Source organism: Lepisosteus oculatus, chromosome 3, assembly GCF_040954835.1.
Source record: "Lepisosteus oculatus isolate fLepOcu1 chromosome 3, fLepOcu1.hap2, whole genome shotgun sequence".
NCBI lineage: Eukaryota > Metazoa > Chordata > Actinopteri > Semionotiformes > Lepisosteidae > Lepisosteus > Lepisosteus oculatus.
In genome coordinates this window covers 23,568,121-23,712,299 of record NC_090698.1, presented here as the reverse complement: position 1 = coordinate 23,712,299, position 144,179 = coordinate 23,568,121, and the positions used below count along the sequence as shown (strand labels likewise).

The 144,179-nt window shown below is 37.5% G+C and overlaps 4 protein-coding genes and 1 non-coding gene across 6 annotated transcripts; 3 read left to right on the top strand and 2 right to left on the bottom strand.

The window, feature by feature from the left end:
- The first annotated feature begins 34,668 nt into the window (after window positions 1-34,668).
- ak3 (adenylate kinase 3) lies at window positions 34,669-49,783 on the top strand. The gene is made up of 5 exons (XM_006627171.3): window positions 34,669-35,033; window positions 39,736-39,855; window positions 42,383-42,555; window positions 45,766-45,884; window positions 48,720-49,783. Exons 1-5 carry the CDS (start codon window positions 34,886-34,888, stop codon window positions 48,844-48,846), a joined length of 687 nt encoding a protein of 228 aa, XP_006627234.1. The 5' UTR covers window positions 34,669-34,885; the 3' UTR covers window positions 48,847-49,783.
- Window positions 49,784-51,981: 2,198 nt separating this feature from the next.
- On the bottom strand, window positions 51,982-64,595 carry cdc37l1 (cell division cycle 37-like 1). The gene is made up of 8 exons (XM_006627172.3): window positions 64,322-64,595; window positions 61,277-61,558; window positions 59,619-59,712; window positions 59,371-59,486; window positions 58,410-58,532; window positions 57,392-57,565; window positions 55,305-55,376; window positions 51,982-54,223 (listed from the first exon to the last, which is right to left on the bottom strand). The coding sequence occupies exons 1-8, from the start codon at window positions 64,418-64,420 to the stop codon at window positions 54,113-54,115; spliced, it is 1,071 nt and encodes a 356-aa protein (XP_006627235.1). The 5' UTR covers window positions 64,421-64,595; the 3' UTR covers window positions 51,982-54,112.
- Window positions 64,596-66,646: 2,051 nt separating this feature from the next.
- Window positions 66,647-116,655, top strand: gak (cyclin G associated kinase). Of its 2 annotated transcripts, XM_069187049.1 has the most exons (28): window positions 66,647-66,788; window positions 76,966-77,027; window positions 78,727-78,786; window positions 80,784-80,898; window positions 81,458-81,600; window positions 85,202-85,327; window positions 86,026-86,115; window positions 86,568-86,703; window positions 88,001-88,113; window positions 90,723-90,834; window positions 93,679-93,805; window positions 97,325-97,374; window positions 97,750-97,898; window positions 98,937-99,059; window positions 100,125-100,258; window positions 101,751-101,945; window positions 102,498-102,615; window positions 102,821-102,900; window positions 103,281-103,474; window positions 104,907-105,065; window positions 105,530-106,021; window positions 107,440-107,616; window positions 107,954-108,091; window positions 108,531-108,632; window positions 109,492-109,725; window positions 110,476-110,624; window positions 111,547-111,723; window positions 112,970-116,655. In XM_069187049.1, exons 1-28 carry the CDS (start codon window positions 66,647-66,649, stop codon window positions 113,069-113,071), a joined length of 3,999 nt encoding a protein of 1,332 aa, XP_069043150.1. In that variant the 3' UTR covers window positions 113,072-116,655. The 2 variants fall into 2 exon arrangements, with proteins under 2 accessions (XP_069043150.1, XP_069043152.1); XM_069187051.1 differs by lacking the exons at window positions 66,647-66,788; window positions 76,966-77,027 and having other exon boundaries at window positions 78,746-78,818; window positions 80,756-80,898.
- A 1,091-nt stretch (window positions 116,656-117,746) lies between these two features.
- Window positions 117,747-117,820, bottom strand: LOC138237907 (small Cajal body-specific RNA 18). Its single transcript, XR_011189227.1, has one exon. It is a non-coding gene; the product is annotated as a small Cajal body-specific RNA 18 (non-coding RNA).
- Window positions 117,821-118,522: 702 nt separating this feature from the next.
- On the top strand, window positions 118,523-135,128 carry acaa2 (acetyl-CoA acyltransferase 2). The gene is made up of 10 exons (XM_006627174.3): window positions 118,523-118,649; window positions 121,559-121,725; window positions 124,110-124,238; window positions 125,005-125,121; window positions 125,882-126,029; window positions 126,965-127,140; window positions 127,499-127,628; window positions 128,735-128,805; window positions 129,761-129,915; window positions 134,555-135,128. The coding sequence occupies exons 1-10, from the start codon at window positions 118,634-118,636 to the stop codon at window positions 134,637-134,639; spliced, it is 1,194 nt and encodes a 397-aa protein (XP_006627237.1). The 5' UTR covers window positions 118,523-118,633; the 3' UTR covers window positions 134,640-135,128.
- The last annotated feature ends 9,051 nt before the right edge of the window (window positions 135,129-144,179 follow it).

The window sequence follows — 144,179 nt, the reverse complement described above, 5'->3', positions numbered from 1 at the left end:
CGCCCCCCTGTCTCCTGACCCACTCCTGCATGATATTTTTCCCTATTGTTTCTTCACCTTCCGGATCGTGTCGTCCGCATAGGGCCCAGAAAGAACTATTCCTAACACTCGAGAGGACAAAATACAGTTACTTGATGCAGTGCTCTTTTATCCACCCTCAAGACCTTTGCTCCTTTAAAAACTTGAACCATCTCCTTCTCTCGCCATGCCCCCTGATACAATGACCAGCTGCCATCCATGAAGGCAGCCTCTCGCAAACTTGAGCTTAGGTGGCGTCTTTCTGGCCTAAATGTAGATTATCAGGCTTAGAGAGATTACTTATCTGAATATAAGGTTACTATAGAGACTGCTAGATCCACCTACTTCTCTAACATCATTGGAAATCACTAAAACAACCCCAGACATCTTTTTTCCACCATCAAGAGACTGCTCAAGCCAAACTGCCCCACCACATTACCTGCCTCATCACAACTTTGCAACACATTCTTAGATTTCTTTAGTTCTAAGATTGACAACATCCGGCATCACATACTCTCCACTACGCATATCATTTCCATACCTCCTCCCTCCTCATCCAACTTCTCTGGTTCCTTTCTCTCCAGCTTCTCTCTTCTTGACTCAGCATCCCTCAATAAACTAGTTACATGCATGAAACCCACCACATCTATTTTAGATCCCATTCCTACCGCTTTATTTCAGTTCTGTTTCTCTTCTCTCTGTCCCATTGTCCTCAATATTATACATGAATCTATGAGCACTGGCATTGTACCAAAGGTCCTCAAAACTGCTGCCATTATCCCCGTGCCAAAAAAGCCTAACATGGCTCTCGACAATCTTAACAATTTTCACCCCATTTCCAACTTACCCTTTCTTGCTAAAATTCTAGAACATGCTGTCACACTTCAGTTACATAACCACCTCATGACAAACAACCTTTTCGAACCCCTCCAATCTGGCTTCCGTCAACTTCACAGCACAGAAACTGCCCTGGTCAAAGTCACCAACGATCTTCTAATAGCTTCTGATTTTGCTCTTCAGCATTTACATGTTTCCACTTGGTCAGCTTTTAAGATCACATGACCTCAGCTTTCATTTTTATACTCAAATATACATCCATACCAAACCTGACACTGATGTGGCTGTCTCTGTTCTATCTAATTGCATCTCTGATGTTAAAATTTGGATGACTCAAAACTTCCTTCATTTTAACTGCGACAAGACTGAAGTCATGCTTATTGGCACCCCCCATCAACTTCGTTAAGCCAGTCCTGTAACCCTATCTGTAGATGGCTCTGTACTTGAGCTTCAATCAAAATTGAAAAACCTTGGGGTTATATTCGATTCTGGCTTAACATTCAACCCACATGTGCAGCATACTGTCAAAACATACTTTTTTCACCTTATAAATATCGCTAGATTATGCCCTATGCTATCATTAACTGTGGCTGAAAAGCTGATCAACACATTTGTATTCTCTCGAATTGACTACTGTAATGGTCTACTCGCCGGGGTATCTAAATCTACTCTGAACAAACTGCAGTATGTCCAAAATTCAGCAGCCAGAATCCTGACAAGGTCTAGTGCAAGTGTTCACATTACTCCTTTCCTGGAGTCCTTGCTCTGGCTTCCGGTCAAATTCCTTGTAGACTTTAAAATCCTCATGCTCACCTCTAAGGCTCTGCATGGCTTAGCACCTCAGTACCTGTCTGAACTTTTACCGCCCTTGTTACGTCCCAGTGTGTGTTCTGTGTGTGTTTTTTCTATGTTCCACACTGCTGACCCTTGATTGTTCTCCCTTGCCCATTGGCCCACCATCACTCCACTGTTTCAATTTGACGTCATCATCAATTAACTCTCAGCCAATCAGAACACATCTTATTCACTATATAACATGGAGGCTTTCAGAAAGAAAATAAAATATATTTATATAAATAATTTAATATAAATATATTAAAATAATTCCCGTTCGGTTTTGGTTTTCGCTTCGCTTCGCTTCTTGTTATTGCTTCGGCTTCGGCTTCGGCTTCGGCTTCGGCTTCGTTTGTTGGTTTGTTTTGCTTTGTGTGTGTTTATTTTCGTATAGCTTCGGCTTTGTTGTTTTGTTGGTTTTTTTGTTTGTTTCTTTGTACTTTTGTTTGTTTGTGTGTTCATCCTTGTTTTGTCATTACCTTGCCCCAGTGTTACAGTACATGTTCAACTTTTGTGTTCTTTTGTACCCTGCTCCTGTTTATTACTCTTGTTTTCCCTTATTTGTCTTCCTGGTTCACTTGTGTTTTTGTGTGAACTTTTGTATATAAAGTTAGTTTATGTTGTTGGGAACACTTTACACACTTAGTTGACTTTGTATTAGTACACTAGTTTAGTCAAGTGAGTGCCGTTTGTCTTGTATGGTTTTGGGTAGTCAGTGCAGGTTAGCTAGGGTGTTGAAGACGCCGAAGACCGTGTGTTTCGGGTTTTCTTTTGTAGTCAGATTTGCTTTCTCTCACTGTCCTAGCCAGCTCCATTTTGTTTGTTATTTTCCTTCCTTTGGCACCACTCTAGTTCCTTACCCTTATCACGCTTCCTAGTCCCTCACCAACCCCCCCCCCCCCCCCCCCCCACTTCCAAAAGAATGATCCTAAATGTTACACCCCTTTTCCCCTAGACACTTGGGGTCGTAACAGCCCTACTCCCCACCTTGCAACCTTCGCTCTTCTAATTCTGCTCTCCTTATTGTCCCCCAAGCCTGTCTACATTGTATGGGCGACAGGACCTTCTCCTGTTATGCCCCTAAGCCCTGGAACTCTCTCCCCGAGGATATCAGAGAGTCACCTTCTCTAAACTCCTTCAAATCCAGACTCAAAACCCTCTTCTTCAGAAAAGCCTTTTACTTAACTGGTTCCATTCTTCACCCCTCTGCTTTTCTTAGTACCACCGTCCATGTCTTCTCTGTATATTGTAATTGTGTTTTATCTTGTGTATTGTTTTTATTTATTGTTGTTGTCATCTTGTACAGCGCTTTGAGAAGCCACCTTTAAAGGTGCTATATAAAAGTGTATTATTATTTACAAATGTATAGATTTATAGATAGGTTGTGTATAGAATTACAAATTAGTCTTAAAGAAATTGATTGGATACACTTAGTATGATCCTTAATGTAAACCTGTAGAAATGTTCATCTCTGGTCTATTTTACTTGTGGAAAAGATCATTGCAAAATTATCAAGTTAAGGAGGGGGAAGTCTAAGGCCCTGTCTGAATTCCCAGGGAGCTCTGGGTTATAAACTGTGCCAATTGCAGTGGGAACTGAGAAAGATCCGCAATGTGCTTTCAGAAACCTTTATTTTTATTGGCTCCAAATGCATCCAGAACGTTTTCCCCCACTTAGATCAGCATTTGAGGGAACATACGAATTATGCAGGTCATGTGATTCTAAATATTTCAGTAAGGTCCAGTTTAGGCTAATTTGGAGTGATGAGAGAGCAACAGGGAGAACAACATTTAGAAAACTGGCAACAATATCTTGAGAAATCTTCAAAGTAAACCTAACCCCAGTCACATGACCTTTACCCACGACAAAGGTCAATAGTAGCAGTGAAGCTGTGGTATGTATGACAAGTTTTTTTTTAAGGGGAGCTGTGGGACATTAAAGAGTTCAATGTTGTATTTAGATGAACCCAAGTTTTAGAATTAATACTCTGATCCTCAAGAAACAAGTAGAGATTAGAGTTAAAAAAGAAGTATTTTGTGGATTTTAGTTCATTTTAAGTTGAGAGAAACCATCAAAATCACATTTAATTCATTACTTGTTAAAGTCTCTGATATTTGATATTTTGTGATGCTTTTTACTTACTGAAGTCAGCCTCTGGAAGTTAGATTCTTTAGATTGAAAATGTAGAATGATTGTTTTTTTTTACTGGTTTATTTTGAAAATGTGTCATTGTTTTTAAAAACAAGTAGAAAATTCTAGATTCTTTCTAGATCAAATAGTATTTATTTGGGTATGCATTTTTGGTTAATAGATTTAGGAAAGTGAGTGTACTTGGATTGGGAATTAGCTAATAAGTAGAAAACAGAGAATATTGGGCAAGGAGAGAAAGTTCATCTTGGGCGGTAATTAATATACTATAATGTAAATGTAGATAATGTACCACAAGGATCTGTACTAGGACCATGGCTTTTCCTTAGTTATGTCAATGATAATAGATAATAATAATCTTAGTAATCATAATAATGATATAGTAAGTTAATAAACTAGTCTAATGGGCAACTGATACAAATTAGGAGGATTAGCAAACACTGAGGAAGCTGCCAAAAATAATTCAAGCATGGACAAACACCTGTTAGACAACAGTTGCTTTGGAATCAGTCCCAAGAAGTGCAACAAGTGCATTTCATGACTTATGGGAATGTCATACAATGACAGGCTGAAGTAACTGACTACAAAGAAATGTCACAAAAGTAATCAGAATCCTCTAGGGCATAAAGCCAACTCTTCCTCAGACTTCCTCAGCATAAAAAGTAAAACAAGAACTAGAGGACACCCTGGCTTCTTTCAAAAAAAGGCTGTGATTCTAGAATCAATTAATTTCTAACTAGCAAATGGGCTACATGGGCCAAAAGCCCTCTTCCTATTTGTAACTGTTCTGTTGTCATACTCTTTTAAATATTTAATACACTCTGCCCTGGGGCATGAAATAGAAGACAAGAAAAAAGGACATCAGTCAATTTAGCTCTGACCAGGGCTAGCCCTAGCGTTTTATGCAAGACCTAGAAAAGGGGCCCATCCAGATCCCAATTTGTGCATACACTACTATTATCAGCTTCCACTTCAATCTTAATTTACTATTTAGAAAAAAGTAATATATGTAAATATAAAAGTAAATAAATGAATAATATAATAAGTAAATATTTATTACCCAGCTTTGAAGGGCACATAATAAATGAGTCTAGCCAGAAAATGTGGCTTGTCTACCATTCTCTAGTTACATGGATCTGATGGACCCAAAACCAAATTTAAGCAATGCATTATTACAGTGACTTGATTTGGTTTAGCTCTGTTTTGAGATCACTTATCCTGCTCTTCTTTTCTGCACTTCCTTCTCTTAGCACCCAATAGGTACATCCTTTTGGAGGACAATGTGTATTTACCAGTTGCACCTAAGTGATTTTGATTTAAGACCATTACAAGCTTCCTTTGCCATGCAAGTAAGAGGTCACTAAATGTAATGTAAGATCAATAAAATTGATCATCAAAACATCTACCATTTTCCAAAATTAAATGGAAAGCATTTGGGGTAACAGCATGATGAAACCACACTGATATTATCCTCTTACAGCAAACACAATTGATTGACTACATCGACATAAAATAAACTCTTACACTGTCAATCACAGCCAGTAATACTGTATTAGAATTTACAGCTATCAAACTTTAACAGCCTAGAGCAGCACAGCAGCAACGGAAACAGCCACTGGAGGGATTTTTTGTTTTGCATTTGTGAAAGTGCTAATTAAAACAAATACGTTGTGGTGCATGTTGAAGGGGCCCCCTGGTGGCCTTGGGGCCCTAGGCAATCCCTAGGTCTCCTAAACCAAGGGCCAGCCCTGGTTCTGACTAATCTCAAAATTTTTTTGGAGCTTTTGTTCCAGGCATAGCCCAATTGTCTCTTCACAAATCCAAACTCTTTCACAAATGAAAAATATTTGACATTTGACGCAACCTGGTTTTACATTCATGAAACTAACATATAAAATTGAATCATTAACCGGCATTGTGTGGGTTATTAATAATAATAATATTACACCTTACACCTATATAGCACTTTTCTGGACACTCCACTCAAAGCACTTTACAGGTAATGGGGACTGTAAAGTCCACCACCACCACCAATGTGCAGCATTGGATGATGCGACGGCAGCCATAGTGCGCCAGAACGCTCACCACACATCAGATATCAGGGGGGAGGAGAGCAGAGTAATGTAGCCAGTTCATAGAGGGGGATTATTAGGAGGCCATGATTGATAAAGGCCGATGGGAAATTTAGCCAGGACGCCGGGGTACAACCCTATTCTTTTCGAGAAACGCCCTGGGATTTTTAACGACCACAGAGAGTCAGGACCTCAGTTTTACGTCTCATCCGAAGGACGGCACCTATTTACAGTATAGTGTCCCTGTCACTATACTGGGGCATTAGGACCCACATGGACTGCAGGGTGAGCACCCCCTGCTGGCCCCACTTACACCTCTTCCAGCAGCAACCTTAGTTTTTCCCAGGAGGTCTCCCATCCAGGTACTGACCAGGCTCACATCTGCTTAGCTTCAGTGGGTTGCCAGTTGTGAGTTGCAGGGTGATATTAGTTTTGCTATAAAGTTCTGATGGTCATACAAAAATGACGGGTGATGGTTCCCAGGCTTATCTGTAACAGAATAATTTGATTTAGCTATTTTCATGTATTATTCCAGCTCTCTAAATTGGCTGGGTGTATTTAATTAATGGCATCTGGCATCCTGGATTGAAAACCCACAGGGGCTAGAGCTATACTCAAGAGTTCTGAACCAGGATCACTGCCATTTGATAAATGTTCTTCTAAAATAAGATAGTAGCTTCAGCTTTATGCTTATTAGTTTATACTGGCATTTTTAGTAATCTATACAGTACATGACCCTTCAGTTATCCTTTAAAACATTACACAAATTATATTTTTACATGGTTACAAACAGGCTATAATTCATCCTTCTCAGAGCATTACAGTAAGTGTTACTATGTGACAGAGGCAAAAACAATAGTTTATACATTCTTAAAACACAGTTATTAACATTATGCACACAAAACAATTTTTATATGCACTATTTTATGCAAGCAGAACAAGTGACACTCAGATTTCAATATCTGGGTATATCTGAAGTGAGATTTAGTGCAGAGATTATCTTCTCCCAAAGCAAATCCATCTTCTGAAGTGTAGCTGATACTGTTTCAGACATACCTCCCTTATTGTCCCACAAGAACTCTGAATATCATTATCCCCCATATAAAAAAAGTCAGTCAGTAGTGCTGATGCTCTTATCACAAGCAATACCATTAAAATTTCCTTTACAAACAGCTATTCCTATGAGTTACCCACTATATCCTCTATCCTCTGTGCTCTTTCCTTTTTGGACAATTGTGAAACTACATTTATTTTCTTACCAGGCATGTTCTATCAACATGATTTATGAAATTTGCTTCAGAGAAGTTCAATAATGTGTTCTGTCATATCTCACTCTCCTGAGTTTTGTTAACTCCAAAAAATAAACATGACTATGCAGAAAACACTGCCAAGAACTTTGTGTCTTTTGTATCCTTTATGTACTTTTACATTCTTTGTGATTTGTTTAATAGTCTTTTAGTATTGAGTTCTATCATTACTATCTTCTTGCCATAATTCTTGAAAAATACAAACACATTTCTGTCCAATATTCACAGAACCACCCTTCTCCTCTATTTTGTAAGAGATAGCCACTTTTAATAATGAATCAGAATTGCTCTGTGGATCTGATAAAGACTGTAGGCCATGTTTGGACAGCCCTGGCAATTAAAGTAAAAAACAAAACGATTTGCTCTCTCATTTTAACTATGCAAAATGAGGAATGTCAATTTAAAAAAGGCTATTGATACTGTAAATGTTCAGACCCTGAATTTTGAACCTGTAGTATTGTTGCACTCTTAAACTCCTATCCTGGAGTCCTTGCACTGGCTTCCGGTCACATTCCGCGTAGACTTTAAAATCCTCATGCTCACCTATAAGGCTTTACATGGTTTGGCACCTCAATACCTGTCTGAACTTTTATCGCCCTACTCCCCACCTTGCAACCTCCGCTCTTCAAACTCTGCCCTCCTTACTGTCCCCCAAGCCCGCCTACATTGTATGGGTGACAGGGCCTTCTCCTGCTATGCCCCCAAGCTCTGGAACTCTTTGCCCAAGGATATTAGAGAGTCACCTTCTCTAAACTCCTTCAAATCCAGACTCAAAACCTTCTTCTTCAGAAAAGCCTTTACTTAACTGGTTCCATTCTTCCCCCCTCTGCTCTTCTTAATACCACCTTCCACAGTCTCCTCTATTGTTATTGTTGTATTGTTGTAATTATAATTGTGTCCTATCTTGTGAAATCTTCTTATTTATTGTTATTGTCATCCTGTAAAGCGCTTTGAGAAGCCACCTTTAAAGTCGCTATATAAAATAAAGTTTATTATTATTATTATTATTAAACACAAACGACATGTAAGAAATTGAAAAGACTGAAGAAAATATGAAACACCTTGGTCTGTGTAATCTTCTGACATTGAAATTTTGATTCATCAAAAGCAGCCGCATAGTTATGACCCCCCCACCCGAAAACATGGAGTAACAAGGAAAGAAAATAAAGTTGTCATGCTTCATTAACATCTTCATTATGTACTGTATTATGAGACCGACGTTTCGTGACTCAGTTTCAGTTCCAATCAAATTGTTATGGTAGTTCAGGCATTGAAACAATTAGCATTATCGTGTTAATTAATCACATTTCTAAAGGGTACTATCCAGTGCTTAGATTGAAGGGTGGCCTATGCACATGGAACAGATGAAAACCATTTCGAAATGGGTTTCATCAATCCTGAAGTTTTTTTTAAACTCAAGAAGGCTTATTTAAAATAAGCATGTTTGAAAGGCTGCACTAATATTCTGTGGTGAAGCTGGATCTGCTTTGTTGTCATTGTTGCTATGGTAGTCTGTCTTCCTAAATTCTAATCCTGTTAGCTAGGCCTCATCTTGCTGGTTGTCTCTCAGCTTGCTTCCAGACCTTAAGAATAACACATTTTCTGTGTGAAACAGAAAGGTTTGCTGAAATCAACTCCTGAGATGTTTATGTCGAGCTTTACAAAATATCCTTGTGCCCATGGTATTATAAATATTCCATTACCAAAAATATAAAAACTTTCTACCCTGCTGAATAAACAAAAGTAAAATAAAAACTAAGCATTTCTCTTGCACTGACCATGGAATTTATTTTTAATGCATTACTACTACAAAAATAAAGTTTTGTATTTCCTTTGAGAAAAAGCACCATACCTACAAGAGAAAATGTCAAAAATGTCTTCCTTCAATGTTCTTTGCACTGCACAGTTTTAGCACAATTACAAAAAAATCAAAACATCCCTTTTAGCAAGATTTATCTCAAGTTTGAGAGATGGAAGTCCATGATACCAGGTTAAAGAAGGGAACAGGAACCTCTGGTCAATGTCTACAGAGTAAAGACAAATTTGTTGTTAGGCATTACCATAGCTGTACAAATGTCTTCCTCAAATTAATCTGACTACTAAGACTTTCTTTGTGTGCAACACAACCTTGTGACTTCAATTTTACTGAACACGGATCCAACAAATTCTATAACATAATGCACAATTTATTTTACTACATACTGTTTGGTGCTTTTATGTTGTTAATATAGCACATGCAATATTAGTTTTAAATTGGCTTTGGAATTAAATTTAATTTAATTTAATTTAACAAATAATGCATTGACTTTACCACTTATTCAATATAATGATCTGATCTTAACAGGTTTGTGTGCACAGCAGTGTAAAAGTTAATTTATATAAATTGATAAGAAATAAAAAAAATAAAGAGCAAAGGCACGGGATTGGAAAACATATTGTGATATGACCCAGTAAAATTGTAAATCAAAACTTGACTCATATACAGCATTTAATGTACAAAGAAATTAAGTAGATGTTGAGGTTTTGAAACAATCTATTGGCTTAATACTGTAGCTGCATCAAAGGCACAGTTCCAAGAAGAAGTCTGTGTTGAAGTTCCGCTCTCACATACTGTAATTTTACCAGCATCCATTATTTTGAACAAAAACTTCTGAACTACATTCCACTGAAGTCACTTCAGACCAATGTTGGCAATACATACATTCTTTCTTATCTTTTTTATTGTAACATTTAATTAGCAACAGATGATCTGTTTGAAAGAATTAGTTTATATTTTCTGCAATTTGCTGTTATTTCACGTAGTGTATATTGCAATGTTTTCCGCATAATTATCTTTTAATGTCTGCTTAAAGTGTACTGTACTGTTCAAAATAATGACTCCATTAAAAAAGCATCCAAATGCTAGCCAAAATTTTCTAGAGTTAATGCACCAGATTTTATTCGCCACAGGTAAGAACTGCTTACATAATTTGCTCTTTTTCAGTCATGGGTTTCTGTTCATAAAGAGTAAATAAAAGATCAAATTACAAGGGAAAAAACAAAGATAATTGCCCAAGATATACTCACAACATGAAATCGTAACTGCAAGGGCAAAAACATATTTGAAAACCTGACTGGAAAACATGTTGGTTTGCCTTTACAGTTCTATGGAAATATGCTGAGACAGGAGCCAGTCTAGCCAGTTCACTCACTGATGATGGTTTTTCTTTGGAAAGAAACACATGAGAAACAGTAGTGGGACAAAATATCTAAATTATCTTGCTGCCTAAATCATCAAGAGGCATTATAACATAGAACCAGCCAATTTTGTTTGGCAAAGGCATAGCATTTTGTTGCTGCTATCACATGCTGAATTAAATGCATCTACTGTAAATACACTTGGAGATGTATGGCAGGGGGCTGTCACTCAGCTCTGGAACTGGCCTTAAATGTTATATCTTAATGATATATGATATATGATATACAGTAACACCGTTAAGTGTTATATCTATCAGACACAACGAGCATCAATGAAATAAATGAACCGTGTTTTTTTCACAATGGCATTTTCATAAGTAATTGACTGTTAAAAGCACTTACTAGTTCTGTATATATTAAAATGTCTTAGGACTTATTTAGTGGTTTAGTGGTTGTAATGTGTGTTTTGCATTACATCTTATAGGGAAGGATGTCTCTCAGTGAATAATATGAAAGACGTTCATTTGTATGGTACGTGCAATCAGAACTCCTGTATTACAGTTTGTTTTTTAATCCTTGTTGTGAATCTGTCTGAAATGTCTAGAGTTTCCTATCCATTATAAAATTAAAAGAGCAGTGAACTACTCAGCTGTCAAACTTGGATAATTTATAGTTTCCTCATTTCAGAAGTCAATATAATCTAGATCTTGGGAATATTATTCAACAGTTTTCAAAATACTAACAATAAAAGTAATAACAACAGTAATAATAAAAGCATTTTTGATGATGATGGTGATGTTGATGATGGTGAACCTGCAGTAAGTATTTTAGTGTATATTGCATCACAAGAAAAAAGTAACAGTCCTTATAGAGACATTTCTGTCAACTATAAGTGTTTCACTTCCATTTTTTATTTAACAACTTCTACTGCCAGTAAAGAAAACAGAGCACCTTAACCTGATGGGTACTGTTTGATGTCTAGAGGCAAATTTATGTTGTTCATTTTAGTAAAATAATCAAACCTCAGGTTTCATCTAGAGAAGCAGTATTTCTATATAAATTTTAAAGGAGCAGTTTAAAGAAACAACATAAAGCCTTTTATTACTGTAATTTAAGGCAACATAGCAAAGAACATTATTTTCTAAGACATGTAATGATGTGCTCATAACAAACAAGTAATTAATTAATTATAATTGCTTACACTTATATAGCGCTTTTCTGGACACTCCACTCAAAGCGCTTTACAGGTAATGGGGACTCCCCTCCACCACCACCAATGTGTAGCATCCACCTGGATGATGAGATGGCAGCCATATTGTGCCAGAATGCTCCCCACACATCAACTATCAGTGGGGAGGAGAGCAGAGTAATGAAGCCAGTTCATAGATGGGGATTATTAGGAGGCCATGACGGGAAAGGGCCAATGGGAATTTGATCAGGACCCCGGGGATACACCCCTACTCTTTTCAAGAAACGCCCTGGGATTTTTAATGACCGCAGAGAGTCATGACCTCAGTTTTACATCTCATCCGAAAGGCCAGCACCTGTTTACAGTAAAGTGTCCCAGTCACAATACTGGGGCATTAGGACCCACATGGACCACAGGGTGAGTGCCCCCTGCTTGCCCCACTAATATATATATCCCATATAGCCATTCATCCATTTTCAAACAGCTTTATCTAATTCAGGGTCGCAGGAAAGCCAGTGCCAGTGCCTATCCTGGCAAGCAATACACGCAAGGCAGGGTACACCCTGGACGGGATGCCAGTCCATTGCAGAGCACGCACAACACAGACAAATACAGGTAGACACACACCTAGAGCCAATTTTCCCACAAGCCAATTAACCTACCAACGTGTCTTTGGACTGTAGGAGGAAACTGTAGCACTCAGAGGAAACTCATGTGAATACGTGGTGAACATACAAACTCCACACACATAGTACTCTAGGTCCAGAATTGAATCCAGGTCCCAAGAGGTGACAGGCAGCAATGCTAATCACTGTGTCACTGTGTCGCTGATTCCATATATACAAACAATATGTTTTGCAGGGTAACATTTATAACCTTTCAGTGCCATATATACAAAGAAATATATATTATGTGGGGTTAAATTTATTGCCCTGTGTCATATTTAAATTTAAATACTGTTGTACTGAGTGTGTGATACACTTACTGGAAACCTTATCAAAAAAGCCAATGACCACAGTACACAACCACTCGAAGAGGCTGAGATTTGTTTTACATATCACCCACCTAGCAGTTCTCCATTGTGGTAGTCCTGCTGCAATGTCATATTTTGGTTTTGACAACAGTGTGATATCTATCTTATGGCACTATGTCCAGACTGTGCTAAAGTGCAAAAATAATATAATGTAAAATTCTGCTGATCAGCTAATACAGCAAAATAAGTCTAGGGCGAGAAAAACTGTGTTTTTGATTTTCCCGATTTTATCATCATCTTCTTTTAAAATTCTGTAATGTAATTATACCTTTTTTAGAATGTGAATTATTAAATCCTTATCTCTTTCAGAAAAGGAGTGTTTATTGAAAACCTTAAGCATCTAGTACATCTTAGAGAAAACGTCAAGCAAACAGTTAAAATCTGACATGTAAACTCTTCAGTGTAATATAAGAAATAGTCATCCAGATGCTTAAAAAGCTGAATGAACATATAATAAAGAAGGAGATGCAGTACCACAGACAGTCACTCCATAACTGTGGCCAGAAAATGCTTCTTTACTACTACAGTTGCAGCTGTATTTCCCAGGCTTCAACAACCTACTGACTCACCCTGACTCATGGTCCTGGCTTGTTGTTCTGTTTTTCTATTCATTCTTTTTGGACCTTTGCCAGATTCTCAAGGATTTTACATAGAAACCAGACATCTTCAACAGAGTAAGTGTGAATATAATGTCAGTGCCACTGCTCTGTAACAGATGTATATATATAACACTTTACAGAAGTGTTTTTGTTATCCCAGACACTGAATGTTGTTTTACCCCATTTTGTAGGTTATTTTGGCATGTTTCCAAATTGAATCTGTCCTATCATTTATCCTTCATACTTTTATCACAGAAAAGGTTTCTAAACAAACTTGGATTATGGCACGAAAAAACAAGGAAATACTGATTTCAGGTACCCTGGATAGATGAATATGAAGGACCGCAATGAACAGTTTTCATGAATAAAGCAAAAGGTTAAAGATGTCTTTGAAACATGTCGTGTACATAGAACTATTATCCCCTGACTTTCTCTGCCTTCCCATCAAGGGTACTAGACTCCCACTTGCCCTTATGGATCACTGTTTTACCAGTTATTTTGTGGGCTCCAGGAACTTTCCTAGAATCCATCCTCAATCGGTTGCAGCAAACAAACAAGACAGAGCTTGTGATCAGTACTTCAAATTTGATCCTGCCATTACCATTATGAGACTCATTAATATTGACCCCTATGCCTACCTCAGTCTACCATTCCCTCCATACACTAACAAGCATCAGCAAGCGGTCACTCACTACCAGTTTCTACACTATTTCTGTGTTGGGTAAATGAAGCAGACCTCAGCAACAATAGCCTCGGGTAGGTTACTCTTTGTAGGTCTGCACAGCATCTTCCACACCCCATCACAAAATACTAGTCTCTGCCATCACACCTAAGGTGAGTGTTCCCCGAAACATTGCATATCCAAACCATCCCCGTCAAGCAAAAGCTCGTGCACCACAGGCTTTATCAGATAAAGAACTTTGCATCAGTGTTATGGATGTCCTAACGTTAAGACAGCCATTTGCTCTGCCACTTTGGCTACACCAAATTGTAATATGCTGTTCCTACAAAATTCCAAATACCCATCACATGACAACTGAAACATAATTTCTAAACACTAGGAAGATCCAAATTTGATCCCTCACACATCTGTGTTTATCTGTTCTGTATAAATATCTCACTTTCCAAGCCCTTTTTGTATATTTCTTTTCCCACACCCCTCCCTCCACCCCATCTTCACCCCTGTAGCAGCTCCCTGGCTCATTCTTCACAAAGCCTTGACCTTGTGGCCTTCACAGCAAGTTACTTCTTATGTGCCATCCCTTCAGTTAATTTTTACATTAGAGTTTAAATAACTGCTGACAAAATGTTATCAGCAGGATGCAATGACAAACTCCATTCCAAAAGGAAATATTTTTTTCTGAAACAACAATTAGAAACTTGGATTTTATTTTTGCAAATCCCAATGCAAAGAAAGGGATTCACATAATTTATAATTATAGTGTCAAAATATGCAAAGTACTGTAGATACAGCTTTGTAATAAAACACCAATTTTATTGTGACAGAATCACACTATCAAAGCTGTTTATATCAGCAACATAGTTCTTATTAAACCCAAATAAATGACAACTGTAATGATTGAAACTGTAGTACTCATAAAGTTTTAGTGAAACTTTGAAAAACTGAAAGACTGTAATCCAGAAAAGCAAAAAAGGGGTTCAGTTTATTTGAAAATGATGTTTTCACTAAACACAGAAAGAGGAACTATTAAAAAAATAACAGAATGACTTAATAAAAAGCACCATATGGGTTTAGTTTGTTTTCCAGCAGGAAAATGACTCTAAATATTCTATGAAGGAATTCCTGCCAAGAATGATTGTTTGGGTGGATTGGCTGTCAAACATGAATCGTGTGGATTGATTTGAAGGCTGCTTTGCATAGAGGAAACTAAAGTTGATTGCAGAAAGGAAAGTTGCAATCGTTTAAGAATGTGGAATCTCTGGAATAAGTACAAAAAAAAGTAAAAATAAGTAATGGCGTCTGAATACTTTTCTCATAGTATATAAAAAAAATATTTTTCATGTGTCTCATGTCAGGCAATATTTTGTTGTATTATAACTTAGCTTACTTGAACAATAGTCAATACCAGAATACACATCAAAAGCAGAAGTGTAAAGTATTACTTTTCTTCATATATTAACTATCCAAATACTCTAATCAGTGACTGTATTTTAACACTGATAAGTGTCTTTCAGATAGTAGTTATCTATGTTAAATGTCATTGAATTAACCGACACAACTCTATGCAGTAAAAATTCATGCTTTTTATCTTAAGAATACAGTTGATGATGAGAAGTCTGTGTAATTTTTTTTCATGTTTCAGTTTGTACAGTTCATGGAATTCTGCCAAAGAGAGTATTGAGAAAATGACAGCTATGGTTTGTTTTGAAGTAACTTACTGTAAATGCTTCAGCAGGAACAACTTTATGGTAATGAAAAACAGAAGTAGAGTATCATATTGTCCTGCCAATTTTTTTAAGAGGTTTTCGATGCTTAACCCATTTTAAATGAAAAGATCACAATAACAGCAACAACTATAATAAAATGAACTGAAGTTTACCTACTTTCCTGTCATCATTATTTTGAAAGGATTGTTACATGCCATACCTATAGCAGTTAGCAATGTTTTCTGAAACAATTTAAAGGAGTAACTACAGATATTACTATATTATGTATTATATATTTTTAAGCTAAATATCTAATTTGCAAATTTTAATATATCTATTTTAATTAACTGCAATTCTTATTTATTAAATTATTATAAATAACTAAAATAAACAGCAAATGTGTCTTTGAACCCACCAGATGTGGCCAACAAAGGGCCTCTATTAATGTAAATAGGGTTACTGAGTGTCAGTTAATTACTTATATTATAGGCAAGTGGTTAAATTCTGCAGTCTCACATGGTGTGAATTAATGGCATTAATATAAACAGGGATTCTACAGCTGTGGGAGTGCTTTCTATGATTTCCTCCATAAGTCTTCATGAGTTTTCATGGGCTCAGATCTCTTGAGCAACCTATGGGGCCACACAGGAATAGTTTGGTCTGTCCTAATCTTCATTCTGCCCTTTTCTGCCCTTTCAGTTCCATGTAAAAACATTGATTTCCCCCATGTACAGGTGTTTTTTGACATTATGAAGTTGTTTGCAATCATTGGAAAATAGTGTTATGGTTAGATTTTTCTATACCACCAATGGCCACTGCAATATAATGATTCCAATCAATAAAACTTTGACCTCCACCCCCAGACTGACAAATTAAGGCTTGCCTGACAGGTCCGTCCACTAACTGAGTTTCACTGAACATCTCACTGCAAACTAGGTAAATTTCACTGTAGTACAGGAATCACAATGCTGATCTTCTCCACGTTCCCTGCCTCCTGGTACAATATTTTAGCCTTCCATAAGCCTTTCATGTCTTTTTTTAGGTGAACCCCGCTTCCCAGTCATTCCTATACTTCCCTCTTAATCTTTACTAAAGCATTTCTTAGTCTTTGTCCTTCTGTATTCTTCCTCTGTTTAGCATTATATGGTATAATCAGCACTTTGCATTTGAGAATTTCCATCATACACATCTACCTAATAATGTTAGGTGTTCACCAGCCTAAGATATCAGCAAAGTCTCTTTACCTCATCTGTAATAATTGTTTTAAGTTTTATTCCTAACCATCCATGTACTGACCAAAAGCATGAGAATCCTTTCATGTATAGTATAAGAACATAAGGAAGGCTACAAATGAGACGACTATTCAGCTCAACTGATAGTTTGCAGAAACATCCTTTGAAATCAGATTTAAGTGTTTTTTCTGGTAGGGGGAGGGATAGTTCGAGCAAAATCAAGAAAATATCTCTGTAAAACAGACACAAAGCTTAGTCCTTTTCCCCATTTAGTATTTTTATATAGTCTATAAAGAGAATCTTCATACAAATAAGTGCAGTTTTACAAACTGACATTTTATTTGTAATATGTTCTTAGAAATCAATGTAATCTGCTTCAGAATTATGCCATCCTTCTGCTATGCAGAAATTAAAGTATAAGCATGTAATATCCAGATACTCTTTAATGTAATTTCAAGGAGGAAACATCCACAGGGCAAAGTAGAGTAATGATTTCCTGCAGTGAAAAGAACCTTTCATTTCATACAATTATTCACGTCTTTTGATAGTTGTTTTACATTACCAAACTGTAATGTTTGGTCATAATTCCGAGTCTGTTTAAAAAACAGAAGGCATCTGCTTTTATGGTATAAACAATAATATTTCAAGAAAACACAGGTGTTCAATTACAAAATAATTTTGTCTTTTTATTGAATGTTATTGTTTCCTATCCCTTCCTTAAATGGTATATTAGATTTATTTTTTCATGTTTAAAGGGTATTCAACTAAATTAGCTTAAAAGCTAATTGAAATACCTTTTTAATTTTATTTGTTTGAATAAATCCTTTACATTATTAAAAAACAATGTAAATAAAGGTACTTTGGATAGATTATAGAAATTATTATGAAATTCTTCCAACCATGGGAATATACTGTATGGACTGGAATGTGGGGATTTAGTTTGGGTTTAATAATACTGTAAGCATGTACAGTATAAGAGCATTCATAGTATAAAACAAGACTGTTGAAGCCATTCCCAGTTTCTCAAGTTTAAATCTTCTGTACCATTTAAATATAAATATATGTCTAGTGTAATTATTAATACAAAAATACAAGAACATTATGGATACCTAACGTGTGAATGAGGAAATGTCTCCAAAGAACTTAATGGGTTTGGCTGTTAGGTTAAATAGTTTATTATTTTAAAATAAACTCTAGAATTGTTTTTCTGAAACAAACAATTAAATAACGCAGGTTCTAAGGTTATTAACCTTACCTTTCATCCTATCCAATTTAGGATTGCATCGAACCAGAACCTGTCCCAGCGAACAACAGGCACAGGGCTGGATAAACCCTGAATGGGACACCAGACCATTGCAAGGAACAATGGCTTTGTGAGACAGCCACCTATTACAGAGAAAACAATGATAAAAATGGACTTGTGAGATTCACCATGAGAGAAAGGATATGCTTGAAGTCATAGATTTCATACAAAATCATGGGAAATACAGACAAAGAAAGTTTTTTGGGAGGATTTCCTGAAAGTTTTCATCATACAATATGACATACTGTTAAAATGAAACATTACAAAGTTTTGTACTGGAAATAACCTCCCTGAACATTAATACATTCCCGGCAGGCTTGTCAACTGGTTCTTATTAGCCTCTTCATGATGAGGCTGATGGGTGAGGTGAAGACTAACTGGTCACGTTGTCTCCTGTTGAGTTTGCAGATGTTCAGTTGATCTCAGGTCAGGGATAAAAGCCATGGCAGGACTTCAGCACTGCTTTCCTGAAGTGCTGTGCAATCCCATAAGCGTCTTACTTTGAAAAATCCACACTTCTAGATTGCAGGAATCAAAAAACTGTTGAAGTGTTGGATCAAGACCATTACAGGCTGATGTGCACCAGATGTTTTGTATTTAAACCAAAGGATCAGGAAATTTGTTAATTTTTCAATGTTACTGATGGTTTCATAGTGGCATCCCTAACCAATTTCCTGCTCCTCTGAATGCTCAGGTAGCAAAGGCAGCAATCTAGGTAGTGTCTTGGTGGTACTGTATAATTCATATTCCAGTTCTCAATGGTGGGATTCACTCGACTCAAACAGATAAGTAACCTTCTCCTGATCTGTGCTTCTCTAGCACTTTATCACAGATTTATTTTGAAAGCTCCTCCTTCAGGGTTGATTTGCCTAGATATTCAATATCTGAGGGAACTCACAGAAACGCATGCTTTTGCTCTGATGTTAAACCACTTTCATTGCCCACAGACCATAGACCATTACACTGATTTTGTAATTACTTGAATATTTGTGCAATTAAGAAATATCTGTTTTATTCTGTTCATCTTCATTAAAATATATTTTTTGCATTTACATACTATCAGCATTTTTAACTTTATCAGTTTGGAATAGATTGTGCAAGATTCTGTTATCAGTCCAATGTCCAACTGCTTTATCCAACTCAGGGTCACAGGAGAGCCTGTGCCTGTCCCAGGAAGCAATGGGAGCAAGGTAGGATACACCCTGGATGGAATGCTAATCCATCACAGAATGCACACTCTCACACAAGGGACAATTTTCCCAGAAGCTAATTAACCTGCCAGTATGTATTTGGACTGTGTGAAGAAAGTGGAGCAACAGAAGCAGATCCCATGTACAAGGAGAGAACATCCAAACTCCACACAGATAGCACCTAGGTATTGAACCCATGGACCCATTAGTGTGAAACAACAATGCTAACCACAGCATCACTATGCCACCCTAGATTTTATTATATATAGTCCAATTTGAAGGTGTGATGATTGTAAACTATTGTATCAACATAATGTGAATACTTTTGTAAGGCACTTCTTACTTGAATCATTTCGAAGCACCAGTTTTTATAACCTTACAGCTATAGCCCCTGAACAATAGGGGAGTAAAGAAAGACCTGCAGTTATGAAATTCGGTTTCTAAATATGTTGCGTTAGTCCTCAATATGGGCCTCTGCTTTCAAGAAAGACAGGTTTGAAACAACATATAAAAGAATGATTCCACTAAAATGTAAGCTTGTTGTCCGCCTTCATAACATTTCCAAGTAGCCAGTACCAACATGTAACCTCTCCCACTCTTCCTGCTGGCCCACACAGAACAGGTGTGGCCTGTGGGTGTAACAGCACCTCTGTACAAGGAATGTGGTTCTGCCACAAGGCATCTTAGATTCTCAGTTTCTCACAATGACAGCAGGTATTTTACAGAGAACATTGCCATCACATGGCAAATTTCTACGGTATTTATAGTTATTCCACTACTGCTCCAGTAACCCTTGTCATTTCTTTCGAAATAAAACACAAATCCAGCTTTTCCAGCCAATTATAGAAAATTATTGACTGCAGACCAAATGTTTCAAAACAAATAAAAGCGAAAACCTTTATAATATCTTGCTGTTCTATTACGAAATTATTGTATATTCATTTTTTTTTTTGCTTTAACCTAGATAATTACATCAAGGTACTTCTACGTTATCTGCTCCTTATACAGTAACTGTTAAGACTGCATATGTTTTTGTTAAAACATCCTATAATTAGCTAACAGTTTGTTTCAGATGACTAAATATAGACATTCAATTTGTTTTGTACTTATGTAAATGATTACTTTTGAAATGTAGCAACTAGAATAATTACAGTGCCCACTTCAGGGACAGTGAAGTCTAAACTGGTATTTTAACTATAAACTCTATCTTTTCTCCTGAAAACAATTGGTCAATGTCTTAGTATTTTATTGTTAACAGTCAATTCAGTGAATAATGTTTTTTAAAGTACCAAAATGATTAGGTCAGTTGGCTGACAGGTGTCTCTTATATGTAAGGTGATTGTTATTGGGTAATTAGGCACTCACAGTTGAGCTGTGAACATACTGGCACTATTTTTAGGTCTGACTTCAGACCTTGGAGTCTAATCAAAAGTCAGAATGAAAGCTAACTTTTGGTTAGAAAATTAGGCAATTTTGAAGCTGAAAAAAGGACAAGCTGAATCAGAACCACAGAACAAAAACTTGATATGCCAAAACCAACTATTTGGAATATATTGAAGGAGAAAGAAACCACACTAATAATTATTTATCAGAAAACATCATCAGATAGGCCAAGAAAATCGGCTGCAATTAATGATACAAAATTACCAGAGCTGTCAAGGAAAACCCTAAAACAACTGTCAGTGGAGTCTTCAACAACCTCCAGAGTGCAGTGGTGAACATACAACATTTGGCAGAAGACTGAGACAGCAGACTAACAAAGGCTACACCACATGATGTAAACCTTTCTTCAACACCAAGAACCGAGAAAAAAAACAGACTAGGATTTGCTCAGTCATAGAAAGATGAGCTAAAAATGTTTTGGAACAAAGTTTCATGGAAAAATGAGACCAAGAAAAAACTTTACCAATGTGGTGGAAAGGTTAAATGGCAGTGAAAGAAAGGAACTGTAGATGCTCTAAAGAACATTATTTCATCTAATGCATGAAGCAGGGTAGAGGTAATACCAAGGCTTGGCATGTTTGACTACCTTTGGAACTTCTTTACCTGTCTTGACTAAGGTGAATTTAGGGATCTGAGCACATAAAGCATGACTGCAACACTTCTCATTTATTTGAGAGGTTCTGTACCTCTTTGTGCATCACAAGAAATAATATATGAAATACTAATACAAGAAATTGTATATGGCCAATAAAGTGATCTTATCTTTAAATAAAGTACTCTGAAGAGAACACCCCCATTTCACTACTAAAACAAGTAACATGTAGCCCTCAGAAGCCCTGTAGATAGCAAACACACTCATCACCCTGAATGTGCATTTTTAACTCATCATTAATAATCGAATTATCACCCAGTGTGTCTATTTACAAATGAAAGAGGTTTTTGTGCAGCCTCTACAGGCAAGTCAGGTTTTATTCTAGTCTCCTTAAAAACCTCCCTGCAAAATGTACTAATATGGTAGCAGCAGAATGAATTTTTAAGTTTCCAGAAAGATTAGTTCCACCTAGTTTCATAAGGAGTTAATTGAGATGTCATATTTATCCACAAATGTATGCATGGAATTACCCAAAGTTAAAAAATGCAGATTTTATTGTACTTACCATATTCATCCAATTATCAGAAACAGAAATAATTTGACTGTAATGCCGACTACGGTTTGATTTGCTGTCCCAATACTTTTAAACCAAAACCGGACAAAAATGAAGGTCAATTGGAATCTCTACTAATAATGTTATGCTGCTGAGAGTTGGGGGATGTTTTGAAGAATATTGTTTTGAGCAAGGGTGATGAAGGGGTTACTGGAATTTATATTATGAATAAAGAGTCAGCATGAGAGCTAAATCTCTTTTTGAGCTAAGGCTCTGGTTTTGGCTTCACAAAATTTCCAAAAGCATCAATGCATATCTTCATATTCATGACTAGGAATCTGAGAGGGCAATTTGAGCTATTTCAGCATGGCCAGCAGCCATATCACCCTGCAACACACAACTAGCAACCCACTGAAGCTCAGCAGGTGTGAAGCCTGGTCAGTACCTGGATGGGAGACCTCCTGGGAAAAACTAAAGTAGCTGCTGGAAGAGGTGTTAGTGGGGCCAGCAGGGGGTGCTCACCCCCTGTGTCCTAATGCCCTAGAATAGAGACGGGGACACTATACTGTAAAAAGGCGCCATCCTTTGGATGAGACGTAAAACCGAGGTCCTGACTCTCTGTGGTCATTAAAAATCCCAGGGCGTTTCTCGAACCCTGGAGTCCTGGCCTAATTTTCCATTGACCCTTACCTTACCATGGCCTTCTAATAATCCCCATCTATGAATTGGTGTCACGATTATAGTCCCCCCTCCTTAAGGGTGCTCCAGCCCTTTCACTTTAGACTTAATTCTGAGCACCTGACCCCTTTTCCCAGCCCACCTTAAAAGCCAGGCGCTGACGTTCATCCTGGCTCTGCATCTGGTTTCCACACCGTGCGAGTCCGGGACCTGGAAGCGTCTGGTGCTGTTAAGGTTTTAATCCCTGTTCCCGTTCCCTGTCTGCCGGTTCAGACCCGGTTCATGGTTTTAATTCCTTGTTTGGATGGATCACCTGGCTATGGACTTATTCTTGTGTTTTTGGATTCCCTCTATGGATTACTTTTGGATTGTTTGCCTCGGCCACACCTCCCCGGTGTACCAGCGCACTTTGGACACGCCCCCCTGTTTTCAGCCCCGTATTCCTGCATGACGTTTTCCTAGTGTTTCCCCACTTCATCGGATTGTGTCGTCCGTATAGGGTCCGGAAAGAACTGTTCATTACAATTGGCTTCTGTTCTGTTCTACTCCCCACTGAGAGCTGATGTTTGGTGTGTGTTCTGGCACACTATGGCTACTGATGCATCATCCAGGTGGATGCTACACATTGGTGGTGGTGGAGGGGAGTCCCCATTACCTGTAAAGTGTTTTGAGTGGAGTTTCCAGAAAAGTGTAAGCATTTATTATTATTATTATTATTATTATTATTATTATTATTATTATTATTATTATTATTATTATTATTATTATTATAATTATTTCGTAAGGCCAAGGGACAGAAAACCATTTTTTCTTTGGAAAGTTATCTGGGAAACTGAGCAGGTAAGCCAGGGCCATGGGGGGAAATGATGAACCTGGACGCCAACACCATCCCAGGTAGGATGCCAAATAGGTACGGAGGGAGACCCATCTCACCCCTGACTGGAATGTGACCAGGACACCTGAAATAGTGTGGACTGTAGAACAAAGACAGGGTGAGTTGGAGAAATGATGGGCATTAAGGATGAGGTGGATGGATGACCCTGACAGTTGTGCTGTGAAGCCCCATAGAGAGGCAACATCATCAGGACAAGCTGAAGGAGATCGGAAGACATCATGGCAGCTCTGACAAGTGATTCGGTTTCCATGGCTTGTGGAAAGTTCGGTCTACAGAGGCAAGACCTGTGGATTTTGGCTGCTGGAAGAATTTTTAGCAGATTGGTGGGGCTGTGTTGGGGATGGAATGGGGTGGACACCTGGGGGATGTGTGAGAAAGGCTGTGGGCTTAGGGAGACAGGGGACAAGAGGCTGAGCCATTGTGGAGACCAGACAAAGGTTAAGGGTGCAGATGTCAGAGAAGTAGAAATTGGATGAGAAGTGCACAGTTACTGTAGGTCTTTCTATTGTGACCTTAAATATTATAATAATGTAGTAAAAACATCAGACTGGGAAAACTCAGGCTTTTCTGTTACCATGAAAGTTGCCCTTAAGTCACTCCCCCATACAATTGTCGGATGTGAAGCAAAACAAATGAGAACAACTTGGTTTTTTTTTTAACAAACCACAGTTATGAGACAAAGCCTGTTCTTTCAAGTGTTCAGTTGAGTCTACCTTTGTCGCCAACACTGATGTCATCTGGGACTTCTGGTGCCTTTTGTAGTGCAAGACTTGACATGTTTTCGAAATGGTGATTAAATGAAGATAGTGGTTTCTGTGGAAATTAATTTGCAAGAAATAGCCAGGAAATTGCTCATGTTCAACCTCTCAAACTACTGTTGAGTAACCTTCTACTGAAGAATTGGCCTTAGGATAAATATTTTAAAAATTAAATTTGGTATGCACTGCATACATTCTAAAAATATGTGTAAAATATAATTAAAAATATATGCTTTTTTAAAATTAGGTTTTATTATTGACTAGAAACAGTCTGATAACATGTCTTTTGTCAAGACATGAATTAATGAGGTCTTTGGATCAATTAGAAACTATTGATAATATACTGTGAAATATACACAGATGATGGATGTCAGATCAGATATGTCCACAGAGCTAAAAGGAATATATTAGATATTACTATGGTTAGGATTGGAGAACTATAAAAAGAACATCTTCATATCCAAATATGACTTTTTTTACTGCCTTCACGTAACTGATCTATTGAGTTATACCACACTTTTATTTGATGCTTTAACATACCAAAACTATTTCTGTATTTACTATGTTCAGATGGTCTGTCTTTACACAAGCTCTGTGTACAGAAACTGAGCCCATATTGGTTTCTACAGCAAATCAAGTATATGAGTCCTAAACAATGTGTTTGATTTCCTTTAAATACAAAAGTGCTTTTTGGGGTTCTGAAAGAGATTAAACAAACACTGCATCTCTGATATTGCTATGCCTCTAATATACTATATGTGAATGTATGTATTTGTCTCAACTTTAACAAGAGTCATTCATTGTTTATTCCAAGATTCAAAGATGTTCTATAATAATCACAGAAAAATCACTTTGCCATTACAATATACTGTACACCATTGCATAGAGACTATACTGTGGTTTCGTATAGAACATTTCTTGAAAGAACATTTCCTGTTCTTTCTACCCCACAATGTATTGTACCTTAAATAACTACTACTATTACTCATCCTGTTGAATGTGATTAATATCTTCAGGCAATTCGAAGGCTATGAATTTATCACACAAAAATGTTAGACAAACCCTATATAAGATAACATAAGGATTTATGATTGCCTACAATCAAAACAAGTGGTTTCTCACAGGCAGAAGCCTGATCTGTTAACCACACAATTTTAATGAATATAAAATATGGTATAACTGCAAAAAAATGATTAATTAAACTTTTGTTGTTCAAGTAAGGAATTCCACTATTTTTTTCTTTTTATTTATTAAGTAATTTAATGTTATATTAAAGGTGTGATAATATTATACTAATGTTTCAATTAAATTGTCTCATTACTTTGAGGGTGCGCTTGAATCTGTTCTGTTCTTGAAACTCCTTATTATTCAACACGGATTGGTTTGCATTAAGTGCTTTTTTTGTAAGCAGTGTAATGAAATTGAAATGCAAAATTAATAGGAAAACGAAAGAGTTGCTTCAGAGTAACTGTGATTTTCCTAATAATTCTCTTTTATTTGCTGTTGGTTACAACTGCATGTATACCTGTGTGTCTCAAACTAAAAAATACCTGTTATGAATCTTAATCTTTCAGATTAAGAGAACGCAGAGAACATCAAGAAGTCTCTGGATGCCTGATTGAGAAGCACAGATCCAGAGTAGCCCAGCAGAACAATTCCAGCTAACGTGATAGATTAGCTCATACCATACTATTGAGCAATCAGCTTTGAAAGACATTGCAATTTGGATCCACTCCCCTCTTAAAAAATAAACAGACATATCTTTTGTACATAAATCAAAATCAGAGTTCAGTAACAGAGAGAATATTAGTGATTAGAGGAAACGAAGCAATATTTTATCTTCATCCAGGAAAGTCTGACCTTGGATGACAAATATTGCAGTATGATACAAATTGACATGGAAGACTTGATTGGGCATAATCAACAAAATGTTGGTTGTTTTCTTTTGTTTTCTATCAAAGATAAAACTGCTAAAGGAATTGGATTGTTAAATCTTTACTGTTTCATGAAGATCACACCAATTCCTAACTGTATTAAAAAAGAACCCACACAAAATATGCTTGCCAAAAATGCATAACTTACTTCCCACATTAATTTGACCAAGTGTCTGGAAAGCTATGGTAATGCTTGAGTTTTTTATCTCTTTCTATTTTCAGGATAGCTTCCACAAGTACAACATGCTTCTCAAGTTTCTATTAATGCATGCATTCAAACTCTTACCTATTTTGGTCATCAATATTTATTTATTTTCTTCTTGTCGCTGTTAATTTTAATTCGAGTATATTAGAACGTCAACTGAAGTGTAACAGATTCAAGTGTTCTGTAATATTTTGACCTGATGGGCCGATTTTATCTTACAATTTACATTGTATGCAGCAAAAGGTACTTTAGCAGCATATAAAGTTTAATTGAGCAAAGCCGTTCAGAAAAAAAGTGCTATTGACTATTCCTTGTCTACCTGGATTTTCCAAATATAGCTGCATATTTGAATAGGCAAATGCATTATAAAGAACTCTGCAAAAATCTGGAAGGATTTAGAGAATTTCGGTCTCTCAGAATGTAGCATTTAATTCCTTTTTAAAGGGCGCCACCTAGTGGAACTGAATTAAATGAAAGAAAATTTATCAGCCGTTTACCAAGGAACGATGAAAAGTAGTCAAATAACACAGTAATTCCCAGCCTTGGTCCTGTAGGACAAGTGTCTATGCTGTTTTGTTATCAGTTTAACTGTCAACTACTTGGTTCACTGAACCCTTAACTGAAGTACTAAGTTCAGCTTAACTACTGTGAGATTCATACCCCCTATTGAAAGCTGCTTATTCTCGTGGATGGCTAGTCACTGCTCTGTTCTCACCAGGAAGACTGATGGATTTTTCCAAGATGTACGCATCAGGTTTTTGCGTAGAGCAAAAGTATATACTGATAACAAGAAAAAAGGCTTAAATTTGTGCAACAAGACAAATAATAACTTTTATTATTGGCGAACACATTTAACCATGCCCCTCGGACCACACCTATACCATCTACCTCATTATGATTTCTTATTTTTTGCACATCTCCAGTCATTGTTTACACATCTGCATTTTTTACATTTAAACTGTTTACTTGTACATTGTCTACTGTTTGTATATTGTCTTGATGAACTGTCTGCACTTTGTGTTTTTACACTTGTTTTAACAATTGAGAGACTTTCTGTAAGGAAGAATTGTATTGTACCATGACATGTACCGGTTACATATGGCAATAAAGTTCAAGTTCAAGTTCAAGGTGGTGCAGGAAGGGAATACATCTACACAATAATCTGTGTATTCCTTGCATTACAAGTAATACAGATTCCACAGTTAATTCTGTCTTCTGGTTACAAAATGTAAATGACGCCTTTTTATTCTAGTGTTTAATACAGTGTGTTGTGAATATTGAACAAGAATGTTATTGGTATTAGAGTTACAGTTACAAATGTAACACAATGCATATTCTGAAGAAGGGTCACACCTGAAGAAGGCTCCACGGCCGAAATGTTGTGTTCTCTTTCTTCTTTTTTTCAGCATGGAATAAACCTATTACTTGTTCCTTTTTAGCACTTTGTTTGTTTGTGTTCTGCAGAAGGCTTTGGCAAGGGAGCACCTTGCGTGATGGAAAGGGTGAGGTGATGAGGTATGTGGTGTTTGCCCCACCCCCACGTGATTAATGCCAGTGACTCCAGGAATTCTGTTTGCAGGATGTGGGACTGGACCTCAAGGCCCTCAGACCTGTATGTAAGAAACATGTTATGTGACTAATAGAACAAGATAGGCCACAAATGGCCCAGTTGCCCTGCTATCCCCCCAACAAACTGGTATGGCCACCAATGTTCCCTCTAACTTCTAATGGCTTGTGTGCGCCAAAATTTCAAGTTGTGCCAATTTTTTCCCCAGTGACAAAAACATGTGCGCACTAAATTGAGTGTATGTAAAATAGTAAACCTGCAATTATCTTTTGTTAATATAGTCATTCTCATAGAAGCATAGAGATCCAAAAGACTGGGACAGTGATTCAACGAACCCAGTCATAGAGACTGAGTGTCGAGCGAGCATGAGCAGCGAGGTACGAGACTACGAGAGCATAGATATCGATGATCGAGTAGCAATAATAATGCACACAGCCAAGTTGGGCCTCTCTCAGCCAGTCTCATGTGGTCAATTTAGCATTTTTCAATTGACAACCGTGTTTGTTTTACTATTATCATATTTTTGGGGAATTTAATTTTTTGTGCGCAGTTCGATTTCCTATGTGTGCTGATTTCATAACCTGTGTGCAAGCGCACAGGCACACAGCTTAGAGGGAACATTGATGGCCACTATGAGAGGTGGTGCATTACCCCTGCAGATCACGTTACCATTCACTGAGAGGTAATGGTCAGCGGTCTAACACTACCTGGGAAAGGAACTAGGATCTTCTCCCTACCCCAGAAATCTTTCATCTGCTCGGGTCTCGAAGCTCAGCTGTGTCAAGGGTTGCCATAAATACAATCCAGGTACAAAAGGATCAGTGTGCAAGCATCCCCAGATGTGAGGGAGAAGTCCCTGTCCCCAGAGTCGTCTAAGATAAGGTAGGCGCGGCCACTGACACCTTTGTCTGAATTTAAAGGAAATGAGGAGTTGCTAGTGTCATTGTAGTTTGAGCCAAAAAGTGAAGATCTTTCTTCGCCAATCGACTGGAGCATTATTCAGGTTTAAATGACCTTGGCAACTTTAAATCAGATCCTGCCCCTGTCACCTCTGAAGTCCCCCCACCCTTATCTTTTCAAATATTTACATGATGAGAAATAAAATACAAGGTCAACTTCCACTGTTATGATGATGGTACTCAGATCTACCTGCTTTATCTTTACCTGATCTACCTAAGCCTCACATTGCTCATTCAACACGAATGAAATGTTTTGAAGATATACTGTTGTGGATAACTCAAAATGATCTCCATTTAAACAAGAATAAGATTGAGATGATTTTAATTGACTCCCCCCATCACAGTTAAACTGTCTAAAACTCACTTTTCGTGACAGAAATTATTCTCTCAAATTCTGTTAAAAAATTAGGAGTGATTTTTTACTCTTCCCTATCTTTCAAATCACCTCTCCACAAAGTCTGCAGTGCATCATTCTGCCATTATAAAGCACAACCCATTAAAGATTCATTCTTTCTCTTTCTGATGTCCAGAAATTAGTTCTTCCTTTCATCTACTCAATACTAGACTACTGCAATACTTTGCTAGTGGGATCATCCATTTTATTTTAGAAAAAAGTGCTGACCAAGTCTCAAAAATCCAAACATATTTCCCCTGTATGGAAAAACCTGCACTGGCTACCAGTCTCTTTAGAGAATTGACTTTAAAATTCTCTTATTGGCCTACCATGGCACTACACAGTCTGTCTCCTGTGTACTGTCTATCTGTATCCTGTGTACCTTCAAGAGATACTATCTCCACATTTCCCAGTTCCCTCATTCAATTCTGTTTGCTCTAGGCTCCTCAACCTTCCAAAGACTACACACTATATGTTGGGGGACCAAGACTTTTCAGCAGACGCACCCCGTCTTTGGAATACACTTCTAAAACCACACCCTCTGTTGATGTTTGTAAATCTTGTCTCAAGACGTGTTCTCAGTGGCCTTCAGTTCCGAATAGAATTGTTTAATTTCATAATTGATACACTTTGTGTATTTTATTATTATTTTCTGTTTAATGTACATTTATATTTTTATGTAATTTACATGAAGTATCTTCACTGGTGCTTCTAGGCAAATGAATGTGCAATTAGCATACAAAGCAGACAGACAGAGCCACAGTCAAAATCAGCTCAAAGCACTGAAGCTCAATTAAAGGAATAATAATGCCTCAGAGCAGTTTCTTCTCTCCACATGTGTTTTATTTTTCCAGTAGGAACAACTCCTCTTTAGAAGGGACGTTTCATGGGACAATAATATTATCTGTGAATGCTGCATAATAACTGAAATATGTTATGGCTAAAATAAACATTTTTGGGGATTTGTTGACTTCCAGTCCAAACTCTGATAAGCAATTGTAAAAAACGTTTTTCAGTTACAGTGCAGGGCAAGTTGATCACCCTGTAACAGATCCAGTCTGGATATGACAGGCCCTGCCCTGATATATTCTAACTGCTGGCATGAGCTGTAATTAATCCCCTCACATTTTTTTCAGGTTTATGATGTACAGTAGTTGTGTAGAGGCCAAAGCTTCTGACTTAGCTTCTAGTTAATGCTACAGGGAATATACAGCACTTTGCACTAAATGTCACCAGTATACTGACAGTATAAAATACACCCTTTAGATAGTAAGGTTCCTTGCTTATGTTTGCACATTGCTTACCCTGATATACCTACCCACCTAATAGTTTTAAGCCAAGTCTCTCTGCCTTTGCAATTGGAGTATTATGCAAAAGCCATAGTAGTTAATTAGGAATTATACAATTTTTCATAAATAAACTTAAGGCTCTAAACATCAGTTCTCATTTTCAGATTTCTTGTGTCCTGAAAAAAAATGCTGATGTCTATAAAGACATGAGGCAATTACATTGAAGCTCTCACTGGACAGAGCACTGATACATATTTGCATACATTTGTTTTGAAAATAATACCACCCAGTAAATATTTTTAGTTTAAATTCAAAATATAAGGCTGACGTATCAGATTTTCACGTGGTTTAGGTGAAGCTGAATAAGAGTTTCTCAGTGTTAATGCTTCTGCAATTAATAGTACCAGTTATAAACTAACACAGTTTTAAACATTTGTCTTTCCTATCTCTGTCAATTGCAGCTACATGCCAAAATATTGTATTTTTGAATTTGGGGTTATGCTGTTATGTATGGCTGAATGCATATTAGTAAACTGTTTTTTTCTTGACATTTTTCATACTTGCTCCCATGTGATGTCTTTTATGAACAACGTGTGCTGTCTATTGTTTCCAATCTCTGCTTGCACACAGTTTTATACCAGTGCTGAAGATGCAGAGCAAGGCCTAGCTCATTGGCATTGCTAGCTCAAAGTGGCACCAACACGAGTAAACACAAATCCTTGCAGAATGACAACGAAAAAAGAGCTGGATTTTTTTGTTTTCACAGCAGTGGTAGCTGGAGATGTCTGTATTATAGGAGTTGCAGGTACAGATAGCTTGTTGAGAAATGGGAGATTTAAAGTTGCAATGAAAGACTGTCAGTGAATGATGTTTCAGCATTTAATTAAGAATGCAAAGGTTTTTAACAACTTCAAGCCATGGCTTTTAGCCAGGGATATAGAGGAGAAAATCACATGGGCCTACCTCTGTGTAAGGTGTGAAACACAGCTCACTGGGTGATGTTACATTGTTGAAACAGTTGCCTGGCATCTTCCTGCCTCTCTTTCACTGTATTCTGCAATGGTTTCTCCTGGTCATTCTCTGTGTAAAGCCCAGTCATCGTTTTGTCCTTCTGAAGGTCAACACTAATCTTATACAGTATTCAAATGATTAAAGAACATTAAAAATGTAAAAATTTAAATTAAAATAATGTATTAGTAGCATTTAAGTTTTGACATTTGAGAAATATATAAAAATACATTTTTTCTCTCTGATGTTGCTGGCATTTTCTCTCTTTAAAAAGATAAATTTTATTAAAAGAAACTTAAAATTAAAAGATGAATTTAATTTATTTGTAATGCCCTCCCTGTAAATTTTGTATTGTTTTCCCATGTCACCTAGCAAAGGGAGCTTGAGAAGCAAATCAATAACATTAAAAGCAGGGATTTATCCTGTAACCATCTGGGTTTGCCTCTCTGTGAAAAAATAGACCCAAGACTCCAATCCACTTCAATGTGTGGATTGCTGAAATCATCTGAAATGTCCCAATTACTGTTACAATAGGACTCTGACAATCAATATTAAATCTGGATCTAGGCTTTATGAGCCATTTAAAAATGATAAAATTTAATTGAACTTTTATTCACATTATAATATTGCAGCGGCCACACATTGCTCTCACAAATCCTGGTACAATGACACTGTTGAACTTTAAAGCCTGTTTGCATAAGAGCCAATGTGTATTGTATAATCTGTGCTAATTATTAGACCGTAAACACATTTGCAACTGTTCTGTTTCTGCCTATGGTTACGCAACTGTGGTTCAGAGGTTGGCTCTGTCTAGCAGTTAGCATAGACCAAGGAACCGGCCCACTCCAGACTCACTACCACATTACTACATTCCTACAGTCATTACCCCTGCTAGGTGCAACAGTTTTGAATCCATGGAAAAGAACCATCCCCACTGACTACAAGTGCCTCAGACACTTCAGAGTCACGTGAACAGTTGCACAATTCAATCATATTAATTGAAGAACTATGAATTGTAGTAGACATTCGAGCATTTGAATTGCTCAAATCTGAATGATGGAGACCCTGATTGTAGAGCCCTTCAAGATCCTCTGTACAAGTGCTTGTAAAGGCTTTAATAATATAATGTGAAAGTCAATAAAAATACTACATATTTTTCATTTAATTTGAGGGAGCCTCTGATTTTTACATGGATTTTATAGGAAGGGTGTTATCTTTTAGATTCAGTGAGCATTTTATGACTTGTTTGTTAGATGTTTTTAACTTTCTTTTATTGTAAGTATAAAACTAGGTTTGGTTGAAAAAAGCAAATTTCAACAAAATCTGCTCTTGCACTTTTGGATGAATAGCCAGCATAAATGACCTTCACTAGGCAGGAATTAAGAAGTGGGCTTCTATTCACATAAAGATCACTGTTCTAAATGAGAAGGTAACAGTGGGTTTTGAAAAATTTAGACTTTCTTTTGCAAAGTTCTGTATAGTCAATATCGAATGATTCTCATTTAATCACCATAATGAGTTACAGTACCTCCTATTTCATGTTAGAATCATACATATTGAAAGATCATTTGATTAAGTGTATACATCTGGAATATTATCAATATAAACATTGTAATATTGTAATATATTACAATATATGTGCAATGTTACAATAGAAATACTCACAACATTGGTAAGGTCTTTTTTGCTTTTACCATTTTTTTGAATACTTACTTCTAGGAATATAAAATGTGTATGTCATCACTGCACAACATTTTGTTCCTTTCTTCCTGTAGGCTTTATAACTTGGTTACTTAGCTGTGTCAGTCTTTGGTTTTGCCAATTATGAATGTAGACAGCTTATTTTCCACAGAATCTTCTTTGCATGCAAGATATATTGATCTAAATATATTGATCACACAGGAATGGTTATACAGTCAAATCAATTTTAAAGATTAATTTTCAAATTGCAGGTGATAGTCATTCGAGGTAATGATGCATTTGGAGCTGATAAATGGATTGAAAACTACAAATATAAATTGGTGAAGAACCACAAGGATCTTTATTAGGACTAATGCTCTTCCTTCTTTATATCAATGATCTCGATGATGGTAAACGTAGTGAACTAGTCAAGTTCACATATGACACCAAAAGACTGGGCAAACTGGGAATTGATATTTAATGCAGACAAGTGCAGAGTGTTAAATGCCAATAAAATAGGAAACACAGATCTTGAAGAAACGGCTTCTGAAGACTATGTTGAAACATTTACATACAAACATACCGAGAAGCAATGGAAATGAAAAGCAAATCCAATATAAGGAAATACAGTGATGTATTTAGAAATTAAATGAAAGGGTGCTGCGTTAAAATAGTACAATACACTAGTTCCTTATTTAGAATACTGTCACGTACTTTGATCACCACATTATAAAGAAATATTTGCACTCTGGAATCAATCCAGAGAAGAGTGGGCATCATACATCAGCATCAGCATCAGATTATAAATATCTCATCATGTACCATTACACTAAAGCAGTGAGGATTTTAAACAAATATCGACATCTGATTTAACTGGACAATCAAAATTAAATATATAATTATTTAAGAAAGGAGATTATGTATATTATCAGAATAGTTTAACGTTGAAAAACATATTTCTGCATTTGGAAATTTGCATTTGGTTTGTTTCAGGCGCTCGTAAGAATATCAGGCATATTCCTGAAAGATATTAATTTGTTTCCACCATTTTTTTTTTCAAATCCAGTATCTGCAGAATACATAGTATAGTAGTGTAGTTATAAGATGTACTGATAATATGCACTAGAAAATGCCGGCACAACCTTCAAACGTGTCATCTAAGTTTGCTACAAAACGGATGGGACGAACTGCCAGTCATGCGTTAAACTTTAATTTAATCCCGCATTTGGCTAAGGTTTTGTAACGCAAATCCCATGCACACACTCCACAAAAGGACAGAGATATCTGACGGATACAAATTAACCGATGTCGGTGTTGTATTCTGCTTGCCTGCAACTTCCTGGAATGCAAATATTTCTCCTCCTCCAACGACTACGACAGCGTCAAGGTTTAGAAAAAAAGCCGCCTTCATTCTGAGACCAGGCAAAGCACAAGCTGCAGGCAGAAGACGTAATCATTAAGCGCACTTATTTTTTAAGTTTTTTTTTTTGTGGGTGGGTAAAGATTCTATTTATGTATGTGATCTGCTTTACAAGTCGGATTCTGTTTTTTAATGAAAATATTTTATTCACTCATAATTCTTAAAATTTAACACCCCGAAAAAATGGTTCTACGCGTTTTGTTTCGTGCTGTCATCATGGGACCCCCAGGCTCCGGAAAAGGCACAATATCGGACCGTATAAGTAAAAGTTTTGGATTAAAACATCTTTCCAGCGGAGACGTTTTGAGAGCCAATATTAAAGCCAAAACCGGTAAGCAGTTACAAAGGTGAAAGATACACACCAAAAGCATTTGACGAGTTGTAACAGATATATGCTACTTATTTTCTGATCACACGCGGCAGACTTTGGTGCAGGGATACAGTTAACTTACAATAGACTTGCTACTGCTTTTGTTAGTTTAGTGCATTGTACGTTCTGTGCCTTTGGTTTCACTTTTTAAACTTTGCAGTCTGCACCAATGATATAGCATTCAAAGCCGAATATGTAAAAACGTCTTCTATCCACCTACATTTTTTTTACCTCGTACTGTAATCCAAACGTTTTTTTTCTCTACAGTTCGTGTGTACAGTGCAGTTCCTTTTTATCGTATGATCACTGAAGACATGTCTAGGTTCTAAAGCTGTTGGGTAGTTATTTAGGAGTTGAAGACTAAAGTCATCGGCTCTATGCAGGAACGCAAATGTAAGAAAATATAATACAATGTAGAGGTCAAAATAACATTTAAAGACCTAAGACAACTTCAAAAGTGTTCCTTTACATGTATATTTTCAAAGAAAGGCTATCATCACGTAAAGACATACTATTCACATGCATTTCATATGGGTTCATATCAGATATAGAGACCTAGTTCACCATTTTGATCTGTCGTTTAGATATTTTATTTTTGCGTTTAGATATATTATTTCTTTTGGCTAATTTCGTGCTTAACCGTGAAAGTAATTCAGACATAGATGTGAACTACACAGTGGCACTACAGTGAGTGGTATTGTACTGTATGTCTTGGTTCTTTGCTGAATTCAGCCACGCTGTCTCCACTATTTGGAGGCTGGCCCATAAAGTATTCACTGTCATAGCATATACATTCTTGTGATCGCAGGCTTCTGCCAGTTGTCTTATGAACTTTGATCCCTGTTTCGAAAGCAGATTAGGTTTTCTACTTATCAAATTATATATTTTAAGATAATGTCAAAAACCTCTTCTGCCAATTGTCTTCTTATGAACTTTGATCCCTGTTTCGAAAGTAGATTAGGTTTTCTACTTATCAAATTATATTTTAAGATAATGTCAAAAACCTATCGAGCTACTCAGTACACATTTGACATTTTCGTTTTTTTTCTTAAGACGTACAGTAGCGACAGTAGGTTCTGCCCCCACCTGTTACCCCCTCTGTTTTTCCAGGAATTTAGGTTTAACGTTCTGCAAATTCTGAAGTTCCTTGGGTGTGAACTGCGTTGGTAATGGTCTATATTGCACCAGTTATCCTCCATCTTTCATAGATATTTTACTTGGTCGTGATCTGGATGGGGTGGTGTTTTATGCTAAAATAACATTTCTGCCTTCTATGCTAGTCTTTTACCTTAGCATAGCCTTAGAAATAGATTTTAAGCCCTACAGTATATCCTAATGTATCATACTTAAACTCTTTCACTGTGGGTAAGGTTATACACCTGCTGTTCACAGAATGTTCTTGGCTTGAAATCAACCATTTAAATTAGTTTTTTATGATTATTTTTTCATTATCTCACAAATGTTTTCTATGAACCCCTCAACTTATATTTTGTGATCTTGAGATCTCTGCCGTAAGTTACCATAAAATTGCCATAATCATTAACCTCTAAATGACTTATGCGTTAGGGTAGTTTTGATTCTTTCCTATTGTTTCAAACGTAAATACACCCATGATCTGCGTTTACTGTATACTTCATTTTTCCTTTATTTCTTATTAACCGTGAGCCCGGCTCCACGAGCTATTGAGCTACTGATTGCTTCAAGCTGAGATCATTCCACAAATGCAGTCTTTGCCTTAACATGTGTCTGTCATTACCTGTGATTATAAAGACCTTAATGCTGGCCTTTTTACAGAACAGTCCCGTTTCACTTAAGGCCTTGGACTTGTAGAGAATTAATATAGTTTGGTTTGACCAAAACGTCCTTCTGGAAAGCCTTTTAAATTCGATACTGTGAGGTCGATTGTACAAAAAGAACTAACAACAGGTAGTGTTAGCCAAGCCAAAGTACTGTATGCAACGGAAAACTTTATCTTGTTTCTAGATATAAGTTTAGTAACGTAGGTAAGACTAAACACCCGTGTAGAACGAACGTGTTTTTTACAGTTCAAAGTTTTGTTAAATATCTGGCATTGGAATACCTGTAGTGCACTTTTATGCACGAACGCTGTATCAAACTAAACTTCAATGTGCCCTAACAATGCGCAACTGCCGATTCTCTGGACCCAGAACAAGGGTGCTATCGTGACACTAGTGTCAACCCCCTGAGTGCACTGACGAGGCCTAAGTGAGAAACAGGATTTTAGGCTGTGTAGACCATTGTTGATCTGTCACCAAAGTTATTTAAATTTTATATTATAAACAACAAGAATAAAACAATATAAATATAGAAAACACTCGTTTTTTAAATAAATGAAATAAGGACCGACGAAGTGGTAATTGGCTTTCTGTGCTGCTGCAGTTTCAGCTCGCACTCTCTTAGTTGCAATTGAATTTCTTCATCCTGCGCTGGTCCCTCCACATACTAATTACTGTTGTATCGATAGAGGAGTTTAAAGGGACGTGCCGTTGCTGCGCTGTCAGGAGCGAAGGAATGTCGCACAATAGCGCGCTGTGAGTGGACTGCTAATGGAGCGTGGTTGTAGCTTTTTTCAGAAACGCGTGGTAAATTTAGCTTGGAGAAAAGTGCAGATCTTTTATATGGTCAACTTTAGATGCATATGAATTTTGCTAAAACTTTGAAGTTTTCAGTCTTCGTATTGATTTTTTAAGTCGCACTTTGTACGACGGTTAGAAGCGCAGGTTATGTGGAAAGTGTACACTAAATCAATTCGGTGACACATATGGGCCTATAAAAGCAACGATGGATTGTAAACCTATTTAAAATATCTATTTAATTAATACCAAACACCTACAGAATCCACTTGCAGCAGTTTTAACAGATTTTGAACACACAGGTATTTGGTTAATTGGTTAATTAAAGTTTAAGTCGTATTTTTTTTTAATGGATGGCAGGACGAGTAGGGAACATCATTTACTTTTGAGAACTCTCTGTCTGGTAGGGCCAAAGCATTTTATTTCTTAAGGCCTTGGTTTGCATATTTAAAACTAAAGAGTCCGATAAGGAAATTAGAGTAATTATTGGAAATTCAGGCTTGTGGAATGGCTCAGTCATCAGTATTCTGTGTTAAGGCAGGAGAACTGTGAGAAACGATAACAAATAACAGATGAAACACTGTATTCAGAAATAAATAGAAATAATAATGCCAGGGTACTATGGCTATACATATACTATATGTGCTAAATATGGAGATTGGAGAGAGAAAATAATTTCACTAACTTTTTCTCCAAGAGCACCATCTTATATTTAGGTTTTGAATAATGTATGTCTGTTACAATGATAATTTGGCAAGGAGCCTACAGTACTTCTTTATACATCTGAGCATTTGCTGAACAATTTATGCGACATTCCTTGCTTCATGTTGGAAGCAAGGCTGGACTACAACCACAGCTAGAGTGAGTTCATCACACAGGGACAATGTAAAGATACCAGTTACCCCAGCCAGCACCCCAGCCAGGAAGAGGCAGAAAACTTAAGAGGACAGGGTAACAACTTGCACCAGCATGGAGGAAACATGCAAACACCAACTGGAGAAACTTCAGGACCAAATCTGAGAAAATGTCCTTCCAAAAATAATAGTTCTTCAGAAACAGGTGGTCAAGAGATCCTCACAAAGGACATCTCTTTTTTATAAGCTCTTTAAAACCTAATAGTTTCATTTCAGTGGGATATGGAAGAGTAAATTAAACTGGAACGAGAATGTAGGAGAACAGGTGTTGGGAAAGAGCTTTGTGAAGTTCAAATGTAAAACTGAAAACACTTCAATGGATTTCATTTTAAAATTCAAATTAAACTGATAATAACAGATGGGAAATTACCCAATACACACAGGTGCTTTCAATTTGAAGGTTATTGTACAGTATGTTTGTGTTTGACATAATTCTCAGAAAGACCTTGACTTCACCTATGTAGTAAAATCAAACTCCATATGCAGGGACTGAATCTATTTATACAAAAATATCTATTAATTTATTAAGTTCTAACCAACAGTATTTTTCAATATCTTTAATAAATTCTATTTTAAGCAATTAAGATATTTATGCTGTATTTTGCTAAACATGCAGTGGTGTGATTTAGACAAAAGTAAGAATTTAAAAGGAATTGGAAGTATTCTCACTGTCTGCTTTTATAGTGGCCTCCTTGAAGTCTGTGTAGAACGTGCATTTCCAAGGTCTCTGGTTTTCCTTCTGTAACTGTCTTTATTTTATGTTTTATTTATCATGTCCTGACCACTGCAAAGCAGAAAACACACTGGAAGTGTATTTACCAATGAAAGCACTGTGATCTGTCCTCAGCTATCCTTGCAATTTGGTCTGGATGACCATATTCACAATTTGCAGATTACAATCATTTTAATCATCAGTCTCAGAGAAGACTTTCAGAAAGTCCTAGATTCTAGAATGCATTCACTTTCTACATATATGCCAATGGAATTTGTGAGAAACAGATACAGGTTTTCCATTGCAACTTTCTAAAGCAGTGTAATTAAAATGTGTGTCTGGGGTATTTTTATTTGATGGGAAAGGGGCTGTGTTGTAGGGAGAAATAGATTGAAGGAAGGCACGGAAGTTTCTGGTGACATCTTTTATTTCTGTCATTGTAGAAATAGGGCTCCTGATGAAGTCCTGCATTGATCAGGGCCAGCTGGTTCCTGATGATGTCATTTCAAGGTTAATACTGCAAGAGCTGAAGACCATGGAGCAACACAACTGGCTGCTTGATGGTAGGAGGATTATGGAAAATTGTATGGATGTTCCCTTTTCTTCATAATGGGAAATACCATACTAACCAATACAAGATATCTGAAGTGAATGTCTTTCTTCACCTCAGCAAATTTGAAGGCATTTAATGTCCTTGAAAGATTTATAAGTTACATTTGCAGGTAAATGACAAGTTTCTCCTTAAAATGATAAATAAAGTAGTAGTTAATAATAATAATAATAATAATAATAATAATAATAATAATAATAATAATAATAATAAATAATTGCTTACACTTATATTGTGCTTTTCTGGACACTCCACTCAAAGCGCTTTACAGGTAATGGGGACTGCCCTCCACCACCACCAATGTGCAGCATACACCTAGAATTTGACATGTGTCATCATGTTAATTTGATGGGAAAGGAATTGGAATCAAATCAAAACATTATTTTTAAAAAGGGAAAATGTTGAGGTGTTCTTACTGTAGGTGGTAGGAAAATAATTCCTTACTTATTTAGCACTTTTGTGGATACTTCATTCAAAGTGCTTTATGGTTAATGGGGACTTCCTTCCACCATTAATGAGCAGTACCCACCTGGATGATGCGACGGCAGCCATAGTGCACCATTAGACTTACCACACACCAGCTATCAGTGGGGAGGAGAACAGAGTGATGAAGCCAATTCATAGATGGGGATTATTAGGAGGTCATGACTGGTAAGGGCCAATAGGAAACTTGGCCAGGATGCCTAGGTAACACCCCTTCTCTTTTTGAGGAACACCCTGGGACTTTTAAGGACCACAGAGACTCAGGACCTCGATTTTACATTTCATCTGAAGGACAGAGCCTTTTTAGAGCATAGTGTCCCCATCACTATACTGGCACATTATGACCCACACAGACTGCAGGGTGAGCAACCCCTACTGGCCCCATTAACACCTCTTCCAGTAGCAACCTTAGTTTTTCCCAGGAGGTGTCCCATCAAGATACTGACTAGGCTCACATCTGCTTAGCTTCAATGGTTTGTCAGTTGTGAGTTGCAGGGTAATATGGTTGCTAATTGCATTTTGTCTATGAAATGTGAGACTATAGTATTTCTCATATGAGAGGCTAGACCTGCAGTGGGGATTGGCTTATATTTCCAAACCAGTGCATGGGGTGGTACAGTAATTTAATTTAGTGTTATTACTGGTATTGAACTGCACCCTGAATCCCGGTAGCACAGCTTTGAAGATTACCCACCAACCTGTTTTCTTCTCCTTCTTCAGAATGCCACTTCTGCTTTTGCTAGTTTGTGCCTGTTCACTGCTGCTGGAGTTGTGAATACTTGTACATAAGCTCTTGCAAACATATTTTTTTCTTGTTTGTTGGTAAATGCCAGTTGATGTTTTTACATATAATGAGGTAATGGCATCCTGACAGGTTTTGAAAATTGCTATGGTGATGAAGGTGCTAATTGGGAAATGTGAGTATCCGATCTATTTCTCTCGTTTGAGAAACAAAAACATATATATAAGAGGCCATTAATTTATTTAGGTTTTATACTCTTGTTGGTAGATTATAATAAAAATCATCATAAAAGAGATCAGCTTAGTCTTAGTTTTTGCTAAATCTACATACAAGACAAAAAAAATGTTTTGCCTTTTTTGTATTTGCCTAGTATTACATAATCATGTACTCCTCTTATCTCATTGTGATAAAGTCTTCTTGGCTATTTGCAAACTTAACACTTTGCTACTGTTTCATGAAGGTAGTGAACAAACTAACCAAGGTTAAAAATGTCAGATGAGTATATATTTATGCTTTATCAGCATTTTGAATTTCACAAAAAGGGGATTTAAGTTGCTACCACTTTGTCATCTTCAAGAATTTGCTAACCTTTTTCATGTAAAATGATTTTTACCTGCTCATGGTTTCTGTTTTCAGTTTCACTGCCATGTGGCTTCAAGTTCGGTTACCAAACCAAAACTCTTCATATTATTTGCCCCTTAGTCTTTAATTTAATGAAGTCACAACTCTTTCTCTTCTTGAACATGTCATTCAGAAAGACCCAAGTTTGTTTTAGACTCAGGTGTATGAAAGCCTTTTGAACAGAGGAGTTTGTGAGGGTTTTTTATCATATAGATAGCATCTGCTATTAGTGGCCTGCACCCGCAGGCTGTCAGAAGATGACACAGAAGTTAAAAGCTGCACCGTTTCATATCCTAAGCATTAATAGAAACTTAGCAGTTAAAGCATGTTTATTTTTAGAAAAATTTAGTTGATTGATTTTTTTAACAGCACATATTTGGCATCATTTCGATTAATTTATCATTCATGACTAACTGTGATACACATCTTTCAGCAACAGCCTCAGTTTTCCTTTTAAAAAGGAAAAGATAAGCTAAAGTATAATAAACATTGGGCTTGACTTATACATCCTTATTTACATAGTAAATGCTATGTGTACCACCATTTTGGCTCTTGAGCTCCTAGAGAAGACTGCAAGTGCTATTTATGTGGAATGATGTTAATAAACAGAGGACCCTTTTCCCCTCCTGATCAGGGTTCCCTCGCACTGTGACGCAGGCAGAGTCTTTGGACAGCGCCTACCACATAGATACTGTTATCAACCTTGATGTGCCTTTTGAGACCATTAAGGAACGCCTAACCTCACGGTGGATCCATCCGGCCAGTGGAAGAGTCTACAACACCAACTTCAATCCTCCAAAAATTCCTGTGAGTTGACTGATGGAAGGTTTAGTAAAGTTGTCACCCAGCTGTGCTTTCAGTGTCGGACCAATTAGTGAAATGTTTTGGATAACCCTAAGATGTACACTGAATGCATCAGTTCTCTCACGGAGTTTTGTATAAACATTTGGTATCTATTACATTCAATATTTTATTTTAGAATTTCTGTTATATTTTCATTTAAATAGCTTAAGGTTTTTTTAGTTATTAGCGGTTTACATTATAGGAGGCAAGGGATGTTTTATATACTGTATATAATGGACGAAGCCAGAGGAAAAGAAATTCTACTTGTTCACAGAAGATGAATACATCTCTTTTTAATATTCAATTCATGCCCTGCCCATCTGTACAGGCCTGATTTATTTCACTCTACCACAAGAAGGTTAGTACATAAGGACATAAGAATGGTTTCAAGCAGGGAAAGGCCTTTCATCCCATCTTGCTCATTTTGTACTTTTGTAGCTAAATTAGTCTAAACCTTGTCCACCTGCCTCTTGAAGAACAGAGAATTTGAGCCTTATACCTGGCTGGAAAATGTCTTCCTGACACCCACACTCTTTGTGTATAGACGTGATTCCAATCCACCAGCCTTAATTAATTCCCATTTAGTTTCCAATATGTGATTGCATGTCATTGTCTTGCTGTTTAATCTGAAGTAGTCTTCTGGGCTGACCCTGTATGTACCCCCTTAGGATTTTATGTATTGATATTTGTCTATAGACTCATCTTAGACACCTTGTAAGTTGATCCTACATTGTGTCACCCAGGTGTTTGCTGGACATTTCTAGTGTATGAATTGAGTCTCCCCTCCAGTATGTTAACCCGCTTTTTGATCTTTTGGCTATAGAAATCTTTATACAGAAGCAAGGACTTTAATCACATAAATTGACCTTAAATTCTCTTTTGTTCTCGACAAAAGAGATTTACAGTAGTTCCTTTAATCATTCATATTGTTCTTTGAGCTCTTTCCTTTGGCAGTGTGGTAAAGAAACCATTTACAATGCAATACTTTAAATAAGGTCTTACTAAAAGCTTTTACAGTGACTTGAATATAGTTCCCCCTGCTCCCTTTAATTGCTTCCTGTGTTTTGTTAAAAAAAGAGCATATACAGTATAGAATCTATACTGTATGAATACCAAGATCTCATTCATGCATGTTTTCTGAAGCTTGATTCTCTGACTGTACAATAAACAGAGGTCCTGTTTGAGCCTGTGAACCTGATGAATGGTTCTTGCTGAGCTACCGATGACCAGCTGTCATTATAGCACTGTATGAAATATCTTTAGATTATGTCTGAGCTGGTATTCTGTGGTCTAACCACTGGAAAATGGTAGAAAATGTGGAGTGGTGTAATGCCATCCAAGTGACTTTGTATGCCATTATACTGTAGCTTTTTAAACACTCAGTTTCATAAGCCCAGAGAAAACAGATTAAATGGCTGTGAGTTCAGACAAGATTAAAACACGAGATACTGTCTTCAAATCTAGTGAATCTGTGAGCAAACAAATAAAATATAGGCCTGGTGAAATGTTTCCTTTAGGACAGACCTTTGCTCTCTATCCACCAATTAAAGCAGGGCAAACAGCTCTTTGGCTGTGAACAAGAGACTGTGCATAGGTAAATAGTCTGGGAGTGCTTGCAGCAGGTAAATATTCACATAGCAGTGTGCCTGTGTTCTGCTTCAGTAAATAAAAGGAGAATCAATGTCTTTGGAGGTCTCTCTGATGCAACATGATGCACTGCTTGGCTGTACCCACACTGTTGATGCCAGGTGTAGTATTGCTGGGAGTAAATACTAGTAGTTATTTTGTAATACAGAGGGAGTCATGCTATAGTGTGTTTTGCTTCTTTCACTTTTATGTTTGGATTCACATATGAACCTGACCAATCTGGCTTTTGAAACAGAGTTATCAGAATTGTGTTGTGGATTTTCTATGCCTGCTGTTCGATAGCCATGACAGCTGTTTTACTTAGAGCTGAAGGTCAGTTGATTGCACAGAGATCTCTTGGCATGCTCTTCTGAAGGTACAGATTAAATGAACCACATGTGACAACTATATACTGTATTTCATACTCATACAGTATGTTTATTTTACCAGATGCTGTACATGTAGAGTAGATTTAAATGTGACTCTCTGCAGTGAGCATATGTCTATAGACAGGAAGACTGTGTAAGGAATTATTTATTTCTGTAAATACTGAAGGAGTAAGAACATAAGTAGTTAGTAGTTATTTGGACCTCATGAAATGTATCGGCTTCCACACCATTGCATTAATGGGCTTTATTGAGGTTATTTGCCTTGGTGTGTTACAATGCATTAAGTATAGACAGATTTTGAGACCATCTCTACCTTTTGGCTCTAGTAGCTTGGACCTACTAGACAGATCGAAAGGTTTTGTTTGAAACTGAATTGCATTTATCAAAAACTAAAGGAAAGTGAAGAGGAACCAACAGCTTCACACGAATGAAGAGCTATCTAGATATCTTTTTGCTACCTATACAGTTTTTATTGGTTATTTTATTTTTTGGAATTATTTTATTTATATTATTAAATTTGGCCTTCTGTTATAATCAAACACTTTATCTCAACTGTTGACAAAATTGTCAGGTGTAACAGGTTTTAAGTCTTTTTGTAGTATGATGAGAGGTGTTAAAAAAGCAACTAATGCTATTGGTTCTAATACACCAACTATGTAACTGAGAGTTGGGTTGGAACAGAAACTAGCAGAAACTTCAGGAACTGAGTATGAGACCTCTGACCCGTAAAAATGTGCGGTTGTACTTCTAAGTTAACGAATGGTACTCAAAAATAAATGCTGCAATGAAGCAATATAATCTTCCATTTTTAAACTTAATTGCACAAAAGCTATTTATTATTGCAAAAGAATAACATGGCAGCTTTAAAAAATCTCACCAGCAATAAGATCACAGTGTAAGTGTGTGTACTGGTGAAAATATTTGACAACCATGAAGTAGAACTAGTTAATGTGTGTGTGGAAGGGGCATGTGTGACATTGCTTACTTTCTTCCTTTAAGGCTGTGTTATTTGATATAGATTTAAAAAGCAAGCAAGGGAATTTCCTTTTTATACCTTTGAAGAAAGACCCAGGTTGACAGGCGTGATATGAAAATGCCCTCATTCAGTATTCCTTGTGAGAAGACGCTCTATGATTGTGTTGTATCTCTGTATGCACAGGGTCTGGATGATGTCACGGGTGAGCCTCTGACACAGAGGAATGACGACACACCTGAAACAGTCACCAAGAGACTAAAGGCATATGAAACGCAAACTCAGCCAGTCCTCGACTACTACAGGTACCACCATTCCTGAAATGCGAATTTCTTGTGTAATTTGTTAACAAAGCAAAAGTGCTAAACATCTTTAACTTCATACCGCATGCTGAACCTGTCTTGATAGACTAATGTAAACTTTTCTTGTCTAATTTAACAACGAAATAGTGAGTAATGAGTAATATTATTTAATACAAAGGAAATGTAAACTCTGACCTCAAACTGAAACTACCATGTATATATTAGGATTCAGAAAAAATATAAAAGTATCAATAACATTAATTAGTCGTTAGTACCACAGTGCAGAGTATGAGGTTTTTTTAATTGTATTTTTGTATACCAAGCCTTTTCCACTGCTATTTCTAGTACAGCTTGATTTACTGTATGTCCTCATTTTAGGATATAATGAAAACCAGGACACTTCAAGAACTTTATTACTATTCTCTAATATATGGTTTCTAGTTACAGGAACCAGACACCTGTGTATTTCCCCCAAATATTATTTTTAGAAAAATGGAGATCTTGCAAAAGCATCATCTGATAAAGTCTGAGTTTTTTATCTCTTTGCAAAGATTAACATAAAGGCCAGTGAAAAATTAGACATATGTCTAACCATTCAGACATATGTTGTGACTTTGTAATTGATGGCAGTGCACCAAGAAAAAACAAATCTTCAATTTTGTTTTATTATAGGAATTATTTGTGTTATTAAGAATATTGAAATGCACACTCTAAGGTCTACTTACATGTACTATTTTTGGATAATCACAACATCTACAAAACCTGAACAAACATATATCTTTTAATAATAGATTATGAACAGTAATTTAAGTAAAACAAAACAGAAACTTCAGGTTGTCTATTATGTTGGCAGGTAAAAAGTGACCTTAACTGTCTAAGATGCAACAGTAAGTATGGTCGAGCTGTTCAGAACCAGTTTCTAAATTTTGCTGGATAAAGTAAAAGAATAAATTAGGAAAATGGTGGACTCACTTGAAACTAAATATCAAAGAATCACTAACTGAACATCTCTATCAGGTTTTTTTTGTACTAGAGGCCTGAAAAGGTAGGCTTGACCTATGGAGATAATGAAAAAAAATGATTGATTATAAGAAAATTAAAGTTATTTTACCTTTATTGAAAAACTTAAGAAGCATTTTCGCTTACAGTTCCTTTGGAGCTAAACTTGTCCTTGAACGTCATGTACTGCACTTTTGATCCATTGCTAGTAGGAATAACCTGTTTCAGAGACAGATAGTAATATACGTCGAAGTTCTCCAGATGCCAAAATTGAAGTCAAATTATTTTAATGCTCTAAACAGTCCCTCCTCTCCATTTTTTTTTCTGAGAAAACCAGATACGACTCTTATCCAAAGAACTCTTGGTTTATCGAGATCATTTGTTGTCTACAGTACAAATTGAGGCAGCAGCACTGAAGACCTAAATTTCCATAACATCACTAATTGCTAAGAGAGAAATGTTATATTAAATTTATTTGAGAGAAAGGATTTCAAAAGCTTGGGATGTTTAGAGCTTCATTTGGTAAGATAAGAATTGGACACAAGGCTCTGGACAGCATGCCAGTCCACTGCAGGACATACACAGATACAGGTACACGAGAAAAATGTCAAGACACTAGTGAACGTAGTCAGCATGTCTTTGCAATGTAGGAGGAAACCAGAGCACCTGGCAAGTATCCATGTGAAGGCTCCCCAGTCCAAAAACTGACTCCAGAACTCAAGCGCTGTGAGACAGCACTGCCATCTAACACACCACTGTACTTCCTGCAGCTTGCAGTAGTAGTGATACTGTTTATAAACTATTGTGGCAATATCTGTAAGACCTTTAACCGTGACCTTAAACTTGGCTTAATAGAAAAACTTATCAGAGTCACAATCTTGAGCCTGAAATTAATCTAGACTTTTTCTATTACCTCTGTGACTTACTCTGTTCATAGTTCTAACCCTAGAAAAGCCCTTGTTGCCTTCAATTTTGCTACAGTAAATGCAAACCTAATCGTAACCTTAAACCTGAATCAGGATCCGAATCAGGCAGCACATACTTGGTAACAGTTTCACATATATAGCATTTACTATTTATTACTTACAGTAATACCAAAGAGGCTAGATGGGCCAAACAGCCTCATCTCATTTGTAAGATTTCATATGTTCTTTTTAGCCATTCAGAGTATATGGGTGTGGTTTCCTATTGTCCTGTCTGTCAAATGTCACTGCTTCACAGTGTGTCATGTTATAATTTCTTGAATAGCACAACTAACTTTAAAAAGCACTTTAAAACAAAGAAATCATGAGATTTATAAAAATCCTAACCCTGATCCAGCTACAGTACTTTGAATACTAACTACAGATCCTAAACCCTAATTTTAAATTAAACATTATCCTAACTTTCTTCCTGGATCTTTACTCTAAACTATGACTTAACTGTAAACCCTAACCCTAAAATGCTGAATGAGGATTTTATTTTTATTTTTTACTTTCCTGTCTTGCTTGATATGGCAGAAACTTCATACGTCTATATACTGATTTTATTGAATTCAGGGTAGCATGGTGGTTAGCACTGCTGCCTCTCAGTTGTGTTTAATTCAAGACTGGGGTGTCATCTGTGTGGAGTATGTTCAGGTGGGCTTTCTCCAGGTGCTCCTTTTACTTCCCACTTCCCAAAGACTTGACTAGCTAATCTCAGTTGTCTCCATTGAGTTTGATCCTTGGTCCCCATTAGTCTTAACGATCAAGGCTTGGATTGCTGTATCTTAGTCATAAGCTAAGTATCTGGCCATTGTCAGCTGGAGAAATCTTACACTTCAAAGTATTATTCATTTTACTTGTCTTGTCTCCACAGAAACAAGGGTATATTGGAGACCTTTTCAGGAACAGAAACCAATAAGATATGGCCACACGTCCATGCTTTCCTGTCGAAAAAAGTCTCGGATGGGGGTGGTATGGCTTCTGGGAAGGCATGCCAATGAACATGTTTAAAGGGAATAATGGCTTCACTTAAGAGGAGTCCACCTCTAGCATGGGGCCAAGTTCTCACTCCTGTGTGCTGCCAATTATAGCATTACTTTTTGCTTCAGAAAAAAAAACCTCTTTGATCAAAATATATATCACAGTGTTCTTAATTTTATTTTTAATAACTCCGGAATATTTCACTGATATAATAATATTTTTGTGTTGTTTTGCAATGTGGACAAACTCGAGTGATCATATAGTCTTAAAGGTATCCTGCCTGAGATCTGCACAATCCAGTGAAAGGAATGCCATTGTACAAATGTACTGTAGCTTGTATTAAATTCTAATGAATTAGTAGTAAGGAAGAGGTGACTTACAAATGAATGGAGTCTTTATTATGATTTTTCCCTTTAGTTTGCATACAAGTGTATGCCTGTCTTCCACTATAGAATGTTTTACAGTAAATAGGGACATGCAGATATTAAATCTGGACTCCAAATATGATAACACATATGATATAATTTAGCACAGTTGATCCTGTCATGCATTCCATTTTATTAATGAAAAGCTTTGGTTTACGGTAAAATTATTATGTACCTTTTGAGACAAAATGATTGTACTGGTTGTAATAGTCATACTCGAGGGAATCTGACCGTCTTTAATAGTTTCGTACTTTCAAGTTTCAGCCTTTTGTAATTGCCTTCAGTTGTTTGCAGTAGTTTTAAAACAATAGATTTGCAATCTGTAGATAAGCTTTAATGAACTTCCTTTAAGAGTCATAACTTAAATACTCAGTACTGATTGTTCCTATGGCATTTCCCATTGCCCATGTCTTTTGTTACTGTGTCCTTTTTCTACAGCAAACAAGTCTAATAGCCTGGTGGTGGGTTACAGTCAGGCAGTATATCTTGGTGTACAATATATATTTTTACAGTACCTAATCTATTAAAGTGTCACAACAGATAAAAATGTGTGTTGGGTGTTTAATGCAAGATTTGTATAAAATAATCGAGTTGGATGAGACTGAAAAAGAAAATATATATTTTTTATGAGTTTTTGATGAATCGCAGTTATCATTTCTTATTGCTGGTCATGATGTACCCATATATCAGCTGGATTGTGTTCCACATCGGCCCCTAATCACAACTGTTAATTGGAACTTGAAAGTGATCTGCTTGCCAGTTTTAGACAGAAATTTAAGCAATAAGAACATCCCTCCTCAACTGGCAAATTCAGAATTTCATCCTAAATGTGTGAGTAAATGTCTCTTAACAGGTGATCTATTTGTGATAAACAGACATGGGTAGGAATGACACTGTATCATATACTTCCACAGTGAGTCAGTGTTTAAATTCACTTGGTTATTGGTTACTAGCACATCTGAATAAGGGCAGTCCTGAAACTCACAAGTTTAACATTAAAGGTGAACGTTTATTTAATGAATGTGAGTAGGGCAGAATTTTACTGTCCCACCCAGTGGTCGTCATCTAACATAACATAAACATAATGCTAACATAAAACTAACATATTTTTGGGACCTGAATAATATATGTGTAAGAAGTCAAGAATCCACCTCTATCTGATATAGCTGATAGATATGCATGTTCTATATGGTGTCAAGACTGATCTCATTATAATTTGCTGGATGTGATTGTAATACTACTTAATTTTTGTCAAGTGTACATCTTAAAATCTACTGCATAGTAAGTCAATAGAATGGCATTTTCTGTTCAATGAAAATTTAAGCTTAGCTTTTAATTGGTCAAAGGATACCATTTTATAGTACACTGGTTGTCAAAAAGGAGCAAGCTCTCAAGCATTTGCATCACACCACACTCATTTCTGGCTTTCAGTTTTGGATTTGACTTCATGGTCTTAATCTGAGTTGGTGTAGGTAAATATTTGGGTACAATTTTTTGTTAGATGCTTTTTTGTTGTTTTGAATAACAGCATGTCATTAGTTAGATATTATGAAATATACTGAGATTTCCTTTGTCTTGATTAAATGAATGACAAAGATCAGGTTTTTATCATCTTCAAATTACTTTGGGGATTTTTTCTACATCGTGATTGGTAGAATCAAGAATCAAGATTGATAGTAACACCATGGGCAGTCGGTGGAAGGTTCTCTTCAAGGAGGCATTGCAGTTACATTCCCCAGGATATAATGAAGAGTGTAACCCAGTTGGAAATGAGGTCTTATAGTTCTTAAAATCACAATCCTTTCCTATTCTGTTAGCTGACCCCTAACCCTGCAAACCGTCCCTCCTAATTTAGATGTAGTTCAGTTGTGATACCACTGAGGTCTGAAATGTTTATACATTTAAAATAACTAATAATTTGCTTAATTAGAGCATTTCATTGTTGTCAGCTCTTGCACAGCTGTAATTCACAAAAGGGTGCAATTAAGAAAGTGCACCCATTCTTAAGTACAGAGTAAAATACATACCATTTCTGTTGGTTAAAACTCTGAAAAGATGTAGATTCTTCTTTTACAAAAAACAGACACAGTTGCCACAGACTCAAATAAGTGCTTGTCATTTTAGATATGCAGAATTACCGTAAATTAAAATACTGTCCTTTCCATGCCTTCACTTTACATTTAATGTGCTTAACAATGTACACTTGTTAAATACAAAATATAATTAAGTGCTAAAAGTTAATAATGCTAATCCAAAGGTTTAAGACCGCTGAAGAAATGTATTTGTTAAATGACACTATAGATTCCATCACCTCTTTTTTTTGTATGAAATCATTTATTTGTATTTCTGTATTAAAATTTCCCTCCTGATTTTTTTAAAGTGGTGTCAGGCAATTCATGAACAGAATGTGAACACTCTTAATAGGCTTTCTGCAACCCCAGTACACACTAAATACATCCCATCTGTTTGAATGATTGGTTGATTGTAAAAAAACTACATCAACATGGAATAAACCCTTGCTGTTTATAGGTCAGTAGATGAACAGCTGGCTTGTAGCTGTTCAGAAAAAAATATTTTCTAAATCAGTATGAATGAGAACATAATTCTTAAAAATGTAACATTCCTATTTCTTAATAATTAAGAGCAAATTAAAATGACAAATTCCTTTTGAAAGAACAGGAAAAACATTATATTCAAGTACTGAACAATCATAACACCAAACACTGCAACACAGCAGTCTGCATTTATCTTTATTATTGAACATACTTATTTTAGAACATCTTTTAGGCATTAATGGTGAAGAGTGATTCCAGTTTTTTTCCCCATTTGTAGCAAAAAAAGCTGCACTGTATCGAAAAATAACACATTACACTGTGACATTATTTATTTGCAGCAGTAACTACTGAAATGCACTTGGAAGTTTTGTTCAGAATTACAACATGACAGAAGTTAGCCAGAAACAAAAAATAAGAGGCAGCAGGAAGTGGGGCTATTAATTTGTAAACCTATTTTATGAACTATTGAAGATATATATTCCCCTCAGCCAGGCATACCAAATAATGTTGCAAAACCATATGTGCCATTGACAAAAGCTTAAAACACCAGCAGTTTAAGATCTTAAATTTCCCAGAAGCGTATTAAAAGTTATGTCTATATATACCTCAAAAAATATACTCAAACAGATATGTATATTCAAATTTAATCTAAGCTTTGCAATTGTTATGATGAAAAGTGGTGCTTTTCTCCACTGGCTACATCCAATAAGCAGGATTTCAGCTTCCCGGCATTGCTTTCATCTGGAGACATGACCCTTTTCATGATTTCATGTCATGACCCCATGACAATGACTTTATTTTTTCCATTATGTCAGAACTGAAAATGGTGGTTGCAGGACTACAAAACAAAACAAAAAGAAAAGCAAAACCATATGCATTATAACTGGGGATGAGTGAAAAATGTTTTCCCTTGATTTCCCCATCAAGCCTAACCTATATGGCTTTAAGGACAGAGGAATTGCCGAAAACCAGTATTAGAATAAGATGCAAACCGCACACAGACAGGCACCCACTTAAACAATCTTTACACCACTAACAGACACACTTTTTCCATCATAAAATCTTTTCCTCATTCACGCCCTGCCCTACATGGTTTACCACTCTGACAGATCCCATCTTCCTTCAAATGTTTGATCAGAAACACAAAGTACTCCAGACATCTTATGGGCACCATTTTATCTCTGCCCAGGAAACCTTCAACCCATATAAAAGACTGACAAGCTCATAATGCACTTTTTTGTCGCTTTCAAGATGATCAATTTCTGATTCCAGGAAAAAAAATTCAACCGAAGTGAGACGGTCAGGTTTGCGTTATTATCGGAGAGGTCATGTATCATCCTGGTTCTCTCGAGTTTGGCCTGCATAGTACAATTATATAATGTGGTAGACAGGATGGTGTTTATTAATTGTATTGTGTTAATAAAGTAAAACATGAAGAGAAAATGCAAATATGTACATTATGCAAGGTGGTAGCCATATTAAGCTTTGTCTCCATGGTTCTTCAATCTGTTTCATTTTATAGCCTTGTCAGTTGAAGTGTACAAAATGATTTACAGTATGTTTAGAAAGAACAAAATCTGGACAAAGAAATAGTATTTCAGCAAATGTACAGCTCAGCCTTATCGCCTTCCGATCTCAGAGAAGACCTATACCTTTGGCTGCCCTCATGCTGTGACCGTGAGCTGAGTGACGACATTCCCCTTGCTGATCATCAAGTCTCATTCTCATGGGGGCGTGGGCATCAAGGCAACACAGGAACAAAGAAGTCCACATTGAGGAAAAATATTCTTGCCTTCTTTCTGCTGTATCAAGCTCTGAATGTTGCAGATGCAGAATTTCAGTTGTACTCTATTTTCAAAGCATAAAGAACTGCTTCAATCTGACTGTTAATGGCTACACCAATAAACCAGAAAGGAACAAATAAATTAACATCCTGGAATTTATGTGACAAAGCAATAGCCAATAGCCAACTTTGTTTGCTGCTAAGGAAAATGATGCTTTCTTTCCCCCCTGTAATGGGGCTTTGACACTCTTCTGGAGACTTTACAAGGTGAAAAGAAGACTTAAGGTGCACACATCCTTAAATACCACCATGCTGCAACATTCAACGCGTGGCAAGAGCAGCTCTTCCTTTTTCAAACCAACTCCAAAGTCAAAACAGGGCAATGCTCCAATATAGAATTTCCTTTTAAATAACACTGAACAAATATAAAGTGCGGCACATGTTGAGGCGCATACTGATTTAAATAGAAAAATAGCCTCAGTCCCCCTTTTGCAGGAAATCCCTAGGTCAAGGCAGTCTTTCGCTATGAGGTCTCCATTGTCCTGGTATCTTCTGTGGCTTCTCCTTTTGTCCCATTAGCAGAGCTGACCCACAGCCCAGCATCCAAACAGCGTTTCACGTAGTATTCAGCAACCTGCAGGTGGTGACAGAAAAGGAATTAATTTTGAAGCCTGCTAGTTATGGAAAATGTTATTTCTTACACATTTCAATTATAAATCCTTACCAGTGGTAATCCTTATTAGACTGATTACATCTAATGACAGAACGCTCTCCCCATTCACTGACTCCACTGGTTTATTACACAAGATAAGTGGATTAACAGCACTGGAAAACTCTTTGTCAAATGCGTTCCAATGGAAGAATATTGAATTACAGGTTTTAATTAATACCTGCTAACCTTTCTGCAAATGAAGTTCAGAACTGTGTGAAAATGTGTATTTACCTCATAAGTATCCATTTCTTAAACAGAGATAGGGTTATCTTATTCCAATATGTTGTTATTTTTAACAAATAAAGTCTTCCTACTTAAATGTAAATGTATTTGACCAGTGTCCCAATAGATGTGTCTTTGTATTTTTTATGTACATATTATTGGCTTTAAAAAGTACACAATAAATAGAACTGTCTATTGACTTTGTATGGAAATATTTTAAAATACAATACCAGTCAGACAGCTCACAGAGTAAAATACTCATCACCCTATTTATAGCTTTAAGGTATGTGAATGCTGTGCCACTGATGATATATTTCTTCAGTCATCAGACACAATTAGCTCACAAATATTATTTTCATATTTTGGTCTCAGAGCAATTTATTAAAAAGCTACTTCCTACTGCTGAAGATGACATCATCTGTTACTATAGAAAGCTGTCCAAATGAGAAGTGCATGGTCCGCAAACATTTATTTCAATCAAAAGGCTAAAAGTCAGACCTCTAAAACGGGCCACAAACTGTGTTCTGTAAGAAATGGGCAACACTGGAATGAGTTTCTGGAGAAAGAAACTGCTGGCACAGAGACCTGCTGATAAAATTATCATTTTACCTCTGAAATTAAGAGAACGTAACACTTACCCAGGTAATTTTCATTTCTATTTAAGCAGGGGACGTTTGAACATGCCTCAATGACAACTTTAAAAATATTAAGAGTACACTTTCATCTTGTGTTCATTTTTAATAAAGAAACAAAAACGTTTACATAAGAGTTGTCAGCTCACCTGTGGGTTCATGTTGCCGAGAACATTCTGCAGAATCTGCATATCTTGCAGCTGAAAACCCCTCTTCAGGTCCTTCAACAGAAGGGAGAGAAGCAATTTTATCTTTACTACTAATAATGAGGCCATATATTCATCATTCATATTATTCTCATGGTCACAAATCAAAGTTCTGACTGTAAAGCAAAAATACATGTTTTGACTTTGCTATTCCAATTTTTTTGGTTGGTATTATATTTCTGTCAATAAATCACAATTCCAAATTTAAAAAATAGAATTACTATAATTATTAGTGTTCCCAGTTTTGGTGTTTAATACCACTTGAGCATCAGAAGGGTGCTTATTCCTGGTAAAAGCCCTGAAAAGACCCACAACGTATCCTGGAAAGCACAAGGGGCACTAAGCAGGACTACATCCTGGATGGGTCTCAAGTAGATTGCAGAGCAAGTACACGAGCAACTCTGGGAGGGGGGTGGAAGCACCAGGTTCACACAGGGAGGGCATACAAACTTCACACAGAAGGGACTCCAGTCTGGAACTGAACCAACATCTGTGAGGCAGCAGCAGCATTATCTGTGAAGCCCAAAAATGCTCCACAGGCTGAACAGCAAAAACTAAACTCAGTTGCTATTCAGGCATTTAGCTTTTAATCCTACTTGGAATGCCTATTTTTCTGCAGCAGATTAATATGGAACAGTCTGGAGATTTTCACTGTTTGCCTGGGATTCTACTGCTGTTACCATGACACCACAATGATCTATGGCCTATGCACATGAAATGGGACATTTCTTTATTTCTTCACTTTAAAATCGCACTTTTGAAACTGCACCATAATATAATTCAAGGCATTTAACACCGTTTTACATTCTTATTTTAATTGTTTTACTTAATATAATTTTAGTATCTTGCTGCATCCTCTTGTTATGTCTAAGACAGTTCCTATATGTCAAGAGTTCTTAAGACAGCAAAGAAAGCCACTTGAAAACTAACCTGCATCCTCAGCACTAAGCCCTACCAGGCAGTTAAAAGTACGATGAGGCACACATGTGAATCCCCAATTATATCAAAACAAATGGAAGATAAGGCTTCCTACAGTAAAATACATTATGGCTGGGTAGTGGTTTCCAGACTCTCACTAAACCTTTTTTGTAAAAAAGTGCCCCCTTTTCTTGGTTTTAAAAGCTCCGCTTCATTTCATTTTCTACTTCTTCTTCATTGATCAAAGCCTTTGAGGATTCTGAATACTTGTAACAGATCCGCTTGTAGTCTTCTCTGCTAGAATCTAAAATGGTTTAGTTCTGTTAGCCTGTCAGTGCAGGGCATGCTTTTAAGCCTGGGAATTTATCTGGCCACTCTTCCCTGGACTGATTCAAGAGCAGCAATGTCAGCAATCAACATCAAAATTAAAATTAGGCTTTAATAGTGCCTTAAAAAATGTAATATCCCTTGACTTAGATTCAGCACTTCTAATCATATATCCTGTCCTTTTGTATTAGTCAAGAGGGGGAAAAATATCAACATAAGTGTTTTTCACAAGCTAAGTTCAGCAGTTCCATCCTTATATTTTTAGTTCATAAGTTGCTACCAGCATGTAATACTTTGCAGTTGTCTACATTAAAAGCCACCTGAGAAGTGTTCACCTAGTCTTGAATTCTATCGGAATCTTTCCACAGTTTATTTGCAGTTTGCAGTTTCTACCGTGTTTGCTGATTGTCCTGAAAACATTAGTACACATTAGGAAGAGCAATAGTCCTAATACAAATCCCTGCTTTACAGAGCATCACCCCTTCATTTGTGCTGCTTTCGATCCATTAACTAGTCAAGTCCATGTACTCCTGCAGATAGGATTCATGTTGTCAATATAGGGACACTGGAAGCTGGAGTGCTCTGCTGATGTAGTTAAAGGCTGGTTGACTGGCAGTTCGTTGTAGCTGTCTGACCTAGAGATCCATGGGGACAAGCATGGAGTGGAGAACTACTGAGGGGGATAGCAGATGGAAGGTTTTGGGTAGGCACAATATTATTTTCTTTTATTTGAAAAAAAAAAACAAACAAAAATGAGCACAAAAGACAGAGAAGACCATACTCACAGGTGGTAAAGACTCCAGGACCTCTTTAGGGTCCAGTAAGCTAACAGTTGGGGTGTTCTGAAGCTCGGGGGCTGTAAAAGTCTCACTCTTGCACTTCATTGTGTACTCTCTCACTCGCTGTTTGAAAGCTTCCAGTTCAGCCGTGAAGATATTCACGTAGCCTTCCTGGCCTTCCTAAAATTAAAGAAAGTACAGGGATGCAGTTCTCATAATGTTAGACTCAACTCTATTTTCCATTAAGACAAGCTGTCCTTGTAAATGTCAGTGGTGTTTTCTTACATTACCGTCATTTGTTAAATGATTATTGTGGAAGAATATTTTCCATTGTGGACACACATTTCAGACTGCTCTTTTGCTAAGCCCTGTAATACCACTTTAAACTCTAGTGGGGGATTGTTCCCAAGATATTAGCTATTTAAAGAACTGGCTTAACCCCGTTACTATTTTGTTTGCTTTTTTTATAACCAACTGTTACACTATTAACTAAATCCCACGTTTTTTTTTTACCACAGAAAGGTAGTGATGACAGTCACTTGATTTTTTATTTACAATTTTTCATCTCTTCCGATCCCTTTTTACATTTTTTTTCCCCCTCACATTCCTGCTCTCTGCTTCATTTGACCCATTCTGTCTGCAGAACACTTCACAGTCAAAGCTCTGATTTTTGTTTTACTTTTTAGCATTAAACTCTTCATGTTTGATTATTGTGAATGTCTACAGCCTGAAGTTTGAGAATATCTAAGAAACTTGACATTTGTAAAGTCTAAATATATTTATATATTCATATGCTCTCCCTGTGTGCATTATGCTGTTACTTGTTCAAACTCCCTTAAAAGTTAGATAAGGAAGGTCTGGCTTTTTAAATACCCAATTGGTAACAACAGCTTACTGTATTCTAAATGATTTTGTGCTATAACAGGTCACATTACGACACAGTAGGAAACTAGTAAGCTGCAAGACCTGTGTATGCTATAACCCACCCAGATCTAACTGCATGTTGAGTGTAACATTGCCTTACTTTGGCTTTTTGGAAGAACTTTCGAAAGCAGCCCCTCGGATCCTCTTTATTTGTGCTGGCCATCTCCAAAATGAACTGCATGGCCACTGCTTGATGAGCCACCTGCTCCATTAGAGCTTCTTTCTGCGAGACACAGATACAGATGGTTTATCAGAAATTCAATGAAGGTCTGGTGCATTGAAACACACTTTCAGCACTGACTTAGTAGGACACCTCCTTACAAAACAGGGAAAAAAAACTGTTTCCGTTCTTATTAATGACACTGCATTCAAGGCTTCTATAAAAAATATTCGCAGCCAGTTCCTTCCTTCAAATTGGCAAAGAAATCTCAATGAAAAATTAATCGAGTCTCTCTGCTCCTAGGAGGAACTGCCTACAATTCTCATTTAATTATTGCACAATTAACACTTAAACTATCAGACAAGACAGAATTAAAAAATGGAAAAAAAACAGCAATCATTTAAATTTTCGATACTGCTATCTTGCACATCTAGTAGGTAAAATTCCATTTACAAGTAATTTGCTTTCCATCCATCCGTTTTCTAACTGCTTCTTCCAATACAGGGGGAGTCGAAGCCTATCTCGGTTAACAACAGCTGCAAGGCAGGAATACAGTCTGGATGGGACTCCTGTCCATTGCAGGACACACACAAACATGCACACACTCGTACCAGGACAAATTTTCCCAGAAGCCAAGTCTGTGGACTGTGGGCAAAAACCAGAGCACCCAGAGGAAACCCACACGAACACATAGAGAACATGCACACAGATAGCACCCACGGAATTGAAACCAGGACCCCGAGGCAGCAACGCTAACCACTGTGCCAACGTGCCGTCCTAATTCGTTTTCACTGGTAGGTAATCAAAATGCTTTGACCACTATGATCCAGTTTTCTCAAATTCTACACGGATGTGAGCTGAAGACCCCCTTGAAAGAATGCCTGAAAGAATCCAGCGGTACCTCTTCTGCACTCAGGCGGAAACACCACAGAACCAGGTAATTTGCGGTCTCCTCACAAATGAGATGAGTGTGATCAGACAGGAATCGCTGACTGTCGTCCCATCGCCTCAGCATACCTTGAAAAACATATCCCAGTCTTATTTCATCAATAATTCAGATCGTATTTCTTACAATTGACACACTAACACTTCAACCAGGGGGTTGCAAATATGAAAAAAGCTAATGAAAAAACATTCAAATTGACTTACCATAATGCCTTAACTGATGTTCATATTTCTGGATAAAGGTTTGGCTAAGATCATCATTTGCCTCTTTGTTTCCATTCTGCACATTAATAATACTCTGCATAAAACAAACAATAAATGATTAGAAACTATCTTTAACCTAACTACAGAAAAGAGTACACCTCTTAATGTATTTTAAGTGACAAAGCTCATCATTAGTATACCAGTACTTACTTAAAACTGGTTTTGTCTATTTCTCTGTATGAAAGCAGCAAAAATATACTGGAAGCAAGAAGAAAAGGATGGAAACCTCATCCTTCGATTATTCACAACATCTACAATGCCTTATCAATTATTGAGAATGTATTTCAGTATCCCTGCCTTCAAGATCTTTTCATTGAAAAAGCATTAGTGCAGAACTCAGTAACTGGAGTTCCTGAAGGCAAAATATATCCTGTAGCTTGAGTGCACAAGTGCATACATGAAGCTATGACGAGACTGGGCTTGATGAAGTTCATCCCATGGGCAGAGATGAAACACAATGACCAGAAGGAGGCATTTTTTGAGGAAGTGAATGACTTTGTAGAAGACAAAGGAGCCTTGAGAATCTAAATGAATCCAGGTTTTTCACCAGTACAGCACATCTGGAATCGACTGTCTTTGTAATGACCATGAAGATCTGTCGACATTTTGGATGTCATACATGTATATCTTTCAAATTGCCTCGCTACATGTGCCGAGTGAAGCTTGATAACACAACACGGAGTTACAACTACCTGGCTCATGAAAAGTGACCTATCCCGGATACTAGCCATCCTACCAGGCCCAGTGGAACACTTTGATGTGCACTAAAATTTCATCGATGGATACAGTTCTGTTCAAATCTGTAGCAGCATTCCATTTGGATTCCCAGGTGACAGTAACCACAGACTGGAGGTGTTGCAACACAGCTCAGCCTTAGAGCAGGTGCTGTGCAGAGATAACACTTTGCCCCTGAACCCAGGAGTGTCTTACTGGGTCACGTAAGAGAAATAGTGCAGAACATCAGATCAGATCTGCAGCATATACCCAGGAGCTGAAAAAGACGAGGACGCAGAGTCAGCTTGGCAGAGTCTACTTTAAAGCTGGGTCAACGCCTCTGCAGTGAAACAAGATCTCATTCGTCTCTCTGCAAGAACAGCTCCTCTGGAAATAGCTCCTGCCCTGATGAATGCATATGAAGTACAAGAGCAAAGCTGTATTCTCCTACATCACTTATACTGTAGGTGAGCTATTTAGAAGAGCTTTTAGCCAAGTTCTTCGGCTAAAAGAAACAACAAGTCTCTGAATCTGTGTTTTAAAATGTAGAAGAGATGTTGCAAAAGAAAACAAAACAGTGTATTTAATTGAATACAGTCTGTTGAACTGGTAAATGCAGGCGGCTGATGAGCTTAGCTCTTAACTGCAATATCCTAACTTAACCAGTGCTGACATTTTATGAGACTGCTATCAAACCTTGCCTCACTTAATGTCTGTGGTATTAAAATACGCCTTATTAATAAGAGTTATTCAAATGACATCATTCAGGTTTTTGGTTTGAAAAAAATAATTCTGTACAAAGAAAGCCATACAGTTGTACCAAACAGATGGTTGTTCATTATTTATCAGCTGTTACTACTTTAACGGTACGGTGAAACCCATACCTTATTGAATACATCTCTGCTGTAGGTGTTACAGAGCACAGGGCTCTTTCTGTCCTCACTGCCCAGCAGGCTCTCCTTGTGTCTCCACTCCCTTTCGGTCTGAAAGAGCTCCGCGGAGCTGGCTTGAGCCCGGGCACGCTCCTGTTCCGCCGACTCCGAGCCGTGCAGCTCCAGCCCACACAGCCTGTCCTGAGCCTCCGCCAGCTGCCAGCTGCCGACGATGGAGTCCTTCACGCACTGCTGCTGGCTCCTGCAGAGGGACTCCACGCTGGCCGCGCCGACCTGGGACAAAGATGGCGCATCGTATCAAATGGCAGTCGGCAGCTGCACTTCAACCTGCCCCATCGCAAACATCTCCGTCGGTGAACCAGGAAAACACGCCGAAAATCGTCTTCTGAGGCCAATTTCTTCCTTCTCAACCAGAATACTAAATTGGAAACACTGAAGCATAAGTGTTAGGTTGTGGACAAACAGCTCCCACTCCTCGAGCCAGGTTCCACCAATTCCCATCCGGAGATCTTGAGAGCAGAATCCCTCAAACCAGCTAAAATGCCCCCCAAGCGATTTGCTCCCAGCCTGAATTAACCCCGCTCCCACCCCGTCTTCAGGTGGTACTGCCCATCCTGCAGATCAGAATTACATCTCAATTCCACTGCAACTACCTTGCCATCTTTAGAGATTTCTTACTTTGGCACTTTTGGTACGTCAATTTCATAACTCATCTTGTTGTAGCGACAGATGCTATCAGGGCGAGGGACCAAATGCACCCAGACATGTCTCAGTCACTAAAAGATTGCAAAAGATGAACAAGGGTTAAGTACAACTTCCTGGTTGTTATTTAATGCATTTATTTCTGATCAACAGATAGCATTGTATGAACTGAAACCAGAAACGAATATATTTCGAGTAGTAAAAGAGGTCAACTTCAAATTATGTGCGCTAGCTGTTAGGATACAGTGACACGAACAGTCACTTTTTTCTGAATGTTAAGACACGTTTTCTATAATAGGTCTTGAAGGCAAAGCCAACAGTCATCACACATGACTTTGTCAAACCAGAAATCTAGACAATTAGAAAATAATATTTCTGTTATTACAACATTACCCTGCTAATACCCATAACAGTCCGCATTTGATATATTTTTAAAGCTCAGTTTCAATCAGGTCTAATTTGAAGGACCAGTTTCTTGCACAAAAGCCCCTTCTATGTCCCAATATAAAAACTACAATTTTAAGATCCACTAGGGATTTTCCCTTATTAAAATGCACAGGCTGCATTTTATTCATTTGAAAAGTAAAAACTCTTATATAGAGTGTACTTTTAATATGGGCCACCGTTTCGTAAGGCCTGTAACTTCGCCAGAGCTCTTGTGCATGCTATCCAGTCATAGGACGTCAGCTTGTCAGAGGCAAGTAGCTTTGTCTCATTAGATATCATTCAGTTACAGTGAACTGGCTGCATTCTAAATCCAAGATTTTAAGCTAAATATATGAACATTAAAAATACATTACTCTAGTTTTACTGTTTTAGTTTTAGAAAAATGGAAAACAGGTTTTGAATATTGGCTAATGTATTTGGCTGCCTTTTGATTTAATGATTATTCTTGACTGAGTCTAAAACACTCCAGTGATTATTGTATAATCACTAAAATTACCCCATAGCTTGAAGAGTGGATTTTGCATGTGATGAAACCTGCTGAAAGTCACACCTGGTGAAAATCAACGAAATAACAAATTAACACTGCAAGGAAACATCATGTTCCACTTATTGAGAAAACAATGCTGTCAACCCATCAGTATGTTGGAGGCTGGAGTAAGTCAGCACACTGTCCCTCATTGTCAGGGTTATTCACAGCCAGCAAATTCTAACTTGGCAAGATGTTAAAGCCAAACACAGCCCGTCAATGATCTGGCCACAGTCAGGGAGACTATGAGTCATGGCATCTCGCTTGATTGTCTGACATTGCCAGAATCGCTGGGTGAGGTCCAAGTGCGACAGTCTGTGGAGAAGTGTCTAGTCCCTTACAGAACTCCAGTTGCAGCGATTGAGGGCAACCTCACTGCACGGCACTGCACTGCACTGATGAACTCCTGCGAGTTGCCTTGCTGTACTTCCTGCAGGCTCGTCCTGACATGACAACATTCCTGGAGAACAAAACATGTCCTGCTACAGCCCATTTAAAAATGTTTTGTTTCTTGTGAGCTGGAAATGTGACAATTATGCCATCGATGCCCTACTCATCAGTTTTAAGCTTCACTGAATGTTTGCAGGATGAGCTGGAAAAACATTGGACATCTGGGGCTCAGAGACCAATGAACAGGCACAGTGTTATCTAAGCTCTAAAATGGGAATGGGACTGAAGCCCACATGTCAGCATCTTGCAACCTGATGCAAAGCATGTATCAAGATACATGTACACTGCTTATGTTGCTTCCAACAGTAACCACCCACACTACTAACCTGTGACTTTCACAGGAGACACCCTGTTAATCACCCTGCTCATGACAAATGCTAATCAGGTTAATTAGCTTGCCTTGCCTAAATAAAGGCTGCTCAATAAAATGTCAGAACACCAAGCAAAAAAGACTGACATGTTTCTGAAAACAAGTTGATTTTGAGGCTCAGGGTATATTTCGTTATCCATGGAAGAGTGTTAGTTTCTGAAAACAATGCGGTTGAATTTGTACTTGAAGTATAAAGTGAGTTGCGGGTTATTGTTTAGAATGTAATAATAACATGCACTGCAAAGCACGTCGTTTGATATAGCTATAGTATGTTAGCAGGAATGCAGCATTTTGTACAACTTTTACATTACTAACACGCATTTACAATAATAACAAATTGGAAGACCGTAATATACAATTTTCAGAGATGGGTTGTAATTCGGAAGAATAAAGTAAGTAAACAACGAGATTTTTACAAATTCACTACTGATCTTGTCGAACACATTTTAAAGTGTGTGCATTTACTGCATGAGAACAGCGTGCATCTGTTGACTTTCAGCAACCGTTACAAGACTCATCTCTGTCTACATTCAGCAAGTACCTGCTGGCACAGTGGCGAACTCAGGAGGCTGTTCGAACCGACACTTTCACCATCTTTCTCCCTAGAAAATCCGGGAGATCCACTGCCGAACCACTCCATCTTCGCTATTGTCTCTCCCTTCCTTCGAATCTCTGCGGCTGCAGTAGGATAAGAACAGAGAGAATGATCCTGTCCGAATCAGGGCATTGGAAACTCAGAATCCCTTTTCAGAAAATGACATAAACGTCCACCGCCATGTTGCTGACTCACACAGCCACGTGACTCTGGCGTGCGCGGGCACATGACTGCTGTGTTGTGGTCATATGACATCTACGGGCAAAGAAAAGTTAGCTGTTATGATTGTATAGAAACCAAGGCGAATTTTGGAAAGAGCTTTATGATTTTATGCGACACGAAGACTACGATTAGCAAAACTGTACTGAAGACAAATTACGAGGCGGTCAAGTCTCCATTTTTGTAATAGTTTTTTCTTTGTTCCTCCTGCTGCGAAATATGCTCCACTGTAAATTTAATATACAGTAGTACATTTCTAGGCTGGTGGATTGTTTGTTTTCATACTATTCTTGCTTTTATACCAAGGCTGGGGAATATTAATTTCGGTTTCTGACATATAGAATTAGAACCCCATTTAACGTTCCGTTCTTATTTGACAATCAGATAGCTGCTAAGTTTAATTGAAGACACGTTCCTCTTTGAAAATATCGTGTAACACATCAATTGTATGGAATTGTGTGTTAACATCCGTAGCTATTTTGGAAATAACACTTTGAGGATTTCTGTATAAAATTCCTATGTGATTAGGAAACCTTTTGATTCAGGAGTCCATGCTTCGTAAAGTCGTCTTCATTGACATAGCTTAACACAAACTCTTCAGGTGTTAGCGGTTTTTTTTTCTGCAGAACATAAACGCCCACATAGCCCGTACAAATTGTAGGGAATGTTTTCCACATCTACTATGACTTAGTCGATTTTAACTTAACTATTTGAACCGTGATGCTCTCATAAAAAAGAGTCGCTAATTGCGAATTTGTATTTTTCTAGTAATTATGTAAATAAAGGTCGTTGCAAAAAAAAAAACCCTGATCCTTGAATAACAGTGTGCTGAATCATACCCTTGTTCGCGTTTACCATAATCAGTGGAGGCACAGAAGAGACCAACAACCTCTGGCCAATTACAGATAAGAAAAACGCTGCAGGAGAGGGGAATAGCCTATTCAGATTACAACGGTGAACGACAGACAACACAGTAATGCTTGAAGCTCAACCGTAAAAAAATACTATAAGAATAAATATATTTTTTTATTACACGCTGGCCTTATATTCATGTATAAGGTGTTTAACATAAATTAAACGTTACCTTATTTTTCTGAAGGCTTTAAACAGCAATATTAGCCATGCTCTGTATTTATATATATGTATTATGTGTTCTTATCCAATGTTATTTTGACTTTCATTTACATTTTATTCCTTTTTTAGTCAATTAATTCATAAGTGAATGTAATACTAACATGGGAACAAGTTAACCTAATAGTTTGACACGTTATCAAACAGAAAGGGTGAATTAACATTCCTGAAGATTTAAAACGTGTAGAATATTTAATCTTTTCTTGTTCTTGCATGTCTGTAAAAAACGGTAAACCAATTCAAAACTTTTACTAAAATAAAACTTAACACATGGATAGTGTTACATCATGTTTATATCACATAACGTCTTTAAAAATAGTAACCACGTCTCTTGAAAAAGCGTTTTTTTCACATAAAATAATAAAAGCTATAGACAACATCGTAGAGACCTACAGTTGAAAAGTCAAACTTTAGTTTCTCTTGACAAAAGCAAGGCGGTGTTATCTAGACTAACCCTGGTAGAATTGCGCTGTAACCTGTTTCGTTTCATTCATCTCGTCCTTAATTGTTTTAAACATGTTGAGGAAAATTCAAAGTGTTTCTGTGAAATAAGTACAACGTTTTTCACTCATATAGAATAAATGAATAGACATGTGTTAGTAATAAATCCCGTATCATTTTACAGACTTCATTGTTTTTCTTTAATTTATTCAGCATGTGTAAGCAGAACTGGTCGAGGTTGGGCTGTAGGTGACGTAACTGTTGTCGTCAGAGCTCCCGGAAGTGCAGTGATGATGGTGGCTGTTCTCTGGTTGCAGGAACAGTGTGTTGATGCGGTGAGAAGATCGAATGAGTAGTTCTATAATTTGAATAAAAGATTCCAGATTTGGATTTTTAGGGACGAGGTATCCTATAGATCTGAATTTTTGCTGAAGATACAATAGCACTGTCTCCCTGAGGGGGCCGGACGCTGGACGAATAATGTCGCTCTTCCAGTCGGCACTTGATTTCCTGGCGGGGCCCGGCTCTGCTGGGGCTGCCAGCCGGGACCAGAATGACTTCGTAGGGCAAACCGTGGAGCTCGGCGAGATGAAGCTGAGGATCAAAAGAGTAATTGCCGAAGGTGAGATGCCCGATTCTGTAAATTTGTCGCATGCGATGCCCAGCATTAAATAAGTTAATTTATTTGAAGGTAAAGGCTACGTGGGCAGGTAGCACTGTCAGTGCTCCACTTTACCTGTGTGCAGGTCCGGCCTGGCTGGCTGTAAGCCGGTACGTGCAGCTGCACCTGCCGGCAGGGTTTACGAAAGAAAATGTTGTTGTGAGACAAAGCTGGCTGATGTGTGACGGAAGATGAGGAAAAGAAAGCTCTCATGCCTTTTGGATCATTTTATTGTGCTGATGAGTTCATGTGTTGATAGATCACCACTTGGCAAAACGTATGAATGAGTATCGCACTTGGAACAGTTTAGGAACATTCCTTTCAAAAGCAGAGAGGAACAGCGCGATGCACTTTCTCAAGGGAAAGTACAGATATCAAACAATCAGAACACAGGACATGAGCGGTACATGTTTCTCAAATTACTTTAAATGGCTAAAACGAGCTCCCGTTAAAGAACAGGCTAATTTTACTACACCGTGCCACGAAAAGTTTAAAAATATCACTTTTGGCTGCTTCTTGCTTTCTTTTATTTGTGCTACTTTTAGATTGAAGATAGAACGCCCAGGACATGGTCATTCATCATGTTGTGCAACCGTTCAGCACTGTAGAGTACGTGCTTATGACATGTCCCATTTTGGATTTTTTTCCCCAAGTACCCTACATGAAGGATTGCTTTTATAAAGAAAATCCCTTGTAGATATTTAAGTGTAAAGTAGTTTTGATATGGTGCAGATTTATAAGCCCTTTTAAGACTACAGTTGAACTTTCAGTTGCTGTTTTGGAAGACCTACTTGTGGAAATCTGTAGACTTTTATTCGGGATACTTTCAAAAATGTTTAATTAGGTAGTATAGCTCAGCAAAAAAAGCCATTCCCAAAAAGAGATATCACAATAGTGCAGTCTTCTTGGCTTGGTTAGCTTTTAAAATCCTTTGAAAAATAGCACTGTGGTTTCCACATATTCATCTTGCATTACAATTCACTTTTCTTAACTTTTTGTTAGATTGTGTTAAGTATGCTAATGTCGTGGGCTTAAACTGTTATTTGGTAGACAGATTATTCTGGGTTTTCACTACAGGAGCAATGCAACAGCCTAACCACAAGAGGATCATCCATAATGCAGTGTCCAGTGTAACAAGACATTTCTAAAGGCAATCAGATGAAACTACACATGTAGGAGATAACGAGCATTGTCAAATATGTGATTGCTATTCAACCTATCTTGGGTTTTCGTGGATACTAATGTAGTGTATTGATCCTAAATATCCTCAGGCTGCTAATACACCTACTGTAGAAGAATCTTTGTGAAATAACTTCCACACAAAATACTTTAGACAATGCTTTGTTCCATACTTGTCTGATGTAGGAAGAAAAAAATAAGGAATAAGTGACATATTCCAATGTATAAAATATCTGGTAGCATTAGTCCATCAACAGCAAAAAGATAGATTATAACTCTAAACCTATACCAATCACATTCCCCTGAAACGTCCTGAGTGATATTTAACTCTGTACCTGTTGCATATATAACATAAGAACATAAAAGATTTACAAATGAGAGGAGTCCATGTGGCCCATCTCACCCATTAAGTAGTTAGTAACTAAGCCATCCAAGAATCTCATCAAGCTGCTTCTTGAAAGAAACCAAAGTATTACCTTCAACATCATGGATTGGTAGCTTGTTCCATATTCCCAATTTTGCTTAAAGAAGAGTCTCCTGTTGTCAGGTTTAAAATGCTCTTCCAGCGACTTGGCATCTGTGTCCTTTTATTCCCGTTTTAACTGTTTATTCTAATAAGGTCCACTGAGTTTACTTTGTCAGTGTTTTTGGAGTATTTTAAATACTTGGAACAGATCGTCCTGTTGTCTTCTCTGTTCAAAAATTTTCAGTTTCAGTTCCTCCAGCCAGATAGTCAAAAGAAATCCAAGGACTTATTATCATCAATTGGAAACAGTACAGTTGGTACAAGACATCATTATCCAGATCGTGGATCATAGCTGACAGAAACCAAAGCGCATACTGTACAGGACAGGGAAGTGAAAGTAAATACAGGGATGAATCACTAGATCTAAAGGTGCAGTTTGTACAGGAGAGACTTGAGGTGGAGCTGGAATCTGATGGAGCTGTTGTTGTATTGGTGGTGAAATATATGTTCTTCTTCAACATATACGTATTAGTGAATTTAAGCAGAAGTCTATGAAATGTCAGTTGTAACCAAATACAAACTTATGTGCTGCTTCAGTTGATAAATTAAAGCAATAGTTATCTTGATAATAGTTTCTACTTTAGTTCTCCATAGATACATCCACAACCAGCAGAGACAAGATTAACAAAAACTAATCTTTGTGTTGCATTTTACAGAAATAATAAGCTAATAAATGCTATTTAAAAAAGGCATTGGAATGGCCCTACTCAAAATGACTGGGTTTAGTTTCTGAGTGAAGTTGTGACTTGACATTCACCTCCTCTTCTTATTCACTACTTAAGTGGTTCTAAACTATCATTCACTGTCAACATTGTTACAAGAAGCAAGCAGAAAGGCACTGCACTGGCATTTCAGTCAGAGCAGCTTTCTTTTGAGATGTATTTGCTACAGGGTACATTTCCCACTTGTGCTATACTTTAGAAAAGCCTGCATCAGGGCACTTGCCAAGTCAAACCTTCTATTCAATTTGGGAAATAAGCAGCAATATTAGCATTGATTATCAGCCAAAATGAACTCCGATAGCTAGTAATGTAACTTAGCACTTAAGAGCTATCCTGTTAAAAGCCTACAATTGTACTGGTGCATCCTTTACTTTAATACATATTAAGATCCTTAAATATATAATTAGTATGTTTACCATGCAAAGAAACCAAGGGAAATGTTTTATTATAAACAGACAATGTATCATAAATCGTGAACTGGCCCTGTCCAGGTTGTGTTCTAGTTTTGTCCTTCATTCTCCTCCATTTCACAATTTTCTGTTTCCCCACCCTAATGTCTAAGTAAAAGGTCAAGGGTGTGATTAGTCTCACACTAAACAGGATTTATGTGAGCATATTTCACTTCTACTGTTGAGAACTGCTGTATTAGACATAACTAAAGCATTCTCACCTTCATTTAAGATGTGGGCCAAGTAAAGCCATACAGTGTGTGAGGGCTTTGAAAATGGGAATTTCCACAAGACTACAGTGAGACAAGGCCTCAGGTCTGTATGGTACTGTAGCAGCTTGTGTGGGTGCAGAAAATGGCAGGGCCTGTAGTAGGGCTTAATGTGACAGTTAAAGAAAGTACCTCTTTTTTAACTTTGGGGTGTAAGTAGACATTGGGTCACCAGTAGTAAATTCAGTTAAAATCAGGTAGCCACTTTCCACAATGTAAACAAACATGGTTTGTCTCTGTGCTTTTTATGCATCAGTAATATAACTCAATAGGTATTTGCTCATTTTGCGTGCAGTAATAATTGACTATGAAGCAAGTGAAAGCTCTTTATTTTATATATACCCTTCATCAGTTTAAGAGCAGCACTCACCCTGATAAGAAGAAACAAAATTTATTTCATTCTACCTTTGCAGTTGGTACTAAACTTAAAGACATTCACTTTAATGAATCTCATGTACAGTAATTATCTTGTTAACTGTTTCATCATCGATTGAACCTGGCTTCCAATTCCAGTTTTAAAAACACTGCATTGATATTCATGCAATGCTGTTTTTAGAAAAGTTGGAGAAATGGTCAGCCCTGACCCACCAAGACAATTTCCAGTTAACCGAATTCTTCAGTTTAAGATGGAAAGTTAACATTTAAATCTCATAGATCATTCAGAAGTTGATGGTTCACCATTTTGTTACCGGTTGTCGGTCTCACCATTTTCCTAGGGTTTTAAGTTTCAATGTGAGATTATTTCTAGGATTTAAGCCTTCAATGATGTGCACATGTGATGTTTTTGTATTTCTGCTTTCTTCAAAAGTATAAGCTTAAATGCACTCTTAGAAATCACATTAGCAGACAATTGTGATGTAATTGGAATCACAAAACAAGGCTAACTAAAAACCAGTGAAGACTAACATAGCATTAGTGGATACATAGTATTCTGAAAAGACATGAGAGAAGAAGAGGAAGTATAGTGCTACATTTCAAAAAGAGGATTCAGACTAGGAAATTAACCGAGAAGTATCAAGAGTTACAGAATCTATGTGGGTCAGACATTTTTAAAGGTATAGTGTAGACAATCAAATTCAGAGCTTAATTGTAGTTTAAAACTGTATCATGAGATGTAATAATTTATTAGCAAAATTTAACACTTTTATAGCTTTAAGTTTACCTTCATAGACTGGGAAAAACCTTTAGTACTGTCAGCATCAGAAACGTGGGTGAAGACTGATTTCCCATTCAATTTCGCACCTATGAGAGCACACAGTAAAGGAAACTTAATCGATCTAGTTTTATTAAGAGAAAAATAAGTGAAATGGGATAATATAGATATAGAATTTCAGGTGGGTAGCTGCGTCAGCATGAGAAAACACAACGTTTCGGCCGTGGAGCCTTCTTCAGGTGTGACCCTTCTTCAGAATATGCATTGTGTTACATTTGTAACTGTAACTCTAATACCAATAACATTCTTGTTCAATATTCACAACACACTGTATTAAACACTAGAATAAAAAGGCGTCATTTACATTTTGTAACCAGAAGACAGAATTAACTGTGGAATCTGTATTACTTGTAATGCAAGGAATACACAGATTATTGTGTAGATGTATTCCCTTCCTGTACGTGAATATTCTTCAAATTATTGTAGTTTTATTTTATTGTTACAATTGAAAGACAGCAACAAGTTTATAGTTTGCATTTTTATCGAGACTTATAAAAGTAATTACACGCTAAACCACACACTTACAAAAACAGTTTATCTCTTTTTTATGGGTTGTGCATGGATTCCAGTGCTGAATACAGGTTTTACATTTTATCTTTGTGGCTGACATGACATAAAATTATTTAAATTAGCTACTTTAAGTATTTTGAGAAACACATATTTCTACAGCATTCATTCTGCCAGATTCTAAAACATAATTATCTTGTACAGTATATAGTTATGTAGTTATGTTGAAAGTGGAATTAGAGCAATTCAATCCCAGTCATTTTTAAAAAGTTCATTTATAATCATTAATGAGGTCCTTAATGTTTTTTTAGTTAATTCTGAGATATTTTGAGGCATTTGCCGTGTCATATGCATTCATTCCAGTATTGTACAATGTTAAATTCTATGCCTTTTTGAATTCTTTCCCACACTGTATCCAGAAAACGGGAATTTTAGGTGTATCATGCGAGCTGGGGGACAGACCCAGCCCTTGCTGATAACAGCTTCTCCTGCAGCTGCCTTGGTTCAGCAGAGATAGGGGATGCTAGTGTCTGGCGGTCAGCGAATCTCCCAATCGACTTGACTCCAGTTCCTTTCAGGGCCCAGATTCAGTGATTTAAGGGGTTCGGCTGGTACATTCCAGTACATAACAGGATTTCCCCTGCAGTTCTAATGAAGCTTCTATTGGAAGGGACCTTAAACAGGATTAACAAAGAACAACCCAATTACAGTAAATGAGTCTAATGATTTTAAAGTACTGGTACGATGGGATATTAGAAAGGCAAAGAGAGTAGGCTATTTCCCTGGAGGATAAAGTAACAAAGGCTTTTTTTTCCCCCATTGTGACACAGTAAAGAATTTCGAGAAATAAGTAGTGGGAGGTTTTTAGAAATACTTGATGTATTAAATGAATTTTGCACTTGGGTGTTTACCAAGGAAGAAACTGACTACATGTCTTTTCTCACACAAAGTAGGTTCTGTATTAAATAACAGTCGCATAGAAGATGCAGAAAACTTACAGGCTTGTGAAGACATAAGCTAATTCTATAAGCAACAGGCCCTATGGAAACAGAAGTTATTAGTTAAAAAAAAAATATCCAGCAATCTCTTGTTATTATCCATTAACAGCAAATGGGTAATGCTAATCTAATAAAAAAGAGAAACAAAACCAAATCTAAGTGACTGTGGATTAAATAGTTCTAGTGCATGTAAGGTAACAGAAACCTTTAGACCTAAACTAGGCTACTGTATCACCTGTTTGGTAATAGAATTTTATGGGATAGTCAACATGTATTTAAAAAAACCAAAGGTCTTGTTTAACTTAACAGCAGTAATGGATGCAGACCACAGAATGGATTTCATAAGGATTTCAGAGTGGTCAAAAGTTTTCAGTCTTGCATGTCTAATATGTTGCATTGTCTAGTATGCTCTGTATTCACTGTGAGGAAGGGCGTCGTTTGGCAGATTTATTCTTCATGGCTCATTAGGATGTAGTTTTTTTTAATTCACTGCATGTATTTGTATTCCCATCCAACTAGGCACCTCACAGAGGGCGTAATATTACTGAAATCCCATGGTTTCACTCATGCTAATCTGTATTTTCACTCTTCCTGTTTACCTTTCTGGTATGGTACAAAGACAGTTACTGATTTTAAAGGCTAGCAGTACGCTCTTTGTCTGTACAGCCAATCCTGGTTGAAAATAGCATATGGAACGCAGAATGATCGATTGTGGTTTGAGTCAAAACGAGTCATCTTCATGTTTTAGCCCTTGGCTTTAAATGCTTTGTGCTACAGATCTGGTAGTCCAGCATTCTGCTCAATAAATTCTAAAAGACCTTTTTAGCTCTAGTTCTGAGTTTCCTTAATTTGCTGTGTGTGAATTTGACATTTTGTGGGTTCAAGTCCCCAATGCTGATGCTGCTGTTGTATCCCCTTTTTCTCGAATTTCCCCAGGCTGTGTAAGTGGGTACCAGCTTTACTGATAGACCAGTATCCCATCCAGGGGAATCACATGCTCAATAGTCTGCTGAACACTTCAGAAACCAGAATCATCTCTGGCCTACGAGACACTATGTGTCTGGCATGGACTTAACCTGTAACGATGACAAGTAGTAGTTGTCATTGTTACTCCACATTATTTTTGGCTGGCTACAGTAAGGTGACTTTCATCGGTGCACAGCGAGGGGTCTGGGGGATGGTGCAGTCTTTGACTTGAAGCTGGCATGCTGTCATGTTAAAGTACTAAATGTCTCAGGGAATTAACAATTTTGAATCGAAGCAGAAAGGTTCAGTAATCTCTATTCTTGTTATCCAAACATAGATAACTGCTTTCAGATTATATGTGCATCTGTCGGCCTACAGACAAATGTGTAATTTACCAAGAAAAATGTAAACTGCAGAGGAGTCAGTGAAGTTTCTCTCTAAATTTAGATTCATATTAATTTAATGCTTTCACGGCCAGGAGTAACTTCTAAACTGAAACATTGAAGGTAGTGTTGCAGTTGGCTGATTAAAGAAGCATCTGTCTGGAATAAAGCTGCTCTTTGTTGTTTGTGAGAGCCAGGTGGGAGGAAATTGCAGATGAGCTCAAAACGTGATTTCCAGCAGTATCCTAATCTCATCTGACCTCAGAAGCTAAGCAAGGCAGGGACTGCTCACTAATAGGATGGGAGACAACCTAGAAAACCAAGTTATTATTACAAGTGGTGTTGGTCAATCATAGGAGTAAAAGAAAATGGCTTCCTTGTCTGTCTGAGATATCCCAGTTTAAACCCAGTATCAAAAAATGTAGATGTCTGATTGTTTGTGAGGATTCCCAAGAACTAAGATTTTGCTAGGCCTAAAATCATATAAACTCTTCAGCTTTTAGAATACGGTGTGCCAGTGAAAAGCATTTCAGAGTTTACAGACAGTAAGAAGGCTGAATTTTCTGGGCCTGCCAAGCTCCCTTCAGTGTAGGCCCTAATTATTCTCTGATATGCTGGCCTTTCATGTTCCCGTGCAGGCTGGGTGTGGGCGAGAGGCCTAGGCAAGATACAGTCACTCAGTCCCTGCTGCTTGGCTCCAGAGAGACGGATTGACAGATGTTCTGTAACGTGTTGAAACGCTCATGTAGACTTTGTTTACTTCACTTGTAATTTGATTGGTGATGGTTGTGATGTTTTTAAAGAGACGCAGAGCACTCAGATTCACAGCAAATGTTTACTGCAAAGTTTGAATGGAAATACAGAATCAAGGAAGCCTCGTTTAACAGCCCAGTCTGAGTGGTGTATTGAAGCAAGATGCAGTATGTGAAACCAGTCCTGTATTGTACATAGAGGCATGATGTGAAAGCATGATATGCTTCGGCATATGTGTAATTTGTCATTTTAAACTGTACATTTTTTTTCTGTAATTCAGTTATGATATCATGCATGCTATCTAATGACTAAAATTACTAAAAATGTAAGTGATAAAAAGATTCCAAATACTAATGAAATTGTGCGCATTATATTCTTGTGCGGTGTAGTGTTTTTTTTATATAACCTGAAATAAAAAAAATAACTTGAACAGAGATGGTTCTTCACTTCATTCTAAATCTTTTAACTGTAGTTTACGTAAAATGTAGCTCTTTTAGTAAAGCTGAGTATTTACTTTTTTAGTGAATGTTTTAGAAATAGAAATTCACATTCTAATTCTATTATTTAAGTTGTGAGAAATATGCAACAACATTCAGTGCATGTTGTCTCTTGTGCTGTAACCCCTTCATTCTGTTTTGTCTGACAACAAAAGGTATCAGAGGCATTATGGAGCTGTGAAATCTCAACCCCTTTTTCTGCAAAGCCATTAAAGGAACGAGCGTAAAAAGTGTTCCTACTTTTGTCTGAAACTTAATTTCCGTTTACGATCTGCTTTTGAATTGATCATATTGAACAAGGTTTCTCTTTGCTTGTTAGGTCATGGTGTGTGGGCAGGCTTTCAGTGAATTCTGAAAGAGCACTTTTCTGGTTTCCTGGAAGAATTAAAATCTTCTGGTTAATATTTACTTACTTTCTTAATACTGCATAAAGACTGCTGACATTTGTCTCTAAAAAGGTAAATGTGTAGCTTACCATGAACTGAACTACAAATTTCGCAGACTAGTCCCGTTCAGTCAAGAACCGCATTCTTTAAAGACCTTCAGACCTTATACTGCAGTGGATGCAAGTATGAATCTGACCCCAAAAATGACTGTGATGCTGTGATATTCTTAATTTAGCCCTTTGAGAACACAGCACCATTGCTTATAATTTAAGAGAGTTCAGCAATTATGTGAGGGTCATATGATAAGATCTGCTGAAATATTTACCTTAATTAAATATGCTATAGTTTTATGCTATAGTTTTGTGAGGTAATTGAGTACAGTATTGTGTTCAAATATTATTAATTCAGACATTCACAAAGTCAATTCACTTTGCTGGATACCTGCGGATGCAGTTTGATGGATCGGTGACCTCATCAAATTTGCAGGAAGGTCTCCCTGCAAGGTTGGGAGATGGAAGAACAGCTGGCAGAGCTCCACAGAGAGGACAGCACCAGTGCAGCTTGTGTTGTTAACAGAATAAATAGAACACTGTTTTTTTTCTGGTGCTCATCAGCCTCTCTCAAGCTGACAGATATTGAAGTAAGCTAAATGAGGAATGTTTAGAACTCAGAACCTGAGCAAAGATGCTGAAAGAGCTCTGTTGCTTGTATTTTCATTGCATTTTCGGTATCTGTTCCAAAGAGCTTTGCAACCCTTTTGAAAAAGGCTAATTATTAAGCATCTGGTTGACCCTGAAGTGGAGCTTCTTCCATGTACCTTTCTGCACTTCTTTCAGCTCATCTCTGTTAGTGGGATTCTGGTCCATGCAGGGTTTTGAAATGTCATTCAGGTGTTTCATTGTGGTGTTGCACCATCATTAGTTTGTTACGGAGTGGTCTGCAGAGTCCAGCTCCTAGGAAATGCAGTGACTGTATTTGCAAATCACCTAAATATCTCTTCATTAGAAAGGTTACTTGAAACTAAAAAACCAAGCTTTTGTTGTAAGCTTCTGCTAACCTTAGTTTCTGTCTACAATTAAGTTGATGTAATTCTCCATTCGATATCTTCATTTAATGTAGTCTCTGGAATCGTTTTTCACTGTAACTTCTTGTGAAATATTTTGCTTTGTACACAGTAATATTAGCTTATGTAGTTATGATTAGGAAATGGAACATGAGAAGTGCCATTAAGATTACATTTAAGACGCATGTAGTCCTATTGCTTGTGGTTAAATGTTCTTTTCCTCTTAGGTGGATTTGCCTTTGTGTATGAAGCCCAGGATATTGGAAGCAATAAAGAATATGCTCTTAAGGTAAAATTGGAATTTTTCACTTTTTATTCCTTTTACAATGTGATCATTTTTATATTTACACTGTGTTTACAAGTACGTATGCACTTGATCACTATGTCTGTTCCAAGAGCTTTTGTTCTATTTCCTCTTCAAATAAAATAAAATGTTGGGTCAGTTAACAGTAGCTGTGCAAGTCTGCCTGCCATGACCAGCTTTGGTGTAGCTAGGTGGCATCTAATCAGAGAGTTTCGATGACAACTTATTGCATGAAGATTCGTGGAATTAAGTATCAATTTATACTTTATATATTTACTTAAATTTAATTAACAGACATTGTTAAAAATTGTAAACACCTGAAACTAATGAAATCAAAAAGGAGAAAAAAAGATTTTTAAAAACGGAGCCTTTCTTCTAATGTGTGTATAGTACTAACATATAATGTAGTGATTTTTATTTTAGGCTTTGGCCATGCTTCATTGCAAAATGAAGGATAGGCTGTAATTTCCTTCAACCTGATTCCTGCGCCCTGTAAAAAGTTCCCTTAAAAAACACCTCCTGGCAAGGGACATTCCTTTTGCTGTGGATAAGGTCAAAGGTTATGGAGGGTGGGATACATGATCAAGAGTCTTAGGGAAGAAAAGGTCACCTGTCTGGATTCCAACCTGTGCATTGTGTTACATCCATATTTCATCAGTGGGGGAAGGATTCTGAGTGTCTTGAATATTCCAACTTTACCAAGGTGCTGTAGCATTTTTAATTCCCCTACTTTCAACATTGCTCACCTCTGTCCATCTGCTTTGTCTTATTAAGAAAGTACGTCAACTGCTGAACTGGTAGTATTAAATTGAAATGGTTTTATCACAGGCATGATTGTTTTTGAATCAAACTTTATGAAAGGTTATGCTTTAATATATGTTATGTTTATTTATTATTTCACAAATGTTGAACTGCACTAACATAAGCAACCATTTTTTAAGTTGTTTTTTTTTTAACGAAGCACATTGTGCAAGGTCCCTGGACAGGACACCAGTCCCTTGCAGGATACACTCACTCACAAGAATAGACAGACACCAGTTAACCTAGCTGGGACCTTCCTCTTTGGGAAATGGGAGAAAACAGATGAATTCAGTGAAAAGTCATGTGAATCGAGGAAGACCATGCAAACTCCACACAGTGGACATCCCAGTCTATAAGTAAATCCAGGCATCCACAGATTTTTTGCCTGATCAATCTGAAATATTATATCCTTCTGAAAGACAGAATACTAATGTGTTTTTCCAAAACAATGCATACCATTTTCCCTGTTACATCAGCAACTTTGTGTTCTGCTTTTTGGATGTTTAAAGAGGTGTTTATTTTGAGAGGTAATCAGTATAATTATTTGTCTCTTAAACACCGTGCCACATATCTTTATTCATATACACATTATCTCAGATGCAAACATACATAAAAACATAATGCTAAATTAATTTGAGTAAACGGAAAAGTTTCAAATGATGAATAAAAGCAGAAGTATTTTGAAAGCACTGATCTGCAACCCAATTTTTTCTGGGATAGGCTCTGACTCCCCTGTGACCCTGTATTGAATAACGTGATTAGAAAATGGATGTTTCTTCCGTGACGTGTTTTTGTGAATTAAAAATCCGCACTATGCGTTATTTCTGGCCAGTGGGGGGAACCTGGTCTGGTTTGTCATGTGATGCTGTCTTTGTCTTTGCAGAGGCTTCTGTCAAATGAAGAGGAGAAGAACAAAGCCATTATCCAAGAGGTCTGCTTTATGGTATCCTTTTCTAAAAACAGAAACTGTACAAGGTACTGGTCCTCCTGTTTGCATAATGACAATTACACCTAACAAGATCTGTCAGCATTAGCGAAGGCTTCAGATCTGACATTGTTTATAGAAGGGTGTGGTAGGTTCTGTCTGTTCTGTTATCAGTTATGAACTTACTCTTGAGCTGTTGCTACAACCTGTAGTTGACCAGAAGCGGTTTGCAGGAATGTGAGCTGTAAAGAACTTGAATGACAGTTCTGCTGCACACACCCATAGGGTGAGAATTTCACTGTGTGGGACTTTGGTTGGCTCTTTATATTCCTTGAAGCGAGCCTGGATATTTCCCAAGAACCATCTCTGCAGTTACAACAATAATTTTGGAGATCAAGAGAAACCTACATTAGTTGACTTTCCCTCACCTCCTCTTAAACCTTTACTGAAACACTTCTGTAAATTGATATTTTATGGAATTTGAGGCATATGTATACAAAAGTTTCTCCATTAAACAGTGTGATTTATTGCTGACTTTGTCATTCGTGTTTGTTGAGAAACGCAAACAATTGGAATCGCCTCAGAGTGAAAATGCTTTTTTTTTTTACTGCAGAGCCAAATTGTAATTGTTGCCATGGGGTTTTGTTTTCAATACGATTAGAAAAGACAAACTCGAGGAGCACCCTTTTAATATTGGAGAAGAAGAGATTGAACAGCTGTGTCACATATAGCTTTTGCTTTTCAAAATGGTTCATGAATCTCTATGGTAGCCGTTATTTCTAATCTCTTCTTTTGGTCTCTTATGTGAGTATTGGGTCCAGGCTGTGTCTTTCTTTTTTTAACAATGCATTACTGGTCCTGGTGCGAATGGGCTTTTCTTAGCTCTGGAATGTCTGCAAACAGTGGATCCTTTTCTTTCTTCAGATGGGCTTCAGAGTTTTTTTTTGCTCTATAAAACAGTTAAGAAGTGAACATGATCTAATAACATCAGAAATATGTTTCTGTTTTAAATTAAATATGTTAATTTGTTAAATATGTTTTTAAATAAAATAATTTAAAACAAAATAATTTAAACCATAAAAGGTAAACCACCTGTTCTCTAGGGGTTGTGAGTATTCAACTGATTTCATAATTAGGAAGGTGAGCCAACATTTTGTGGGTAATTCATCAGTACACCACAATATCCTTTTACAAAGCTGGAAATAAGGACATTTTGTCTTTTGTTGTTAAAGTTTCAAAAACATATCACAGTGCTGCCCGTTTAATAAACAGGCTTCAATCAAGAACCTGAGTCAAGTTCTTTAAAATGCCTCAACAGCTGCTATTTGAAGAGAAGCTAAATATTGTGCAGTACATATTTTTACTTACATCTATGTATTTCATATCCATGCAGTGCCCCCGATTAAATCGGAGAAATAACATTGTATAACAAAATGTTTTTTGCATTTGATCATGTCTTCATTAAACAAATCTTAAAAAATCTCAAACTGTAATCATAAAGGCATTGCACAGAGAAAAAACACATTTCTCCTAAATAATTAAATTCCAGAAAAAGAGTATTTAACTTTATTTTGACATAGAAGTTTGCCAAGTGCAGTGCTATTAAGATTACTAATATAATATAAGTATTAATGACATAAGATTAAGATATATTTTCAAAGATGCAAATCTTTCTGTTGTACAATGTTTTTTGTTTCTATTTCATGGGGGTCTGAATTCATTTGGAGGGCACCATATGAGTTATGTTTATGCCAAATTACTGTGTTACACTCTGATGAAATTACATGAATATGTGAATAACACAAGTGTGCAAGGAATTGCCCAAAAGTAGTGCATAGCATGAAAGATTTTAATACCTGTGTTGAGATTTAACTTTAAGGAAATATCTAAATATGATAAACATTTGAGATGGAGGTCTTTAGCATGTTGCTTCATTCATTTTTCGTTTGACTGGTTTCTTGCTTTGATCAATTATTTCTCTCCAAAGGTGAATTTCCTTCACTGCTAGTACACAGAAAAAGCTTTCAGGCCACCCCAATATTGTGCAGTTCTGTGCAGCTGCGTCTATAGGGAAGGAGGAGTCAGACACTGGGCAGGCTGAGTTCCTCATCCTCACTGAGCTCTGTAAAGGTACAGTCAATTTCACTCAGTTTGTATTGCCTGACAGCTGGCTCGCATCTCCTCTAAGGGTCAAGAGGTTTTGCCATAACCGTCCCTTAACCGATGTTTCATCATGGTGCTACTTTTTATCCTTCAGTCACTGTAAGGAAAGTAAAAGAGCTAGATGATCACAAGGTACGTGCTCAAAGCCTCATCTGTGGACCAGATATTGCTTGAGTCCAGCACGCTGTGTTATCAGCAGACTACGACTCTGATTCTTACGTCAGTTACATTTTAGTTGAATAGCATTTGCATACTTTCTGCAAGCATGCTAAAAGTTTAAATGTGAATGTTTGAAATTATCTACAATACTTGTCCAGCTATTTAGCAAAAATGTTTGAAATAAGAATAACTGATTAGTTTTTTTTGTATCAAATGTAGAAGCGACATAAAATCTTCCTGAAGTAGCTGATAATATGATTGTGCACAACTGTGGAGTGGAGGGAGGAAAGGCGGTTTTAGTCTCTGTTGAAGTGGCATGTAAATGATGACTTAATGGAGGTAAAATGCGTGTACGTCTCCCTCACAGGCCAGCTGGTGGATTTCATCAAGAAGGTGGAAGTGAAAGGCCCAATGTCTTGTGACACCGTGTTAAAAGTCTTTTATCAGACCTGCCGCGCCGTGCAACACATGCACAAACAGAAGCCGCCGATAATTCACAGAGACCTCAAGGTGAGAGGGCTGCTCCTGCTGTTTACAATTACTTTTTTTCTTTTATTTCCCTACACGCAATAAAATGCAACAGAAAAATAGCCATTTTCACCACCCCACATAAACTTGCCTCACCCACCCCCCCTCTTTCTTACTCCCCTACAAAGTTTCTAGGACCCCTGAAATACAGTAAACCCTTGGTATAATGGACTAATATAAGAGGAAAGGAAATTTTGTCCAATGTCTATTAATTTTTTCAATCCAAAAACACTATTATATGAGAATATGTAGTATATATTACCATACGCTTTCTGAATCTTTTGACGTGTTTTGTCAATTGCAATTAACATAATGAAACTTGTTCCTCTGCCTTTATTTCATGTGTTTTAAATTTACTTTGTATGATTATAGCATACCAAACGCAAACAGCTGCCATATATACGCAATTCGCCTGCCGTTACTGTGGGATAAGTGTTGTGTTTCTGTTTTAACAGACAAAATTCCCCTTTAGCAGATTTTGTCCATTAAATCCAAAGCTAAGCCAAGGGTTTATTGTACAGTCAAACAGCTATAAAGGAGACCCCCGGCAACAAAGCAAGAGGCGTTGACTGTGGCAGCAGTGGCTCTCCAAGCCTTCACAGTGCCCTCACCAGTGCCATGTGTGCTATTAATCTCTGTTCCATATAATGGATATCAAGAACAAGCAGCTTTTCATATATAGTTGGACTAGGCTATTAGATTTGTTTCTGCTGCTATGAGAGGCCCTGATTAGTCATGATCCAGCAATAGTACTAATTATGAACAGGAATTAACCTGTTTAGAGTAATGGAAAAATAGGAAATGAACTGTTTCCAGGACTTAAAGAAACCTCTGGAAGCTCTCAAAACACAAGTAAGAATATGCCCACAGTCTCTCTCGCCCCCACCCCCCCCGCCGCCTTCTTGGACAGGGTAGGATCTCCTTAACATTGAAGTCCCTATTTCCAATCGTAGCCTCTGCTAGCATCTTAAGATACTGTAATATGGAGAAATAAATCCCTTTGGTTTAGCCCTGATGTGAACAGATGATAGTCTGGGTGTAAAGCGAAGCTCACCCCCCAGGGGGCGCCATAAAGCAGAGGAGCCGAGGAGCTCTGCTGCCAGTCCAAAACTTGACTATAATATCTAACAATTTCTCCTAAGTCGCAGGAAGACACTCTGCACATTTTCTTCTGCAGGAAAATTAAGGATACAGTGCTTAGATTATTGGCAAGAGCTCTGAAAACCGAAAACGTCACAACCTGGTACAGGCACTGACCTAAATTACAGCCTCTATTACATGGATCTTGTGTTGATCTTAAATATCATAACATGGTATTTTTTAACCAATTAAACAAGCTTTTAAAAAAACATCTTAAAGCTTTATTAAGGGGTTAATTGTTTTTAAAAATGTTTTTTTTATATGAAACATTTATGAAAAAAATAGATGTGTAAGATTGTGCAGTCAGGCGTACATAACACAGATTTGTCCTTATGTCCCTTCCTCTCGTTCATCGTGGTGAAGGGTTTTGTCCAGGAATAGTTATTGGTATAAAATTGACAACCTAAGCAGGAACAAGAGAAAGAAAAGGACAGTTTGTAATAGAACAAAAAGTCAATGTGAAATGACAGGAAGTGCAAAAAAGAGTGTTTTGCAAACACCATTCTCATCAGTTGTAAAACAATAATGTTAAGTCAAGGGTCTTAGGACAGTTTTAAAATTCACCTAGATACTTAATTACTAATTTACTCTTTTGCCGAGACTGAACACTAGAGAGGCTTTGGATGACAGATTCAAATCAAGAAACTGAGCATTATTTGTGCTCTGACTAGTATGTATGTTCTCCCCATGTTTGCATCAGTTTTCTCCAGGTCCTCCTATTTTCACCTACTGCCCAAAAACATGTTGCTTGGTTAACTGTGTAATGTTGCCATAGCCAAAATGTAAATGTAGTGGCTCTCTGAAGGCACCAGTTCTGTAGGGTTTGGGCATTTACTGGGACAATTATTAATTGTAACAGTAAATCACAAAATTGATTCTTTTGATGGCTTTAGAATCCAACCATGCGACATAACTCAAACAACAACACACACACACACACACACACACACACAGGTACTAATACACAAGGATACATTTATTAATACATAAAATATGCATATAAACCTAACAGATCTTATCGAGAGGGTTATCAGAATACAAAAGATATATATTCAATCAGTTACAAAGAGTTACATATATCAAGAGGACATACGTTCAGTATATCATTCATTTAGACTGTTTCGTAAATGAACTTGGTTATAACTTCTACATTAGATACTCAAAACAAGTACATAACTCTTAGGAATTAAATTGATATCAACTGGTTGGGATAACAATTGAATTCTCGAGCTGTAATGCATTGAAGTTGAATACTCATCCAATCTTTGGGGATTCAGATCTCCTGCGGGCCAAAGAAACAGTTGCAGGCTTGTTGCTGTCCAATCCGCGCTTTCTGGCTAGGTGCCAGGCTGTGCTTTGCGACTTGCGACGGTGCGCTGCAGATGCTCGCTGACCGGCTAGTTAGTGTTGGCTTTAACTAGCAAAGTTTGTGCACAGGAGAAAAGATGACTGAGGTTCCCAGCAAGTCAGGAAGAGGACCGGTTCGTTCCTGATGAAGAGCTAGTTCTGAATAGTGATTCAGCTGTCCACAGTTCCGACCTGTTCACGAGGCCTGCTGCTGGTGCTAACCTCGGGTTGATCCTCTGGTTACTCTCTGGCAACCTCCGCTCTCGACTCTTAGAACAAAGGAAAGTTCTGGCACTCGGACACACTGGCTGTTCTGTGGTTATCCGGGCTGAGTCTCAGGATGGTCAGGAGGCGCGCTGCGAGAATGTCCTGCCCTTGGGAGCCTTCTGCTCCTGGGCCGTCCTGGCCTGGAATTCTCCTTTGAATTCCCTTTAGAATTGTCCACAGAATTCTCCTGAATCCCTTCTGAATCTTACTGAATCTCTCAGGCTCTCTCTGTTGCCTGTTTTTACCTGGAGGAACTTCAGCTCGTTGATTGGCTGAAAGTTCCATGGGCATCAGAGTCCCACGTGGGTTACTCGGCCCTACCAGTCCCTGATTGGTTGATCAAGGTGAGATATGAGTCACTTACTCCTGACACTTAGGAATGAAGTCCAGATGTCCAACTGGCACTCCCTAGACAGATAGGCACCGATGGATGACCATTGATCATGATAGCCAGGCTTAGCTAAGTGCATCCCCCTTTGGGAGCTGTCCTAGGAAACCTTATCAAAGGAACCTTAAATCAGCCTGCATGAATAGTTTCTCTGTGGCTGCACCACAGAGATGAACAGAGAAATGGGGCCTCATTTGGGAAGGCTCAGAACACTTAATTCTTTCTTATTAATAAGCCTCACCGCTACAACTGGCTTATGAGCAAATTGGCTCTGGTGTGTGTGTGTATGTGTCTGTCTGGCAATGGACTGACGTCCTGTCGAGGGTGTACCCTGCCTTGTGCCCCTTGCTTGCTGGGATAGGCTTCAAGTGGGCTTTTGGAAAGATATCTGTCCTTTAGAGCTGAAGAAATAATCAGGGTAATTTTACTCTCCTATTCCAGAGTGAGAACCTTCTCATCAGTCAGCAGGGAACGATTAAACTCTGCGATTTTGGCAGTGCCACCACCATTGCACACTACCCGGACTATACCTGGTCAGCCCAGAAGAGATCCATGGTTGAAGATGAGGTTTGTGTTCCTTTTCTTGTCATTGCCTGTGTAGCACACAGCCGGGGTAGTGACAAGACCCTCCTTCGCTTAAGTGTGTGATTGCAGGCTCATTTCTTTCTGAAAATTGTCTTGATGGTCTACAAGGACAAAGGACAACACCAAATGCAAAAAAAGAAATCCATCACTAATGGGAGCTCACATTATTATATTTTGGTTTTCAATGGGCCCTTATGGTGACTTGCCAAATTCTAAAATCAACCTTTAAGAATAAGTGCAAATAGCTACTTTGTGGGTTTGGGGAATATCAATAAAATGACCATGAAGGGTCCACAAAACTGACGGAGAAACACAAGAGCCAAGCAGACTACTGGAGTAAAAAGTTCTTGGGGAGAGCGAGAGGGTGTACAGGGAGAGATAAGTGACAGAGCAGTTAAGACAGCGTTAGGTGAGAACTAGAATCTCATTATTAAATTTCACAACATGTTAAAGTCTGTTTATAGCTTCATGACCTTCAGGAAATACATATTTTTCAGTTACGTTTTTATATTCTGCTTTCTGTGCCTTAAGTTCATTCAGTGATTACTACTGATCTTAAGAGCTTTACCGGCCCCCCTGTCAGAATGTTTGAGATGGCTGGAAGTTGAGATGGCTTGTCAGCTCCACCTTGTGGCTGGAGAGAGGGTGTTTTACCTTACCTTGATTTCCTTATATTGCAGATAACACGAAACACTACGCCTGCATATAGAACACCTGAAATGATAGACCTGTATTCAAATTACCCCATCAATGAAAAGCAAGACATTTGGGTAAGTGAAGAATACAGAGCTTGCTTATGGTGAATCAAAAGCACAGGCTACTAATCTTCGTACTATTGATGTATGTTCATTTTCTTAGCTGCTTGCATCTTCGTTGCGGATAGAACATTTTAAAAGAGGTACAAACCTTTTCACCAATTATGCCCTGCTTTGTTTGTCAACTGAGAATACTGCTATATGCCTCTGTACCACTTGGGCACATGGAGTTAAGAAAGAGCTAAGGTGTCAAAAACACATAGCTGGCATATCCTGAGTGGAATTATGACAAAAATAATTGGTGATTCGAAATTTTAAGAAAGAAAAGCACATTAAATTAATAACATTAAATGACTTATTTTGATTGCTGATCTTTCATGCCTCACTTTATTTTGAAATCTCACATTTGTGTGAATTATTTTTGTGGAATACAATTTTTATTTATTGGGATTTTTTTTGATTGCCAGGCCCTGGGCTGCATTCTTTTCTTGCTGTGCTTTAAACAGCACCCATTCGAAGAAGGAGCAAAGCTTCAGATAGTCAATGGGAAATACGCCATTCCACAGAATGACACCAAGTATACTGTCTTTCACGACCTCATTCGTAAGTATTTGCGGTCTCTCATTGGAAGTGTCTTGACACAATAGTTACTCACAAGATGCAAGAATTGTTGTAGTGCCACACTGCTCCACAGTTTACTGTAGCTGTGAGTCATGATCCAAAAACTACCAATAAGGTATTTATGACCTCACTATACTTTCACAAGTGGTTATACTTTACCATTGCCCCACATTGTGAAAAGGAAAATACGTTTCCTAGCAATTGTCACTGTGTAGTAATCTTTATAATTTCATTTAATAATAATCAACTTACAATAATAAACTTTATTTTATATAGTGCCTTTAAAGGTGGCTTCTCAAAGCGCTTTACAGAATGACAACAATTAACAAAAAAATACGCAAGATATACACAATGAGTGGAGACAGTAGATAGTAGGGAGTACTGAATAAGGTGGGGGAAAAGGGATATATAACGGAACAAGTAAAGTAAAGGCTGTTTTAAAAAAGAACGTGTTGAGTGCAGATTTGAAAGAGCTTAGGGAAGGTGACTCTCTGATATCCTTAGGGATAGAGTTTCAGAGCTCTGGGGCATAACAGAAGGCCCTGTCACCCGTAGAGTGTAGACGGGCTTGGGGAACAGTTAAGAGACCAGAATTAGAGCAGTGAAGGTTGCAAGGTGGAGAGTAGGGCGATAGTAGCTCAGACAGGTACTGAGGTGCCAAGCCATGCAGAGCATTATAGGTGAGCATGAAGATTTTGAACATAAAATCTGACAGGAAGCCAGTAGAAGGACTCCAGGATAGAAGTAATGTGATCACTTGCACTAGACCTAATCAGGATTCTGGCTGCCAGATTTTGGACATACTGAAGTTTGTTTAATCAGGATTTAGAAACCCCAGTGAGTAGAGCGTTACATTAGTCAATTTGGGAGAAGACAAATGAGTTGATCAGCTTTTCAGCAACAGTTAGCAGTAACATAGGACGAAGTCCGGCGATATTTCTGAGGTGCAAGAATGATGTTTTGACTGTGTTGCACATGTCAAGCCAAAATCAAATTTCACCCCCAAGTTTTTCATTTTTGACTGAAGCTCAAGAACAGTACAATCCACAGATAGGGTTGTAGCACTGGCTTTATTGGAAGGTGCCAATAAGCATGACTTCAGTCTTGTCACAGTTTAGATTAAGGACATTTTGAGTCATCCAGGTTTTTATGTCACAGATGCAATTAATGAGAATAGGGCCAGCCACATCAGAGTCAGGTTTGGTATGGATATAGATTTGAGTATCATCAGCATAGAAGTAGAATAGGAGTAGAATAAGGCTTTTTTCTTCTGTTCTAGGATCTATGTTAAAGGTTAACCCTGAAGACAGACTGCCGATCACAGAATTGGTGAACCAGCTGCAAGAGATCTCTGCTGTCAGAAATGTCAACCCTAAGTCTCCCATCACTGAGGTAAAGTCTGTTGTTTCTTCTTAAAATCAGCCCACTACATTTTGAAAACTGATTAATTTGAGTGCCCTCCCTGTGTGTTCCCTGTGTTCTGCACTTCTGAGTGTCAGGTTCATTATTTAATTTGCCTATTATTGTGCTTATACCTTGTAAAACAGTCATAAAATAAGAGTCAGAAACATATGAGTGTATTCTGTTCATAGTGTATAGCATGAATCCAGTGTTTGTTTCAGCATCTTTATCATTAAGAGCTCTTTTCAGTTCACCCTTTCACCCCTTCACTCATTCATGTCTTCAGATCCATGTCTCTCTTCATCTTCAGTGAAGCAATTCTGTACTGCTCTTTGTTCTTAGTGTAACCAGTGTCGATCCATTCTGATTGCTGTTTCCAGCAAATTATCATTCTAATTTCTTCATTCTTTCAGTAATGTCACAGACTGCTGTCCCCCTAGAAATCTTTTACTTTTCTGTTCTGGTACAAATCTGTTGACATTTTTTTGCTTTTTCACCAAACAAAAGTTTACTTGAATGAGTTAGAAAAACACCTTCGTAAAAACTACACAACAAATATACAACCCAATAAAACAGCATGCATAAAAATCATATAGCAGACTAATTGTTACAGAAACATACCAGGACCACTGTTGTAGAGCTACATCTGCAGAAAGTCCTTGTCAGGCTTCAGTGGCATTTTTCATCATATCAACATAAACAGCTAACTCTTTTTCATACATCGCCTCTTATCACTCATTGTTTCCCATTTTTACCTTGCTTCTCTCTACCTGGAGTTCTGCTCTTAGCTTTGAGCTGAAACTGTGTCTCATTATGAACCATTCTGAATAATTGTGTGTCTGAAATGTCATTTGCACAAATGGTTGGAAAGAAGTATGCATATCATTTTGTGTAGTGTGACAATGAGTCACGACAGTATTTGATCGTCTCATTCAAGTAAAGCATTGCTACATCTTCAATATTTTGCAGGGTGACTTGTTTTAACTAGCACACACAAGACTGAGGAATATACTGTGGTATAAGAGAGTCCAAAGTATTGTTCTTAAAAGATTATAAGTGAGGAATAGGTAATGGCTGACCTGAAGTATTTGTTTCCAGTATTCTGCTTATAATTACAATTTTATGTACACGGAGGTGAAGAGTGTACATGACTAAAGTACCAGCACAGTATTTATTAGAGTTCTTAATTTTGGACTGTTCATGTTTTTTTACAGGTATTCACAATCTGTGTGAGGGGACTCTGAGTCTCTATGACTCTGTGACTATGATTTGATAGTTATTGCTGTTTATTTTTATCTCCAGAGGAATCCTAGATTTCCAAAGATCCTGGATTAAATGTAGCATGGTTTTGAAAGGTTAATTTTTCTACCCTTTGCTCAAGGGAGGTGATTAGCATTTCTGCTGGAAACTCAATCTGGCTGTGAAACCTGTTTAGTTTGCTGACTACTGTCTACACTGCGTGTTACAATATTTGATCGTTGAGCTCAGAGTGAGCTCATAGAAGACTGAACTACTGCTTGCTTACTAATTTAGTGAGAAACCACTGAACACTTCAGTCAAATGGTAGAATAAAGAGAAGCTGATCTTTTATGTTTTTATGGCCTTTGTCTTCTGCAAATAAGTGCAAAGTGAGATAGCTGAAACTTGCAAGGAATAGCTTTCATAATTTTCATCTAGTCCAAAATACTTTAAAAGAGCGTTCTTTTAAAATGGCTAAAAATGCATTTGTTTCTCTTTAAGGTGCTAACTTTTTGCTTGTTTGAATTCTGCAGAAGCAGTAGATCGCTCTTTCTTCCAGATGTTTGGACTGGATGCATGTTTTTTGTCAATCTCATGCATACTTCTCGGCGATTTCCATTGTAAAGATCAAATTATTGAAATGTTTGATTTTTTTCCCCCACTTCATATAAATGGCCTTGTTTTCGAACATCCGTGGCCCCGTTTCTTTAGCGTCACTAACATTCTGAAAACAAAAAGATGTCCACCCCCGAATGCAAATCTGGCATTCTTGCATTCTAAGAAGTCAGTAGCCCTATTCATGGCTGCTCTGTTTTATTTTCCCTCTGCAACAAAGGAATTCTTATCTCTTTAAGGATGCGCTGAAACCTCTGACATAATGCTTGGTGATCTCATGCAATTGTGACTGAAGGCTTCGCATCCTTGTCCTCTGCCTGGACGAGAGTGCACGGTCTTACATTTTTCTATCACAGCAAAGCATTCTCCTGTCTCAGGATGGTGCGCCTTCTACTGTGTGTGTGAGAGCAGAATTAGGGAGATGATCTGGGTTAATCTGGTCTTCACGAGTGGGCGAATGAGCTTACCTTCCTGAGAGAAGACACGGTCAAGTTGGTTATAAGAAGTAAGGAAGACAGTTGGACCAGAAGTCTGATTAAAGAAGGCTAGCTTCACTGCACCTCCCCTGGAGGCAGACGAGCAAGCGCTATGTGCGAAGAGAGCATAATATTGTAAAAAAAGACACGGCCTTAGAGCAAACCAAAGGTTGTTTTTTTTTAAAAAAACGTGAATGTCTGGAATCTCCCATGAGTCTCCTTAGCACCTATTTTTGGAAGCCCTCTTACAATGGCTATGAATCGTTGCAGCTGCTGGAGCAGAACGGAGGCTATGGGAACAACGCCACACCCCGGACCTCCGTCTGTGCCCCACCCCAGGGGTCACGGCCTCCCGCGCAGATCAACAACATGCACAACGCAGGTAAGAGTGGGCTTCTGTAGTCCTTACAGTCTCATGCAGGTTGGCACCTGGGTTCAAGATGATATCCATTTGTTTTTGTATGTCTTGTAATTAGTTGTTTTCAAATAAAAAATATAACAAAAACGTAAGCAGGATCAATTTTCCTGGGATTCCTCAGGTATTAAGGTAAAATGGAAAGTGAAGGACCGTTGAAGGAAGGCTTTGACAACAATCCTCTAACCTTGCTTTACCTCTGGCACAGTTTTTTTAACACAAGCATTAATAAGTAAAATATATGAACAGCAATAGGATATCAAACAAATCAGGTCTGGTGGTGCTTCTAAGTTTGTGCATAACATTTAAGATTCACCATGTTGTTGGTGGAGTTAATGTAGAAACATAGTGTGGGGCTGTAATGTCAAAACCACAGTGAAAAACAAAAGCGTTCTACTTCACAGTTTTTCAGCCTGCCTGCTGGCAAGTTCCATCAGTGATTTCTCTGATGTGGGGCTCAGTCTTGTACTTCCTAAAAAACGCTAAGCTTTTGTCTCTGGAAATGCTACAGAGCCTTATTTAATATTCTTGTGTTCTCATGTGGTCTGTTCAAAGAATGTTGATCACAGTCCTAAGAAGGTAAATAAGTGTTTAGATCATGCCAAACTGCCACATATTATGATTTATAAAGGACGTCAATCAATGAAAAGGTTTGAGGCATGTTTTGAAAATAAATTCTAAAATGTGAGTTGGTTAACACACAAGGCTTCTCCTGGGGTATAAGAGGATTTGCTTTCTTGCCATCTGGTGAAGTTTGGCTTTCTGTTGTGGAGGATGGGGGATCAAATTCACATTGTCTTTCTACGTTAGTTCAAGCTATGTGACTTATGGAATCATGTTGTTTATTAGAAGAGAATTTACTGTGGTCTTGACATAATCCTTATTACCTTCACATAGTGATGCCACTTTCTTTGAGGGTTTCATCACAAAACCCGTCCTTATCTGTGTGAAGACCTTTTAAATCTGGTTTAAGCAAGCAACAGAATTCTAGGTAAAACTAAAGCATAGGGTATAGCATATTTTGACTTCTAGAATTTTTTCTAGAAGGTCTCTCATAAAAGGTTGATTCTCTGATTAAAAGCTTTAGGAATCCAAAGAAATGCATGCACAGGGATCAAGAACTGGTTACTAAATTAGAAACAGTGCTTTGCTTCCTGTTAAAGGGAATGATGACTACCTGGCACAAGAACACAATGGTGTGCCAAAAGGATTTGTTTTGGTGCCATAGCTCTTCCTGATTTATTCATCTCTTTAAATATGCAGATTGACATTGAAAAGTGTAAAACAATCCACAATGGCAGTGGTAACATACACTATACATGGTGTAGGTGTAAATATCTGGGTGTTCATTTATATTCTTTTTTGCAATAGAATGTCATTTTAATTTATTGGGGAGTTAGTAAACTAGTGTGTTCAGTTTTGGTTTCAATACTAAAATATAGATGTCTTGTATAGACAGGTTAAGGGAGCTAAATTTCTTGGATCTAGAATAAAGGAGATTAATTTTTGAAGATTTGAATCAAGTATACAAGACCCTTAGGGATACAGATAAGATCTATGCAGGTAACTATTTCATGCTTAGAAGGAAAACAATGCCATTGATTCACAGTTTAAAACTTGTGAGGGAATTCATTTCAGATACAGAATAGAAAACACTTCTTTACCCAAGGAGTTGAGAGTTTCTGTAACAGACTCCAGACACTTCTAAACGTTTGCATAGGAACTCAACTATCAAATGAGCAGTGATCCAAATTGCTTCATTTTCAACTTCTGTGTTCTACAACAAGCTTTTAGTATTTCCCATTTTCTGTCAGAACATATACAGTCCTAGGATGATGATGATGATGATAATAGTAATAATAATAGTAATAATAATTGCTTACACTTATAAAGCGCTTTTCTGGACACTCCACTCAAAGCGCTTTACAGGTAATGGGGACTCCCCTCCACCACCACCAATGTGCAGCATCCACCTGGATGATGTGACGGCAGCCTTAGTGCGCCAGAATGCTCACCGCACATCAGCTATCGGTGGGGAGGAGAGCAGAGTAATGTAGCCAATTCATAGAGGGGATTATTAGGAGGCCATGATTGGTAAGGGCCAATGGAAAATTTGGCCAGGACAACGGGGTTACACCCCTACTCTTTTCGAGAAGTGCCCTGCGATTTTTAATAACCACAGAGAGTCAGTACAGTGTCCCCGTCACTATACTGGGGCATTAGGACCCACATGGACTGCAGGGTGAGCAACCCCTGCTGGCCCCACTAACACCTCTCCCAGCAGCAACCTTAGTTTTTCCCAGGAGGGAAAAAAAAACACCTAAGGATTTACAAAGCAGCCGTGTCAGGTCTTTGGTATCTTAGCTGTGTAGCATGTGGAATTTACCAGGATTACTTTTTAGAAAAGTAACATAATATCATTTAAAAAAATGAGAGGTGACAATCATTCCCCTGTGGTGGGTATTGGGTAATTGACAGTTACATCTATATATAATATTTGTGTGCGAAAGTTTGAGAATTCAGGTATGTGCTCTTAGTGTGTAATATCGCTTTTCTTTCCAGAATAATATGTAAAAAATCTTGAAATATTTGTTCAACAATTAATTAAATTATATTTTATATATACATTATATTCCGGTGGAGAGCTGCTATAAATGTTATATATGTGTATGTTTATATATGTATATATATATATGAGTATAAATATGAAAAAATGTTATATATTGTTATGTTTGGGCCTATATATTGCTATATGTTATATTCCATGCTATATCTAGATGTAAACACTCCTCAAATGTCTGTTTCTCTCAGGGGTTTATGGTTCTGAGTGTGACCAGTCCATGACTGGAGGCTTCTTTGATATCTTGAAAGGAGGAACAGAAAGGTTTTTGTCAAACATCAAGGACACCTCATCGAAGGTCATTCAGTCAGTAGCTAGGTGAGTCAGCGTGTGAGTTGAGAGTTGAAATTATTAAAAATTAAATCAGATGGTTACTATGACTGTTTTCTTGTTTTTTAAAATCAACCACTGCATTATCATTTTGAACATTTTAGAAATAATTGCAATGCAATTGCTGAGTCATTATTTTCATTTATTTAAGCCTTTAAAATAATAAAATATATTAAATATCACTTTGCTGAGCAATTCATATTTGCTTTGTTAATCATTACTAATCAATGTTTATTGTTATTAAATAAGTCAGGGCTGTCCAATCCCTTTCCTGGAGGGTCAGTGCGTCTGGGTTTTCGGCCTGAGGAGTTAAATCGGCGAGTTACTTGCTTAACTTGACCAGTTTAACAGTTTCACCAATCTCTTCAGGTCCTGAAGCTTTAGATAGACATTGAAAACTTGTAGACACATTGACTTTTCCAAGACCAGAATTGGATACCCTGGTTAACAGTTCTTCTCTTGTCTGACAGTTAGCATTGTAAGATCTTACTTTTCACATCCACACTTAATACCACCAGGAGCAGGGCTTCTCACTTAAACACACAAACGTTAATTTGACCGTTTATTGCATCAACACTCCAGATCCTGGAGGGCCGGCACGTCTTTTTGTTTTCAATCCATCCTGGACACTAAAGGAACAGGAGTGAATATCAGTGCTTTACTGTATCTGTTTTTGAAAGCTGGAAGTAGTTGAAGGGGAACTTGCCGTACCACCCTAGTCTGATCATTAGGGTGCTGCATATAGTAACAGAACTGTATCTTACACAAGCAGCATCCAGACTAAATACATTTCCTGTTTCTAATAATATATTGCTGTCTAACAACAGCATTAAAGGGTATGGGGAGACTTCTTTTGATAATCTTCAAAAACTTTTTTTTAGGATTGGCAGATTTCAACTAGAAGGGAAACCAAAACGTTTCAGTTTCTGATATCAGCTTGGAGTTGATTATAACAAACACTTTAGCAAAACAGAATAATTATTTTGGAGCCGCTGAAGGAGAGGTGATGCTGACCTCCTGGATATTTTCTTAGCTTTCGTTGCATGGTCCACAATTTTCCACAAATGTAACTATCATTTGCCCATTTTTTCCCGCATCACTCCCTCCTGCACCACTGCTCATGGTCTTTTGACTACATCCAATAGCAACCAAAGGTAAATATTTCCGGGCCTGTGTGCGTGTGTCAGTGTGCCAACTGTCACGGTACCGAGCTTGGTATGTGTGTAACCATAGCTTGTTGGCCCCTTGCATTTTAAACTTTACTAGCTGCGTAGAAACAGATGTAGACTAATACATGCATACTAAAAAGGCTTTTTGTGTTTTTGCTTCGAAATGTGCAGTGTCTATGTTTGCAAGCCAGCTGGCATATAGCCTAGATAGGAAATGGATTTCTAGCTTAATGCAGAGTCTCAAGATTGCTCACATAATTCCTTCTCACTGGAAACACTACTCACTCTGCTGAAGCATTCTTATTACCAGGACTCGCAAAACCCTCTATCCCATGAATGTAATTGGTTATTTAGATATTTATACATCATTCTGTTTTTATTTGGTTTCTGCAGCCCTAGAAATCCTGCTTGTGACAATTCCCAGGAAGTGATCACAGGTTGCACAGTATAGACCCTATAATTTGTAAAAGATGTCTGACTGTGAATTATATGTTCCTCATTCAAATTATAGATAAGGCTAATTGCTGCAGTGTCACGAACAAAATGCACAGCCATGTCACACCTCGGATTGTTGACATAGTGTAAAAGCATGTGGCGTTATACAGTAGATATGGAAGCTATGAATCCAGTGTTTTGTTAAAGAAAATGAAAAGAGAAAATCCCTGAGTTCTTTAGACAGCCACAAGTAATTATGTCCCCAGTTTGACTTTTGTAAAAAGCAAACTTCTCTCCCTACCAAGGACAATCAACTTTTTTACAGCATCATTCTATGATTTAGTCAGTGCTGATTGTAAAGTATCTTACATAATTTCTTTACTTTCCTTAAAGATAATTGCTCTTATATTTTGGTAAGAAGGAACTTGGAATTGAATGCAACATTAGGCACCCCAGTGGTTTTATTGCATGGTATCTATCTATACAAACAGCACAAATTCTTGGACTTCTTTGTTTGAGAATATTTGTGTTATTTATTCAAGAAATCATGCTGTCTTGAGCATATACATTTAATTATATCTTCATTTTATGTATAAAAGGCAACCTTCAAAGTTTTCACTTAACTAGGCTATAACTGAAAACACACTCAACATGGTTATAGAGGACATTACTTTGGTAGCAAAACTTTCATTCCTAAAAATATAACAAGATGTATTGGTTTAGGCAAATGGAAAGTGTCACTTTCTATCCTTTTAAGGCTTCCATGACAGATTAAGGTTTCATTAGCCTTTGAATAGACCGGTCTTTTGTTTTGCTGTGTTGGGGATCTGTAAAATAGACATCCTTCTCTAACGAGCCACCGACTCTGACAAAAGTAAAAACATTTTTCTTGCTCAAGCATTCATGTGGGGAACGGGGGTAAGAAAATAAATAGAAATGTCATTTGGTTTGGAAAGCGCTTATTAGTTAAAAACTATTATTTTTGTTTCCATCGGCAGTTGATATTTTAAAGTACAAATTTCATTGTTTTTATGACCGTGATATTTCTTAGTTGTAATACGTGCAGTTCTGTGTCTGGGCCTCTTTGAACCTCTCGAAGAATTCATATTTGCATAGTTTTAGTGAAGTCATCCTGTTGTGCATTTGCTGTTATTGAAAAGAAAAGATGATGGATTCTTCTAGACCAGCTGTTCAGAAGCAGTGGCTGCATACAGGCAGACCAAGAGAGCTTGCTTTAAAGCATGGCTCACTTGGATATATTACTGGTGAAAAAATTAAATTAAAATAAGTTTAAAAACCTCTCTGTGTCTCCTTCAGTGACAGAATTTTCTTTCTTGTTGTTTTTCGGTCATTTTGTCCAAGCCAGCTGTTTGTGTCAATGCTACTTCACATGTAATGTTAGCTTTTTAGTTCTTCTGCCAAATTATACCTTAAATATTATATCTTCTTTCTTCTTTGTTGATGCAGTTCAAATTTCCACTTCCTAAAGCTAGTCTTTTTGTTATGTCATATTCTGAAATATCAAAGTGATTTTTTAAAGACAATCTTAATCCTTGATTTACACTTGGTTAACTTTAATCTGCAGTTGGTTAATCCCAGGTCTAAATTGGTTTTAAACATAGTTAGACACTGCCTTTTAGTGTAATTTGACACTATCATTTCCAAACGGTTTTAAAAGCATGCTCCAATCTGTATTAAAAGCTTGATTTAATGAGTTTATGTGTTTTGGTTTCAGCAAGGAAAATCATGGAGCTTTTTAATCAGTAATTACAAAGTGGATTTAAATTTCAATTTGGACTAAATCATATTTTGGTCCTCGTTGAGAGCACAAACTAATAATGTTTTAAAAACATTATTTTCTACAGTGTCCATTACAACTGATTATTTTTCTTCTATGTTCCAGCTATGCAAAGGGAGATTTGGATATTTCCTACATCACTTCAAGAATTGCAGGTAGGACATGCAATCATTTATCTGGTCTATATTCATTAGCAAACTTTTACTAGTGGGTTGTTTGCCCACATTCACAAAACATGATTATATGAAAATCTGTATGGAGTTTTTAAAATGTCTTTTCCTTTTTATCATACTATATGTGGAAGGTAAAATTAGGAGTGTTCTGTTGGATTGAATCCCACTTGAAAACAGCTGTGTTTTGTCAGGCAATTTTTACCTTTTTTATTCCTAAATTCTGTTGTTTTCCAAATGTTGTAGATGCCCATAGATACTTTGTTTTTACAGCTTTAATGAAGACTGGAGTGGAGTAGTTTTGAAAGAGTATTCTTTTCACACTTTATTTTGACCTTGTTGTCATGGTTTTCTCTTTAGTGATGTCCTTCCCAGCTGAAGGAGTGGAGTCTGCCATTAAAAACAACATTGAGGATGTGAGGCTTTTCCTGGACTCTAGACACGCAGGCCACTACGCTGTATACAACCTGTCCAAGCGATCCTACCGGCCCTCCAGGTTTCACAACAGGGTAAGCTGCAACAGGATGCAGGAAGGAAGGCATTTATTCATGCTTTGTATCCTGCCCAGAATCTATAATGTAAAAAGGCTCAGTACCACCTTGTAGCCTGTTGTCATCTGATGATGGAAGTTAATCTAGGCTGGGTTCCATCATGAGTGGGACGGAAGACCACCTGGGAACTCTAGTTACCTGCTGCAAATTCTGTTGGTGGACCAGTAGGTGGTGCTCTTCCCTCAGTACTAGAACTTTTAAATGAATACCCCAGTATGGTGGTCAGGTACGCTCGTGTACAAGCTGTCACCATTAGAACACAAGGTGTCTCAAAACATGTCTACATACAGTAGCAGGCCATTAAAGATCCCATACATTTAACATTTTAATTTTTGTTTCTCTATCAAGTCATTCTAGCAATGGCATATACACTGTAATCTAGAATTGCTTGCAAATCTATAATTTACACTTATTTAAGTGTATATTGATTGCAGAGGTAAAATTATAGGGTTCTTTCTCAAATAATAGAGTACTAATGCACTAGCATTATCTTTGGCTAGTGGGATTAGGGTAGCAGTGGTTTTCAGATAGTGTTTATTTAGAAATATCATGGCTATGAAATGCACTTTTCACTGCAAACTATAGTCACCTGCTTGTTGCTGTAGAAATATAAAATGTTGATTTAAGACTTTGTAGTAAAGCCAGAACAAAACACCTGAAGACCAATCATTCATCTGTTTTTTTTTCAGTCCACTTTTTCTGTAAGCATAATGTTTTTGCTCATAAAAGCATGAATCAGTCTGGTATAAGGCAACAGTTTTGTCGAAGTTGTTTCTTCAAGAAGAAAGCACAATACCAGTTGTTACAATCCTAACTTGTAAACATCTAGCTTGACTGAATGCAAAGTGACAGCTGGGGTTGTTATTGTGGCTGTCATCAGGTCATGTGATAGCCACCTGTACCATCGTACCAGAAAAATAGAGAATATTACTGTAATAAGTACACTCAATTAGACTCTGCGATTATGAAGAGGTCTCTTTTTTTCCTGTCTTTTAGGTTTCAGAATGTGGCTGGCAAACAAGACGAGCTCCCAACTTAAAAAACCTATACAGTATCTGCAAGAATATGCACCTCTGGCTCAAACAGGACCAAAGGAATATCTGTATTGTTCACTGTCTGGTAAGTCTGACTCTGTTTACATTATTGATGGGCTATCAACATCAGATTTTGATCAGTCTTGGAATTTTTAATCATTGTTGTGGTGATAAGATTTATATTTTGCTTGGTAATATTTTTTCAACTTTGTGTAATCCATCAAAAGTTTGTTCAGATATTTTATATTTATCACCAGCCACATTTTAGCAGGATTAATGAGGCACTCCACAACAAATAAACGTGTTTACCTCAAAACTGCGGTCAATACATTTGTGTTATAACAAGTTATTTTCACCTGTTGCTAGTAAAGGGAACCAAAATTGGTTGAAATTGGTCATTCACAGTTTTTGATTATGATAATTCCTTGCCTTTATAGAGTGATTTTCATCCCAAAGGATCCCAAAAATCTTGACATGTAGGAAGGAACCCTAAATGTTTAAGTACTTCATCCACCACTGAAGAGCAGCACCCTTTTGGGTAATATCTGGCAGCCATTAAGTGCCCCGCTACAAGATAAAGTGTTTAGTGAATAATACGAAATTTCTTCCCCCGTCAAATTAAATTGTAAACTTGGGGAGTTTGTGCAAGCCCAAAATAGAACATAGCCCGATCATGTGTTGACATCCCTATACTTCTGATCAGTTCCATCATATCTCTAATGACCACATAGACTTTGGTTCAATGTCTCACCTAAAGAACTGCTCCTCCAATAGCTCGTCATCAGTGACTCTACAAGAGCAGTGGTCTGGAAATTCAAGTCCAATGAGAAGAGTAAGCCCATTAATCCCACTCAACCAAGTTGCTGCCATTCCTTTAACGTCCATCAAAAAGCTGCACATTTTGTTCAGATCTCAGTGCTCTTTCCATCATTATTGAGGGTGTCTTTCAAAGCACAATGTGAAACCTTTTTTTTCATGCACCTGCAATTTCCTCATGGATAATTGTTGTGTGCGGGACCATCAGCATCACATCTGAATTGTCTTGAAAGATTTTGGTGTCAGCGGTGGGGTGTTCGCATTGCATTTATTGTGGAGGAATGTGATCGGTGTGCCCAAGGGTGATTGTTCTTTATGTATTTGGTATTTTCAGGATGGCAGGGCTGCTTCCGCAGTTGTCGTTTGCTCTTTCCTCTGCTTCTGCCGTCTATTCACCACGGCAGAGGCTGCAGTTTACATGTTCAGCATGAAGCGCTGCCCCCCTGGAATCTGGCCCTCCCACAAAAGGTAAACCAGCATTTCTTCACTAGGAAGTCTATCTGCTGACTAAAAGGCTCATGCTATAGAGTCAGTTTTCAGTTCAGTTTATTTGTCATATGCACAAGTGCGATTAAATGCTTATTTGCATGTGCGCTCCTATACAAGGACATTCAAGGAATCACCAAAAACACAAACACAAAACAATAGCAGCAACAACAATAAGTTAAATAACATATTACTTTAAAAAAGTCGCAGAAGCAGTGTGAGAAAAAAACATCGGTGTGAGTCAGTGGTAGGGGTAGAGTTCAGTAACCTGACAGCTTGTGGGAAGAAACTGTTTCTGAATCTGAACTTCTGTGCCTTTATGCTCCTATAAGGCTTACCAGAGGGAAGGGGGGAGAAAAGTGAGAAACCCGAATGACTGTTCTCCTTAGCAATACTTCCAGCCTTCCTGAGATGGCGAATTGTAAAAATGTTCACAGTAGAGGGGAGCTGTATTCCAATGATGGATTGGGCTGACCTGATCACCCCCTGTTACGCCTTCTAGTCAGACAACGGCCAGCTACTAAACCACACTGCAAAACCACACATGAGCACACTTTCATTAGCGTACTGGTAAAGTGTGGTAAGGACAGCTGAAGATGGACAACATTTTTTCAACTGTCTCAGGAAGTAAAGGTGCTGTTGTGCCTTCTTTGTAGCTCCAGTTGATTATTATAGTTGAGTCATATTTGATTACCAGGACCATTATGCTCCAGGACAAGATGAGAACAGGACTGTTCCTACACAGAGTGATATCTGTTAAGAGAAATTGGGAGGAACCCCCTTCTTGTTTTCAGACCAGCTTAAACCACTCCCTCAGATGCAAGACATTTTATGTTAAATGTGCTTTATTATATATGTAGTCTCAAAATGTCTGATTTGAGAGAAATATATGTGTCTACCTGCCAATTCTGTTTGGACGCCATCCCTGGGATGTGAAAAACATTTAAACATCATTAAAGCAAAGTTAAGTCGGCCTGTTGCTAAACAAATGGAATGCAGAAACTACTGGGCAGTCCTTAATATAAAGAAAAAAGATTTGTGTACACTGAGTATCTCGACAGTCTTGCCTTCCTTTGGGTACAAGCAAATTCATAATGGCAAGTTGATCTTGATGAGGAGTGGACTAACAAGTCATTAAAGGTTGTATTTGTTATCCATTTTCTCTAAGGAATTTTCCTCTTAGCAAACCCCTGAGCATTATTTTCCCATTCTTTCCCACTTAAAGTAATGGTAATAAAGTCTCTTGACGCTAAATTACAAAATTCATAACATCATAAGTGATTATGCTTGCTTTGCTGATATCTTTATTTACTTGACCTATATTTCAGGAAGAAAACCACGGTATTAAAATGTGTTGTTTCACAGAGCTGTCACTGTTGGCGTTTTGAAGTGTTTTTGCTGTTTCTGACATGACTGCTAAAAGAAAATACCTCTCGGATCCATTGATGTCCCGTCTGCTTTCCACACTCTGCAGATACATCGAGTATATGTGTGACATGATGGCGGAGGAGCCAATTATTCCTCACAGCAAGCCTATCCTCATCAAGTCGATCGTCATGACCCCTGTACCCCTCTTCAACAAGCAGCGCAACGGCTGCCGGCCCTTCTGTGAGGTCTACGTGGGGGACGACCGGGTAGTCACTACCTCCCAGGAATATGACAGAATGAAGTAAGAGCTGGAAATTTAAGGAAAAATGTTACGTTTTCAGCACAGTTTTAAATCCTGGTTTTGCGTAGTTTTTCATAGTGATCGCAGCTCCTTACTTGTAAACTGTTTATTTAGATTGCAGCTCTACCAAGATTTTAATGCTGCAAATAAATTGGACATGTGCAGAATTTAATAAGAGGCAAATACAAGGTATGAGATTGATAAACAGTGCCTACTCATGTGGAAGCACTGCTCCAAATATATTTTTAGTCGTATCAGTGAAGTTACCTTCTGTCCATGCGTGATGGTATAGCTGTTTTTAACCTGAATGAGTGCTTTCAATGATCAGAGTTGTGCTGAAAATAATAATCGGCAGTAATAATTTCTGTGCTCCTTGTTCTTTTTTTTTCTACCTGAGTGTAGCAATTATTAGGCTAAAATTACTGTCAAGTTCGTTTATGTGTTTCTCATCCAGGGCATTGAGATGCATATTCTTTGATGATAGGAACTTGCATCATACTCTGTCAGAATGTGAATGAACAGACATCTTAAATGTCACTTTTCCCTGTGTAGGGACTTTAGAACAGAGGATGGAAAGGCAGAAATACCTCTCGACATCACTGTCCAAGGAGATGTCCTCATTGTTATCTATCATGCCAGATCCACTTTGGGAGGCAGACTGCAGGCTAAGGTAAGGAGAACACAAAAAACGCGTTTGTGAAATTCTTTGTTGCTTCTTGGCCTTTGTTTGTCACCCTAACAAAATGCAGAGAAAATAGAAGCACATAAACTATTTTACTGTTCAGTTGAGAAATGGAAAAGTAATTTTCATTCATATATTTTTGCAATAAAAAATGGATGTCATTGACCTGCCTTTTTCTTTATTTGTTCATTAGATGGCTTCAATGAAGATGTTCCAGATTCAGTTTCACACAGGGTTTGTGCCCAGAAATGCGACCACTGTCAAATTTGCAAAGTAGGTGTTTCCCTTTTACTTAATTTTCCCTTTCTCTAAATGTCATACAATCTTATAAACTTACCAGGGAACCTTTAGTTTAAATCTTTCAGAGCAAGGCCTAATTATTACAAGGGCATGTGTTGTGCTTTATTTATCTTACAAGGAAACTGTGGTTATAGTGTTTTAAAAAAACAAAACAAGCATTTGCTATGCTTCATGGGGCTGAGAACGTTAATTAGCTTTAACCATTTGGCAATCATCTAAACTGATTTCTAATTTCAATCCCAAAATTACTGTCAATGATCTCTTACAGTGAGTGATTCCCACACAAGCTTATTTTTTGGAATCTGATGCCATTGAAAGTGATACATTCCTGTCTTCTCTGTCCTACCCTTCAGATATGACCTGGATGCCTGTGATATCCAAGAGAAGTACCCAGACCTTTTCCAGGTCAACCTGGAAGTGGAGGTGGAACCCAGGGATCGACCATGCAGCAAGACTCCACCCTGGGAGAACTTTGCTACCAAGGGCCTCAATCCCAAGATCCTTTTCTCTAGCAGGGAAGAGCAGCAGGAGATCCTGACCAAATTTGGTGAGTTACCATAGCAACAACTGAAGCATTTGAACCAAATACCCAAGTGCTGATGAGAGAATTAATTATATAGGTAGGCAGGAAAGTGCCAGGAAATTAAATCAAATCAAAACATCTCATGTGGAGCTGACAGATTGATCCTGGTGAAGATTTTAAAATCAACCTTGAATTAATATCATATTTATTGATAGATTATATGCTATTGGGTAGTGAATAAATAGGTGAATTAGGTTCTTGTGCTAAAGATTGACAGCTGTCTTTATTAACTTAATTTAAATATTAAATATTAAATACATTAATATACCACTATGACTAGGATATAATTCTGATGAGGTTAAAACGTTGTGAAATTAACATGTACAGGATTGATTTACTTTTCAACAAAAAGCAGTATGTGGACCAATATGTTTAATACAAACAATGAATTGTTTTGGTGACATGCAAGAACAAAACACCTTCAAAAATCATATATCCGATTTACAGGTTGATGAGTTATCAAGTGAATAAATACACATTCCATTGAAAATGTATGTTTTTACAAGCAGCCTACGTTTTGCTTTTCCCAGCTGAGCATTTGCATTTTTGACACTGAAAAGCACAGGATGCAAGAAAAATCACTGGCATCACATTCTTTGAAGAACGTTTTGAAATGTTTCTTCATCCTGCATTTTGTGTTATAGAGCTTGAGACTCTGCTACTGTATTTATTTTAATGACGCAGTATGTCAGCAGTTTCTTTCAAAGTACATCAGTGGCTGTCGGTCTGTATCTTATCCTAGTGCTAATCATTATACTGTTGTGTTAAGAATCAAGGTAATATTTAAGTCCTGTACAGTAAATGAGTACATGTAAGAACCGTAGGTGTTCAGAGTTAGGGAAGAAGAATTCCCCTGAAACAGAACCTGCCTGGTTGGATGAACTAGGATACAATAACACAATAATTCAAAAGGCTGATTGTCATTTTTATAATCAGGACAATATTTCTGAAAGGTATTTTCATTAAATTGAATTTACTGTTGTTTATAATACAATGTAAAAAAAGAGAATTGTTAAATGAATAATAATTAATAATAATTTTTAATTTGTTTTTTTACCATGGGGGCATAAGATCTAACAATTCCAATTTTTTGTAAATTCAAATAATTTGCTAATTAGTTTTGTACTGAAGCCCTAAATAAACATGGTCTATTGTCTCTGTAGATTTGTGTTAAGGTTATGCTGCTTCTACAATGAACTTACTGTGCAGAAAGTATTGCCCTTCCTTCCTTGACCTCTTCTCTCTTTTCATAATTAGTGAAGGACCTTTTCACAGTACACTGAACAGTATGATTTATTCATGGCCAGCAAGTAAACAACTGCTGACTTCAGTTGCTGCTGACTTCAGGTACAAAGTGCTTTGAGAATGTGTCCTGTTCATGTCTGCTCTCTACCAGGCAAACCTGAGCTCCCCAGGCAACCTGGATCCACAGCCTTTTATGATGCAGAAGCAGCCAGGTCAGACCAACCCCAGGATGGCTCCAATACTGAACCAGAGTCGCCGCAGAGCACCGACACTAACGCCAATAACTTCTTCCAGACACTCGAATGGGATGGTGAGTGAGAGTTGCTTTTGTACTGGGCTGAGTCGCCTCTCCAAGGTTCAGTAAACACACGGGGCTGACTGCTGGCTGAGCAATTCCAGTACTTGTATTGCCTTGGCGGACAGGTGGAGTTTGCAAATTAAATGGCTAGCTTTTAGTAACAAGTTGACTTTGATTTCAGTGAAACGTAGAAGAGCAACAGGTTTGTTAACCCCAGTCCCTGGTAAATAATTAAATAATAGTTTTACTATACATAATCTGTTCAACATTAATCGTAGAGAACTTGTGAAAAAAAGTGATTAAGAATAATTATGCTGCATTCTCTCGATTGTTTGAGAGAGAGTGGAACAAAATCAGGACACTGAAAAATGGACTTAGCCGCTGGCTTTGTTTGTAAGTACAGTTAGCCATGTCACAGCCAAAGCCACAAATCAGGTGTATAAGGGAAGTTACAAGAACACTCCTTCCTGTTTCAGATGGGAGAGGACGACAGGATGTGCCTGATGGACAAGCCGTCCCTGACAGGGTGGAAGATCTAGATGACATTAGCGAGCCCTCGGAGGATGAGTACCCCCCTTTCTCTGGACACATTGGGGATCCCAGGGGGGAGGAAGGGGAGGTCCCCTCGAGAGAGAACAGCCAGGCCCTCTTTGAGGTGGATTTCCACAAGCCTTCCCAGGATACCCTATCAGAGGACAGCGTGGATCTGCTGGGGCTCAACACAGACCCCCAGCTGGAAGCACCCACTGCTCCAGCCCCCCCGAGTGGGGGTATGAAGAACTCCTCCAGCAATGCCGACCTCCTCAATGACCTTTTTGCCCCCACCAACATCCCCTTAGCGCCCAGTGCACAAGGAAGCACTGAGGATCTGATTGGAGTAGACAAGGACGGGGATTTGTTCTTCAGCGCTCCCACTAGTAACACACAGGGTCCACTGCCAGCTACCACAGCGCCACAGGCCCCTCAAAGTAAGGGAGAGCATTTTATCTTCTAAACCATTTCCATATGTCTCCATTAGCAACCAAGTGCTACAAGCTGTTCCTCATTGTCTGTTGACAAGTGTTTCTCTCAAATTAAATTGTTCCAAAATTAATTCCACGGGCTGGTGCTGAAATTTTCTCCCTCAAGGAGCTTTGTAGCTTTCACATGGGAGAATGGCATTGCCCTTACCTCCTTGACCGGGTTGTCAGAAGTGACACATCCCTACTGCTGAAATTCCCTTATCTTGGAAATGACTGTATTTAAATAAGGAGGCTTTTTAAAGTTGGATCTTGTGTTCAGAAAAACACTTTAGGGGTTGTTCCCAAAAACAAATGGACTATCCATATCACCCCCATTAAAATACAGTGACAGCCTTTTTATCTCAGTCATAAAGCCACCATAACATGATGGTTATGCCATGTTATACTCACAGTTTCTAAAAGTGACAGAGAATTAGTCAGTTGCAACTTCAGTGTTTCCACGTGCGACGATGGAGCTGGCTGTTAATGGTGATGTGTTAATGAATTCAAATTATTGTGACAGAAAGGCAAAGGAAGTTTCTGTCAATAATGTATCCTTAGGGAGGGGAGGGGCTAATTAGGATAATAAAAATTATCCTAAGAGAGGGACATCTGTAAAAGTGATTAATTGTACTACAGGCATGAGTTTGAAAGTTTGAGTGGTGTTGTGGGTTAATACCTTTGGTAGGGCACTGTGGTTTTACTTTTTAGCATGGTGCTTCACCAGAATTGTGCCAGTAAGTTTGCCAGATTTATGGACAAATATAAATGAAATTTTTGCCATTTTTGGAAAAAGCATCAGACAAAAAAAATGAGTAACTTATGCAGTCGTTTACAATTCACTGTTTTCCCAAAGTTTGTAAAACGTGAGTAAAACGGACATTAATATTGGAGTTCCATGATTGTTTGTTCACTGTGAGGGCATATAGGAAATTATCGCTCTCTTGCCATTTTGTTTATGGAATGCACAACCAAAAAAAAGGTTGTGTAAAACAAATGTCAGTGTTATGATCTGATTGAGGTCATTTCATAAAAAAGAAATAGATGTGCAGTACAGTAACACTATTGTGTTTTTGTACCAAAAAAATGGAATTGGTGTTTTACTGAACCAAAGAGCCTTTTCTGTCATTGGCATTTTCTTTTTTTTTTTAGATAAACCCAAAATTAGCCGAAATTTTTAATGTTATTGTAAATTAGAAGACATTTGGACATGGAAGTCGTTAGGACGTATTCATTCTTGGCATTTTGGGAAATTAGTGACCTGTCATTTGGAACTGTTTCATCATTGTCTTTAGACTTCGATATTATTTATGTGGTTCCAGCTCTGTTTCTCACAGGCATTTTTAAATTGTTTAACACACCCTGGCTGTTTACTGTCACCACAGCCACCGACCCCTTCGATCCATTTCGGATCAGCTCCTCAGGGACGTCCTCTTCCACAGTACAGCAGCCAGGCCCCGACCTCTTCGGAGACTTCCTGAATGCTGAGGGAACTTCCAGCAGTTTCCTGGGCAACCACCCAGGCCCGCCCCCCTCCTCCAGCTCAGGCTTCTTCAACCTCAGTAGGCCACCATCTAACATTAAAATACCCACCAGTTCGATCACTGAAAGAACATTCCCATAAGCTTTATAAGGCAAAGCTGACTTAAGATTGTTGTGGTTTGTGTGATTCACTGTAGTGAATGGAATTAGGATGGAACTAATCAATTTTAATTTGGTTTATATAAGGATGAGATAGAGTTTCATAGGTTTAATGGCTTTTCAGTTTTGTGACACAGTTTATCAGCTTTCCTCTTTGTAGGCAATTTCTCCAAATTGTCTTATGCCACCAGTACAATGATATTTTTAATGAAAGCCCTTTTTGTGCATTTTTTTAACCGAACTCTGTTTTTTCTGAAGACAATTTGTCGTCTGATTCCTCAAAAATGGCGTCGTCTGCCAGCCAGCCTGACCTGCTGGGAGGCTGGGAAGCTTGGGCCTCTAATTCCAGTAGCAGCAGTAGGATTCCTTCCTCAAGCAGCAAACCTGCATTCACAGGTGTGGATAGATTACAGTGATCTAAACACCTCCTGCTAGCTTCCCAGTGGGTCTTAAGGGGGGGATGCAGGGAATTTGGTATGTTTTAGTGATTCACAATATCAAAAGTTATCGTGAAAGCTGTTATCATCTATGATAATGTTATGGAAAGGGGGATGGCTGAGTTTCAGCAACCTTACCAAATATAATATTGATGTATAACAGTAAAATAGTGCACAAGAAATTTGGAAAGTTAACTCTTTTGTTTACAGTGATGTCTTGCTTCTTTGAACAGTGGTACATAAACCCTTGTAACTACAGTACAAATAAATATAAAACTAAATGGGTTAGCGAATAGAATTGGGGTATTCCAAAGTGGAGATTAAATTAGGAATGTAGCCACTGAATATCACTTTTCTGGCTTAATCTAATTTGTTAGTTTGATTTATCTCACTTATAGCTCCTACATCCGGTGTCTCTTCTGGCTCCTCCTTCGTTCAGCCCAAGTCTCAGAGCTTTGATCCCTTTGCAGACCTGGGTAATCTTGGCGCCACACTTCCAGGTAATGGTAGTGGTTTTGAGACTTGCGCAAAAACATCCAAATCCAGAAAGACTCCATAATACTCCATAAATCTCATAAAATATCAGATAATATTCGGAGCTCTCATATAAACCAAATGCTTATTACTGAAATATATGGATATGTTGCTTTTGCTTAAGATTAAGAATAATGGTAGTGCACCAAACTGCAAAGCTCATTTCCTTCCATGCTACATTCATGAGCGTGAAAAGTTAGCTGCCTATATACTGGATACCAAACTCCAGACCTCTATATGTGGATATACTGATTGATTTAAATATTCCTAGTAAATAATGCATAATTAGGCTACTGAGTGTTAATATGCAGCAAATATCTTCCGTATCTGTAAGTGCTGTGTCTGCAATTGCTAGGGATGCTAAAATCTAAAAGATACTTTTCAGATTTATGTATACAGAAACTACAAACGGGAGTTTGCATTCTCTAAGCAGGCAATAGACATGAAAAAATTTGTAATACAGAACCATTTATTGTATGTTGCTGCTGTTTCCTCTCCCAGTCTTGTCATAAAAAGCTTGTTTCAACCTGTTACAACCTTACATCAGCTGTGTTAAATAATGACTGGTACAGTGAGGATCCTGGGAAAAGGCTACCAATAGGTTAACACATGGCTTCTCCAACTGTCAGGTCATTGTGTGCCAGGTTAGGTTAATGTGCATCTCGGGACAGAGTGGACAGCTAGTTGTAAAGAAAAAAGGTTTTCTGAACGTCAGTGTGTTCTACTAATCCGTTTCTCCTTTGGAATGGCACACCACACAGTGAAAATGGCATACCACCAGTTGACATCCTGAATTTTAAGGACTGTCTTCTGTCCCGTTTCTAGGATCTGCAAGCAGTGGGTTTACAGCCACCGGTTTCAACCAAAAGGTGAACCAGCCGCCCAAAGCTGCGAATCAGTGGCAGGCAGGCCACCCTGCGACAGCAGGCAAGCCCTGGACACAGCAGCCCCCCAAGTCGCAGCCCCCCAAGCCCGCTGCCCAGCCCAAGCCCAACTACAACCTCAACTTCAGTGTAATTGGTGGCCGAGAGGAAAGGGGAATTAGAGGGCCCGGATTTGGTGAGGAGCTTACAGTGGTTTCAGATACACAAAGACAGAACAGTGTTTTACATAAAATGTAGTAATGTGGGTTTTACTACAGCTGGAACTCTAGAGATTTCCTCACTTTAAATTTAGATGCAGTCAGTGACAGAGACAAAAAAGAGCAGACAAAAGAGATGACTTGGCTTTTATTATCTCTCTTCATCAGTAAGAGTGGTTCCAAACAGGGTCTGTAAAACTTACAGATGTCCTTAAGTACATATAGCATGATGATTCATGACTAATTTTGCTAGAAGCACTCTAGGATAGAAATAATATCATGAAAGGTAATAAAAAAAAATCACATCTAAAAAAAATCTAGGATAAAGCAACAATTTATTTGGTTGCTTTTAGCTGAAGGTTTGTATTGGGCTTTGGAAGAAGGTGGACACGCTTCTTATTTGAGCACTTTTTTAAAAATGGGACAATTAATTTTCTGGATTTTAAAGGACTGGGACTATGTGAAACAGAGTAGTGCTTTGAAAATCTACCATTTTTACCAAAAGATGCCTTTTGTCATTAATATCTGTTTCTTGATTGGTTTGATGTTTTGAACAGGAGTGTCTAAGTTATCTTTCTGAACTGTGTTCAATTGGTTTTGTTAATAACATCATGCATCAGGGTAGTAACGACGTAACCCAAAGCAGGCCCAAACTCTGGAAATTAATTTATCAGCATTTCCATGACAAAAGCTGTCAGGTTTATTGTTTTTTTTTTCTGTTTTCACAGGTCCCAAGCCAAAGGTGAGGGAGGATGACTTTGAGGACCTCTTGTCCAAGCAGGGTTTTGCCACCAAAATGGAGAAGAAAGGACCGAAGACCATCGCCGAGATGAGGAAACAAGAAATGGCAAAAGACATGGACCCTCAGAAACTAAAGGTCGTCATCATTGGCTAGTTTTTTGTTCAGAGGGCGTGAGATGAATTGAAACCTTCACTGGGTTTAGAAATAGAGCTAGTCATGCTGGTAATATTACGTCCTCTGATAATAACAATTATACTTATAATAATTGATAGGTACATGTATATTTCCCTTAGCAGGTAATTCAATTCTTGAATTCTATCTCATTTCAAAGCAGTGTCTTTTATAAGACATTTTGCTTTTTGATTTTTACAACATTCTTTTCTGATATACTCTCCGAAGTCTTCAGCTTATGAAAGCTGAAACATTTGGCATCATCAGTGTTCCTTTCCCATGAAAATGTTTCAGCTTCTTAAAAATCTGAAAAACTGTTGAATTGGCTTGAACAGCTTGTGCTGTGCTGTGCGGTTGTGTCAGGTTTGTGTGGAAGCCTTGGACCCTGCACCCACTGAGGCAGACTTTGAGAAGCTTTTGAGTTGTTGCATTGCCCATCTTAAATGGAAATGTCTATATGCAGTGGTACATATAGCCTTCCTAATATACTGCGTGTGCATTACCCTGCAGATTTCAACATATTCTGATAAGTTCCTCATCAAATCAGAAACAGAGTGATGTTTTTTTTGAGTCCCCTAATTTGTGTTTTAAGTTCATATTGGCTCCGTTTTTTCAAATACAGTCATCTGACACAAAAGCACTGTGTGTAGTGAGGTGTACCATACCTCCAATGTCTTATCTATCTTATTCGCATCTTTAACTCAGTTGCAGTACTTGAAAAATTAACAGCTCTCTTTATCTGTAGAGAAGTCACGATTTTAAGATTGACTTCCTCGGAATTTGGTCTAAAAGGAGGAAACCGCTCTAGGGGTTTTATGTTAGGAAGAACCTGTTATATGTGCTGCCGGTGATCTGGCAGTGACAGTGTTGGGCTCCGGCCTTGCAGATCCTGGAGTGGATCGAGGGGAAGGAAAGGAACATCCGAGCGCTGCTGTCCACGCTGCACACTGTCCTGTGGGAGGGGGAGTCCAGGTGGAGGCGAGTTGGCATGGCAGATCTAGTGACCCCAGATCAAGTCAAGAAGTATTACAGAAAGGCGGTGCTCGTGGTGCATCCTGACAAGGTAAATAGATCGGGTGTACATTTATTCCAGCAGCAACTTTATCTGTACAAAATTAGCCAAAGTTTCTTGGCGTTTTTTTTTAAATATGCATCTGTTAGGGGGGTCAGACCAAGGTTTTGTTAAGTGACGTTTAGTAAAAAAAAAAGATCTCATTATTGCAGTTTTAAATGTAATAAGATGATGGTTATTAATAACAACAATAGCAATAATTTCAAAAGCGGTTTTCCAAGACCCAAAGGTGCTGTACGTAGTGATAAAGAAAAATGCAATAAAAAGTAAAAGAAAAAAATAAACAAGAGCATGCAGGTTTATATAAATAGAATGTAGGCCCTGGTGAGGTGAATTTTGAGTTTAGATTTCGGGAGAGTCAAAGAATGTCTCTCTCATTGGATCCGAAGAATTGCATTCCTAACAGCGAAGCAGTGACAGAAAAGGCATGGTCACCAAAAGTGTGAGATTTAGTCTTGGGTATAGTGGGCAAAGAACTGGCCTCAACTTTTTAAAGTGACATTTATTAAAAACAAACTATCTCGATACAGTTTAACCCTTTTCTGTGAAAACAAAAATAGCATTGAAAACTTTTAAAGTTTCATCAGCGTGAACTGAGGCACCTGACAAGAGAACTGCAATCCTCCATGTGAGAGACTACAAATCTTGATGAAAATTGCCAAGTCAAAAGGGCTTTTAGGACAGAGTGGACAAGGAATACATAAATGTAGTAGGGCTCCGTTGCGCATCCTGTGTAGGCCATTACAGAATGAGAAGTCATAGTTTGGCGGACAGAGATAGATCTATTTCAGTAGTCTTTATATCTGCAGTCCTTTATGTAACATTTTATGTTAAAAATAAAGTGTAAAACTCAACAAAACTATATTTCCGTCACAGTTTGCTGAGCATCGATTGCTTGGTTGTTAGTTAAAAGTTAACACAATGAAGTCACCCTACAGTAAAGTGCTGCTTTGAGGCTTCATAAGGTTCTAGCCTAGGAGTAAATGGAAAGGGATACAAATGTTTTATTGAATTTAGTGGTGTGTAAGCCAGTTTAGAGATAATAAACACAGAAACTCTTTACTTCCACATACACCAAATTGTCATGATAAAAATGCATTTCTGATGCCCTTTTGTATTTTACAAATAAAGGTAATTAATGGTTACAAACTGCATTGTAGTTCAATTAATTGTGCTTGAATTAAATTATTTCAGGCAGCAGTGCAATGCTGACGAACAGTTTTGTGCTCACTTTCAGGCTACTGGACAGTCCTATGAAGACTACGCCAAAATGATCTTCATGGAGCTGAATGACGCCTGGTCAGAGTTTGAGAACCAGGGCTCGAAAGCTCTCTTCTGAAACGGAGGAGCATTGCTCGTGACCGTGTCTCATAGTTCTGCATCTCTGTGTTTTTGTGTGATCAGGAAAAAGCAGATATTTTCAATTTTTCATGAAAGAAAGCCACTGGGCAGACTGTTTATGACCAGGTGGCTTGAGGCTCATACAGGTTCAGACAATCATTCAAGAAAATGGTTCCATCTTTCACATGTCCGACCATGTCGTCTTGAAAACCAGTTGCTAATGCAACTGCAATATTTAACATACACAGGACAAGTGCATAAATATTGTGTTTAAATTCCATTAAATTGTAATTGGAATTTGTTCTACTTCTTAAATATGCATAGCAAACTCTTAAATGGACTCATCTAATATTTGTATCACATAGCTGGTGGTTCATGGATAAGGACTGTAATGCACGTGTGTGCATTACTGTTGTAGTTAAAAGGCTGAAAACGAAAAATCTTGTAACAAATGATGTCACCATGAATTTTGCAATATGGATGTGTGCAAAATAGCGATTGTTTTGGAGATGTATAAGTAATAATTTTATGTTACCATAGAATAATGTAAAATATTGTGTTAATAATGTGATTTATTAAGATCTGATTGCTGCTGAGCTGCAAACTCCTTGACAAAGGTTTTAGGATCTTCACCATCATTTTTGCTAGTAGTTATATCATGCCTTTATCTTTCATGTGGTTCAGCGTTTATTTCATATTGCGTTTTCCTCAGTATGGATGTGGGAGGAAGCCACAAAATATTCTTACTTCACCTTTAAAGAAAGTGCAGTATCCCACAGCCTTTAAAGTGCTTTCTTCACCTTTTTTAATTCATGGACCAATTAATTTTCTATTTTCTATTTTTTATTTATTTTGTTACACTTTAATGTACAAGACATTAAAAGAAAAAAAATAAATATTATGTGGATTGAATGTCTGTATGTAAAACTGCTCATGAGCCAGTACCTCTGGTGTAGAAATCATTCCAAAGGAACATTAACGTGAATGTGGTTGCTTAGGTCATTGCAGGTTACAGCAACATAGACATACATTATTTTCCCCTATGAAAAATATATTCTTGTATTCAAAAGGAGTTTTGCTGCAGTTACATTTTGAAATGAAAATGAAGTTCTGTACCTAGTTGCATTTAAAAATTCTGCATCTGATCATCAGAAATTGACACTTTTATTTTCATTGGACTTACTAGAATGAAATCTTCTAGTGACCACAAAATAACCTAAAGATGAAGAAGTGATGTACTACTGACAGTATGAGTATTCCAGCAAGGTACCATTTTTAACTCTGCAAAATTATTTTCTAATATAATGTGTGGCACTTCAGAAATTTGGGAAAATCATTATGATCCGAAAAATTAGTCAAAGTGAAGTGCCCTTAATATTCTTGTATAAAACTTTTATAAAACCCAATAATTCTAAAACTTAATAACCCTCTTAATTATAAGATTGTGACAGTGGTCTTTATAGCCACTATTTATTTTTCCATTTGTTTATAAAATCATTCAAATAGAAATACATATTTGGAGGAAATGAAAACTGAGTATAGCAATTTTACTTTTTTGTCACGTACAATTGTTTCTTCTTGTCAGACAAGTGCACAAACGGTAATAAGCAATTCTCCAAACTGGTATAACTTTCTCAGCTTTATAGTTTTTTTTTATTTTTCTGTTACAGTTGGATTTATAACTCATAAATTTAATTGTTGTAAATAGGAGTCTTGTGTCCCCTACCCTATGTAAACTGTTGCTTACAGAGGCAAAAAAAGCTTAACAAAAATCTCACTTCACCAAATAAAATTATATGAATGTCACTTCTAAAAAACTCATCACTGCACTTGTTCTTGGTCACAGTTAGTGTCCCTGATTTCATTTTAAAAATGTATTGAAGCCAGTTTTTACCAATCCCTTAGCAAGCTACTTGCTGCATGTTGGTGATGTGAGTTTGTGTACAAAAGTATTGTAAAGCAAAAAAAAGTATTGTCAAAATAAAGGGAAAGGGTTTTTTGTTTTGGTAAGTGTTAAGACTGTCACTATGGGCATTATTGGCTAGGATTGCTGGTTTTGTACTGTTTTGTCTCTATCATACAAAACTGGGCAGCTTGAGGAAAATACAATGAAGTCAAGAAAAAATATATTTCTGCAACATTAATGTGTATAATCATACACCTAACAATCAATCATTAAACCTGTACCATCTCATGTTGATATAAATGAAATGTTGCAAAAATAATCTCCTTAAAAGGATCAGTAATTATTACAACTGAAGAAGATGAAAAGGGCAATCTATTTTGACTATCTGAACATTTCCAACTGTAGGCCCACATGATTTTTTGGAATTCCTTAAGCTTAATACTAAACATAACTGTTTAGCTGCTATTTGGATAACGGAGACTATAGCCTTGTAGAAATATCCATACCAGCCTCTGACATATGTATATATAGTACAAGAGCTGTAAAGATGCATTTTACAAGAAAGTTCACTTCATTACAGCACTTTATTTCAAACTAGGACAGTACCAGTAAATTATTCAGACAAACTTAAATTCCCTAGCTATGTTCTAGGCCTGCTGACAGCATTTAACTACATAGGTAACACTTCATATAGCCTTTTGTTTTAAATTACGTCGTTAAAGGGTAACCTTTAAAAAATACATATGCGAATCAAAACCGCTTTGGTTCTTTAGAGGAGTAGTTCTCAACCTTTCTGAGAGTTCAGACCCTCTTTGATTTCCAAACCTTTTGCAGACCATCATGTGCTACTAAATGTTTTTACTCTTGTGTTATATGGAAATGTAATGTAACAACTAATCTGTGCTCTGCAAACACCTTTAATTTTGAAAACTATTCATTGCTTGAAGGTATGTACCTTGTAACATAATGAGATGGTGGTCCTGTCTCTAACTTCAAAGATGGGATGTCAGTCTTGAGTGATGACAGTTGATTCCACATCACGTTTTTCTTTATCACAGACAAACAAGGAGGGGGCAAACCAAAGACTGGGAACTGCTGCTTTAGAGTATGCCAGTTTATACTTGCTGCCCTTTCAGTAGAAAATACCCTCTCAGAAATAATTGTTGCTATATATTTACCTTCAGCACAGCCTTATTGTTTTTATTTTAATAGGACATTTATAGGAATAGTGTATATGAAGTGTAAGATTAGATTAATTACTAGACAGTGTTAAGAATGGACTTCCATGTGCTATCATCCTCAAAGCAATTGTTTATTTTCATTTGTTATCTATATGAATGGGATGTCTCTGCCTCACATATCCAAATTGGCTTTGATAATTTGGTGGAGAAACAATGCGATAGCCGTATGTACTTCTTACAGACAGTAATTATATTTTTAAATGACCTTTTTCTGTTTTGAGTATGAAGGGACTAATAACAAACCTCAGTTTTTTGGTCATGCCTTCTAAAGGTGTGAAATAGTTTTTAATAAAACGAGATTAGTACAGTATGTGGTAATTCTCTATAAATAAGTGTGTATATACTGGTAAATGATTTCAAGTATCTTATGATATGGAAGATTCTCTGCCAATCTTGTACAAGATTTATGACCAATAAAATGCAATTGGAAAACAATGATTTTACTGTACCTTTTTTACATTTTGTACCACCCCTTGTGCCCCATTTATGCCTCACCAAACGAACACGAGGGGTTAAATACCTTTACCCCATGTTTAAGCTTTCTGTGTGTTGCTAGTTCATGTCTCAGATTATTCAGAATAGATTTCACTCACTCTGTTATAGACAAGAGGGTGCTTAGGTACTTTTCTGTTACGTAATAACATTTTTTCTGGTATCTTTACATTGGTCAAACAGGGATTGATTTTATCTTTTGCACATTCATGAGATTACGTTTGACTCCATTTTACCTAAAACACTGAATTTCTAGTGGCATGTTTTTGTGTTCCTGTGATCTATGGACTCTCCACTCCAACGTATACCACATAGCAGACTTTGCTCTGTGGGTAATAGGGCATTCGGCTATTTTGCTACAGGTTTGTGAATTATTCAGAAAGGTTAATGCAAGATCAAGAGAACCTTTGCATTTCTTAATGATACCTAAAAATTGCTCTCTTCATTGTATTTTGTGTAAATATATTTGATGTCACTTAATTGCACATGATTGAAAGAAACACCAGTGAAGATCCTTTTTAATTAGCAACTTATTAAGCAGGACAGAGGAAATGATAAACACGTTCAGTAGCCTTATCAGGTGTAACACGGGTGACTTACTGTAAAAGCATTACAGCTCAGTCCATTCACTGAACTCTGAACACCTGTTTTCACAACTACAGTCAGCTTGCCAGGCAAAGTGAATTTGGCTCCATTGTGCCAAGTGAAAGTTCAATTCATTGATGGCCCCAAGACCTCCGTACCTCTCCCTCTCCATAGAAAACACACTTTTACGACATATACAATAATGCATTAGAATTGTTAAATGATAATGTAATCATGTTGTTTTCAAAAAATGTTTTTGAACAACTGTTCACTTATAGTTGAGTACAATAATTTTTCCCCTTCAAACTATGTTACTACATTTATTAAATAAATTATTTTTATGTAGCTTATAGTTCAGTATTGTAGGTGACTTGGGAAATGTATTCGACTCAAAAATAAAGCTAACATTGCTCACATATAGTATAGGTCAATACATTTCTGACTTTCTGTGGCCTCAGAAGAGACAAACAGCACATCTCCATCATTTCACTCAGATTGCGCAGTGGACTTTCATCACTGACCACAGACATTTTATAGCAAATAAAGGACATAACGTATATCATGTGTTATAATATTTCCGTTAAATTAAAATTTACTAACAGCTACCAAGTTTTGTAATTTAAAATACTTTACCTAAACAGCAAACATAGTTGTATACGTCTTTTACTAAACTCTTTATTACTAAATTTTTAGGAATCTTCGTGACATCCAATATAACGAGCAATGTAATCTATAATCAACTAGCCTATTCAGTATTCAGATGGCGCTACTTAAGTATTTTTGCAAGTAATTACAAAGAATCTCCCCGTCACCAGATCTTTTTCTAATCATTTCGGTACACATATTCAAAGTGACCGATCAGGTAAGGAAAAAATTGAGGATCATTGGGGAGGATACTAACCCACCAGCAATAGACACGCATGAAGCAGCTAAGGAAGTCTAACAGACACAACACGAAGTAAATGTACAGCAGAGTTTGCACCAGCACTTTCCATTATCACTTAAACCCTATTTCTACGCGTTCTTGAGCAGTACGAGGCATTATACTGTAAAATATAACCGAATAATTAAAAATTAATACCGTTTATTTTTCTGTATCTGTATCTAATAGTTTGGAAAGGGATGAGACAGCGAGAAAGCTAGTAAAAAACGTCTTGATTATGACGGAGATCAGACTCTCCTTCGTGTGGAATGTTATAATCTCAATAAGGAAATATTTAACTCTTAAAAAATAGGCAAAAGGTCAGGGTTGTAGCGTTTTAGTTTGCAGAGCTGGTCTGTGATAAAGCTTAGATTTACACTGACCTTCGCCAGGTTTGGAGCGGAAACAAGCATTATGGCTCTCATTAGAGGTAAATAAACTTATGCTTTGTAGAAGGAAAAACAGTAAGATTTATAGAATACTTTTAAATCATATATATTTATAGGAGTTGGAACCGTGCCCACTCCACGAATTGAGAAGTTATATAGTACTGTAAACTATTACAGTGGTAATGAGAGCGTCATTAAAGTGTTGTTAAATGACAACCTCTTGTCATTTCAAATAAAAAATACTAAGGAAAAACTGCCATTAAAGATGTTAAAATCTTACTGTCAAAATAAATGTAAGTGGGAGAAACCAGATGCATTATTCTCGACAATTAGAGAACGTTATGGATTAATCAATATGCTAACAGAAAATCATAACGTTTTGGCACTCTTTTTTGGTATCGTAGTGGTTGCAAAGCATGTTTTATATAATTAGCACTAACCAGAAATGTTCAGACGTTTGTTACAATGTTGCATTCTTGGTAACTGGCATTTTGATTAAAACATAGGTGATGCTTCTCTAAACAGAACAGGGCATGAAGTATTATTGAAGTATAATTTAAATGGAATATGGGTCCATTGTGGTGTAAATTGAAGGTGAAACTAACTGTATACCAGTGATTTAAAAGGGATGTCTCTAGAACATTAATACAATGAAAAGTTTGAGTAGGGAGCTGTGTCAGCATGCATAGGCTGCAAAAGAACAGGTAAGTGTTTTTTCCATGCTGAAAAGAAAATAGACACAGCATTTTGGCTGTGGAGCTTTCTTCAAGTGTCACCTTCACACCTGAAGAAGGTTCCACAGCCAAACTGTTGTCTCTCTTTTCATTTTAGCATAGAATAAACCTTTACCTATTCCACTGATACAACAGGCACTGTAAGTAGTTGAAAGCCTTAATTTACAATACAAATAAATTGATTTATTCCCTTTTAGGTTTTATTGAGCTGATGCTTCTATCCAGATTACATTTCATTTACATTTGTACCTATTTGGACTTCTGTTTGTGCCCATTTATTGGAGCTGCACTCAGATAGCATTTTACTGGAGTGAAGTTCTTTACTCAAGGGTGCAATAGCAATGACTCTACAAGGGATTTTAACTCCCACCATTCCAGTTAAGACTCCAGAAGTCCTAACCGCTGCCCCCTGTTTCAAACATATTGAATGCTGCACAAAAATATCAGTTTGATAATGATCAGGTATGCAAAGGAACAAGTGAAAGGTGTATTCCATGCTGAAAAGAGAAGAGAAAAAACACAATGTTTCAGCTGTGAAGCCTTCTTCAGGTGTGTGAAAAAGAACACCTGAAGAAGACTTCACAGCTGAAATGTTGAGTTTTCTCTCTTCTTTTTTTCAGCAGGGAATAAACCTATTACTTGTTGCTTTGCAGACTACGCATGCTGATGCAGCTACCCACCTGAACATGATCAGGTATTGTAACTTCAATGGTAGAGAGCTTTTAAATGGCTCTGTGGCTAAGGATCAGCGTCTGTGACTGGAAAGTTGCCGGTTCAAATCCCGCGGCTGGCAGAGGAATCCTACTCTGTTGGGCCCCTGAGCAAGGCCCTTAACCCCAACTTCTCCAGGGGCGCCGTACAATGGCAGACCCTGCGCTCTGACCCCAAGCTTCTCTCCCTGTCCGTGTGTCTGTGTCTCCTTGGAGAAAAGCTGGGGAATGCGAAAAGATGAATTCCTAATGCAAGAAATTGTATAGGGCTAATAAAGAAACATTAAAACATTACATTTAAACATTGAATTACTTCACTAACTCATTTTGGATGGATGGTGTGGTAGCATGCCTCACAGCTCTTAAGTCTTGGGTTTGATTCTGGCCTGGGGTGCTTTCAGTGTGGAGTTTGCCTGTTCATCCCTAGGCCACAGGTGTTCTCAAGGTGCTCCCACAGTGCTAAGACTTGCAATCTAGGTTCATCAGCTTCTCTAAATTGTTGCCGTGCATGTGTGTGTGCCCTGTGACAGACTTCTGTCCCACCCAGAGAGCATCTTGCCTCTCTTCCATTGTCTGCCAGGTGCACTGGATAAACCCTGCACTGGATAAAGCGGTAATGGAAAATAGAATGTTACATTTTCTTCTGCAGACAGTATCATCTTTTTCCAAAGATGATAGAAAGCTCACAATCTAGAAAACTGGGATTTTGTATGACTAGACTAATAAACATGCACAATACAGCAATGGTTTCTGCTGTTTTATTTGGCATTCTCTTGTCTTTTTTGAAAAACATGAGCAAGTCTTTATAAATACGTTTATGGGGTCAACTTCTAAGGATTGCAGGTGTGTAGGCACTGTGTGAGACCTTCTGTTCAGTATTGTGCAATTACTGGATATCTGGGGCACCGGGTTCACACAGACATGTAGACAGCATTTGGAATTAATCAAACAACACACATACAGTATGCGTCTTATTTGCAGAACACGTTCCTGCACAACAGAAGGGGTTGAAGTGACATCAAAATCAATAGGGCCTAGGGGAGCTCAGCATACTTCCCCAGGAGGCAAACAGTCACAGACTCCAAAACAAATATCCTGTTGACGTACACAGCACGTAGACTGTAGGATGTGCATAAAGGAAGAAGGAAAATAAATTAACCAAGCATTTACAATAATCACAATAATAACTCCCAATTTCAATACTAATATTCAATTCTGCCCCTACGCTCAACTCCCACTGACATGTTTGAGTAGGTAGTTTGGCCTTTAAAAATGAATCAAACAAAAGACATTTTGGATGTTAAGTAATTTTGTTTCTAGTCCTACAAGAAATTAGAAATGCCTGAATAAGGAAGAAAGAAGGATAAGTGTTGTGCCTTAGCGTTAGAACAGAATGAGTGCACCTTGTTCTTTTAACAATAAACATGACACCACCTTGGTGGCTTTTGGGGGGGGTTTCAGCCATAATGGGGGTTGGCATGTCTGACAGGACTGTGTCTTTCTCAGGTGTGTTTATCGTGTCTGCCAAGCGCACGCCCTTTGGCACGTACGGGGGGCTCCTGAAGGACCACAGCGCCACCGACCTGGCAGAGCACGCGGCGAGGGCGGCGCTGGCTGCAGGGAACGTGGCACCGGAGATTGTTAACAGCGTCATTGTGGGTAACGTCATGCAGGTAAGACCTGTCCAAGCCAGCTCCTACAGGTCAGGTATCAAGGAATGCACAATAGGTGTGGGGGGGGTTATGGGGAGTATATCCAAACTGTGCTGAGATGGAAATTAGTTTGCAATCCTGGACATCACCCTGTTGAGTTTATTTAGTTACTGAAGGGGGAACTGTAGTACCAATATCTCAGACCAGTAATGAAACCTCAGTAAGAAAATCCATTCATTAATGGTATAGTAAAATTTCAAATTAAGCACAAAATCATGAACGTTGTGAAAGTAAGTTGCCACATTGTCACAAACCCAGCCTCACCACGTGAGAGTGAGAGTTCCCACAAAATCTAACATTATGCAGCCCTTCCTGCTCACTAGTCACCACATTACAATATACAAGTGAATAAGTACAGGATGTGCAGCAGACATTTCACAACAGAACTGTTCCAATGTGATCTGCATGCAGAGTTAACAAGTCTTATTTATCGGTAAAATTGTTTCAAAACTATTTCTGTTGGATTAAAAGAGTAAGACAGCTTGTTTACAACTTAATAAGGGTGCTTCTCATCACCACAAGTGTTGTTACCCTGTTCTGAATCACAGAATATGGAGCAGCTGCACATACAGTACCTGGTAATTTTGTCTCTTTTGCAATGTAAATTGGATGTTTTAGAAGTTACAATGTACCTCTTACTTTCATTGTGGTTTGAATTGCACTCATCAATGATGATTCTTTCCAATAATTTCTAATAAGATTATTCTAGGGTTTAAAACAATATTGATACTTCTGCTGTGTTTGCATCTGAACAAGATAAGTCGATACACATTTCTGCATAATAAAATCTAAATTCTAAACCGGGTCAAGAATTTAAAGAACGTCAAGGGTTTAAGATGTATTGCACAACCGTGAAATAAGCGCTTTTGCTTGTTCTGGATCATGGTACTATCAACACGAAAGGGTTTCATTGCCTTCATCCATTTTTTTTAACAGGCTAACCTCATGAGATTTTCTATATGTTTCATGAGGTTTCTGGGAGGATAGATGCACATTTGTATGTAGAGTACTTTAATTTTCAATCCATTTTACATCTGGTCATTTCACAACACCAGGAAATAGAATAATCTAAAGATAGTTCTTTAGATAATTTACAAGATCAAAAGGAAGCAGACATGGATAAAAACTAGGCTTAAATTGGATCTAAAGTATCCAACATGCAGAATTAAAAAATGTTTCTGGCTCCTAGAGCAAAAGTGTTTTTTTTTATCATACACATACTAAGTCAATTTGCAGAACACATTAAAAAAGTACCAATCATAAGCGTTTCATCACAGATCAGCAGTTAGGAGACAGTAGTCTATCCCTTCAAACTAATGTTGGAGAATTACCACCATGTAAGGAAAAAAGATCTCTTTTCCAATATGGTATAAACCTTTACCTGTTCCTTTGCAGCCTACACATGCTGACACAGCAACCTACTTGGGTTATCAGTATGTTCATTTTTGCCTGCAAAATAGTTTATTGGCACCTATTAAGTCTATTTATACTGGATTTGTGAAGTAACAGCTTTTGTTTTGATGCAGACATCAAAAGCTTGATGAAATAATTATGTAGTATGTACTGATTAACTACAGCATTTAGGATATTACTTGCACCTTCCATGAACCATAACCATAAAAGTGTACAATCTAATATTAGACCACACTGGTAAATGACAAGCACATTTGAAAAAAACTAAGAAACTATTTAAAAAAATCCTAGCCCCACCTCTCAAAGTTCAGGAAATACTTTCATATACTTTTTCCCACACAGCATTTATTATCAAACTTTACCCACAGTACCCCAAATTTCCTTTAAATACCAAACACAGCTTTATTGCACCAATGTGAGAATTTGGAATACTCACCCTTCACCAGTCATACAAAAATTAGGTAATCTCCACAAGAGTAGGAGCCTTATAGCGACCTCCAGTGGCAGGTTGCTCTACCCGCATCTCTTAGTAAGCTAAACGATCTGGTTACAGATTTAACTGAATCTGTTTAAAAGTTTTCACAGCATTTTAGGTGTGTTTCTTTTAACAAGACCTGGGGACAATACCCGGCGACTGGCCAGGACTAGAATAGGATATTGCTACTTTGTATAATTCAGAAATAAAAGTCTTCAGGGAAATACATTAATTCCCCAGTGAATGTAGTACACTGGAATGAAATGGATTCATTATTTAATAAAAGCTGTATATTACACCTGCCTGTATGTAATAGACATGTATTGTTCTCTGTGCAACATGCTAGGCACTAGAGGAAATTATAAGTGAACCTTTGGGACCTAAAGATGGCGGTCGGTTCTCCTTTTATGTTAAAGGAGTATTATTTTCATTTTTTCTCCCTTTGTTTTTCTCTCAGAGTTCCTCTGATGCGGCCTACATAGCCAGGCATGTGGGCCTTCGTGTCGGTGTGCCAATTCCTGTCCCCGCTCTCACAGTCAACCGGCTTTGTGGTTCTGGCTTCCAGTCAATTGTTAATGGAGCACAGGTAATAGGGGTTTCTGAACGTAAAATGCCAATGGATTTCTATTTTGCTGTGCTTTTGTGTAGATACAGAAGCTGGCAAGAAATGTTAAGGTTTATAGTACATCAACCATTTCAAAACAGCTTAGCAGCTCCTTTGTTTGAGACTAAATCAATGTTACAAGATGTGGTTTCATGTCATGAAGTAGGCTTTCTGTTCTGTGATTGTAAGCACAATTGTTTTGTTGTTTGTTGTTTTTGTATTCTTCTGTGTTAAGAGAACTGTTAGATCAATCAGCAATGCCACATTGGGTTTAGTCGTTTAATAAAAAGTGAATAGCACCCCTATTTCAAAAGGTTACTCGTCAGAAATCGGTGGAACATTATGTATTGTGTCTATTAGAAGCATCTCTGAAAGTGTCATTCTGAACATTCCATACAAACATTGGCTCTCTGAGTGTTTTACAGAGTAACAGCATTCATTAGTTTGACTACTATGAAGCGTATCCTATTGGCTCATTAAAAAATAGCTCTTTATGCTTTACTGCAGGGATAGGAATCTCCGGGGCCAAGGTAGTGCAGGTTACTTGGGTACATTTCAATTAGCCAGTGATTAAAAACTATAGGTCATTTGACCACTTGTTAATCAATTTTAAAAGAAAAAAAAGACATAATGTATATAGAATGAACCAGTGGGTCTTGCAGGCCAAAACAATTTCATTGCCCATCTTGGCTTTATAGATTTTAAACATAAGTCTCCTGATTGTTCAAGGATCCTTATTTTTTTTCAGGAAATATGCCTGAAGGAATCTGAAGTGGTTCTGTGTGCTGGATCAGAGAGCATGAGCCAGGCTCCTTATGCAGTGCGCAACATCAGGTTTGGAACAAAGTTTGGGGTGGATCTCAAGGTAAGAAAATACAGAATATGCCTTTAAATATTTATTAAATACTCAATAACATGCTTTTTGTAATCTGACATTTCATTAGTATTGTATAAAGTGCTTTGTTTCCTGTTAAAATTTTTAATACCTGCTAATGTTAAAATGAGCAAGAGCCGTTGCTGCAAAGTAACATACTATAGAGGCACTTTACTACATCAAGGAGTCCCAAGGAGTCATTTAGGATGGATAATTGAACTGGGAAACTCCAGCTCCTCTTCTTTAAACACTCAATCACATAGCTTTTTATTTGCAGGCATTCCGATATCATCAATAAAATGTATGCTTAACTCTTTTAATGTCCGTCCAACTATTAGGAAATTAGAATTATCACATTTTAATGCCTTAAGGGAAATAAAAATATGTCCAAGATTGTGTTTTAACTTTACCTGGGTTGCTATCTGCATGGCGTTTTTATGTTCTTCCCATGTTCGTGGTGGGTGGGTTTTCTCTGGGTTCTCCAATTTCTCCATGCACTCTGATACTGATAGTTTAATTAGTTTCTGGTAAAACTGGCCCTGATGTGAGAGTATCAGTGTGTGTGTGTCTGCCCTGTGACGGACTGGTGTCCTGTCCAGGCCGTATCCTGCCTTGCACCCGATGCTTGCCAGGATAGGCTCTGGATCCCCTGCGACCCTGTTTTGGATGAAGCAGTTCAAAAATTGAATGGATGGGTGTTGTTTGCCCTAATGCGAAAACAGTGCTGTGATTGAAAGTTGTCTTTTGTCAGATGGAAGATACTCTGTGGGCAGGCCTGACAGATCTGCACATCAAAACCCCAATGGGAATAACTGCAGAGAATCTTGCCGAAAAGTATGAAATCACCAGAGAGGACTGTGACAGATATGCGCACCAGACGCAGCAGCGATGGAAAGCTGGTGAGTGTGTAGTCACTTCTTTGGTCATGATGCCTTTACGTGTGCAATGGATCATAACTGAAGATAAATACATCCATTAAGTACCTGTATAGTCTACGCAGCATGGTTTTTAGAGATTATCAAAACTAAACAAAATTAAATACCAAAGACCGCATCACGTTCATCTGTATTTTTAGTCATAACATTTTGTTACCACTGACAATCCTATCCTTCCCTTTAGCATAAACAGGAGCATTTAAAGGAGCATAAACACACTTAATGCGTTTCAAGATTAATAATATTGTGCACAGTTTGGTAAAGCTGTGTGTGAAACTGGGGGCACTACAAAGTCCACACATTATATGGTGTAGGACTGGACTCCATGAGGAAGCCACCTTCTTGGCTCAAGGTGTGGTCAACCAATAATTCCAGTACCCCAAGATTTCAGTCAACATATCGAGGAATTGTTTTGTTTTGTTTTGAAACTGAGAATTTAGTTTATGGATTTTTATGCCAGAACATTTTTTTCCCATATTAAAGATCTTTAAAATACATAGTAACTGAACAGTCTGCTTTCTTTTCCAAGTTTATAGTTAAATGTATAACCTTAACTAAACAAAAGAAATAAACCAAAGAAAAACTGATTTTTTCTTGCTCTAAAATACAAAATAAACCCTTTAAGAACCAAAGCACACAAGAGAGTTCCAGGACCAAGACTGAAAACTACTACACTAGAGGAGAATGTCTGTTATGTTCTGGAGACTACACTAAGTGGGAGGATTTTTTAAACTGTTTGCATGGCATTATGGAAATTTGGGCAGATACAATTATCATAAACCATTCTGAAATGTAGCTTGGTATGGTTAGGATGCTTGTTGTTTTGCACCAAATTTCCCATGTAGTTTTCTTGGTTAACTATCCTCTAATGACATATTGTTTTTTATGGCACTGGACAGCCCAAGATGCAGGCCACTTCAGTGCTGAAATGACTCCCATTGAGGTGAAAACAAAGAAAGGAAAACAGCCAATAAATCAGGATGAGCATCCCAGGCCTCAGACAACGCTGGAACAAATGGCCAAATTGCCAACTGTCTTCAAGAAGGGAGGAACTGTCACTGCCGCAAATGCATCAGTACGTATCAGTACATCTGCATAAGCATTTAAATTAGCTCTTTCTTATTTTCACTTTGACTTATGTACAGCGCTAATTAACTCATGTACATGTCAACACATGCCTGTCTGTCTGGAAAACACTGTGACGATGATGTGCTACTTTCTCTAACCCTGTGCAGCAGTGTACAAAAGGTTTGTTTTGCATTAACTGAAGTTATTTAACGGTTCTCATTGTGCGTAACAAAAGTCCAGGTTCCCAAGAAGAATATACTTCTTGGAAGAGCGTTTGATTTATCCCTATACATTTATCCCTGTATGCCACACTAGCACCCTGAGCTTTGTACTATAATATCTAACCTTTTTCTTTGTGGTAACAGGGTGTGTCTGATGGTGCTGCTGCAGTGGTGATAGCCAGTGAGGAGGCACTGAAACAGCACAAGCTTACACCTTTGGCGAGGCTTGTAGCTTATCATGTATCTGGCTGTGATCCCAACATAATGGGTATCGGTAAGTTCTGTTTCCCTTAGAATGGGATTTTGCTATGATTAAATGTGCAAAGCATAATCTCAAGAGTGGAAAATCTCTCATGTGGTATTTATACATTGGAGGGTGTTTGTCTTCCATGATTTATCTTATCTGTGGGTCTGAAGGTGGTTTTAGTATCCAGTCTGGAATAGAAAGACTCTTGCAGTTGGTCACATGATCCCAAGCAGATGGGGCTGTCCTGGGTAGTTGATCTGGTTCATGATATGTTCTTTCTACCATTCCTGCTCTTCAGTTGTATGGTGTTGTAAAGTGATGAGATTATGGCATTGATGCTGCGTTTCTTCATGTTGGCCTTAACTTTCTCTTGAATGTATGCCATATTTGAATTAAAAAAAAACTGGCTTTGCAAGTCTGCGTTTGGATATCCAGATGACAAAGTCAGCCTAGAGCAGTTCTTGGATGAACATCATCTCTGCAGTATCAGTCCCATTTTCCCTTCGTGACTCAACATTAATCTCTTGTCTCCAAGTGAGCACAAACTACAGCATTATTAACATACTGGAACAGAGCCAAAAGGTTAAGTACCTCATCTTCCATTCGGGATTCCCCACTTCTTTTGATGCTGTTCTTCAACTCTGACACTTGCAGCAAGATTACTCTCAAGATCACTACTCGGTCATCACTTATTAGACATTGTCATCCGTAGAACAATTTTTCACAAACCCTCTTCAGGCTTACAGAAGTAGGTGAAACGTGAAGATAGCCTACAGTTTCTCAACAGAAGTAGATCTCTCTAGGTAAAACATTGATGTATTGTCATTTGAGATTTCCTTCCTCAGATCTAGTGTTCTCTGTATATTTAAAACTCTGCATTGGTATCACTATCTTTGTTTTAGCCATGAGGCCATGTGGCACTTTCTGATGGGCTGCTGTACAATTATATGGATTTTCACATGTATGTACTGTATAATAATGTATTGGGTAACATTTTATTTTTGCACAATAAATATTAATTTAAACTGTGTTACTGTCAATATGTATCCATTTTTATCTTAATTTCCCACAAATTCTATTGTATATACAATATTTTCTGAGGTGATGGATCCTTTTTTTTTCTTTTCTCTTAGGTCCTGTGCCTGCCATTACTGAAGCACTTAAAAAAGCAGGACTATCTTTGAAAGACATGGATTTGGTAGAGGTGAGTTTATTTGGTCAAACCTTGAGTATGGATTCCTATATAGTTTCCCACATGTTGTAGACTACCCTCTAGCTCTGGTAGTTCTCTTTAAGAACAGCAAATATTTGTAGCCACAAGAACCAGGTGTTCAGAAAGCTGTAATTATGCTTCTTCTCAGCATTCATGAGCGGACAGGACCATTACGGTGGAATAAATAAGATGTAGATGAGTTTGAATGGATGATTTTTCAAAGTGAACATCTTTGTTTTTACAAATGTTTTTCTCTGTCTTTATTTACTGTTTAATCTATTCTTATATAAAACCATGATAATGGTTAGAACCTGCATGCTTTTACATACATTTTTCCCCTTCACATGATGAAGACCTACCTTTAGCGCACATGTGCGTGTTCGGTCAGAACATTGACTTGATGCTGCCACAAGCGATGGATCAGCTCCAGCACATCAATACTCACCTTCAGATGTCATCTAGTGCACATTTAATGTCACATTGTGATCATCATTACAATACAACAGTGTATCTGTAATGGTGGCAATACAGCATACTGACTTTGTGACTTGCCTTTAAACACCTGAGAACTGGGAGCTGTAGACAGCCTCTTCTGACACATCCTCCTGTCAAAGCCATTCTTCCATTGATGCCCTAGTCCACAGTGCCTGGCGGGAGAGTTAGTGCTGATTGGAAGAGTGGCATATCACATGATCATGTCACTGCAAGACACCAGGTGAGAAGCAGGAGGACCCTGGCCTTTATAGTGCCCAACCCTACCCTGGTAATTCTGTCAATCAAGTATTGTCACATGAGGAATCCTAGTGACGGTGGTCTAGCGACATGACCGATATGCTGTCTATGACTCTTGCTTGAAATTTGAGCAACTACAGTAGATCACAGTGATCATTTTATTGAGCATTTTGTTCCTCTTCCTCATATGACTTGCACATCCTGTCACCCTCAGGTGAACGAAGCCTTTGCTCCACAATACCTTTCTGTGGCCAAGGTGCTTGGATTAGACCCCGAGAAGTCAAATGTGAATGGGGGTGCCATAGCCCTCGGTCACCCACTGGGCGCATCTGGTACAAGGATCACATCTCACCTTGTTCATGAGCTCAGGTAACCGAAATGGCTCCCTTTGAATTTGCTCACTTCTAATACTGTACAGTTTTTCACCCTAATTTTGTGACCTTTGAAAGAAAGTGTGGATAAGGTTTGGATAAATGGAGAAGGTATGGATAGATGAAAAAAAAAGTTCATAAGTAAATCATAGGTGTATGAAATTTACTTTCATTTTCTATTTAAATTCAGTTTGCTTACGTCACACTTAAATTTGAATATTTTCTAAAGATTTCTTGTTCACAAACTGCATTGTGACCCAAGCACGGAGTGTTTTCCAGCTTTTCTCATCATCTCTCAGTCAAGAGTGCAGCAGTATTTTTTTTCTTCTGTCTCATGTGCTTATGCATCAAGCTAAAGGGGAAGTCAGAGGGCTTTGACGGTTGTGTTTATGTAGAAGGTTTCTCTGGTATTCCTGGAAACTTTCAGATACCTATCAATAGCCTTTCATTCTTATTAGACACACCTTCCTGCAGACTTTCAAATCTGTGCAAAGACACACATACTAAACTTGATTGTGCCTTTTGCATGACTCTTTTGATTGGCTTCTCATCCAGGGGAATAGCAGCTGTTTGTTTTCAGTACTGCCTCAGATCCTTTGCTTCCAGGACAGGCTTCAGGTTGTCGCAGCCTCACCAAGATAAGTGTCTTTCTGGTGGTGGACAGAGGACTAAAACATGAGGAACTCCCTGTTGAATTGATAGGCTCACTTACTGGCAAGCAGTGCGTGGCTGGATTAAGTAGAATGAGATTGACTTCCATCACCATCCTTGGCCTGAACAATCCCCAAATCTCAGTCCTATTGAAAACCAGTAGATCTGGTAGAATATGCAGCAGTGAGGAGTAGTGTTCGGGGATCTGGACTTGTAACTGGTTACGGCATTATTGTTGTACAACAATGATGGTTTGCTGAGGTTGCTCCAGTACAATACCCTATTGTGTAAATGAGTACACATGTAAGCTGCTCTGGATAAAGGCAGAAATACACTTCAACATGGTATTACCCGGTGTTTCAACTTGGTATTACACTCATCACATCCTCCACTGAAAACACTGGTATTTAAGAAAGGGGTGGGATTGGGCTGTAAATAACTCAAAACCTTGTGGAATGTGTGCAAAGTCCTGGTCAGGCTCTTTTACTGCCTCGCACAAAGGTAGCAGCACATTATGTGGAGGGGGTCGCACTGAGTGTACTATGCACTGACTATTTTCCTTGAGACCATCTGAACATTTGGGCTTCCCTGTTTTGTTGCACCTGAAAGTATGTTACATATAAACTGATTTCATATTCTGATCTTAAATGGGGGCAAATAACTTTAATAAAATTAAACTTCATTTCATTTCCAATATAAACCTTAATTGTTTGTGCCTTAAATCATTTGTATGTTTATGGACATAGGTTCACATTGTACTGTATAGAGTTTATTATAATAATATAATATTATTATCTGTGAAATATATCTTATGTTGTACCTAACTCATATTAAATGCTATTGTCCTGTATAACAGGACTTGTGTGTTCACCTGCATATTTATTTTAACTGGGTGAAGTGACCTAATAGTACATTGTGCAAACACAGAAGAAACTGGAATTCTATATGTGTTTATTAATATTTAGATAACCTACCTGTAGGGTTTCTTTCTCCACCTCACATGGTCACCTTTGAAAAGCCAGGGCACAGAAACCACTCACTGGAACCAGGACTGGGTTCTGTTCCCTGTTTTATTTACAATTTGTTTAACAAACATGTGCTCAGCCTTTCAGTTGTGATTAGTAGACATGGTTTAAAAGCATATGGAGCTGAAAAACAGGAAATATCCCTTACTCTGTTAATAACTGTGGTAAAGATATTTTATAACAGTGCAGAAAATTGAAATATATTTTATGTTTGATTAAATAAAGTTGTGGCACTCAATGAAACAAAGTTTGGTATGTCCATATATATTGGATTAGCACAGTTCCCATTCAGTTCCTGTCAATTAAAATTTAAATCAAAGCACATTACTAGGTGGTCTGATCAGATCATAAACTGCTTTGTTCCTTTTTATCCCTGCTGTTTCTTTGCACATAAATACTGAGAACGCAACGGCACCAAAGACAATATCTTTGGCACTGATATGTGTTGTGAGATGCACTTCTTTTGTCCTGCACACTTTTAATGTCACCAACAGCCGCGGCTGGTGCAGATCACAGCGGTCCTGTACACAGCAGACATGGTCAGCCTGAAACACAGGGTGATGTCATGGAAATATTTCCCGAGCCAGCTGGAAACCTATCCAGCCTTCTGGATCAGACAACTTAGATTTACTTGAAATGCCTTTAAAACCAAAGACCACCTGTCTGCTTGTTTAAAAACAAGCACACTAATATATAAAGAAAAACAAAAGGCTGGAAATGTTGCAAGAGAGTGCTTTAAACAGTTAATCCAAATGAAAATACATATTTTTTATTATTGAAATCCAAATTCTGGGACCTTTCAGCACTTTTCTTTTGGGGATACAGGCAGACCTTTGTATTGTGTAAGCTGTCACTATAATAACTATAGCAGATGGGTTATGAAACACTACACAACCTATTGTGCTTTGCTTGAATTTACTGAAATAACAGCAATGCACTCCGGGAAATGTGGCACGCTACATTAAAGATAAAAAGAGTTCGATCATAAAAGAATATGTGTGTAAGTGGAAAAAAAATGCACATAAAAAGCAGTAATTATACAAGACTAATTACAAACTACTTGTCTTTGAAGTTCCAGCAGGCAGATCACATAGGCTACATAAGAATTCTTGCTTATGGAAATCAACAACACACATATATGGAGAAAGCCAGCAGTGTGTAAGCAGAATACTGCACACTGAATTAGGTCCAAATTTAAATGACTCTTAACGAATGCCAACTCTTTTGCCATTTTTCCATAGTGCTGTCTTCTCTAGGGCTGATTCATTTGGACGATTGATTGGCCGATGATAATTTGCTATTCCTCACATCCTAATGTCTCTCAATCAACACGTATATGCTATAATGTATACGGTATATACTGTATATGCTAGCTAGCTCAAGTAACAAAGTATTGTAGTTAGCACAGTGCACCTGCTAAAAAGCTAATAAAATAGTATTAATGTAAGTGTAATGTATTTTTTTTCAAATACTTTTATTCTGTTTAGCTTAAAACATTAGATACAGATTAAACAGGATTTTTTTGGTTTGCTCTGTAGCATACTGTTGTCTTGGTGTATATACAGTATTGAATAGAAAGTTGAAAGAAGCTCAAAAGCCCTTTAACATCCTCACGTTCCTAGAATATCACCCCATCTAGGAGTATTTGTTTCCTGCAAAATACATAAACTTCCATGGAATTGCTTTGAAATAAGCTATCACGCCACCTTAATAACTGTTATTGTTTATAAGAAAGCTACAGTACAAACAAGATGAGGCCCACCTAGGCTGTTTGGTTACTACCTAATTAGGACCTCATCCAGCCGTTTCTTGAAAGAAGTCAGGGTTTCAACAGCACAGCAGGGGTTCTTTTTCTATACTCCCACAACCCTCTGGGTAAAGAAGTGGTGCTATTAAATGCCTTTCTACATTGTTTCCACTTGTGTCCTCAGGTTTGTGTTTCTGTGACACCTCTAGCTGACTAGCAAATATTACCTAAGAAGGGAGTGCACACAAAAATAACATGTTTCCCTTCCATATCTATGGGCCTTTGTTCTTAAGGCAGTAGCAACTTGTTCTTGGATTCACACACTTTTTTCTGCTTCTCTCACACCTTATGTACAGTATGTCCCAATATGACACGGTGAAACTGACGGTTACTATGCAATATATTGTATGTATATATTGTGTAATGAGAGTGTCGTGTAACTTCTGTTGCCTCATGGTGAGGAAGCTTAAGAAGCGGGACTCGTGTAAAAAAATGGGGGGAAAAAAATAGAGAAAAAGCCATTCTATATCCCTGTATTCTTCAGCTGCCTCTTTAATAAATACTGGTAATATTAATTCATAAAAGATGTCAGAGTGTGTGGGGTAACGCATAAGCCACCATTTCCTTACAGGTGAGTGTTTGATAAATGAAAAAACATTTCTCCAGAATTACCTTTCTTATCAACAATATCCATTACTAAAGTAGTGTGATAGATTAATTTATGATAAAAGTAATATTTCTTCCATGAGACTGGATTCATAGCAAATACCAAGCTATGCTTGGTGTGTTTGACAAGCCTGGGGACTGATTAAACCTCAAGAAAACAGGTTCATTCACTTCATTAACTTGTCTAGCTTGTTTTTGTTCCTTCCACTTATGTGTCTAGCTTTGTCTTTCAGAAACCACACTGTAGAATTTAACTACTGCGTTGTTTCAACTGACAAGACTGATTTTACAAAAATATTATAATAATAATAATAATAATAATAATAAACTTTATTTTATATAGCGCCTTTAAAGGTGGCTTCTCAAAGCGCTTTACAGGATTTACAGGATGCATTATGTTCTAATGCATGCAGTCTTAAAAGCTAGTTAGTTTAAAAGTTCTAATTTAATTCATTTTCATACAGTTATGTAGATGTCTTTGAAACTTAGTTTAAACTTGTCTTAAACGTGTCTAAACTTGTTAAATTTATTTTACATTGTTTTCCCAGGCGACGTGGAGGAAAATACGGAGTGGGGTCTGCCTGTATTGGCGGAGGTCAAGGAATTGCTGTAATCATTGAGAATACTCAATGAGGAAACAATAGGATGGACTATCATCACTGCTTTCTCATTCAGAATGGCAATTTTTAAAATAAAGTCCAGGTGCTTATGTTTACAGAAAACAGAAAATGAAATGAGGTTTAATGACTTCACTACCACAACTTCCTAGTACCAGTTTTGTTTTTGTTTGACAATTGAATGCAATTGATGCTACAAAATAATAATAGAGGTCTTCTACTAAAAAAGGGCTATTAATATGAAAACAAATTATTTACTTTACAAATATGATAAAATATTCATGCTTTCAGGTGTAGTGAAAGCATTACAGTAGCAACTGTTCTCTTACTATGTAGCTGACACTCAGCTGTTCTGTTATCTGTATTTGCTTGGCATATTTACTTTGTAACAGGGAAATACATGGTAATAATTCCTGCATGAAGTGAAAAAGCCGTGAAGATTTAATGTTGATGCCTATAAGAGTCTATGGATCATATTTAAATAAAGTTTGAATGAGAAGCCTAACTGTGGCCTTATCATTTATGTTGCTGAGGTAACCATGTAATGATTTTAAAATAAAACTTTTATTTGTATTTATTTTTATCATGGCAATAACCATCACCAGTTTTTAGAAATGTGGAAGAGCCTGTTATTCCTCTCTGTTTTATCCCCTTGGATTTGGAATCCGCAGATCAGCTCATTGCAGCAATTCATGCACTTGCATGGGAGTTGCTAACAGATGTCCTCCTAAACGCATGCTTGTGTGGCCACCTGTCTCTGATCCACTTTGCAACCCCACAGCCCCAGCTAGACCCAGCTGATGGCATACAGATGGAGCAATTCAACAACTTAAAGCACTGGTGTTGCTGAGCAAAATGTGCATTGCTGCCTGGAGAATCCCAGCAAATGGCACCACACCAACCTGACCTGACAAATCATACGTATGGGACTCAATAATGAATAGCCAAAGGCTTCTTTATTTCCTTTCCTCAATTTCATCATACGATATAGGTTGATTAATGCATTTGCAATTTCAATGCATTACTTGAATAACACTGTTAGAGGTGAATGGTGTTCATATTACATGGAGCAAGAGGCTAAATGGCTCATTGAAGCAGAACACAATATGTATTATCATTTCTTTCTATATTTTATTTTAGAAATATTCAGATTCAGAAATAATGTGCCTGCTTAGTATTTACATAATATTATGTACTTGAAAATATGAACCACCTTAATACTGCAAAAGCAATCATTCCTTGGCCTGGAATAATACATTTAATCTGGCAGGACTAAAACTCTCATGTTCAAAGCTTATAATATGGGAAATGGCAGTTTTGACAAAAAAAAATGAATTTTATTGTATTACAACATTGAGTAGTATAGTGTCCAAGTCAATTTTTTCTAACTGGTAATTTTAATTGCTTTAATTAATTTTAAAAGAATTGTGCCAGGAAATATACAATTCACTAGAATCCAAAAAGATTTCCAGTAGGTGGCACTATTTTTTCAATAGTGCATTTTATTTGAAGCTGTTCGCTTTACAAAATGTCACCTATTCCATATTCTAAGGACAAATGTGTATGTTGCTAGAAGCACATTTTGGGTGATGGTAGAAATGTAAACTTACAGGTTCCAGTAACCTGTGTGGATTCCTGTAGAAGTGTTGAGTGTTGCAAAGTTAATGACTTTGTATGAGTTGATGTCTTTTATGTAATGTTATATTTATATATATAATGTATTATATAATGTATATTATATATACATTATATATATAATGACACCTGACACCTGAAGAAGGCTCTACGGCTGAAACGTTGTGTTTTCTTTCTTCTTCTCAGCATGGAATAAGCTTATCACTTGTTCCTTTGCAGCCTACGCATGCTGACGCAGCTACTCACCTGAACTACTATAATGTATATGTACTGTTTGTATGTTTTATAAGTCTCTGCGTGTGTAAAACAGCTGCTTGGAGAAAAATAAAATCAGACATCAGACAAGTATTATCATATCTTATTGTAGAATAACATTACCCTAAGACCCCTTAATTTAATGATTTTCTTATTTATACATTTTACGTCTTTCTACGCTTTTGGATAAGAAACAACCTGACCCGAAGGATAAGAGTAAATCATTTAAATGGTACTCTGTATAAACAGTTCTTATTAGGCTAACAAATAATGGTGAGCAGATACTAACAAAAATGCAAAGTATTAGGAACACTTGTTAGAGTTATGTGCCCATCTGCTTAATTCTCAATCGCTTCACCTTTGAGGTCACACTTGAAGTGACCTCAGAAATGAAACAGCTCATTTCTAACCATATACAACTTTAAAAAAGTGTAGTTGATCAAATCGCTCAATTTAGCCCAAAGACATAGAACTGAGAAAAGCTGTAGTAGAAGAGCTCGATGAATATGAGAGTAGTAAGACAAACAAATCTTATCAACTTTATCGCATGCCAAAAAGCATGCAATTTTAATAAAGACCAATGCTATTGGCTCAAAATCTCATGATCTGTCCTGTACTTTCATGAGAATCAAGATCAGATACCAAAATGTGTGAAACCAAATGTATATGCTGTGAAATATCTCACAGGAATGTTGCTGTCATAAACTGTCGACAGAAGGTTTAATGGATAAGCTCTACAGCAATGACAGCTAGCAACACACCCAAGAAAATTAAATATGCTTTTACTAACTGAATTACTAACTACTGTACTTACGTCACAGGCACTTCGAATGGCAAATTGGATCAGATATAAGAATATTTACTGTGTATGTCTTTTATTACAGCAAACTTAAAAAACTTAATTTTCCTTAATAATGCATAAAGAAATTAAGAATTTAGGAAAACAGTAGTTATTCTGTGTGTTGGGGGTCGAGACATATACTGTAAACAAACAGACATTTTTTGTATTAGTAAAACTGCCAAATTACTCTCTCAGTTTTGCTGCAGCATATAGCAGCATTCTGTGTATATTAAGCCAAATTATAGAGATATGCTGACAAACTTTAGCACTCTATTGCTTTAGGGAAGCGCTGTGAGCTCTAATGAGCTCTGCTGCCTGTGTTGCACACATTAACAGTACATATTTCTTTTAAGTTAAACCTCTCCTATGAAAACTACAGACAGACATAGGGTGAAACAAATGTAATGGAGTCAGGATTTATCTTGGTTTTTTCTTAATTTAAATGTTTTTTTATTTAATAATGCATTTTAAACACGTTGGTTTACCTGATCTGGCTCCACTCAAACTTTCAGGGTTAGAGGATTCATTTACAACAGCTAGTTTATCACATGGTTTTGAGAGCAACATTCCAGGCCTCCCTTGTCACCATAAAAGACAGTGGAGGCCTTCTGCTGCAACTGAGTTCAATGTCCCTTGAAATGATACATGGCCCAAACACTTTTCACTGTACATATTGTTTTTCATCCTCTTATTTTTCCTCTTCATCTGCAAAGTAAACTGAAAAGCAGAAGCATAATTTCTGCACTTGCCCTGGCCACAGAAGCGCCTTTATAGACGACTGCAAACATCTTTGTGCAGGCGCCCACTGACAAACTGTGGAAAATACTGTACATCTTTCATGGGGAAACCGTGGAAACTGGCAGAAGTTCAATTCTGTTTCTAAGCAATCTCAGTGCTGCAAACTTGTAGCTCTCTCAAAGAAACACAAAGAGGCGCCCAGATCGAAGTATAACGCATGGCATTCACTGGCTGGCAGGAGAAGCTCTCTATGGCTAAGCCCACTATGGATTCTCACATGGAAGTTAAAGAATGCTTTGTAAGGTGAATCTTGTACAGTATGTGCAGTGCACATTAAAACCCAACCCTAACTTGAACATTTCAGGCGTTCTAAACTTAAAGGAAGATAAACTGCCAAAACCTGATTTTAATTCTCTGCAGCAAAGTTTATATTGGATCCTAACAGTAAAAAAAGAAAGCTACTTGTACAACAATGTACAACGATGATGTATGTGTTCAATTTCTTAATTGAGAATTTTTTAATCGAAATGCAAAAAAACATAGTGTATAATGAGATAATATTGAAACTAAACAAACAATTGTAACCTCTAACCCATTAAAAGGTAAGCATGATTGAAATTATTGTCATTCTTGCCAAGTAATAAAAGACTAAAGTCTTTCTTCTCAGGGACAGCTGAAACTACAGACTATGAAGAAACTACAGAAGTCCTTGAGACAATTGAGGAAAAAGGGTTGTAGAACAAGGTAATAACCTAACTTCTTCTGTGGCAATTTCTTCCTTATTAAACACCTGAATGAAATATACATTTTGTAAATCAGCCATTTCCAATGTATCATTGGATCGATTCCCAATCTTATCTCTGATCCACTTCACTTACTGTAGCCCTTTCCTGTTCTTTTGCTGTTGTAATACTGTTACAAACTTTTATGATTTTAGCCTTCATTGCAATATTCCTTTCTATCTCTGCTTATCTTCTAATATCCTTCCGTTTTAACTGTGCTTGCAATTTATCATATTCATTAATTGGATCATGTTCTCTTTTTAAAATCATTTAATCATGTGGTATCTTTCTCCTTTTATTTTGCTTTGATTTATTAATCCACTTGGACCACTGTTTTGTAACCTTTGATTCACTTACTCTAGAGATGAATGTGTTCTGTACTTCTCCTTTCTTTTTCTCTTAAACTCTCTTTCCTTCACAATTTTATTGCTGAAACAATTCAATCCTGTAGTAGTTCACAGTTCAATTCTTGAAATTGTAAACCATTGTACTGGACTCTGCCTTTACAGTTTCTATGCATACGTCTTATCACACAATTGTATAATCACAGTTCTCTATTGATTCTCACCTCCATTTTCCTTACTCTATTTTCATTATTTGAAGAAACTGGATCAAATTAGACATTCTCTTGCTGGTGCTCCAACAAACTGAATCAGAAAGAAGTCATCCATTTCAGTTTCAGTTGAGAAATGCCAGGGAAGCTGAAATTTCCCATGAGAAATCATTTCTTCCTTTACACATAATGTATATTCATAGATACATATTTAGATTTTGTGATCTGTAGCTTACTTTGCTTGTCCACCTGGAGTACAAAACCCTCTGATAGCCTTAGGATATCCTTCATACTTAAAGTTCTTAATGTGCAAGGTGGTGATTAGTGCTGGACAAAAGTTTAAACTTAGTGTGAAAAACACAGAACACCATCAGTTGATTGAGATGAATTATAATGACAAAAAAAACAAGTAAAGTGCTACCAAATAAGCAAAGTGTAAGATATTTTATAAAATTTAAATTGTTGCATTTTCTTTTAAATATTAGAAAAATTCAAAACATGACAGAGCCAGCTATGCTTTGAAGATTAAAACAATAACACAATCTCTGCAACAGGCACATTCTAATAGATTTGTGACACATCTCTTGGAGTTTTGCTATTTCACAAAGGCTTTCTGAGCCCAGTTTCAGGATTAGTAACAGACTCTTTCACCCATTTTGTCCTTACTGGTTTATGACATCTCTCCTGTCAAACTACCCTCTGACATCTTTGACAAGATTTGGGCCACAGCCATCAGTGGAGAGGACACCCTCTGGAAGGTGAGGAGTGTGGGGGTGTTCAAAGGCATCGAAGGTTTCTGTCAAGAAGCGGATAGTCTAGGCCTGTCCATTATTAAAGCAAACTATTGCCTCAGATATCTGTTGAGAACAGGAAAGAAGGAAACAGAAAATCTACTGGAAATCAAGGAAAAAGGATTGCTTCTCAAAACTCTGTGACAAAAAGAGAAATCATGTAAGGAGAATTGTCATTTTTCATTATAAAAAGGCACCAGCAAATGTTGTCTTTAGAACAAGTAATTTAAAAAGATGTATAATCTAATTTACCTGAGCAAATGAAACTGTACTTTTGGCAATGAAATCCTCATTGAAATGTGTGCATATATACTGTTTTAAGTATATAGTATTGTAAAGTTTCTTTTTTGTGTTTATTCTGTATTTATTTGTTAAATAGAAATCAACATTGCCAGATCTGCCCATGGTAATAAACCATTTAGGAGGGTAGTTTTCCAACTTTCACTGGAGCCCAGTCTGACATTGTCAAAATATTGAATAGTTAATATTCAAAACATTTTAAAACCTTACATTAATTTGTATAACTAATCGTTGGCAGACAACCCACTTTGCAAGTTAAGAATTTTTTCCTGTATTTCCATGAACTACTTGTGCTATTTCAAGAATGAATTTCAAGAATATGCATCAGAAATTCATTAAATGAGCATGAACTGTTAAACTGTTCAGTGTTCATACAGAATTTTGAAGAATTAATTGAATTGATTGATTATTGTACTGCACCAAAGCCTAACAAAAGCCATTTTGTTAAAAGGGAAATTTCCACTAAATATTGATTTTGTTTATATAAATATTCATGGAGCATGTTGTGTCCCTTTTTGACTATTCTTATGACATACAGGTCATCCTTTACATAGATGCCCAATTGAAAGAAGCTCTCCATTTAGGACACAGTAGCCAGTGAGAACTAGCTATACTCAGGTTTCCAAAGAAACCAAGCAGCAGAGTAACAGTCTGAGATGTCAGGGTCAAGGTGATCTTCTACATCCCTGCGGGAAAAAAGCTAATACTTTTGTGGCAGTAAGCATACTTCATACACAGATGTACACAGATAAATATTTAATGAACATAATCTCTCTCTTTACATATTTATGACTAAATTGATTAACCTTCATGATTCAAGGTTTGTCATGATGTGAACTGGTCATGAGTTGGTCATGAGCTGATACTACAATAAATCCATGAACTTACTGGATCAACTAAAAATATATTTGAGTTCATGAAAATCTCCCAAAAGTTTTTTTTCCCATATTTATAGGTCATGGATTATACTTCTATGTCTAGTCTATATTGTAATAAGGCCACATTAACCACCATTAAACTTTTTTTTTATTGACTGGTTTTGACTGTTGCACGGTGACGCAATGGGAAAACTGGCCCTCGTGTGAGTGTATTGTATGTGTGCATCTCTTTGTGTTTGTGTCAGTCTCCCTTGCGATGGACTGGCATCCCATCCAGGTTGTACCCTGCCTTGCCCCTGTTGCTTGCCGTGATAGAAACAGGAAAGAGGATAGAAATTCCCCCAGCCCTGAATTGGGAAAAATAATTAGAAAATGGATGGATGGTTTTCTATCATTTGTCAATAATTCCAAATAAATTGATGTGATTTCAATGTGAACTCATTTATCTTCACTTGAACAGCCACCATACTTTAATAGAGTGAGACGGTTTCTGTTTGAAGGATTACAGTCAAATCTTGGAACAGAGTTGGTATCAGTTTTAAAGTTTTATATGGTGATTTTTTACAGTGGTTTCTAGGGGACGTGACAGTTCCAATTCCTTACATTGAATCTTCCATTTATATAACAATTCTGTCAGGATTATAGTTCCCCCTCCTTAAGGGCGCTCCAGCCCTTTCACTTTAGACTTTATTCTGTGCACCTGATCCCTATTCCCAGCCCATCTTAAAAGCCTGGTCCCGTTAAGGTTTTAATCTCCTTTCCCGTTCCCGTTCCCTGTCCGCCGGTTCCGACCCGGTTTCTGGTTTTAATTGCTAGTTTTGATGGATCTCCTGGTTTTGGACTGAACCTTGTGTTTTGGATACCCTCTTAGCATTATTCTTTTGGATTGTTTGCCTCGGCCACACCTCCCCCGTGCACCAGCGCACTTTGGACACGCCCCCCTGTTTTCAGCCCCGTATTCCTGCATGACGTTTTCCCAGTGTTTCCCCACTTCTTCGGATTGTGTCGTCCGCATAGGGTCCGGAAAGAACTGTTCGTTACAAATTCTGTATGCTCAGAACGTTATGCACGAAATACAAATGCCTCATTCAAGGTAAAAAAAAAGGCGAGACCAAAAAGAGAAGTCTTGATACTTGCTTAATTCTTGATAGGAACAGTGTCTCTAGCCATGTGATTCAGATTCACTGGGAACACTATCTAAAATCCCAAGCTTCTAAACCCAGTCTTCTTCTTCATCATTTTTTAATATTCACTCAGGCTTTCATGTCTAATTCCTCATACCCTTGTAAATAGAACTAAAAATTAAACAATCCTTGCTATTTCCTCACAGAATATAACACTTTGCTACTGTATATTGAACTAGTCTCAAACTTCGAGTGATATCAGCTGTTTGTGTTTCATCTGTATTTGTTTCAACCTGAATTTGAAGATAGATTGTTTTAGTGTCATGTGGTTGTTTGTTAGAGGGAACATCTGCCATTTGCTCAGGAGAAGGAACATGTGAGACAACATCGTAACTTTACTTTAGCAATGTTAATTGGAATCAATGGTAATACTGCTCAAACTGCCAATGCATACTGTATGTACATTTGCAAGGGTTTTGCCAGACTCACACTCATGTTGGCAAGACTATGCCTTTATTGATTAATACTTTATTTTAGGCATCATTTGTGAGACAAAAATTACTTACTAGCATTAACATAAGACTGAAAACATTGTGACCTGTGTGACCAGTGGCACCATAGTTAAGTACTTATTACATTTTATCCGTAATCATAAATCCCTTTTTGTTACCTACAGTATATGAGGAATGAGCAGCTTCATAATGATGGATGGAATGACAAAGTAAATTAAAAGGCATACAGTAAAGAAAAATACCAGCACATTGGACTATGCAAACATATTTCTGTGTTTATATCCACTGTATCAATAGTTTTCACCAATGTGGTCTTAAAGAAAAGTCCAAAAAAACTGAAATGCACCCAGCAAAACAAGAAGGATATAGAAGTGCATTTATCAGAGACCACAAAAGGTCATGAGTATATGGGATGTCGCTACTCATTGGTTTTATTAATAATAACAAATAATTGGATTCTGTTTGCACAATATGTGTTCTTTGATACTTTTTAAACCTTTAGATGGCTTAGACAATGGCTCTGTCTACAATGCATGTGCAGCCAAAAAGTAAATTCACAGTAAATCCACATTATCATGTGAAATTCGGGAAAATGCTCATGAAAGTAACAGCCAATCACTAATGTAAACACTGATTTCAAATACCTGTGCTAATGAGGCTATTGCTAAGTATCCCATTGACTTAAATAAGTATCATACAGGGAGTATGAAATTTCAGAGTGTATTTCTTTCCAAATACATTTTTTAAAAAATCCAAAAAAAGTTCTTCCATATAACCTAGGAGATCAAACATAATTGCATTCACTTGCATTTTTCAAATTTTCAAATCCCCTAAAAAACTGGGAACATAAACATTAACATTAACAATTTATTTAATTAATGTGGAATTTAATGAGTGTTGTTTTAAAAATGCAAATGCAAATTTCAGCATTTTAAGTATGAAAGTAAGTCTCCAAAAGCAGAAGTTCTGGTACATGTATTTAAGGAATTAGTACATAAGCCTACTCTGTCCACCAATTATTACTGAAAACCCAGTTTTCATGCAGGTACACGGGAACATTAAAGAGGCAAAAGTTATCCTAGGCAAAATGTCTCTGGAAGGTGGGACAAAACTGGAGAACACCCATCCAGACACAGGGCAACATGTA

Bases quoted from the DNA above. Each gene is read 5' to 3' on its own strand.
- ak3 (XM_006627171.3), top strand. From the start codon at position 34,886: ATGGTTCTACGCGTTTTGTTTCGTGCTGTCATCATGGGACCCCCAGGC. The intron at 35,034-39,735 runs GTAAGCAGTTAC...CTGTCATTGTAG, and splicing joins CAATATTAAAGCCAAAACCG to AAATAGGGCTCCTGATGAAG. The intron at 42,556-45,765 runs GTGAGTTGACTG...CTGTATGCACAG, and splicing joins TCAATCCTCCAAAAATTCCT to GGTCTGGATGATGTCACGGG.
- acaa2 (XM_006627174.3), top strand. The intron at 128,806-129,760 runs GTGAGTTTATTT...TGTCACCCTCAG, and splicing joins AAGACATGGATTTGGTAGAG to GTGAACGAAGCCTTTGCTCC. The intron at 129,916-134,554 runs GTAACCGAAATG...TTGTTTTCCCAG, and splicing joins CACCTTGTTCATGAGCTCAG to GCGACGTGGAGGAAAATACG.
- cdc37l1 (XM_006627172.3), bottom strand. From the start codon at position 64,420: ATGGAGTGGTTCGGCAGTGGATCTCCCGGATTTTCTAGGGAGAAAGAT. The intron at 57,566-58,409 runs GTAAGGCAATGT...CTTTAATTTTAG, and splicing joins AGTTCTTCCAAAAAGCCAAA to GAAGGCCAGGAAGGCTACGT. The intron at 54,224-55,304 runs GTGAGCTGACAA...CACCACCTGCAG, and splicing joins TCGGCAACATGAACCCACAG to GTTGCTGAATACTACGTGAA.
- gak (XM_069187049.1), top strand. From the start codon at position 66,647: ATGTCGCTCTTCCAGTCGGCACTTGATTTCCTGGCGGGGCCCGGCTCT. The intron at 107,617-107,953 runs GTAGGCCACCAT...TTTTTTCTGAAG, and splicing joins CTCAGGCTTCTTCAACCTCA to ACAATTTGTCGTCTGATTCC. The intron at 108,633-109,491 runs GTAATGGTAGTG...TCCCGTTTCTAG, and splicing joins TCTTGGCGCCACACTTCCAG to GATCTGCAAGCAGTGGGTTT.